The 115,153-nt window shown below is 43.5% G+C and overlaps 5 protein-coding genes and 1 non-coding gene across 10 annotated transcripts in view; 2 read left to right on the top strand and 4 right to left on the bottom strand.

The window, feature by feature from the left end:
• Positions 1 to 3,404: 3,404 nt before the first annotated feature.
• On the bottom strand, positions 3,405 to 8,977 carry AMIGO1 (adhesion molecule with Ig like domain 1). Of its 2 annotated transcripts, none has more exons than XM_003267903.3 (2): positions 8,646 to 8,977; positions 3,405 to 8,225 (listed from the first exon to the last, which is right to left on the bottom strand). In XM_003267903.3, exon 2 carries the CDS (start codon positions 8,136 to 8,138, stop codon positions 6,657 to 6,659), a length of 1,482 nt encoding a protein of 493 aa, XP_003267951.1. In that variant the 5' UTR covers positions 8,139 to 8,225; positions 8,646 to 8,977; the 3' UTR covers positions 3,405 to 6,656. The 2 variants fall into 2 exon arrangements, with proteins under 2 accessions (XP_003267951.1, XP_030680757.1); XM_030824897.1 differs by having other exon boundaries at positions 3,405 to 8,203; positions 8,646 to 8,959.
• Positions 8,978 to 38,598: 29,621 nt separating this feature from the next.
• Positions 38,599 to 45,987, top strand: GPR61 (G protein-coupled receptor 61). 3 transcript variants are annotated; one of them, XR_004032702.1, is made up of 4 exons: positions 38,599 to 38,680; positions 41,151 to 43,370; positions 44,042 to 44,120; positions 44,236 to 45,987. XR_004032702.1 is itself a non-coding variant. In XM_030824895.1 (2 exons), the coding sequence occupies exon 2, from the start codon at positions 41,753 to 41,755 to the stop codon at positions 43,106 to 43,108; it is 1,356 nt and encodes a 451-aa protein (XP_030680755.1). In that variant the 5' UTR covers positions 38,599 to 38,680; positions 41,151 to 41,752; the 3' UTR covers positions 43,109 to 45,987. The 3 variants fall into 3 exon arrangements, 1 of the variants encoding a protein (XP_030680755.1); XR_004032701.1 differs by having other exon boundaries at positions 44,042 to 45,987; XM_030824895.1 differs by having other exon boundaries at positions 41,151 to 45,987.
• A 658-nt stretch (positions 45,988 to 46,645) lies between these two features.
• On the top strand, positions 46,646 to 101,010 carry GNAI3 (G protein subunit alpha i3). Its single transcript, XM_003267905.3, has 9 exons — positions 46,646 to 47,567; positions 79,007 to 79,049; positions 79,166 to 79,307; positions 84,458 to 84,615; positions 87,702 to 87,830; positions 91,486 to 91,615; positions 91,999 to 92,152; positions 99,538 to 99,750; positions 99,841 to 101,010. Exons 1-8 carry the CDS (start codon positions 47,450 to 47,452, stop codon positions 99,726 to 99,728), a joined length of 1,065 nt encoding a protein of 354 aa, XP_003267953.1. The 5' UTR covers positions 46,646 to 47,449; the 3' UTR covers positions 99,729 to 99,750; positions 99,841 to 101,010.
• On the bottom strand, positions 92,915 to 93,353 carry LOC100584500 (ribosomal biogenesis factor). The gene has a single exon (XM_030824896.1). It carries the CDS (start codon positions 93,284 to 93,286, stop codon positions 92,984 to 92,986), a length of 303 nt encoding a protein of 100 aa, XP_030680756.1. The 5' UTR covers positions 93,287 to 93,353; the 3' UTR covers positions 92,915 to 92,983.
• On the bottom strand, positions 99,029 to 99,135 carry LOC115837701. The gene has a single exon (XR_004032761.1). It is a non-coding gene; the product is annotated as a U6 spliceosomal RNA (small nuclear RNA).
• A 9,733-nt stretch (positions 101,011 to 110,743) lies between the features above and the next one.
• GNAT2 (G protein subunit alpha transducin 2) overlaps positions 110,744 to 115,153 on the bottom strand; it is a 9,540-nt gene continuing 5,130 nt past the window's right edge. Inside the window, exons 5-8 of one of the 2 annotated variants that reach the window (XM_003267912.4) lie at positions 113,695 to 113,823; positions 113,357 to 113,486; positions 111,422 to 111,575; positions 110,744 to 111,021 (exon numbers count right to left, since the gene is read on the bottom strand). In XM_003267912.4, coding sequence (XP_003267960.1) covers positions 110,831 to 111,021; positions 111,422 to 111,575; positions 113,357 to 113,486; positions 113,695 to 113,823 — 604 coding nt within the window. In that variant the 3' untranslated portion in view covers positions 110,744 to 110,830. The remainder of the gene's footprint in view (positions 111,022 to 111,421; positions 111,576 to 113,356; positions 113,487 to 113,694; positions 113,824 to 115,153) is intronic. The other variant, XM_030824892.1, reaches the window with a different exon arrangement.

The raw sequence follows: 115,153 nt of genomic DNA, 5'->3' as shown, positions 1-115,153 counted from the left end.
AAATCACAGGGCAGACTGCAGATCTCGGAGTCAGTACAATTGCTCCCTAGGTCCAGCCTGAAGTTCCTGGAGCTGGTCTTCGTTGGGAGCTGCAGGTCACAAGTCTATCTAAATCTCTCCTGATTCTGCCCTTCTGAGGGAAAAGTGGGGCAGACAAGCTAGGAAGGGAGGCGCAACTGGAGCAAACAGCATCGCCACAGACCCTCTGTTTCCTGAAGCCACAGAATGAGCAACACCTGCCTCAGGCATTAGAGATGCAGAGCAGGGACCTCTGGCTTCCCAGGGTCCACAGCCTGGTTTTCCTTTCCCCATTTCAGGCTCTTGGAGTAGGATCAGTCCCCTCCTCCTCCAAGTGCTTTATTGGCATTCACACACACACACACACACACACACACACACCACACACACACGACACACACACACACACACACTGAAAGCAGTTCTGTTTAAATGTTAAATTGGGGAAGGATACTTTCCATTCCATTTGTCTGAGAGCAGCAGCAGTCTGCCTGGAGTGGATACAAAGAAGCAAGAACAGCAAAACAGCAGTGCAGAGGCTTGAATACTCGTTTTTTATCTTAATTGTTTTTTCTGTTCTGGGATCCAGGAATGAAACACTAGTCAGGCATTGTGTGCAGAGCCGTAGCAGTTCTCACCAGCACTGCACAGAGAAGACAAGCTGAAAGGCAGAACTGCCCTGGAGGTGGTTTGAAGTAGCCCGTCTCCAGCATGGTACTGGGCTTAACCCCTTCATGTAGGCAGAAATTACCTCCAGTGAGGGGACCTTCCCCCTACCCACCCACTCAGGAGACTTGGCTAGTCACCAGATGCATCACAGAATAACAATCTCAGTTTATAATCCACCTGCTATTGCTAGGATTTCCCAGATGAGTTTTTAACCTTTGTTGGAAGCAGATTAAGGAACGACATCAGGCTATTCAGTGGTATCTGAGGAGCCAACTCTTTCTCACTGAGTATACATGAGTGGCCCCCTAGCACCCCTATCTTTAAAGCAGATACCCAGTTATCTCATGGTGCTTTCTAAGGATGCTCAGTTCCACTCAGGCCCCCCAAAAGCAAACTATGACCAAGTGAGGGAGCAGTGGGAGGTGAGGGAAACGCAGCACAAAGTACAATCCAACTCCAGTAATTGCCAACCTGTATGTGTGCACACATGCACGCACACACCAGGCTTGGAGGCAATGACTCCTGCCTAATGTATGCCAGTCTCACCTAATGTGTGCCAGTGCCAAAGGGCATCCAGAAGTCCCACTGCTGGGCTCCACGTCCTGGCTCACTGCAGGTTGGTTCTCTCAGGCCATTGTTCCAACCAGGGAGAGTAAACAAACTGACTAGATTGGAGGCCTCAGGGCAGGTCTAAGTGTCTTCACCATTTTGCATTTTCCACCTGAGAGTGTAGAAGCCTGATGAAGGGGCTTGACTGGCAGCTGCTTTAGCCTTCCTCTCTCAAGCCCCAGGAGAGGAAGCATCCAGCACAGGCTTACTGTGGCTAGACCAGAAAAGCCAACCGTCCCACTGCAGGGGTCTGAGCCTTTTCTGCTATGTGGGTGGGGAAAGTGAAGCTCCCCCACTGGTTTCCTGGGAGATACAAGATAAGTGGTGCAAGAAGTGCAAATGCAGAAAGGGAAGGAGTTGAGAGACTGGGGGGAAGAGAGGCCAGGTTAACCAGTCTTATCTATTATCAAAGAAAACTGTCATATTAGCCTCCTCCCTCCCTGCAAGTGCTACCTAAGAGGAGCCAGGGTAAGCGCTGCAAGGCATGGCAGACAAAATTGCACATCTTGGCCAGAATCTAAGGAACTTCTTGTAGTTGGGGGAGGTGGTGGGGAGGTGGTGAGGATGTGGGTGGTGGGTGGTGGGTGGGTGGGGGGTGTTGCAGAGATGCAGCCATGGACTTCCTTGGGCTTGGCACAGGCCAAAACAGAAGAGAGAACTCCAAGTAGTCCTCATCAGGCTTGCTCTCCTTATCAGCTTCATCCTGTCGGCCAAACTGTCAGCCATAGAAAAACTGCTTTGCAGATGAAAAACTATATAAATGCAGAGTATGGGAGTGCTCTGACATCAACAGCTGTCATTTCACTGACTGCCAAGGTTGACTTGTCTGATGTGGCTGGTTGTGCAGTAGCTCCACCCCTCATCACCTTGGTTGTTCCTCCTGAAGTGAAAAACAACTTTCCAAATAGAGGAGGGCTGCCCTTCGGTCAAGACTTTAGGTAAGTATTCAAATTCGCATTCTTTTAATTTTTTTCCTTGTATCATTTCCTCTCCCTCTTTGGGATCTGCCACGACAACCCCCTTCTAGAATCACCAAGAGAGTAGCCAAAGAATCAGCATGGTTAGAGTTTAGAATCCAGTACAATTTCTGGTAGGCTGAATCTGTACCAAAACGTAGGGACTGCATTTTTCCGCTCCATGCAATGCCTAGGACACACTAAACTGTCAAGGAAGATTAACCTGCCCATTAGGTGAATATACTTTTAGCCTAAGATGGCTACCATTTACAACATGAAAATACTGATAATAAAAAAATTCTGTGAAAGTGAGCTGCTGCCCACCATTTTTTAAAACCCAATCCAAGCATTTGTTCCCTGGTATGGTCAGCAGGCTTGATCCAGACTTTTAAGAGAACTCGGCAGGGAGGCAACCCTCTGCCCTAGGGATCCAGGAAGACTTCATTATCTACAAGCCTCAGCGAGCACCAGGTCATGGAATTTCTAAACTCTAAAGCTTCAGTGACATTTGAGAATCTTAGGGGTCAGCAAACTATGGTCTGTTGGTCAAACCAGCCCATTGCCTGGTTTTATGTGGCCTGTGAGCTAATAATAGTTTATATATATATATATATATTTTTTTTTTTTTGAGATGGAGTCTTGCTCTGTTGCCCAGGCTGAAGTGCAGTGGCACTATCTTGGCTCACTGCAAGCTCCACCTCCCGGGTTCACCCCATTCTCCTGCTTCAGCCTCCCAAAGTGCTGGGATTACAGGCGTGAGCCACCGCGCCTGGCCTAGTTTATATATTTTTTAATGGTTGGAAAAACTCAAAAGGCATGTTAAAATATGAAATTCAAATTTCAATGTCCATAAGTCAAATCTTTTTTGGACCACAGCCACAGTCATTCATTTTTGTCCTGTCTGTGGCTACACTCAAGCTATAGCAGCACAGCTGAGTTGTAACAGAGACTGTGTGGTCTGCACAGCCTAAAATATTTACCATCTGGCTCGTTGGGGAAAATGTTTGCTGACCCCGGTCCATCTTAATGCCTAGATGTCTATTTCACCCATGTCCGTACAACAGCACTTAAAGATTTTCTTCCTAGATAGGCCACATCGTTCTGAGGTAGTGAACCCCACCCACAGGCTGAAAAAATAAACCAGTCAGATTGTGCCAGAACAGAGACTCAAGCCAGGTTTAATGATCATTGTCTAGTTTTCAGAGCCCAGAGGCTCCAAGATTTGCCAGCCTAGGTGTACACAAGTGGGAGGAATGGGGTCTTGGACATGGGAGGCCTGCTTGCTTTGTCAGCAGAGCTACAAGGAAGTACAGAGGTAAGAACACACAGAAAACTGGATCCATCTGCTTTGCTCTCCCCAGCTGGGGTGTACCCTCTCCTGGCCCCTTCCTTGGGCCCCATAAATACAAAAAAAAAAAACAAAAATAATTACACAGACAGATTGTAGAGCCCTGTCATACTCTGTCTCCAGGGACACCTGCTTCCTGGGAGACATGTCTGGTTTATGGGTGTGGGGTAGGGTAAGAGGAGGTGGTGATCTCTCGGCCTTTTCTTATACCCACACCTGGCAGTTTTCAACACAGGGTTCTAGTGTGCTTACATATGCTGATTACTCAATTCTCCAGTTAAAAAGCTACCTTTGGGTTCTATCACCTGAAACCACGGGAAGAAGCGATTCAAATCTCTTGGTAGGGCAGCCAGGCACATCTACCAGGTGTCTCAAACTCAAGGCCAAACTAGTGGATATAGTCAGGAGACTTAAGAGCCACAGGGCCTTTCTTATTCCCTAAACTGGGTAGGAATTATGAAGAAAACGGCCCTCCCAGTCCTCAGGAGCTCCATCACGATGCCCCAGAAGGCCTGCTTCATTTAACGCTCACTTTAAAGATCTTCAGAGCCCTAGATGGTGCCGAGTGGGGAGACTGCAGCATGGAGATGAGATTTTCCCAGATTTCCTGATGAGTCTGAGGAGGGAGTCCTGGTTCTTATAGCTCCAGTAACAAAATTCTCAGGAGTCTCTGGAATAAATCAAGACAACTTTTCTCTCCTGAGGACAGTTAACAGGAAGAGCAGCTCACAGCTGCTTAGCCCCTTGCCAGTTTCCTTCTGAGTCCTTCAATGACCTAGTTCTATCTTAATTGCTCACATATTGCTCATATATATAGTCTTCATGGGAGGTTTCTGAGGAGTCTGAAGAACCAGGTAGCTCCTTGCCACCCCTTCTCCCAAGGTCTTCAACCCATGGTTCTTCTAACTCCAGCCTGGGCAGAAAAGTGATTCAATGCCATGGAGATGTGGGTGAAGCTTCAGGGAGTTGAGAAATTAAAATACAGGAGTGTGTATTTGAAGAGCCTGGCATGGTCACTGTCTCTCCTAAAGGGGAATACAATTGTGTGCATGAAGTTGTGCACATTGGTGGAGACCATTCTGAGAGTGTCATTAATGGGGACTACAGATTCACTGTCCTCGTGGAAGTCAAGGTGCTGGTGTGCATGCATACCTATAAGCATGCATACCTATGAGCATGCAGGTACTTGAGGGAAATGCTGCACCTCTCTCTCAACAAAACTAGGTTACTAATAAAGGATGGACAGCAGTCTTGAGTTCCCAGGACCAGACAAGGGGAAGATATTGACTCCCCTTCCCCAATCTTAATAGGAAGCTTAATAGTCAGGCCCTCCAAGCCCCTCACCCACAGGTAAATGACACCTCTTAGAATGTAAAAAGAGGTCAGAAATCTTAGAGGATCTGGAGAACTTCCAATGGACCAGAAACGTGGGAGAGAAGAGACACTAAGAAAAACCAACATTGGAGAACATTTTCACCTTCACCCTGCTCATCCCCCGCCAAAGCTCAGAGCAGCCACTCACAGGGCATGCAGTATAGTCAAAGGGAAAGGTTAAAGGGATCAGTCATCTCCATACTCAAAGTATTCTGCAACCTTGGATGGAATGGAATGTTGAGCGCATTCTTCTTAAGTTCCTCTAGCCTCACAACCACAACTGCAAAGACCTCTCGATGGAGGAATGGGGTGGCAGAATTCCCTTTCTGAAAGTTTAGTACTACTGATTATTTCTGCTTCAGGATTGCCTGGAATCTGTGGAGAGGGCAGAACTCGAAGCTGCACTCCAAATTGCCATTCTGGGGTAGAGACCACCCAATTCCAACCCTTCTGATGTCAAAACCCCATGCTTTGACTTTGCAGCAGAGGTGATGCCTCTGAGAGGAGCAAGGCAACCTTGTCCACACAGAGGAGATACATACTGGATTTTCGCTATCGCCAAGCCTACTCTAAGCCAGCTGGGGCCAGGCTTTCTTGGACTCCTCCCTTTACAGAGCAGCATATTAGGGAAAATTCAGAATCCCACCTGAGCTTGATAAGGAGACTGGATGAAGAGATGGCATACATTGAGAATCAGGTAGGTCCAGCTGGATGCTACATAATAGAGGCTGATTTACCTTCATCCTTCTAGCGTGAAGTGGGCCCATGTACCACGTCTGTGGCAGGCATCCATAAAAGCTCTGCCTTCAGCAGCCCCTACTCTGGCCTGACACACAGATGCTGGGAATCAAATACTAACCAAAGGTTTCACCAACCAGGGAATTAGCCTATCTGGAGTTCACCCCCCATCTGCAGGTTTCGTGCTGGCACCTATGCTGTGACATGGACCCTTCAGTTCATGCTATACCCCTCTGTGCCATTGGTCCCAGGACAAGGCACGGATACCACATCCCACATTGCTGTCGTAACTAACAGGCAGCAGGCCAGGCTCCTGCAAAGATCCATCCACCCAGGGCACATCAGGAAAAAGGCTTTAATGCAAAGTCTTACAACAGCTTTGGGGAATTGTTACTGATTGAGGTCTCAGCCATTTCCTGACTCATTTTCCAAAGGTTTTCAACTTCCCCAGCTGTGAAGTTTGACTTCCTAAACAAAGAAGATACTACAGCTTTTCCCCAGTGTGGCTCCTGTGGAAGCTCCCCCAACACACACAACATCACAGGTGTGGGTGGGCAGAGATAGAAAAAAATTTTTTTTCTAAGTGTTTTTCTCTTAAGGAGCTAGGGATGACCTCATGAAAGTTTAGGGAATCTGTTCTTCCCCTCACTCCTTCCTCATTCCCATCCAACTCAGACATGCTTCTCTTCCTCTACCACACTGAGAATTGGCAGGGCTTTGGGTACGGGTGTAGCATTTGCCCGAGGATTAATATACCCCCATTTGAAAATCGTGGCAGCCACACCCTGTTTGGGGTCTTGCTCTCTGTTGTACCTGGGACCAATTCCCTTGAGGTCAGGAGGAATCCATTCCCTTGGGCAGCCAGCCCTCTCTTCCATCCCCTCATATCCTTCAGGGGTGCATTACCTCTCCTGGGGCAGAATCTCCCCACCAACCCATCCTGCTCACACCACAATGGGCGTATCAGAGAAGACCGAGCTGACTGATTCTGGATCCGACATCCTCCGTTGGCCCTTGCCTGTGGCCTCAGGCACTGGCAGGGTGTTGCCTGGCTTGAGCTTGCCGTTTTGACCCTGCCCAGGTCCAGCAGGTTCCAGGAAAGCCACCCGCCGGTCAAAACCATCATCTTTGTCCCCACCAGCCATAGGATCATGGTTGGGTGTGGTACTAAGCATGGAAGAGCTGAGGCTGTCTCCTTGATGGCTGGAAGGCTTCTCTACACCCCGGCACCAGCAGCGGCAAGGGGTAAGGTATAGGTATATGAGGACCAGGACCACACTAAGGATACAGCCCACTAGGGTGGTATAGGCTGTGTTGAGGGTGTCATGGTGTCCGTGCAAGGTGAAATTGTGCACTTTCAATTCCACAGACAGTGTCTCATTGAAAGTCTCTCCCATGGCATAGCAGGTATACACACCACCATCCTCAACCTGCACCTGCTGGAAAAGAAGACTGCCATCCTTAGACACACTCACTGTGCCATTGGTCACCTCATCTAGCACCCGTTCATTACTTGGTGTCACCCACACCTTGGTCATCCCTTGCTGCTTGGTGTCACACTTGATGATCAAGGTGTCACCCAGGTGGGCCTCCCAGGCACGCTCCTTGTACTCGCCACAGTTGAGGAAACTCAGGTTGAAGACATTGTGCAGCTTCTTGGAGTTCATGCAATACAGATCCTCTTGAAAGTCCATCACGGAGCTCAGCTGCCGATACTGCCAGTGTGAAAAAAGCTGGTAGAGCTCACAGTCGCAGTTCAGGGGGTTATTATGTAGGTACAGCCCATTCTTGATCCAGGCCGGCAGCTTCTGCAGGTCAGGCAGTGGCAAGTTCTTCAGCTTGTTAGAAGAGAGATCCAGGAGCGTTAGTTTGGGTAGCTTGGCTCCTTCCTTGACCAGTTCCAGAGGGAAGCGAGAGATCTGGTTCTGGCTCAAGTAGAGTTTCTGCAGCTGGGCCATGTCGTCGAAGGCGCACCGGTCCACCGCCATGATGTGGTTATTGTAGAGCAGCAGCACCTCCAGTACTTGCAGGTCACTGAACAGGAACTCATCCAGTGTACGCAGCTGGTTGGAGGAGAGGTCCAGGTAGCGCAGGTTGGGTACCGGGGAAAAGGCCTCAGAGGAGATGAAGTTCAGGTGGTTGTGGCTCAGCAGCAGAGAGTGCAGTTGGGTCAGGCGCGTGGGGGTCCACTCGGCCCGCAGGCGGCTCAGGTTGTTGTGGCTGAGGTCCAGTAGTGCTGTGTAACTGGGCAAGGAATGGGGCACATTGGGCAGCTGCTGCTTGGAGCAGCTGAGGATGTTGCTGGCGCACAAGCAGGCGGCAGGACAGCTAACCACGGCTCGGCCAGCTCTGGCCACCTCAAAAAGCAGCAGGGACAAGGACGGCAGCAGGAGCCAGAGGCCTCTCGGGTCACGGTGGGGGTGCATAGTGTCACTGGAGTGGGCGAGGAAGGCCACAAGGAAGATCTGGGTGGAGGTCACCCGGGCATGTTCTGGTGGGGTAAGGAAGGGTCACTTGAGAGAAAGAGGATGGGTTTGTGGTCACCAAGGACTCCAGAGGGAAGGACACCCTCTCCCACTTCCCCTCCCACCCTTACTTCCACCCCCTTTGGGCTAGGAGAGAGAGATGCTGGGTAGTTTCCAGGCACTGTGCAGGCCGTGGGCTGTAAATATCGGCCGAAGAGGAGGTGGCCCGAAGGCCTACTGGGCTGGGGTCACAGGGGTGCAGGCTGCAGGTATGCACAGGATGGCAGGGACTGCTGGGAGTCACAGGGATGGCACGGGCAGGGTTTGGAGGTGGGGTCGGTGTGCCTTTTGGAAGGAGCTGAGGGAAGGTCAACAGGGCACCGGGCTGGGTAGGACGCGTCCGGTCGGGGTTGAGGGTCCCCGGGGCCTGTGGGGGCGGGCTCCCCCCGGGACCTCCGGTCACTGCACCTGCTCGGCGAGGACGTGTCTCAGCCCATGGCCGGTCTGGGAGCTCCGTCGCGGCCTCCCCTGGCGGCGCCTCACCGGCCGGCCTGTCACTGCTCCCGCCTTACGTAGGGGCCCGCGCCCGGCACCGTCGCCTCCCGGGGACTTGCGGGGCCCCCCTCCGCTCACCCTGCCACCGCCTCGACCGCTGAGCCCGCCGGAGCCCACCGACCGCGGCCGCTGCCTCCAGGTCCGCAGGCCTGGCGCGGATCGGTGCGGGGAGCCGGAGGCGCAGCGATCCGAGCGGAGGGAGCGGCGTGGGGGCAGCGAGCACCGCGCGCGCGCCCGTCGCCGCCGCCGGAGCCTCGGGGCGCGTGCGCGCGGCGGGGGCGGGGCGCACGTGCGTGTGTTTGTGTCGGAGCCGGCAGGGCGGACGCGCGCAGGGTCGTTCCCTCAACCAGCGAGCTCCGGACGCTGAGCTAAAGACGAAAATTGGCAGGAAGGGCAGCACTGGCCCCTTAGGCTCCGCTATAACTTCCTCCATCCCCCCATTCCCCCATCTCCCAGCACCCTTCTCGCCACACAGACCGGCTCTCAGGAAAAGTCTAACTAAAGTGAATTCGCTGCACCTACTCGGGCAAGAGGCGTCACATGTCTTTTAATTTAGCAAATTAAAGAAATCTGGCTCAGCTCCCGCCTGCCAATGTTGGCGGGAAATTCATTAGTCACATTCTGAGGTTCCCCCTCCCTTCTCTTTGTGGCTGTGGGGTCTTAAAAATTGGGGGAAGGGTTCCCCCCACCCCACCCCCTTCTTGGTGCTGCTAGTTCATGACCCTTGAGGTACCACTGAAGGGCATAGCTCCTTAGCTTGCAAGCCAGCTGCGCAGGAGTGGGGGGAAAGGGGGTGTTTGGTGAGCCCAGGCCCCAGAAAACCCCTTTACAGACACCTCATGCACCTCTCCCCACTCCACCTGCTACATACACACACACACACACACACACACACACACACACACGGACTGCATACAAGCCAGGGACAATTTCCATTCCTGGAAACTCCGAAACCCTTCCCAGCCAGGAGGAAGTCATTCAGCCCTTAGGTCTGGCCACTTGCCTTCTTCCTAAACCAGTGCCAGCTCCCCACTCCCCTTATGGAGCAATTCCAACATAGTTTCTCTGTTACCTAATCCTCAAGATGAAGGCCAGTGGTGGAGGTGGAGGGGTTTCTTCTTTAGGGTGGCCCCTGAAACAACAAGAAGCTGTTACTTGTGTATGTTGTTTGGGTTTGGGGGTGAGGAAAGAGAGATGCAGGAAGAAGAGCCTAGACCTTATCATTCAAGATGTTAGCTGTTCTTGAGATGGTGGACCATAAGCGAGAAATTACCTTTTTATTCTTTCCAGTCTCTTACAACAGCAAGATCAAGACTGAAATTAATGTCTCAGTAGATGAGCTTGCTAAGAGTTTTAAAAGGAAAGAATTTATGTCTGTCACATGTTTTACCATGAATTTTAGTGAATATATTATCTCTTCAAGGAGTATTAGCATGTTAATCTTATGCATAGTGTGAAAAGATCTTTCTGTAAGGTGCAGTGGCTCACACCTGTAATCCCAGCACTTTGGGAGGCTGAGGCAGGAGGATTGCTTGAGGCCAGGAGTTTGAGAGCAGCCTGGGCAACATGGTGAGACTCTGTCTCTTAAAAAAAAAGGCATGGTGGCACGCACCTGTGGTGCCCACTACTTGAGAGGCTGAGGTTGGAGGATCACTTGAGCCCTGGAGGTCAAGGCTGCAGTGAGCCATGTTTGTGTCACTGCATTCCAGCCTGGGTGACAGAGCAAGATCCTGTCCTAAAAAAAAAAAAAAGAAAAGTAAAAAAGAAAGAAAGAAAAAAGAGAAAGATGTTCTGTTCTGTTCATTTCAGGCATCATTGAAAAGATGAGGAGGGTAATCTTTTTGGAGGACAAGGTGTGAAGAATCTTGAAATCACATTGCATCAGTTATCTATTGCTACATAATCACATTACCCCAAAACTTGGTGACTTCCTACAACAATATACATTTATTGCCTTTCACAGTGTCTGTTGGCCAGATTCAAGAGCAGTTTGGTGGACAGTTCTGGCTTGGCAGTTTCTCATGCAGTTGTACGTTAGATGGAGCTACAGTCATTAGAAGGCTTCACTGGGGCCATAGAGGCTCACTTAAATTCATGTGGCTGGCTGTTGGCAGGAAACCTCTATTCTTATCCATAAAGGTCTCTCCACAAGACAGCTTGAGTATCCTCACAACACGGTAGCTGACTTCCCTCACAGCAAGAGATGCAAGAAACAGCAAGACAGAAGTCACAGTGATCTGGCTCTTTGAAGTGGTAGATATCACCTCCACTTTGGTCACATATGCAATTCCTGATTCAATATGGAAGAACTACACGAGGGCACAAATACTAGGAAGAGAGGATCATTGGGACCATCTTGGAGGCTGGCTATCACACACATCATCTCTGAAGTTACATTTTTAAATTTTGAAAATTTTCAAACATACACAAAAGTAAATAGTACAATGAACTCCCATATACCCATCACCCATTTCAATAATTATTAAAGAAATGTCATCATTTTATTTTGTACAAATATTCCTGAGAAATGTATGCTCCTCTCACCCCACCCCTCATCTCCACATTGCATGCTTTCTTTTCACCCCAGTGTTGTTCCAGGCTCTTTCCTCTCCCTTTCCTCTTTATTTTTATTTTATTTTAGACAGAGTTTCGCTGTTGTCACCCAGGCTGCAGTGTTGTGGCGCGATCTTGGCTCACTGCAACCTCCGCCTCCTGGGTTCAAGTGATTCTCCTGCCTCAGCCTCCCAAGTAGCTGGGATTACGGACGCCTGCTACCATGCCCAGCTAATTTTTATATTTTTAGTAATGACAGAGTTTCACCATGTTGGCCAGGCTGGGCTCGAACTCCTGACCTCGGGTAATCTGCCCGCCTCGGCCTCCCAAAGTGCTGGAATTACAGGTGTAAGCCACCATGCCCGGCCTCCCTTTCCTCTTTCTGCTATGTCCAAGGCGTGGGAGAGAGACAGAAAGAAAAAGGCCCCTTATGATGGATACCAGTTTCCAGAGTGGGTGTCTACAATTTGGAAGGGTCACCACAAGATATGTTCCTCAATCAGTCTCTTTTTTCAGCTAATCCATATCCTTTTAAAAGTAATCATTTTGGGCCGGGCGCGATGGCTCACTCCTGTAATCCCAGCACTTTGGGAGGCCGAGGCGGGCGGATCACAAGGTCAGGAGATCGAGACCATCCTCGCTAACGCGGTGAAACCCCGTCTCTACTAAAAATACAAAAAATTAGCCGGGCATAGTGGCGGGCGCCTGTAGTCCCAGCTACTCGGGAGGCTGAGGCAGGAGAATGGCGTGAACCCAGGAGGCGGAGCTTGCAGTGAGCAGATATCGCGCCACTGCACTCCAGCCTGGGCGACAGAGCAAGACTCTGTCTCAAAAAAAAAAAAAAAAAAAAAAGTAATCATTTTGGCTGGGTGCGGTGGCTCACCCCTGTAATTCCAGCACTTTGGGAGGCTGAGGCAGGCAGATCACATGAAGCAGGAGTTCGAAACCAGCCTGGCCAACATGACGAAACCCCGTCTCTACTAAAAATACAAAAATTAGCCCGGCGTGATGACACACCTATAATCCCAGCTACTCAGGAGGCTGAGGCACGAGAATTGCTTGAACCTGGGAGGCAGAGGTTTCAGTGAGCCGAAATCATGTCACTGCACTCCAGCCTGGGCAACAGAGCAAGACTTGTCTCCAAAAAAAATTTAAAAATTTAAATATTTTAAGTATTCTTATATTTTGTGGAGATCCCAATAGTATTACTCATATCAGCAACTTCGTATTTTTTGGATGTCTCCAAAGTGGGGGGCCTCTAAAAATTAGGCTATTTTGGGGGTGGGTAGCAATAAAGATGAGTCTTTTGTTATGAATTGCTTAAATGGTTAACATTTTAGCCCTCACCACTAGGTTGAGCCCCCCCCCCCGTTTTTTTTTTTGAGACAAAGTCTTGCTCTATCTCCAGGCTGGAGTGCAGTGGTGCGATCTTGGCTCACTGCAACCTCTGCCTCCTGGGTTCAAGTGATTCCCCTGGCTCAGCCTCCTGAGTAGCTGGGACTATAAGCACAGGCCACCATGCCCAGATAATTTTTTGTATTTTTAGTACAGACGGGGTTTCACCATGTTGACCAGTGTTGTCTTGATCTCCTGACCTCCTGGACCTCCCAAAGTGCTGGGATTACAGGCGTGAGCCACCACGCCTGGCCGGATTGAGCCCTTTCTATATCTAGCAGTTCACTCACAGTTCCATGTTTGGTTTGTTCCTGAAAGTGCTCACTCTTGAGAATTCCTTTTGCCATCCTTCTGCCCCCACCTCCATAAACCATCAATCATTTCACTGACCTTTTAACCTTTTAAAATGCTCACACATTGATTTACTCAATGTCCAGGAGGCAAACACTCCCTCTGTTTAGACAACCGGCATCGGAGTCCCTTTTTCCAGTCTTTTCTCTTTCCACCTCAACTGCACACTTCCTGGAAGCTCCACTTGATCTGCAGAAACCACAAGAATGTACATAACCAACTAGGGGCAGCTGAGGGCTCACTGATGTAGGTGAAGCATGCCATAGGCACCTATCCATGTCCCGGGCTCTTCAGGTTTGTCAAACAAATCTGAAGGCATCTGCTTAATCTATAGCTCATGCACTACAGTCAGGACTATCCTGCCACCAAAGTGGTGATCATTCTAGATGGCTAAGTCATGAACATTCTCTTGACTTTTAACACTTACATATGGACATCTCAAAATAACTCTGCACTGGGTCATCATCAGATAGATGTGTCTTTGAAGTATGGCTGAACAATAAATTCATGGTTCAAAATGTTATTTTAGCCCTTAGGGATGGAGTTCACCACCATAGTCCACCTACAGCTGACCCAATATCCCAAAGATGGAAGACTATAGTTCCAAGGCCTTGTTACAAGTAAGACTACCTTGGAGCTCCTGCCATGGGGGCCTGGATAACCAGGAAGTCCTCCAAAAGGAATCTTTTATTTTTTTCATTAAGAAGTTTTGTCATAAGTGTGAAAATATTTTCTTTTCCTGTACATGCAACCCTCTCTTTTGATTTCTAAAGGCTTTATATCTAAAATTAAATCCTAGCTAATGTTGAGACTTCTAAGCTAATTTTCATATATGATTTTTTTTTTTTTTGAGACAAAGTCTCACTCTGTCACCCAGGTTGGAGTGCAGTGTTGTGATCACAGCTCACTGCAGCCTTGACCTCCTGGGCTCAGGTGATCTTCCCACCCCCATCTCCCAAAGAATTGGGACTACAGCATGTGTCACCATGCCCAGCTAATTTTTAAATTTTTTTGTAGAGACGAGGTTTTGCCATGTTGGCCAGGCTGGTCTCAAACTCCTGGGCTCAAGTGATCTGTCCGCCTCAGCCTCCCAAAGTGCTGGAATTACAGGCGTAAGCCACTGCGCCAGGCCCATATATAAATTGTTGACTAGTTTGTCTTATATTTGGAAAGTTAATATTCTAGTTTAGGAAGTCAGCACTTTTATGATTTGGGGAAGGATTATAGTTAGATTCAATGTTTAGCTTATAGTTAAAAGTTTCTTTCCGTGATCTGCAGCCATTTGATTACTATTTGAGTTTACAGATCTGTCTCCTGTAATCATGCTTTCTGAGCCCATAGCTACTCATTTGTCTTTGAAGTTTCTACTCTTCAACCACTTACAGTATTCTTAGCAAATTCTCAGAGTAATCACAGTACTAGCTCATCTGGCCCTTACCTATAACGAGAGAACTTTAGACTACCCGCCTGTGCTGGAAGAGGCCATAGCAGTCAAGTTCACAAGCTGGTTCATGGCAGAACTGAGTTAGAAGCCTAGAGAAAGAGTGTAGCTTTGTGGTTAAGGGAGTAGGCTCTGGAGCTGGGCTCCTTGGGATCCTATCCTGGCTCACTGTGTGACTTGAGCTAGTTACTTAACCTATAAAATGGGGATAATAAGAATACTTGCCTAATGGGGTTGTTGTGAGGATTTACTGAGTTCAGGCATCTAGGAGATACTCGAACACCAAGTAGGCTCTCTATAAATGTGAAGAGGTAGGAGTGGGCTGTCTCCTGCTTCCTTGGTCAAGGTTCTTTTCAATGCGTCATAACGTTTTCAGGGATAGTTCAAGGCAGATAGAACAGAGGAAAAGTTCTATCTGTAGTCTGTGCTCTCCAGAGCCTGCCTTCTAGGGCTCCAGGCCAAGGTTACAGGCAGAGCTAAGTACTAAGTGTGGATGAATGGGAATCTAGGATTAGGGAGTCATTAGGAAGCCACAGTAGGGGCTGAAGGAGTGAAGGGGACCCAGGATCAGTAATGGAGCAGTCAGTTCCTGTGAGGTTACATGCCAGACCAGCAGGAAGGGCAAGGTCTGACTCCCCAGAGCAGGCAGCAGTTCCTTAAAAATCACAGGCAGGCCGGGCGCGGTGGCTCACGCTTGTAATCCCAGCACTTTGGGAGGCCGAGGCGGGTGGATCACGAGGTCAGGAGATCGAGACCACGGTGAAACCCCGTCTCTACTAAAAATACAGAAAAAAATTAGCCGGGCGTGGTGGCGGGCGCCTGTAGTCCCAGCTACTCGGAGAGGCTGAGGCAGGAGAATGGCGTGAACCCGGGAGGCGGAGCTTGCAGTGAGCCGAGATTGCGCCACTGCACTCCAGCCTGGGCGACAGAGCAAGACTCCGTCTCAAAAAAAAAAAAAAAAAAAAAAAAAAAATCACAGGCAAAGGTGCTCCGGCTGTACTTAGTTTGAGTCAGACCATAGCTGGAGTCTGAAGTTCAGCTCTGGGCAGCTCATTTACAGTCTGGAGCACAGCCAGAGGTAGTTGATGGAGTGGTACACAGTCTAGTAATCATTCATTTGCATTCACTCACACACATCTGTTGAGCCCCTAGGTCAGAGCACTGTGTTACATGCCTGTGGTGAGGCTGGGTGAAGCAGGATGCAAATATGCTTTAGAAATAGTTTCTTCTCTCTAGGACTTAGAAAGTAAGATATGTGGATTCTACACAATTTAGCAACTATCTGTCAATTGCTCATTACGTTAAGGACTTTATGTAGGGTATGTACTTTGTGGCCAATAGAAAGAATTGGACTGAGTGCCAAGAAAGCTGGATTCCACTCTCACCCCTTGTATTAGGTCATTCTTCTCTTGCTATAAAGAAATATCGGAGACTGGATAATTTGTAAAGAAAATGTTCCATTGGCTCACCGTTCTGCAGGCTGTACAGGGAGCACAGCAGCATCTGCTTCCGGGGAGGCCTCAGGGAGCGTTTACTCATGGAACAGGCACTTCCCATGGTGAAAGCAGGGGCAAGGGGCTGCGGGAGGTGCCACACACTTTTAAATGACCAGATCTCGTGAGAAGTCATTATCACAAAGATAGCACCAAGCCATGCAGGATCTGCCCCATTGATCCAACCTCTAGTATTGAGGATTACAATTCAACATGAGATTTGGGTGGGGACAAATATCCAAACTATATGACCCCTGTCATCATCTGGCTGTGTAACTGTGGACAAGTTACAGTGGGGCTCAGTTTTCTCACATATAAAATGGAACTTATAATACCTGCACTGCTAAAAGTACAAATTCTAGAGCTCCTGACCAACTGAATCGGAATCTTCATGGGAGGAGCCTGGGAAGCGTTTTGAGCATCAGGACACTTGGGAAACACCACCCCTCAGGGCCGTGTTCTCCATGTTTAGGCCTCAAACTGTGTACATCCGAATCTCCAAGGAACTTAAAAAGAGGATTTCAAGGCCCACCCCAGACTTTCCTAGAACTCTGGAGATGGTGCCTGAGAATCTGTATTTAAGGTGATTCTTTTTTTTTTTTTGAGACGGAGTCTTGCTCTGTCGCCCAGGCTGGAGTGCAGTGGCATGGCGGGATCTCGGCTCACTGCAAGCTCCGCCTCCCGGGTTCACGCCATTCTCCTGCCTCAGCCTCCCGAGTAGCTGGGACTGCAGGTGCCCGCCACCACGCCCGGCTAATTTTTTGTATTTTTAGTAGAGACGAGGTTTCACCATGTTAGCCAGGATAGTCTCGATCTCCTGACCTCGTGATCCGCCCGCCTCGGCCTCCCAAAGTGCTGAGATTACAGGCATGAGCCACCGTGCCCAGCCTAAGGTGATTCTTTATACCTCCAACTTTAAGCACCACTATTATAGAATTTTGGTGAGGATTAAATGAGAACAGATGTGAACACTTTGATAGCTCATATATGAGAGATGACCAAGCAATGAGAGATTTTTACTTTGGGAGGAATTTATCGTAACCATTTCTGAAAGTTGAAGTATTGTGCATTAATCAGAATCTTTGGAACTGCAAAGAAGAATGATACCTAACAGGCTTTAGGAAGAAAGGTTTACTGCAGGACCCCACAGGGTAGCTGGTGAGTTGCCTTATTAGCTGTAGTCACTGTGGTCCCAGTGCTTCCAAGACTTGGGGAACTGAACTCGTATTTTGAAATGGCAGAAAGAGGCCCATAACCAAAAGTCATCCACCTTCTTTCATTTCCATCAGGGTGTTTACTTCCTCAAAAAAGAGGCTTTGGGCCGGGCGCGGTGGCTCACGCTTGTAATCCCAGCACTTTGGGAGGGCGAGGCGGGTGGATCACGAGGTCAAGAGATCGAGACCACGGTGAAACCCCATCTCTACTAAAAATACAAAAAATTAGCCGGATGTGGTGGCGGGCGCCTGTAGTCCCAGCTACTCGGAGAGGCTGAGGCAGGAGAATGGCGTGACTCCGGGAGGCAGAGCTTACAGTGAGCCGAGATCGCGCCACTGCACTCCAGCCTGGGTGCCTGGGTGACACAGCAAGACTCCGTCTCAAAAAAAAAAAAAAAAAAAAAGAGGCTTTGAATGAGTCAAATTACCACCATTTAATATTGAGCACTCTTTTGGGGGCAGAATTCTTATCAAGGCCTTTCCTTTGGCCTCCTGTGTCCCCCACCCATACAAGGTTAATTTCAGTATGTGGACTAATCCCCATTCCATCATCTGTGGTAAGGGTAGCAGTTAGTTTTGCTCAAGATACATAACACCTTGGGGATCTGCTTTCTTCAGAAAAGTAAGCAGGAAATATATTAAAAAGAAAGCATTTTGAGGCCTGTTTATCTAGTATAGATTTTCATGAAAAGAGGGAATAAACAAACTATGATTCTGAAATTTGGTAATACATGTCTCTTTGTGAAACCCATGGATTCCCTCCCCGAAGCACATGGGCAAGGCACACACAATTTTATGCACATTTCTTGGGGGCATGGACTTTATAAAGCCTATCCATGGACACCTAGGTTGAGAATCTGTGCTCTTCTGGGCCTTTAAAGGGCAGAACTATACTACTGGGTGGAAGTGTCAGAGACACAGATTTACTTTGCATGTACAGAAACATCTTCTGACATTTCAATTGTCCAGTAATGAATCTTTTCCATCTTGAGGTAGTGAACTCCCATCACAGGAAGCACTCAAGTAGGAGCTGGATGATGACTTTGCACAGATGTCCATTCATTTATTTATTATTACTATTGTTATTTTTGAGACAGAGTCTCACTTTATCACCCAGTCTGGAGTGCAGTTTCCTATGTGTCTGTCTTTGGGGTTTTGTTTGTTTGTTTGAGACAGTCTCACCCTGTTGCCGAGGCTGGAGTGTAGTGGCGCAATCTCAGCTCACTGCAACCTCCACCTCCTGGGTTCAGGCGATTCTCATGCCTCAGCCTCCTGAGTGGCTGGGATTACAGGCACGTGCCACCATGCCCAGCTAATTTTTGTATTTTTAGTAGAGACAGGGTTTCCCCATGTTGGCCAGGCTGGTCTGGACCTTCTGACCTCAGGTAATCCACCTGCCTCAGCTTCCTAAAGTGCTGGGATTACAGGCGTGAGCCACTGCACCCAGCCTATGTGTTTATCTTTATATTCCACTTTTCTACTATACACTCATAGGAGTTATTGCTATATGAGAATGGGGGTGTGTGATAGAATGAATGAACAAAAAGGCCGGGTGTGGTGGCTCACGCCTGTAATCCCACCACTTTGGGAGGCCAAGGCAGGCGGATCACTTGAGTCCAGGAGTTGGAGACCAGCCTGGCCAACATGGCAAAACCCTGTCTCTACTAAAAAAAAAAAAAAAAAAAAAAAAAATAGCTGGGCATGGTGGCCCACACCTGTAGTACCAGCTACCCAGGAGACTGAGGTACAAGAATCGCTTGAACCCAGGAGGTGAAGGTTGCAGTGAGCTGAGATTGCGCCATTGCACTCCAGCCTGGGCCTGGGCAACAAAGCAAGATTCTGTTTCAAACAAACAAAACCCCCAAAGATGGACACATAGGAAACTATTTCTGTCCTCAAGTGCCGTGGTGTAGTGAAGGAAACCAAGACACAGATGGCCACAATGCATGGTGACAGGTAATATGACAGCCCATGTGTAAAGAGCTTAGGAAGACAGAGAAGGGAGCAAGTTTGTGGAGGAGTCCTGCATAGGGCCAGAGGTTGACCGGATGACCGCTTCCAACTCTAGTACCCCATGAAAGCAGTGGGGCCAAGGTAGCTGGGGGCACGAGGTGGGCTTTAGCCTGCCACTCCAAACAGATGCATGATCTATGTTTTTAAAAAAATGTACTTGATACACAAATACAGCTTCAGGAGGAGTCTTCCAGCTCCCCCCACCTCCTCCTGCCTTCTGCCTTTCAACCACATGGCAGCTTCTTAGACTGTTCTATATGGGCATTCTAGAACTGCTACTGATCTAACTTTTTGTTTTGTTTGGTTTTTAGATACAGGGTCTCACTATGTTGCCCAGACCAGACTCGAACTCCTAGGCTCAATTGATCCTCCCGCTTCAATCTCCTGAGTCTGGGACTATATAGGCATGCTCTACTACGCCAGGTCTATATTTCACCAAGTTATCAAATAATTGGCCTGAGGCCTTCCTAGACATTGTTATTTGAATGGAGCACCAACAGTCTACTGTTTGGGCTGGAAAACCAGGGACTGCTGGTGAGAATGTGCTGGTGAAGATTAGGAAGGGGGCAGGCGGGAGTGCAGTTGCGCATGGAGTGGCTGTCGCAAACCTGGAGTCATCTCCCCATGATTGTTCTAACAACTTTGAGGGTTGAAAGCATTTCCTTCCCTGAAGGTTTTCCTCATTTTCTTTGCCTGCTTCCACAGACAGCACACCCGCCCTTTCTCCCTCCCACCAAGGTCACCACTCAGCAGGCTTTGATAAATGTCATCTTTTTTTGAAAGTCGCCTTGGAAAAAGGCAATTTGACTGCAGTGAGGCAGAACAGGGAGCTGAACGCCAGCCGCCCTTTATTGACCACAGCCCAACCCCGAGAACAAAATGAAGAGGAGTGCAGTGCTGCCCTGGGCCCCTGGTGATCCCAGGACTGCCTCTCCCAAGGGCTCTGTGCACGGTAGAGGAGCCTACAGCACTGGGTCTTGGGGTCTAGGTCTCCTCCTCCCTTTCTGTCCCTCTTCCCAGCCCTTTGTCTTCTGCTACTTGTTTCCTGGCGGGTAACTAAAGGTCCCTGAGAACCCCCATGGCTCTGGGGACAGGAGCCCTCTCCACTGTGCAAGCAGTGGGCTGCTGATTAGCGCAGGGAATAAATAACAGCAAGCTAATTATCTCCCTGATTGCGGCTTGCCTCGCTAACACGGCTGGGCTGGAGTGGTGATGCGGCAGTTGAAACTATTCCAAGCATGCTTCTGGGTTCAGGGAAATTTCCATGCGTTTCCTGCCTGGAGACACTTTCCCTTCCCAGATGCTCTGGAGTTCTAAGTGGAGATGTTCCCACTCCTGCTTCACTTTGGAATTGAGAGACTCACCCCAGACAGACTGTTTGTGTCTGTCCCTAGTGGGTGATGGGAGCTGGCTTCTCAGAGAAGCAGGAGAAGGCTTTCAGGGAGGACAGGCGTTGGCCAAGGGCGTGGAGAGATGAATCCTCAGGGACCACATACTCCAGCACTTAGCTTCCTAATTACATCTGCTACTCCAACTCCTTGAACTGAGTGCTTCCTATCAGGCCTGCAAGCAAGAGTAGAAAATACAAAGAGCACTGGAGAGCACTGGTCTGGGACTTCAGTCCTACCGTGACCGCCTCTGTGACGTTGGACACAGTCCTTAATCACTCAGGCCCTTCATTCCCTCTTTCATTATGAAACGAGACAGTTAGGCATCATGACCTTGGAGCTTTGCCCAGCTCTAGAAAGAGCTCTAGAGTCAGCTTTGTGACTCTAGCTCTGAAACTGGACTGTGGTGTTCTCTTGGAGTCCCAGGATTGGAAAGCGCCCGACACCTCTTGTGGCCACATCTTCAGGTTTTCCTTTCCCCCATATTATTGCATTGTTTCCCATCTTCCCTCGCACTTTACCTGACTTCTCTACTCTCTTGGTCTTGAAAACTTGTCTTGCCTGGAGGGAGAAGGGTGAAGGACATCCTCTTCAGGAAGATGTTAGTTTCCAGCAGCCTGGGACGTGCTAAGTTGCTGAACAAGTAGTTATTAGCCTGTGAAAAGACAAGATGTGGGGGTGTCTTTTCCCGGGTGTGGTAACTGTTGCTGGTCTACTGATTATAGAGGAAGAATCTACTTGCCTCCTAGGCATTTTGGCCCATCCCGAGACTATGGGCCCTGCCACCACCTGCACGTCAATTGCAGAGTCCACTTGTAGGAAATTGAAGGGCTGTCTTCGTTTGCTGGTGAGACTCATTTCTACAGGCTGGGTAAGCCGTCTTCTGCTGGAGGTCAGATGTTAGACAAATCAGATATTTTCATCTGATAAAGATAAATCCATGAAAAAGCAAACCTAGGTCACAGTTCCCTTAGGAAAGGGAAAGGGAGAAAAGATAGGGCTAATGTTATACTTGGGCTAAAGAGGAAAATATTGCTTGTGGAAAGATAGGGTAACAGCCTCCCAAAGTACTAAGTTCATGCTACCTGGTCTGATTTGATGGGAAGAGATCTCATGTAAGAATCCGAAGGTCACATTCAACATTATGCTTTATAACTTCTAAAGGGTTAACTTGGACAATTCATTGACTTTTTGCATTGGTTAGGGTGAGCTGACTCATGTGATTAATAACCCCCAAGTCTCTGACTTACCTCAATGGAAGTTAACGTCTCCCTCGCATAACAGTTTAATGCAGGTGTTCACTTGATGGCCTCCCACCAGATGATTCAGAGACCCAGAATGATCCACCTTGTGGCTCTGGTTACTGTTACAGGTTTTGGAATCCTCTGTTGGAGGATTCTGTATTCCCTGTTTCCAGTCAGCAGATGGAGTAGAGACAGGAAGTATGCAGGATTGTGTGGAAGGTTTTATGGACCAGCTCTGGAAGTGGCATTAATTATTTCTGCCATATTCCACTGGCCAGAACTCTGTCATATGACCACACCTGACTACAAGGGAGGCTAGGAAATGTAGTCAGGCTATGCACCCAGGAGGTAAAAGGAAATGGTTTCATAAAAAACCAATCAATCAGTCTGTGACACATATTATTTGAAGTTTCTGTTCCTAAACTTATCCATTGGGCAAAGGGCCTGTACTTCATCATCTAAATTAGCATGAATATAAGTTAGGAAAACAGATTTTGAGACAGCTTAAAAAATTTATAATGTATATATATATATATATATACACACACATACACATACACATAATGTGTTTCTCGGATTAATCTAGAATTAACTTCATAAATACTGGCTCTCTTATTCTATTAGAAACACTAAATGCTCTATTATTGAAACAAACATATTTGGGTTATAAGACAAGTGTCTCTAAATAACAATTGGAGTTCAATTCATTGTGTGAATAAATACTCTGCAATAAATTAAATCCTTAAAAAATTATATAATGTGTCCTTTCTCTCCCCTTCCCTTTGATCTGGATTAAGGATTCAGCTAGCACAGATGGTGTGGTCAGTGTGGCTGGGGCCAGGATTTGGCTGGTTCAACCAGCATGTGTGGTGAGTTTGAGGCAGAGAGGGTGGCCTGTGTGGTTAGGAGATTGATTACAGAAGAACTGAGCACACACATAGTAGGTTAAGGATGATGGGAGCTGTATTTCTCATGGTTAGTGACAGGAGTTATGTATGTGGAAAGAGAATAAACTCCGTGGTATTCAATCAGAATTGGGGTAATTAATTTGAACTCATGATTTTAATATATGTAAATGTGTGTGTGTGCATATCGAATCTAGTCCCATGTATACAAATGAGGGAACTCATTTATGTGCCCTCTCTGAATGATACTGGAAGCAATGATGCCCCAACGGCAGCGAGCACACCAAGCACCCAGATTTTGGCTTCTAAATGCTATTTTCTACTTAAAAACAACAGCAACAACAACAAACAAAAAAACTCCACCAGGACTGATCAGCCTACAAATTACTAGATGAGCCAGGAATATCTTGTGCTGGAAAGTAGGGAAGTGCTCAGATAATGACAGAAACACATGAAAAGGATAGGGAATCCAACTTGAAGGGGCATGCACAGGCCAAATCTGGGACAATTTAGGCATCAAAATAAATAATTTTGGTATCAGGTTACAACTAAAATACAGTAAAATAGGAATGAATGGATGAATAAATAAATAAATAAATGAGGAGAGAGAACAGGCTTTACCTTATGTTAGAATGTCGATTGATGTATATAGAAAAAAAAAACTGCATTTAGAAAATTGCCATCTGGTAACCATCACAGTAATAAACAATGTAGGGGAGGCCAGGCGTGGTGGCTCATGCCTGTAATCCCAGCACTTTGGGAGGCTGGTGTGGGTGGATCTCGAGGTCAGGAGTTTGAGACCAGCCTGGCCAACATGGTGAAACTCTGTCTCTACTAAAAATACAAAAATTAGCTGGGTGTTGTGGCGGGCGCCTGTAATCCCAGCTACTCGGGAGGCTGAGGCAGGAGAATCATTTGAACCTGGGAGGCGGAGTCTGCAGTGAGCTGAGATTGTGCCATTGCACTCCAGCCTGGGCAACAAGAGCGAAACTCCACCTAAAAAAAAAATAAAAAATAAAAAAAAATAATAAATGATGTAGGCAAGAGTCATCAGTGGATGTTGTAACTAGTGGGTGAAAATCTGATGAGGAACATGATTTTTCACAATCTTAGTGTCTCCCCACAAATACTTGATTGATGAGTACACAATACTATTAGTTGACTTCACAGTGCAAAAACTTAGCTGACATTATCTTAGCCAAGTGACAAAAGTTAACATCTCCAGGCCAGGCGCAGTGGCTCATGTCTGTAATCCCAGCACTTTGGGAGGCTGAGGCGGGCAGATCACCTGAGGTCAGGAGTTCAAGACTAGCCTGGCCAACATAGCGAAACCCTGTCTCTACTAAAAATGCAAAAAGTAGCCGGGTGTGGTGGTATGTGCCTGTAGTCCTAGCTACTTGGGAGGCTGAGGCAGGAGAATTGCTTGAACCTGGGAGGTGGAGGTTGCAGTGAGCCAAGATCATGCCACTGCACTCCAGTCTGAGCAACAGAGTGAAACCCCATCCCCCCCAAAAAAAACAAATAATAAAGTTAACATCCCCAGTAACAGGATAGGACAACTCAACATTGTGTAACTCTTGTTGAGATGAACTGAGAACATGGCCTCACTTCTGCAGTATTCCTGACAAAATGCATAACCAGAAACTACTCATAAGGAAACATCAGCCCAACCCCAACTGAGGGACATTCTACAAAGTTTCCAGGCTGGATTCTTCAAAAATATTAAGTTCAAGACAAGGAAAGATAGGAAATGTTCCAGACTGAAGAAGACTAAAAAGACATGACAACTAAATAGAACACATGATCCTGGATTAATGCCCAGACCTATAAGCAATGTTACTAGAATAATCGGTGAGGCCAGCACAGTGGCCCACACCTGTAATCTCAGTACTTCGGGGGGCCGAGGTGAGTGGATCACTTGAGGCCGGGAGTTTGAGACTAGCCTGGGTAACAGCGAGACTTCATCTCTACAAAAAATACGAAAAAACTAGCCAGGTATGGTGGTGTGCACCTGAAGTGACAGCTACTCAGGAGGTTGAGGTGGGAGGATCGTTTGAGCCTGGGAGGTCAAGGCTGTAGTGAGCCATGATCATGTCACTGCATTTCAGCATGGGCAACAGAGTAAGACCCTGTCTCCAAAAGAAAAAAAAAGGATTAGTGAAATTTGAATGGGGTCTCTGGATTAGCCAGCAGTTCTGTGTCAGTGTTACTTTACTGATTGTGATGTTGTACTTTGGTTATGTAGGAGAATGTCCTTGTTTTTGGTAAATACACACTGAAGTGTTAAGGGGTAATAGGGCATCAAGTCTGTAGTGTACTCTCCAATGGATCAGAAATTATGTATATGTGATGTATATACATGAGAGAAAGAGAGAGAGAACACATATAAAACAAATTGAGAGCCGGGCACTGTGGCTCATGCCTGTAATCTCAGCACTTTGAGAGGCTGAGGCAGGTGGATCACTTGAGTCCAGGAGTTTGAGGCCAGGCTGGGCAACATGGCGAAAACCCACCTCTACAAGAAAAATACAAAAATTAGCTGGGTGTGGTGGTGCATGTCTGTAGTCCCAGCTACTTGGGAGGCTGAGGTGGGAGGATGGCTTGATTCTGGGAGGTGGAGGTTGTAGTGAGCCCAGATTGCACCACTGCACTCCAGCCTGGGTGACAGAGTGAGACCCCATCTCAAAAAACAAAAACAAAATAAATAAAAAAAAAACAAGTTAAGGAACTGAGTGGAAGGGATGCAGGAACAGGGGTTCTTTGTACCTTTCTTGCAACTTTTCTGTCGATTTGAAATAATTTCAAAATAACAAATGAAAGAAACATCCACAGCATACAGAACACCTGTGCCTTTGGACTCCTGCAGGAGAGACACTTGATAAGAGTTGGAAGTTAACAAGAGGTCAGAAGCAGCAAAGCATCATAGAAGGTGAACAGGATTTGGGATAAATGACATGGATTCAGTCCTAATTTTGTTACCTATTAGCTGGATGATCTGAAGAAGGCATCTCACCTTTCTGAGCCTGATGATAGTAATAATCTCACAAGAGTGCCATGTGGCTTAGATTATTAAATAATGAATGTGATGGTGCTTATTAAAAACACTATTGCAAATATAAATCACTAGTAGTATCTTCCTTCTCCCAGAAAACTACAACTAATGAATATAGAACTGCCCTTTCAGTCCCCACATCTCTTTCAGTTCTTCATTCAGCTGCCATTTCAGAGAGATGTAGGAACTTGCTTACAGACTGAGAATGGAAGAGGCCCACACCTAGGAAGAGGCACAGTTGACGGCGAAGCCACCAGGGATGGCCACAGTGCGTGCATCTGTGTCCATGTGTGCTCATGTGTGTGCGCACACACATCCTGGAAGCCTTGGTTTCAGGCGCCTTCTCTGTGAGCAGAGACCCTGTGGGGATGGATGCATGCTATTATAGATGCATAAACATCTGCTCGTGTGGCCTGGGTAGTCCCTTCTAGAAGGAAAGCCCCTTTGCTTCTGTCACTCCTGACAAAAATACTTGTGTACACAGCATTATGATACATACCATTCTCTAGCAACTTCGGAATCAGGGTCCTAATGCCACACACTGCAGATGAGCTGATAGACAGAAGTGTGGGATGATGACAATCAGACCTGCTTGTGCACTTTCCGAAGACTTTCATCCACATTCCCTCACACGAGCCTTAGAGTGACAGCAGCCTGTGAGGCAAACATTCTCTCTGCATTGCTCACGGATCAGGACTTGCCCATCCTCAGAGCTAACAAGTGGCACCCACGGGACATAAAGTCAGGACTTTCACGATGCCCGTCCATCCCGTGGACATTTTGACACAGGATATTGTTTGTCACGGCACCTCCCTCATCTCCCTTTCCAGGGCCCTTTTCCTCTGTCTCTGGGTTGTTTCCTGTGTCCTTGGCTCCTCAGGGCTCTCCTCTCCTATGTCAGCCACACTGATCTCCACTCCCAGATTTCTGGCGCGTGAAGCACCCTATGCTAGGGTTGCCTCTCCAGACTGTCCAACAACTCCTTCCCCCCTGCCCCCACATTCTAGCTGGAGCCATAGGGGTTTGGCATCTTAGCCCCTGTCCTGGAGCCAAGAGAGAAGAAAACAAGGAAGAGGCTACCCAGCCCATGGCCTCGGGAAGCTGGCCCTGGGAACACACTTGAGTGCCATCTCTATTCCCAGTCCGGTTGCCATGTCATCTTCTAGCCCAGGCACACATTCCCTTTCCTCACAATGCCAGCAGCAAGAGCAGTACTTCCAACTCACTCTACTCCTGTGAATCAGGCCTGAGGAAGTTCCAGCAATGCCAAGTTACCATTAGGCTCCTTCCGCTCTAAGCACCTCTTGGAACCAGACAGACAGATGGATCAACATCAGGCACAGCAGAGCCCAGGGGTCTCTGCTCCATGCTTCGGGCAGCAGCTGCTCCTAAACTGACAGGCTCACCCGAGAGGAGCCTACTTCTGGTGGCAGTGGTGTGACCAATGTGCATTCTGATGGCCCCAGCTGCCTTCACTGTTCCGAGAGTTCTGAGGAAGAGAGCGCACCCCGGGCTTGTGAGGAGTGTTTGCTGGGTTTGCTGAGCATGTTAAATGGGTCAGGGGTGATCCACTAGGCCTTAATCAGTGGCTTTCGGAACTTGGAGCCGAAGCCCTGTGGTGGAATGGAACCAACGCTGACTATCTGGGATTTGGGAAACCTCATCTGAAACCTGCCTCTAACCAGCTGGATGTCCCTGAGCAAATCCTTCTATTCCCTAGGACACAGCTTCCTCATCTGTAACATGAGGAATATGCTGTGCTGCTGTAAGGGCCCTTCTGCCCTTTGTATACCTCTGGTTGTATGAGCCTACTAGCTCTTCAGGGCTGGGGCTGGACCTGGGCCTGGGCCTAGAAAGAGCTCACATCTGGAATTCAGGCCTTCTGACCTCTGTGTTCTATTCACCACTGATTCTGGGAATGGAGGCCATGGTGGGAAGTCTGGGGAGTGGCAGGTGCTATGCATAGCCTGGGCTCTGTCCAGTGGGTAGGAAACTGCCCAGGAACCCAGCAGCTGGACCCAATAGGACTTCCAGTGATTGGTGCTGTTCCCATGGTGGTGTTGGAGGGTGGGGGTGCAGGGCTGGAGAGTGGACGTAGGATGGAAGGGAGCCTGGCAGTCCCCACACCTCTCCTGGAGAGTGAAGCCTCCACCAGTGGCCTGAGGATGTGTGCCCAGGACACCTTGGAGCTACATTAGAACTCAATGTGGGGCTGGGAGTGGTGACTCACACCTGTAATCCCAGCACTTTGGGAGGCCAAGGCAGGCGGATCGCTTGAGGTCAGGAGTTCGAGACCAGCTTGGCCAACATGGCAAAACCCTATCTCTACTAAAAATATAAAAATTAGCCAGGTGTGGTACCAGCTACTTGGGAGGCTGAGGCATGAGAATCGCTTAAATCTGGGAGGTGGAGTTTGCAGTAAGCCATGATTGTGCCACTGCACTCCAGCCTGGGCAACAGAATGAGACCCTGTCTCAAAACACACACACACACACACACACACACACACACACACACACACACACACAAAAACAAGCCCCCCCCAAAAAAAAACCCTCAATGTGGAATAAATGGGAGAAACACAGAGATAACTAAAATGAAACTCTCGATAGCAGAATCAGCCAGGCATAGCAGAGCTTAAGGCTTATTAGAGCTTGCTTTCTCCTTCTGTAAAATGAGGAGTGAGGCTCCAGATATTTTGGAGGTCTTTTCTAGCCTTCACACTTTATAATCCTGTAAGAATCCAGCACATTAGGTACTACTGAACTCCCCTCTGACAGCAGGCCTCTCCGCTGTCCTCCTCCCTCCACACCGCAGGTCAGGCCGTGTGGAGAGCCTTGCCCCTGCTCGGGTGCTAACCAGCTAAGCTTCTGCTTGCCAGGGCCCAGGACAGGGAGCGAGAGAAAGAGAGAACTATTGTCTCTTCCCTCCCTCCTTCCAGTATCCCACACTCCCCAAGGGCCAGAGGATCCCCTGCCATCTCTCCACCCCACAGGAAACCAAACCCGGCAGAGCCCAGGGGCACAGAGGGGTGGGCCCAGGGCCAACAGAAACAGCTGCCTTAGGTGTCATCTTGCCATGGGGGTGGAGAGGAGCTGCACTTTTGAGGTCCCCTCTGAGACCAGCTAGGTAATTTGAGCCTCTTTCTTGCCCTTCTTAATTCTCTGAGAGAAGGCTCCAAGGGTCCCTTCCAGCCAGGTCAGGGCCAGCCCAGAAGCCATGAGTCCATCTCTCTGGGCTGCAGGATTTAAGGAGTGGAGCTTTTGTGTGTGAACTCCAAAGAGCTCAGCTAGTGTAGCAGCGCTGGAGAGAAGCACAGCCAGAGTGCCAGAGAAGGCAGCCACTGGGCTGCTTTCCCCCAGACAGACGGGGTATTGATCCTGCTCGCACGCCACCCCCCTCTCCCCAACACTCTCCACTTCATGGCGCAGCTAATGGCCTGGAAAAAACTGGCCAGCTGTTCCCCAGCTGTGACATAATGAGCTCAGGGACGATCAATGCCGTTCCGGTCTCTAATTAGGCCAGGGAGCTGGCTGGAGCGAGAGTGCGGCCTGTTTCTTGAGGGCACCACTTCTACTCCAGTCCCCAGCTGCTGTCTGTTGGCAGCCACCTGGGCCCATGCATCTACTCCCCAGAGGAGCAGACAGGGCCCTCCAGCGGCCCTTGGGAGGGTCTTTTGACTCAGAGCTCCTTTTCCAGCAGCAGAAGTAGCGACTTCATAACCACATTAGGTGGGGAGCCTGGCCTGCACGTGAAACTCAGGACTCCCTCCAGCTGCGGTAGCACCCCTCTCTCTGCCTGGGTCTGTCACTCATCCAGTGGCCTTCAACTGCAACCCTCCAACTCCCTACCCCTGAAGCCCTGCCCAGGACCCTTCCCACTACTGGTCCTGAATGCTAAGCCCAGGACTGCAAGGAAGAGGCTGGTAGCAAAATTGGCTTCTAGCCCAGCCTCCCTCTGCTATTTATACCCTCAGTCCAGGGAGAGATGGATCCGATATTCAGTGTATGCACTGCAGAGGAGGAAGTGAAGATGGAGAGAGAGATGGAAAGGGAAGGGGGAAAGGTGTACATTGAGGCAAAGAAACAGAGAGGTCAAGGAGCAGAGGCCCATGGCCAAGAGGCTCCAGGACTTGGAGAGTTCTGAGAACAGGATGCAGAGAGCAGACGACAGATCAAAGAAAAGAAACCAAATAAGGGAGACAGGAAAAGTGAGAAAATGGGGCCATCAAGGAAGAAAGGAGATGAGATAGAAGAACCAGGACGCACCCTGTGCTTGTGGGGGTCAGGCCTCAGGTGCTGGATCAGATGTCTGATCAGGGAAGCGGAGGTGCTGGACACACACTGTCCAGGGGCCTGGTGTGAAATTACAGGAGTCGGGAGAGAGTGTCTCAGAGGCACAAGAGCAGGGCTATGTGGCTGTGAGCAGAGGCTGGTCTGGAGGGACAGGGCTGGGCAGGACAGGCTAGGGATAGGAAGGCCAGGCAGGGATCCCCTCCTAGAACTGTGGCTGTAGGCTCCGCTCTCTGTGGGTGGAGGTTCAGGTTCAGGCAGGGAGCTAGGAGCAGGTGTCAGCAATATGGGGAGGAGAGAAGGGGACTGTTGTGGGGATTTGGGAGTAAGGAGGGCCGGGAGGGAGGGACGTCTAGGTTTTCTGCAGCCTCTACTTCAAGGAAGCTCAACATAGCTCCACGGCCTGGGACAGGGTATTCTTCAGCCAGCTTCCAGCCATCCTGCCATTCACACAGTCACACAAATCGATCAGATGGAGCCCCTGAGAGGGGTCTTCCTGAGATCCAGCTGACCCTGGTCATTCCTTTCTCAGAATTTTCCCAGTCCTAGGACTGCACCTTTTCATGACTGTGGTTTGCAGAAGAATGGCCTGGTTTGTAGAGGTCAGAAATGCCCACTGCTGTTTCCTGCATCCCTCCACCCACCCAGGCTGAGCCTCTGAAGCTGTCAGGGCCCTGGAGAGAGAAGCCACTCAAGGACAGCAGCTGCTGACTCAGACGCTCAAATTCTAGGGCGGAAAAGGACCTTAGAGAACGCCTAAAATCGTGGCCCAATCCCTCATTGGAAGCTGGGGCTCCGAAAAGCTGGGAGAGCAGCCCAAAGCGTACTGCCCACTTAATGTGGATGCACGCTGGACCGCTGCTTCAGGCCTCCTACTGGGACACCAGTCGGCCCATCTCTTCCTCACAAGCTCTTAGGAGTAGGAGGGATTTTATTTAAAGAGCCAGGGCCCTCTCGCCTGGCCCTCCCAGCCGACTGCGGTGGTGTAAAAAGGTCAGGGTCCACAGGACCACCATAGGACCACCGTCCCCAGGAGGGAGAAGGCAGGTGGCGGTTGAGCAGGGAGAAGCCTGTCACCGGGGACTGCAGTCAACTCTTTGCAGCTCTGTGGCCAACACTGCCCCCTTGTGGCTGTCAAGGCAGTCTGGGGGCCGGAAATGGAGCGGCTTGGGTCCTCTTTCCCACCCAGGACCTCACCCTCTAGGAACCCCTGCCTAGTGCGATGCTGATTTAGATCCTCCAGGGATATCCCTCCAGGGGAGGCCATCCAAGAGACTGAGCTTCCACTTGCCATTCTGCATTAGGGTCCCCAGGCATGTAGGTGAGGGCTGACCGCCTCCCGGGCCCCCAGAAACCCCAGGGGCCACTCACAAGCTATCTCTGGATCCCCAAGGAGTCCCTGAGAGTTCTAGGTCTGGCAGTCTGGCCCTCCCTTCAACCAATGGGCATAAGAGTCGAAGGAGGCGGGAGTGCTATTTTTAGGTGGGGCAGGAACGCAGGGAGAGGACTTTGGAAAGAAGGACATGTCTGGGAAAGAGGTCACAGGACGAGTATCATTGTGCTCAGTGGTGTCCAGCCTGGACAGGGAAGAGTCAGGTTCCCCTGGGCTCAGCAGGGGTTGGCTTGGCTGAGAATGAGATGGTTAGGGGCGACTGCCCCAGAGACATAGAGCAGGGGTGCCCCCCAGAGTCAGACACCAGGCACTGCTGGGAGTGCTCTGTGGAGCTCTCAGTTGGGAAACCCAGCCCAGTTCTTTGTTTTCAGGCCAGGGCCAAAGAAGTAGGCCTTGAACTGGGCGTTCCAGGGTGGAAGGACCAGCCGATAGTCCAGATGCCATGTCTTCTCAGGACAGGCTGGACAGCTTCTTATAATATCATTACTCTATAGGGAGATTTTCCCGGCACTCAAATTACCACTCCACCCTTTCCCCTCCTCTCCAAAGAATGGACATGGTCACTCATGAGTACCTGGGCCAAAGATCCTCAGAGCCCCACCTAAGAAACATGAGAGTCATTTGATCCTGTATCACTTCATCCGTGACCTCCCCTTTCTCCTGAGTGCACTCTGTCACACATTTACATGCACTATCTCCTTGATGACCTATATCGATTTTTATTTCTCCCTCTGGGCCTGAATGACAAGGAAAATCCCTCATCTCTGATTCAGCCCCTTGCTCTGGAACTTGTGGGTTCAGTAAATACTTATCAAAGGACCCACCAAAAGACAGGAGGCTGGGCCTGGAATCCCAGCATTTTGGGAGGCCAAGGTGGGAGGATTGCTTGAGCCCAGGAGTTCGAGACCAGCCTAGGCAACATGGCAAGACTCCCATTGCTATAGGCGGGCAGATCACGAGGTCAGGAGATCGAGACCGTCCTGGCTAACATGGTGAAACCCTGTCTCTACTAAAAATACAAAAAAAAAAAAAAAAAAAATTAGCCGGGTGTGGTGGTGGGCGCCTGTAGTCCCAGCTACTTGGGAGGCTGAGGCCGGAGAATGGTGTGAATCCAGGAGGCGGGGCTTGCAGTGAGCCAAGATCGCACCAGTGCACTCCAGCCTGGGCGGCAAAGCGAGACTCCATCTCAAAAATAAAATAAAATAAAATAAAATAAAAATAAAAAATTAGCTGGGTGTGGTGGCATACCTGTGGTCCCAGCTACTCGGGAGGCTGAGGCAGGAGGATCACTTGAGCCTGGGAGGTCGAGACTGTAGTGAGCCATGTCTGCGCCACTGCACACTCCAGCCTGGGTTCCAGAAAGAGACTCTATCTTTAAAAAAAAAAAAAAAAAAGGAGATGGGCACATCTGTGGCCTTATGTTTCCCTGCTCAAAACATTTCGCTATGTTGACTTCTCAGTCTGGCTTCTCAGCCTGGCTTGCAGGGGGCACAGTCCCATGAATCTACCTTTCTATTCTCACTTCTTCCCTACATCCAGATTATTTTTCAGTCAAATTGGAGAACTCACAGTGCCCTAATATTTCCTAAACTTGCTATTTCCATATTTTTGGTAGGCCTTCTTTTTCCATCTAGACTACTGTCCTCAGCCTCTTTCAATTACTCACAGTTAAAATTCTACTCCTCCTTTAAGACCCATGCCACTTCCTTCATGAAGTCTTCCTAGATTTCATGAGGAAGTAAGTTCACTTTTTCCTTTGAATCTCCCCAGCAATTTCACCATCCCTTGACACTTACAGCCTGCATTGTCCCCATCCTACACATAAGTACCAAGAGGGCAAGTCTGTATTTGTTTAACCTTTGTATCCCTCTTCCTCACTTCTTATACAGAGCTTTGCATATAGTAGTTTCTCAATAAACACGTCTTGAATGGAGTGACATAGAGCCCGCAGTTTGGGCTGCTAGGAGCTGAAGGAGGTGGGAATAGGGTGCTCCCAGGCTTCAGGAGACTATAGGAATGTACTCAAAATGGGGAGACAAGGACAGTACAGAGGTAAGTGGGGTGTCTGGGCCTTCTGAGAACCTTGCTGGGGAGGAGGAGCTGAAGAAAACAGACAGCTGGGAGGTCCTGGGGATATAGTAGGTTGAAGAAGGGCCCGAGGAACCCAACCGTGCACCATTAATGAAAGGCTGAAAAAAGGAGCAGGACTCCGGAGGCTTGGGTTCTGGTTGTACCTCCTTCACCCTCTGGCTGTGTAGCCTAGCTCTGGGCAAGTTATCTTTCCACTCTAGGCCTGTTCATCTGTAAAATCAGGAGTTAGACACCTGACCTCCTGTGATCCTTTCAGCTCTGCTACTCTGGCCCTATGTCAAGCTTCTGAAGCAGGGCTGTGCTGAGCAGTGGGGATTTGTGTCTGCCTCCCCAGGCTTCAGCACCAGGGATGGCCCCACCCAGGTCCTGGACAGTATTTCCCAGAGAAGGGGACAGAGCTCAAAGCCATGGGGAAGGAGGTACGTGGCCTGGGTAAGCTGTGTCCTGGCGTGGAGGATGTGAAAGAAGTTCCAGGGGGAGATAACACCCCTCCAATTCAGAGCAATTAAAGTGCCAAGTTTTCAGGCCCCAGGAAAGGGTTTTGGGGAACTCCCCTTTCCTTAACTGTGCTTCCCTGTCTTCTTCCTTGCCTCATCCCCATAGTATAGATCTGGGGTTTGAACCCCAGTTGCTCAACTGTGTGGCCCTGCAAAAGTCACTTAACCTCTCTAAGTCCCAGTGTCCATATCTATAAATGGAATCATTGAGACTAACAGAAAAGATTGTGTAAGACTACTCACACGAATACGCCTAGTGCTGTGCCTACTGCCAGAGCTCCCTTCCTGAGTCTGGAAAAGGACTGTTAGGAGAGAAGGCCCCCAGACCACAGGGCAAATGACTAATTTTGCTTTGCCCATGCACTGGGTGTGGGGCAGGGCCTGTGGAGGGACAGGCTGATGATGGGAAGCTTGGATGGGAAGAACATGCAGAGGAAATTACCCTGATTGCTAGTGAGGAAGGGCCACTCAGCCTGTAGACCTATTTATTGTGTTATTAATAAATAGGAGACCCAGGAGCTCTCTGGGACTTTTCTGTGGGGTTCCAGCATTGAGCCCCTGCTGATGGACAGGAGGTGGGCAGCAGAAGGGCCCTGGTCCATAGCAGGCCTGGCCTAAACATGCACTGTGGGTGTTCCTGCCACTCTTTTGAGCCTGGTTCATCCGAGGCCCCCAGTTTCTAATCTGGTTGGGAAGGATTTATTTTTGGGTCCCTGTAACCTAGCAATGGGCTCACATGACCAGTGGCAGCTGCAGGCTGAATATACCGTTGGATCTCAGCTCCTGGCAGGGGGTGTAGGCCAGACAGTGGGGGAATAAAGAGAATGGAAGGGCTCTCACCTCTGCTTTCCTCTGCCTCCCTCCTCGGCCCCTCGGCCTGGCTCCCAGATGGTGGGCAGGGTGAGGTGGGCGCCTGGAAAGCAGGCATGGCTGGTGCTGGTACAGGGGGGCTCCAGGAAGCCAGGAACTGAGCTGTGGTGGGGAGGTCCCAGCTGTAAGCCTGCTGTCTGGGTGGCAGGGGCGGGGGGGCTGGGTGCCCATGCGGATGGAGGTGGATGCCAAGAGGACACCATGCCAGCAGCTTGGCGGGGGAGGCCTGGCTAGGGAGCAGGCAGCTGACAGGCAGTCTATGTTGTGGGATCTCAGGGACATCCCTGGTCGATGCCGGAATCCCAACATTCTGCTTCTTCTCTTTGTTCCCTGTTAAATTGTTAATATTCCTGGGAGAGAGAACACATTAAGCTGCTATCAGTGCAAATGGGTTTTTCAACCTCTTTCCTGAGAGCAGATTCTGAAACAAGGCAGAGAAGGCAGAGAAGGAGGGTAATGGGTGCCGCTGAGCAAGTGAGGGGCTCTAGGGAGGGGGCAGTGGCAACATAAGAAGCCTTCAATGTTTATTGAAGAAGTGGATGGATGAATGAAAGATGAACTTGATTGGCTTCCAGGTCTCATCCTGGGGCAGAAAAGGGTGGATGCGCAGACATGACCCTGTCACGAGGTGCTGGTGCACAAGGGTTGGGTAAGACTGTACCAGGGAGCAAGTCTAGGATGCAAAGATCAGTCCTCAGCACCAAGGGCCCTGCCACGATACCAAGGGGAGGGGTGCCACTGACTGGAACAGGGCTTGGTCCCCGTCCTGTAACAGGATTCCCTTCCTGGGTGTGTGCACAGCATAGTGAGCCATGGATCTCTTATGTGGTTTGGGGGATCACACCCATTTTCTCTATCTTGGTCTTCTTGCCCCCTCCATTGTGCTAAGCTTTACTAAAAGGAGGGACTGGCAGGTGGGGTTGGGGGTGTGCTGTCAGTAGCTACTCCACACCCTGACTGAGATCATTTAATGAGATACAGCATAAGAAGTGCCTCCCAGAGTGGGCCTTCGAGAACTAGTAGCATTATTATTATTATTATTATTATTTTTTTTTTTTTTTTTGAGACAGAGTCTCACTCTTGTTGCCCAGGCTGGAGTGCAATGGTATGATCTCAGCTCACTGCAACTTCTGCCTCCTGGGTTCAAGCGATTCTCCTGCCTCGGCCTCCTGAGTAGCTGGGATTACAGGCATGTGCCACTACACCTAGCTAATTTTTGTATTTTTAGTAGAGACGGGGTTTCACCATGTTGGCCAGGCTGGTCTCGAACTCCTGACCTCAAATGATCTACCCGCCTCAGCCTCCCAAAGTGCTGGAATTACAGGCGTGAGCCACCGTGCCCAGCCAGCATTATTATTATTATTATTTGTTATTTGCCCACAGGCTAGGATAAGCAGTTCCCCCGCTGACCTCCTGAGCCAAGACGGTTCCAAAAGCTGGAACATGCTGCCTCTTTGGTACTGCCTTTCCCAATAGCTCTCTGGGAGGGGCTTCAGGACATGGACGCCTTGCCTGCTGGCCACCACACGAGCTGTGATTACCTGTACTAGCTCCCTGAAGCCGGAGAGGCAGGCTATGTTTGTTTTGCAGGCTCCCTACCACTACTAAATAAGCTTGGAAGTGAAGAATTTTGCCCATTTTCACAGACAGCCAACTCACAGGCCAAGGTCTTACCACCAACCAGTAGAATGGCACCAAACTGGAACCAAGGTTTTCTGACTCCAGTCTAGCACTCTTTCTAAAATCCTGTTCCAGTGGGCCCAGGTCTGCTCCGGTTCTTATTGAATCCCTTGGAAGGGGCCATGCCAGTCTGGGCTGGGGCCCTGCAGGAAGAATGTGGGTGCTGAGCAGGGACAGGCTTTACCTAATCCCAGACAATCTGCTTGATGCCAAATTAATCTTGCCAACACAACAGCATAGGGCTTCCTAAAAATCACTTTGCTGTCTACAGGTTTTCAATTTGGTATTTCCATTTGAATTCCTTGTACTCAGGTATGCCTAGTTTTGAGGCCTGTTTTAGGCTTTCTGGAAGGCAGTGACTACTTCTATGAAGATAGCTTTTAGGGCTGTAGTCCACAGTCTTGTGTCAGGCCACTGGAGAGGCCACGGAACAAAGGGAGAAGGAGGAGGAAATACTTGGACTTCAAACAGATCTGGGTTCAAATATCAGCTCTGGCACTTATTAGCTGCGTGATTTGGGGAAAGTCACTTCTCCTCCGGCACCCGGTTCCTCACTTATAAAATAGGGCAAGTCATGGCTGCCTCATAGATTGGTGTGGGCATCGAAGAAACTGTATGTAAAGGGCCTGGCACTCGTAACAGCTCAAAAAGTGGTGGCTGGTGACAGCGGCACTTGCTGCATCGGCTCTTGGTTGGTCAGTGGCCTCTTTGTTGTTGACCTGGGGCTTGGGGCAGCCAACTTGTCCCAGTGAGGTCCTTGGGTAACTCATTGTTCTTATGGCTCTTTGGGTTGGGTCTGGTAAACAATTCCAGAATTCCCTTTTTCCTTCTTAGAGGCAGAAGGCGTCCCTAGATAGGCAAGTCTCAGAGAAGAAGGCTCTGAAGTAGGGGATCATGCCTGAATTCCCTGTTTAGGCTCATGGCTCTGCCATGTGGAGCTATGTGGCTTTGAGCAATCTCTTTATCTCTCTGGGTCTCAGAAACATGGATACCTTGGCCTGTAGGACGTCCTACAGCTTTGCAGTGTTAGGATTCTATCCTTGGGTATCAGTCATGTACCCGGGTAAATGATCATTTTCTTCATAGCTAGAGGGAGGCCGTGCCCCTTCATTGCGTCTCTGAAGGCCCATCATGCCACAGATGGGCGATGCTCAGTGGCTGATGCTCCCTAGCTCTATCCAGTCCTACAAATCCAGATCAGTGTGAGCATTCCTGAGTCCCTGGCTCCCACTCTGTCTCCTTCAGGAAGCAGTGTTGTGGTGGTTCCGATGGTGGCTCGGGGGGACGTTAGATCCTCCCGCCCCCTCCCTGCCAATCTCCATCAGCCCTCACAGCCCCAGTTCCAATAAACATACAATCTAAGCAAATAATAATAATGTGCTTTTGGGGGGCAAGGGCAGGGTTAAGACAAAGCCTTCAGCTGCCCTTCAAACCTGAGTGCTGCTCCTAAACCTGTCCCCCATATGCATTAGGCAGCTTCCAAAGGGGCCAAACCTTGGACCATCCCCTGGAGCCTCAGCCCTCTCCCTGGCCTAAGCCTTGGGGCCCTGGGTCTGCGCTGACCTGCCTGCATCAGCACCTTGGTTCTGATGTCACACAGAACCATGCATCTCTCCTATCTTCTCTTTGAACTGCTAAGAAATCAAGGCCAAAATGCAACTTGCCCAAGGTCACACGGCTAGTAAGTGCCATAGCCAGGCCTTAAACCTGGATTTTCTGACTCCATGTACTTTTTTTTTTTACTTCATCAGGCTGGTCAGGAGGGTGTCCCCTACCTATCATTACCTGGCCCCATGAAATTTTTGAGAAGCAATCCAGCAGCCTGAGAGAAGTGAGAGGAGTTGAGCTCACTGCCAGGCACTTTGCCTGGGGCATTGGTGCCCATCTTTTTGCTCCAGAAGTGACTCTGAGGGGCTGGGTGGGAAGCAGGAGGCCATTAGGACCCAGAGGCTCTCGGAGCACTCTGCTTTGCCGGCTGCCTCTCACCGTTCACTGCAGTGCTTTAGGCTTCAGCAGCCTTGGAGAAGCATCAGCTGAGAGGAGCTATCACATGGGAGCCTGGACTGCTCAGCAAAGGTAGGAGTTGCCGACTAGGCCAGGAATGGGGGCCAGACCCAGGGCCTGGTGGTGAGTGCCAAGGTATCCCTACAGAAGGGTGGCTTTCCAAGGACCAGCCCTGCCTACCTTCTGGTGAGCAGTTTGATCAGGAGATGGGCTCTCAGGTATCCCAAAGGCGGTATTGGGGTGTGGGCATCTCTGAAGCCCAGAGCTGGGGGGTTGATCATCTCCTGCCGGCAGGAGTACCCACATCCTGCAGACAAACAGCATTCTCCATCTGTCTTGCTCCATGTCATGGAGATGGGTCTCCCACATTCTAGGAATGGGCCCTTCAGCATACAGGCTGATAGGCAACTGTGTCCTGGGCGTGGGCAACTCTGCTGAGGAGAGGTGTTGTAGCTCCCTGGAAATCTTCCCTAGCTTAGGAGGGGCATGCTCTTGTCTGAAGGAAGGCCAGGCTCAGGTCTTTGGGATGGAAGCTCTGGATCTGGAAAACAGGTGCATGTGAATCCCAATACCTCTGTGGCCTTGGGCTGGGCACTTATGCACATCTTGCATCCTGTAACTTGACCATGCCCCTGCTAGAGGCCCAGACCTCAGGCCCTAGTGGCAAAGCCTTCTAGGTACTGAAGGTCCTGGAGGTAAGAGGGGTGCTGTTGGAAGTAAGTAGTGGGGGAAGGAAAGCATCTGTTGGGGTAGTAGGCATAATGATATGACCTGGGAGAGGAGTGAGTCTCCCTGGGTTTCACCTATGAAACTGTTACACCACAGCCCTCCCCTCCATAACCCCAGTCCATTAGTGAGGGAGTGCCAATTAGCCAGATGCACTGATCTGTCTGTTAAGAGGTAAATTGGAATCCTGGCATTTAGGAGTCATTGTGGAGACACTGGCAAGCTTGAGGGAGCTATGAAAAAGAGCAATGTCCAATGCCTTCTTGCTCAGGGCTCCATCATGGCTTCATGGCATCCCTCCAGCTCCACGTGGAAACCACATCTGCTTCCCTCTGTCTGGGACTCTTGATGTCCAACCAGACATGGTGGGCCTCTCCTCCTTCAGCCACAAGGGCGGGACTCTGAACCACATCATCTGGGCCTCACTCCTAGGCAGAAGGGATAGGTAAATCACAGCATGGAGAGTAAGGAGGAAGGATGCTTCACCTAGCATTTCTTTCAGGCATTTTTCCTGGTAGACTCTAATGAGAAGCTGCTGTCTCACTTTTGTGCCCGCTCTTCAACTTCTCTGCAGACCATAAGTCTCTGTGGGCATCTTAACTGTGAAATGAGTTTTCTGTATCCCTAGAGAGCGGCACGTCTCTAGGCAGTTGCCCAAAGTTAGGGCTTCCTCAAGTCCGGGAACCCTGGCTACCCTTTCCACAAGAGAGTCCCTTGGCTGGCACACAGCTGCCTGACTGAGTGTTCTTGGAGTTTTTCCTAGGGGGCAGGGATTCAACTACCAATTTGAGTTTGATTCACTTCACAAAATTGTATCCAGCACCTATTGCATGCATAGCATGTTAGAAGTTGGATTGGTGTAAGGTTTGTGGAAACACCAAAAACCAAAGGTGACTGTAAGGCTATAACTGTGGAGGAGAGTGGGGCCCATCTTGCCATGTGGTCCTTTTTATTGCAGCCATAGAAATGATGGGTTTTTAAACGGAGCAACCTCAGTGTCTCCTCCCTACTTCTTGCTCTGTGACTGTAGTAACAGCCTAGAACCAAGGCAGCTCTTAGTCAGGGATCCTCCAAGGGTCAACTCCAGAGATCAGAGATTTGGGGATCTGGGGAGCAGGAGGTTGGCAGCAGCTCCTTTCCCACAAGGGGGCACAGTGGCCTTGAAGAGTTCATGAGTGGGTGGGGGAGGGCATCTTGAAAGCAACTTCTGGCTTTGGGAGCAGTGGAGGCTGGGTGAGCTGGCCTCCCAGTTTCCTTCCAGACGGGACATTTTGTTTTCAGTGCTCCTACTCAACATTCCCAAAGTGGCAGCTCTTTGTGCTGGGAGTAGTGATGTCAAAAGAGCCTAAAGCACAGCTCCCCTTTTCAGGTGATAACCCTAGGGCAGCAAGAGACATTTTTAGAGACAGCTGAAATTCAACAACTATTTACTGGGTGCCTATTATAGTCCAGCCGGCACAGAGGGCACCTTCACATATGGCATGGCACAGTAGGCAAGAGTACTGGACCTGAGGCCAGACTGTCCAGGTAGGTGCCCAGCCCTTGCCACTTACTAGCTGTGTGACCTTGGGTAAGTTACTTAACCTCTCTAGACCTCAGTTTCATCTCTTGCAAAATGGAGATAAAAATATTATCTACTTCATAGGGTTGTGTGAGGAATAAAATGAGTTAATATAGGTAAAGTGCTGAGAACAGGGCCTGGCATGTGGAAAACGCCATATCAATGCTACTGCTTGTCATTAGTATTATTATTAACAAATCATGCAGGATCCAGAAACACAGTTGTGAAGCAAGTGCTCTTCCTTTCATTTTACAGATGGATTTATGAGGAAACTGAAATTCAGAAGATTCACAGAGTTAGTAATGCCCAGAACTGGGACTAGAAACTAAATTTTGTGCTCCTTCTACTCCCCAGCAGCTCTTCCCATTCTGAGGAGACAAGAAATCAGGAAATTTACATAAGGAACCCTAAAACTGAGGCACTATCCCAGAGATCAGCAAGACCCTGGGAAGAGAAACAGAGGATTTAGAATCCCCGGCTAACAGTTCTGGAAAGGGTAGAAGGGTACGGAGAACAAGAATGGCAGAAAGGAGATGGAAAAGGAAGAGGTGAAGGCCATTCCAAAGGCGGAGTGTTGAGTGGGTCAGGCTCCTGCACCTCTCCTGTCTCCTGCTTCTTAGCAGTCACCAAGGCGGACCCTGGGGCTACCTCCGGCCAGAAAGGGGATGAGCTTCTGATCCTTCAGCTGCCTGGCCGGGCGCTCTGTACGCAGACAAACCTGCCCAAGAGGCTCCAGTGGGAGGTGCCCCCTACGAAACCGGGAAGCCTGGGCCTGGGCTCGCCATCCCAGGGTCGCTGGACTAGGATGGGGGATGGGCCTGTGACAGGAGGTACCCTGGGTGCCCTCTTTCGGCCCCATGGAGTCCTCACCCATCCCCCAGTCATCAGGGAACTCTTCCACTTTGGGGAGGGTCCCTCAAACCCCAGGTCCCTCTACTGCCAGTGGGGTACCAGAGGTGGGGCTACGGGATGTTGCCTCGGAATCTGTGGCCCTCTTCTTCATGCTCCTGCTGGACTTGACTGCTGTGGCTGGCAATGCCGCTGTGATGGCCGTGATCGCCAAGACGCCTGCCCTCCGAAAATTTGTCTTCGTCTTCCACCTCTGCCTGGTGGACCTGCTGGCTGCCCTGACCCTCATGCCCCTGGCCATGCTCTCCAGCTCTGCCCTCTTTGACCACGCCCTCTTTGGGGAGGTGGCCTGCCGCCTCTACTTGTTCCTGAGCGTGTGCTTTGTCAGCCTGGCCATCCTCTCGGTGTCAGCCATCAATGTGGAGCGCTACTATTACGTGGTCCACCCTATGCGCTATGAGGTGCGCATGACGCTGGGGCTGGTGGCCTCTGTGCTGGTGGGTGTGTGGGTGAAGGCCTTGGCCATGGCTTCTGTGCCAGTGTTGGGAAGGGTCTCCTGGGAGGAAGGAGCTCCCAGTGTCCCCCCAGGCTGTTCACTCCAGTGGAGCCACAGTGCCTACTGCCAGCTTTTTGTGGTGGTCTTTGCTGTCCTTTACTTTCTGTTGCCCCTGCTCCTCATCCTTGTGGTCTACTGCAGCATGTTCCGAGTGGCCCGCGTGGCTGCCATGCAGCACGGGCCACTGCCCACGTGGATGGAGACACCCCGGCAACGCTCCGAATCTCTCAGCAGCCGCTCCACGATGGTCACCAGCTCGGGGCCCCCCCAGACCACCCCACACCGGACGTTTGGGGGAGGGAAAGCAGCAGTGGTTCTCCTGGCTGTGGGGGGACAGTTCCTGCTCTGTTGGTTGCCCTACTTCTCTTTCCACCTCTATGTTGCCCTGAGTGCTCAGCCCATTTCAACTGGGCAGGTGGAGAGTGTGGTCACCTGGATTGGCTACTTTTGCTTCACTTCCAACCCTTTCTTCTATGGATGTCTCAACCGGCAGATCCGGGGGGAGCTCAGCAAGCAGTTTGTCTGCTTCTTCAAGTCAGCTCCAGAGGAGGAGCTGAGGCTGCCTAGCCGGGAGGGCTCCATTGAGGAGAACTTCCTGCAGTTCCTTCAGGGGACTGGCTGTCCTTCTGAGTCCTGGGTTTCCCGACCCCTACCCAGCCCCAAGCAGGAGCCACCTGCTGTTGACTTTCGAATCCCAGGCCAGATAGCTGAGGAGACCTCTGAGTTCCTGGAGCAGCAACTCACCAGCGACATCATCATGTCAGACAGCTACCTCCGTCCTGCCGCCTCACCCCGGCTGGAGTCGTGACAGGCCACTGGACACTCGGAGGGATATGGGGCTGGGGGCCAGTTATGATCGCAAGGACCACCTTGTGGGATCACCTTTTCCCAGCTGGCTAGGGCTGAGGCTGGGGTCTCTGCATACAGCTTTTGCTTAGTGTTTCCTGGGTCAGGAACAGAGCCAACAGGATGAACGTGTGCAAAAGCCTTGGACTTGGCTGTGATCTTTGACTGCTGCGGGAGGGAACCTGGGTATGGTGAGACGGTGACGAGAGAAAAGGGTCACAAAGGTGAGGTGAAGCCTCTCAACTGGTGAAATTTCCATGCTTCCAGAAGCAGGGAATTCTCTAAGGGTAGGAGTTGGAGGACACAGGGCAGCAGGCCAGGTTTTGAGTTATTCTAGGGGCCATTTAGGATATTTTATTTTTCAGTGTAATTGTCCAGGGCAGTAATTGCACCCAAGCAAGGTAAGAAAATGACCCGTGTTTTCTCATTTCCTTGCTAGGTTTTAAAAGAACTAAATTATAGCCAAGTGTTTCCACTTAAGTTAATAGATCATTTTTCTGGTTTTATACCTGAGATTTCCTTAAAATGAGAGGACCAGTAGGGTGTATTCCTTTACTGAGTTTGGCCAGAAACAAGGCAAAATAGAAATTAGGGTACATGGAGTAGAAGATAAGAAAGCTGACTGCAGCTCTCTCTCTCCCACACTTCAGGAAATGCCCTTCTGTTCTATTTTTCTGTCTCTCTCCTGCACACAGGAGATCAAGGGTAGAGCCTGATCTTAGCAGAGACAAGAATAAGGCAGGATGGCTTTCTTCTCTTTTAGGAGGAAGAATTAGAATGACTGGGGGTCACATGGGCGAGGGTGGAGGTTAGCATTTGAATTGGTAAGGTAGCTGGAAACAGAGAGGCCAGGTAATCAGCCTGATCAATAATACTGCGAATCTTTTCTTTCCAGGACTGGCCTCCCTGATCTCTCTCCTCATGGCAGCGACCCACCTCCAGTCCCCTGGACAATCGGGTACAAGAGACTTAAGGTTGGGCATGGGAAGGGTGGGGTTTCCATGATCCATTAAATGCCTTCCTACTCCCATTCATCGCTCTCAAAATTAGCTTCAGTGACAAAGACTTAAATCTCTCTCCTATCTGCAGCACTGGGTTGGAGAGAGGGCACAGGAGTTGGTCTTGACTGTTCATTGATTGAGACTGTAGGAACTGTGTTGGTCGGTATTGGTGGTGGTATTTTCAACAATGAGGGAATAATTGCAAACTGGACAGGACACCCATCTGGGACCACCTGTCCATCCTACTTCCCTGAATTGAATCAGGTAACACTAACGGGTCAAGGCAGGGCCAGAGGGTGGTGTGGTCTGTATTTGAACAAATTCCTGGCTCACTGAGTATCAAAGGGGGAAATGGGCTGGTGGGAGTGGGATAGTCTCCCCTTTAAACAGCTAATAAATAATTTTTATGATAAAAGGTTATACTGATATCAACATTGACTCCTTTAGTTCAATTCAGTGCATAATAGTTGAACACCCACTAGTCCCTGGGACCCACACAGGGTGTGTGGTCATTGCTTTTAAGGAGTTCATCGTCTAATTTGATGAGATACCTTATATTTTCACAAAGCACTTTGATCTGATAAAGCACTACAGAATGTGCTTGAGAAATATATTGGAGAATATGTCCATGGCTCTAACTTCTGAGAGTTCAGCCCATGGCAGCAAGATGCATAATGGAAGCTTCCTGCAGATTGTGGAAAGCACAGGGGTTGTAAATGAAACTAATGAAGAAAAAAAATTAAATGAAACTGGGCAAACAGCTTTCCCCCTTTGTTCTAGGAAAATTTCTAGGTTTGTCTTCCTACCACTAGATTATTATTCCAGTCTAGTGTCTATTACATTGAGGAAGTCCCCTAAAAACATAGTATATATAGGGAGGAGAGTCCTTTGTGATTGAAAAACATGTTCACCTCTCCTCCCTATTAAAATAAATGCATATAGAGGAATCAATCATTCCTAGACAGGGAAAAAACTCTTCTTTCAAACACCACTGATCAGCTATCAGATCCAAAGCATTGCCAGCAGGTGGCAGTGTGAGTCCAATGGAAGGAGGAAAGGCGAGTGTATGTGGTGGGAGGAGGAAGGGGAGGGCATTAAACATTGCCTGGCAGCCATTTTGTTAATTTATTTTGCCTTTTCCTTTGACTTTGCCCTCCAGCCCTTCCTTCACGTACATCAAAGAAGAAAGTTTTAAGAGCAAGGGTATCTTTAATTCAGGCTGAAATTTCCTGACACTGGGATCTCACTGGTGTTTATTACAGAGTTTGACATACATGGGTTCATTTGCCATTTATTTTTCCCTGTAGGAGTGGATCATGAAGGAAATAAAAATTTCTCTTTTATTATGCTGAGAACTTTCCCAACAATTTCTGCTATGACCACCTTCCAGGAGTTTTCTAGTCACCAGATGCCTTGGTAAAGTTCAATACGTAATCTTTGGCTCTGAAAGCTGTTCCTGGACAAAATCTGAGCTAACTCACTGAAGAATCAACAGATTGAGGCAACCATCCGGTCAGTTACTTTTTCCTGCATCCTGCTGGTGTTGGGGTAACTCCCAATCCTAGATGAAAACTTTAGACTTTCTGTTGTCAGGTGTCCCCAGGCAATATCCTACAGGGGCATGATAGAAAAGGGTAACTCTGGGGTCAGACAGATCTACTTACTCACTGTGTGAAGTTGGGAAAGCTGCTTAATTTCTCTGAGCCTACTTCCTCACCTGTAAAAATGGGGATCATTATTACCTACCTCACAGGGTTGTTGTGAGGATTAAGAGATGGGATGTGGAAGCACCTAGCCGTATCTGGCAAATAGGTACTCAATAAATACTGGTTTTACTTCCCTTTCCTCTTGCCCTTTTTCCCCAAAAGTATTGATAATGGAAAAGCAGTCCCTTTCATTCTAACAGTCATTTGGGAATGACTGGGGGACTTTTCAAACCTAGAAGAATTGGCATTGCCAAGAGTTACGGTGGACGAGGCTTTTTAAGGTGGCTCTAATCCCCTAATTAAATCCTTCTAATTAATGAATCATCACTACATAAACGTCTCTGTTGGGACCTTACATTCTCAAGTTCAGATTCTATTAGAGAAAGAAAGTAATTTACAATCACAGGGAAAGGTTTTAGGGACTGAGTTCCCTTCGCTAGAATGTATAGTAATTGTGGGCTTATTTGCCTGAAAAGTTCATTTAGGACTACCTTCACGCAGTATCCAGGGTTATTAGTGAAAGGTGCTATCTGCCTGGGGCTTTCACAGTGGACTTAAGTTTCAGGTGATACTAGGGCTGAGAGGCAAATTTTACTATAACTTCTCCTTTTGCATGTTATCGCAACAGGAAATTTTAGTAGGAGATTCACAGGATGCACTGGTTTGTTTCGGGGTGCAGAACTGAAGTTGACTTATCTTGGTTTTAGTTCTAAGACCCTAAGGTAGGAAGATCTGAATTATACTGGAGAGAAGGGCAGCACGGAAATTTTATGGAGGAACTACAGGCTTACCTTTCAGGTTATCGAGTATCTGCTAGCGATTTCAAGTGGCCTTTTGCCAACATAGGAGTTAAGCAAATCTCAAGCCCACAGAAATACGTGAATAGCAAAAGGACCAGGGGACATTTTCAGAGGAGTCAGTGGGCCAGAGAGGGCAAAAGGTATTGCTGAGGTCCTAAGCACAGTGGGTGTTACGATCTCAGATGTGAGACGTGAACGGCGCCCAGGCCGGATAGCTTGTTCCCATTCCATTGATCTGAGATAACCCCAACGGAGGCAGTGTCCCACACTTGGGTAGGGGCCCCGAGTCTCCACAGCTAGAGATCAAAGGGGTTTTCTGGCAGGCGAGAAATTACCAGCAGAAATTCCCGCGCGGGATGTAGGCTTTAATTTAGAAATCTCCGCCCCAAAACTGGCATCTTGAACGCGGGAGGGCATTTTGAGTTGGAGGCCCCGGTTTTTCTCCGTTTATCCAAATCAGGTAGCCGAAAGGTAAATGAGGCTTCAAGTTGGGCGGCGGGCAGCGAACTTGACAGAACCTCGAAACTCTGCAGATCCGCCGCCCAACCCAGCCGCCAGGTCCCCGCGACTTCCGCTTTCGGTCTCAACTCCTCTCCCTGAGGAGAGTGGTTTAAACGGTGAAGGCTGCGGGGCGTCGCCGGAAGTGTCGTAAACGTCGGATATCCGGTTCTTCTGGGCGCTAAGGGAGCTGACGGAGAGGGCCACCGCCCAGCAATAGACGGTGCCTCAGCCTGCCGAGCCGCAGCTCCCGTGGTGTGAGTGAGTCTGGGCCCGTGTCCTCTCTCCCGCCGCCGCCATGGGCTGCACGTTGAGCGCCGAAGACAAGGCGGCAGTGGAGCGAAGCAAGATGATCGACCGCAACTTACGGGAGGACGGGGAAAAAGCGGCCAAAGAAGTGAAGCTGTTGCTACTCGGTGAGGGGCTGGTGGCGGGGACTGAGTAGTGGTCGGGAGAGCCTAGGCGCTTGGAAGGCCTGAACCGGGTCTGGTCGGGCCGACGGAAAGGACCCTAAAGGGATCTGGAGGGCGTGCCGGGCGTGGGGCGGGGTGTTGGGGTTCCTAGCTGAGGCCCCAGAGGGCGTGATAAGGGGGGTGGGGTTTTGGGGTTGCGGGAATTAGGGGCTGTAGAGGGTGTGACTCCGGGCTGGAATTGCGTTTAGCAGAGAGACTTGGGAGTATGGGCTGGTAGGATGTTGAGGGAGTAGGAATATGGGAAAAGCTCATAAAGGAAGAGTTGATACTTGGAAGGTTTTACATTGAGTTGGAGCGTGTTGGTAACGAGGACGGCATAGAGTATATGTTGGGCTTGTATAATGGTTTGTGAGTTTGGAGCGTCGTGGTTCTTTGGCAGGATAAAGCTAGCAGGCTTGAATGGATGGTATAGAGACTGGAACAGAATGGTCACATAAGGACGTTGACATTTGTTAGTGAGAGAGCCATTTGAACTGTTGGAAGAACCCTGGATTATCCAGGAACATGAAGGTAGGTAGGTGAGATAAATGACAAGTTATCAGGTATAAAGGAAAAGAGCTTGGGTGCAGAGACCATCTCTACTTTTCCACCGTTTTCTATTATTTTTATTTTCCAAGTTTTATAACGTCTTTTTCTGTTTTTATAAAAGGATGGGAAATGGTGTGAGCTGAAGAAATTTAAAGAATGATTTCTTTGAGGTTTGTAGCAGAAGATCTAGTAAACAAGAGATTACACATTGGAGGGTGCTGAACAGTTGCTATAGATGATGTGTAGTTGGAATAGTTATCTTAGGATAAGTTACAGAGTTGGACATATTTACTGTAAAGACTATGGTAGACTTCTGGTGGCTGTTTTATCCTTTTTTGGCCTCTTCAAAGCAAAACCATTGGCTTCAGGAATTACTGTTTATGTTATCTGACAGTCGTTTTAATTGGCTTTTTTTTTTTGTACAGTCGGATGTGTTTTACTCAACATGAGTTTCAAAATTTTTGAGAGGCTCAGTAAATCATACAAAGAATCCTGGCATTAGCTTACTAATAAATCAAGCCGCATTTCTTCATTATTAGTGAAGATTTTCTAGGGTAGTATTTCCATTATTTTCCAATATTTTCTAGGGTAGTATTTCCATTAGAGAAGAATAAGTAGGAGTAGGGGTTTCTGTAAGTAATAGACATTTATTTTTTAAAACAATTGATTTTTGAGGAAAAGGAGTCACTTTAGGGGAAATGCTAAATTTTCGTGGTATACAGCTCCAGAGGACAGAATGTACCACTGTAACCCAAGACTTATTTTGTACGTTCTAAGTGCCCCATTAGTCGCTTCATGTGAACGTATTTGGTTGGTTGTAGATTGCAGAAGTTCTGGTAATAGCTTTTTTGGATATACTATAAAGGGAAAGTTATGTATTGGAGCTTAAGGTTCCAGTTTGTATACTTGAACTTTCAGAAGATGCAAGTTCAAATTGTATTTCTAGACTGCCACTGTCTATAACAGGTGGATATGCATGGTCCCTGGTACCTAGTAGGTTCTCCTTAAATATTTACTGTTAACCAGCCTGAGCCAGCAAATGTTGAACACTGGTCCTTGGGGCCTTTGAGAAATTTGATGTAAACTATAACATTCAGGGCGTTAACTTTTTTTTTTTTTTTTTTTTGAGACGGAGTCTCCCTCTATTGCCCAGGCTGGAGTGCGGTGGTGCGATCTCGTCTCACTGCAACCTCCACCTCTCGGGTTCACGCCGTTCTCCTGCCTCAGCCTCCCAAGTAGCTGGGACTACAGGCGCCCGCCACCACGCCTGGCTAATTTTTTGTATTTTTAGTAGAGGCGGGGTTTCACCGTGTTAGCCAGGATGGTCTCGATCTCCTGACCTTGTGATCCACCCGCCTTGGCCTCCCAAAGTGCTGGGATTATAGGCGTGAGCCACCATGCCCGGCCAACATATTCTTTATTGATCGATTGGTTATGAAATTAAAGATGTATTCTCATCTTCTGTGAGTGATTTGACTTACAGTGACCAACAGAGATACCCTCAGGACATGAGCTTATTGTAAGGTAGTTGGAAACTTCGAGACTTTCTTCCAAAATGCAGGATTAGGCAGGCAGAATTTGAATAGGTGGAACTTGTCCAGATGTCTAGAAGAATTTTTGTTCAGGATTTTACCAGTAGTGCATTTAATTAAAAACAAAATTAGACACTTGACTTAGGGAACTTGAAAAGCAGTAAGTAAAAGTCAAAGTACTAAACATATTTGCTTTTAATTTTTACCAACTTCATTCTTTTTTAAGTAAGATTTTTAAAATATTCTTGAGCAAGTTAAATCCACAAATTCAAATAGGTCGCAAAAACATGTTCTTGCTTGAGCCATATCGTAACACACATAGGAAATTAAAATTATCTTCTATGCTATTTCTATAAGCAAAATGTACCCAAAACAGTATACAATTTTCTTTTTCCTGGATAATATCTCCTTTGCTGTAGATGCAAGTCATTTTTACTTTATCACTATGGAACTTAGTTTAAGTTGAGATCTATCTACTTACCCTTGTGTCTCCTGACACATGATACATTTTCTTTCTTATGGGGATGTAGTTTAACATGGTGATTAATAGCATGGGTCCTGAAGTCAGACTGCTTCAAATCCTAATTCCCATTTACTAGTTATAGCCTTGGGAAAGTTAATTTCTCTTGGCCTCAGTTTTCCTATCTTTAAAATGGAGAAAATAGAGCTACTTCTAGGATTGCTGTGAGGATTAAATATGGTAATAATGTAAAGCAGAACAGAGCTTGGCACATAGTACTAGCTCCATGAAGATTAGCTATTCTTATTAAGTCAAAATGAATGTTACAGATTATAGGTATTATGGAAATTATACCAAATTAAGCAGCTAGTGTGGGCCAGATTATTTACAGACACTTCAGTATTGTAATTCTTCCTTTGATAACCTTTGGTTTGAATTTCATTTAGATGTTCTTGGAAAGGGCTGGGCGTGGTGGCTCTTGCCTATAATCCCGTCACTTCGGGAGGCCGAGGCTGGTGGATCACCTGAGGTCAGGAGTTCGAGACCAGCCTGGCCAACATGGCAAAACCCCATCTCTACTAAAAGTACAAAAATTAGCCGGGCGTGGTGGTGTGCACCTGTAGTCCCAGCTACTTAGGAGGCTGAGGCAGGAGAATCGCTTGAACCCGTGAGGTGGAGGTTGCAGTGAGCAGAGATGGCGCCACTGAACTCTAGCCTGGGCGACAAAAGTGAGACTCATTGTCCCAAAAAAAAAGGTGTTCTTGGAAAGATCTTGGTATATCAAATTAGTGTTTAATTATGACATTCTATTGAAAAAATACTATGCAAAGCTTCCCAACCAATGTTCCAGTGCTTAGGATGGCATATAGGTGTGCTGTTTACAAACTTTTTATAGCATTGAAATTTTAAATCATTTTTATAAGTTCAAACTTTTACAACAGTTGAAATTACATTTGAACATCTTTGGTATGATTTCCTCTTGTATAATTCATGAATTTGGTAATTTGGTTATTTACTATTTAAAAAAGTAGAGATGGGGATCTCATTATGTTGCCCAGGCTGGTCTCAAATGCTTGGCCTCATGTGATTCTCCCATCTCAGCCTCCCAGAGTGCTGGGATTACCAGTGTGAGCCACTGTGCCTACCCTACCATGAATTTGGTAATTTGAAAAAATTTTATTTGGTATAAATACTAAATTTATACCAATTTAATATTAAATATTTGTAATACTTTGTATTTTTTTCATGCCATAATTTCATAATAAAAAGAAATTTTGTGTGTGCGGGTTTTGTTTTTGTTTTTTTTTGACCCCAGGGCAGGCAAGAAAATTTTTTTTCACCAGGCTCTTTCAGCTCACCCCAATGAGCCTTACAAATATTTTTAATGTGTGCCATCATGTGACAAAGGTTGGGAAGCATTGGTATAATGGATAAGAGCACTGCTTTTGGATTCACACAAAACTGAATTTCAGTTCTACCTCCATTTATTAGCTCTGAGACCCAGAGCAAGTAACTTAACCATAAGAATCATAATTTTTACATATGTAAAGCAGAGAGGATGTTTCATAATATGAAATGAGATAATACATGTAAAATGCTTCACATTAGTGCCTAGCAAATAAAAAATAGTAAGTGGTCACTTCTATTGATGATGATGATTGTTGTGAGAATTACCATTTTAGCTACTTTTTTCAGAGGTTTTTCAGACAGCTATTTTATTATTTTTCATATTAATATACTATTTTCAAAGATCTTCAAAGAATTTTAATATCCTTTTGTGGTGAAAGGAATTAAATGTTAGTCCATTTTTTTTTTACCCTTCACTATACTAATGAAGATACTTAGTTTTGTAAGTTATTGAATGATCTGCTCTCTGAATTTCCGTTTCTTGATAGTTTCCTTTAGCAGGTTCTGAGAAAACATAAAAAAAAACTTTGTTCTTTGGGATTTGCTGGTGGTAGTATGGCAAAAAGCCAATTGCATGCAGAGAACTGGAATCATCTAATTTACTTAAACTCTGTATTATACAGTTAATTATATTTAAATTGCTGCATATTATTGGCTGAATATGCTTATTATTGAGAATAAGACTGCCCTTTGGTAAACATGCCATTACATTATATCCTCCTATGGGATTATACCCTTTATTATGTTTGCCATTTACTTGGGATAAGGTTCATAGCCAGTTACATTTCATGTGAGGATGCATCTTGTGTCTCGGGGAAAAAAAGCTTTGTGTTTTATAAGCATGTATCATTCTTTGTGCCTTTTATTTAAATGCATTAGTCCCTTTTTTTCCCTTTTTTAACATTTCAATAGGTTTTTGGGGAACAGGTTATGTTTGGTTACGTGAATAGGTTTAGCGGCGATTTCTGATATTTTGGTGCACACATCACCTGAGCAGTCTACACTGTACTCAATGTATAGTCCTTTATCCCTCACCCCCTTCCCACCCTTTCCCCCCAGTCCCCAAAGTCCGTTGTATCATTCTTATGCCTTTGCATCCTCATAGCTTAGCGCCCACTTATGAGTGAGAATGTACGATGTTTGGTTTTCCATTCCTGAGTTACTTCACTTAGAGTAGTGGTCTCCAATTCCATCCAGGTTGCTGCAGATGCCATTATTTCATTTCTTTTTATGGCTGAGTAGTGTTCCATGAGTGTAGAGGGGTGTGTGTGTGTGTGTATATCACATTTTCTTTATCCACTCGTTGATTGATGGGCATTTGGGCTGGTTCCATATTTTTGCCATTGTGAATTGTGCTGCTATAAACATGCGTATGCAAGTATCTTTTTTGTATAATGGCTTCTTTCCTCAGGGTAGATATCCAGGAGTGAGATTGGTGCATCAAATGGTAGATATACTTTTAGTTCTTTAAGGAACCTACACAGTGTTTTCCGTAGTGGTTGTACTAGTTTACATTCCCACCAACAGTGTGAAAGTGTTCCCTTTTCATCACATCCATGCCAACATCTATTATTTTATTTATTTTTTATTATGGCCATTATTGCAGGAGTAAGGTGGTATCACATTGTGGTTTTGATTTGTATTTCCCTGATAATTAGTGATGTTGAGCATGTTTTCGTAAGTTTGCTGGCCATTTGTATATCTTCTTGTGAGAATTGTCTATTCATGTCCTTAGCCCACTTTTTGATGGGATTGTTTTTTTCGTGCTGATTTGAGTTCCTTGTAGATTCTGGATATTAGTCCTTTGTCAGATGTATAGATTGTGAAGATTTTCTCCCACTCTGGATTGTCTGTACTATGCTGATTTCTTTTGTTGCTCAGAAGCTTTTTAGTTTAGTTGAGTCCCATTTATTTATTTTTATTTTTGTCTTTGCATTTGCTTTTGGGTTCCTGGTTGTGAAGTCGTTGCCTAAGCCAATGGCTAGAAGGGTTTTTCCAATGTTATCTTCTAGAATTTTTATGGTTTTGGGTCTTAGATTTAAGTCAGTAGCCCTATACGCCAACAGCAACCAAGCTGAGAATCAAATCAAGAACTCAACCCCTTTTACAATAGCTGCAAACAAAAACCAAACAAACAAACAATACTTAGGAATATACTTGACCGGCTGTGCGCAGTGGCTCACACCTGTAATCCCACTACTTTGGGAGACCGAGGCGGGTGGATCACTAGGTCAGGAGATCGAGACCATCCTGGCTAACAAGGTGAAACCCCGTCTCTACTAAAAGTACAAAAAATTAGCCAGGCATGGTGGCGGGTGCCTGTCATCCCAGCCACTCGGGAGGCTGAGGCAGGAGAATGGCGTGAACCCGGGAGGCAGAGCTTGCAGTGAGCCGAGATCACGCCACTGCACTCCAGCCTGGGCAACAGAGCGAGACTCTGTCTCAAAAACAAACAAACAAAAAAAGGAATATACTTGACTAAGAAGGTGAAACACCTCTACAAGGAAAACTACGAAACACGGCTGAAAGAAATCATAGATGATACAAACAAATGGAAACATGTCTCATGCTCATGGATGGGTAGAATCAATATTGTGAAAATGACCATACTGCCAAAAGCAAATCTACAAATTCAATGCAATTCCCATTAAAGTACCACCATCATTCTTCACAAAACTAGAAAAAACAATCCTAAAATTCATGTGGAACCAAAAAAGAGCCCACATAGCCAAAGCAAGACTAAGCAAAAAGAACAAACCTAGAGGCATTAGATTACCTGACTTCAAACTATACTGTAAGGCCATAATCACCAAAACAGCATGGTACTGGTGTAAAAACAGGCATATAGACTAATGGAACAGAATAGAGAGCCCAGAAATAAAGCCAAATAATTTCCAGTCAACTGATTTTCGAAAAAGAAACAAAAATGTGAAGTGGCGAAAGGACACCCTATTCCATAAATGATGCTGGGATAATTGACAAGCCACATGTAGAAGCATTAATCACTTTTGCAGTCTGAAAATACGACCCTTTTCAGGAATTAAAATAATGTAATCTTCCCTGACTATGCTATTCCTTTAGTACACTGATGGCCATAGAGCAGGGTGCTTAATACTAGATTTGACAGGGCATGTAGGGTTCTAATAAGCGCTGCTACTACGTTTCTTTAAAAAATAATTTTTACAATATTAAACTTATATGCACTATTACAAAAAAGTCTTTTAGTTTTTAGGCAGTTGTCTCTGATAAAAGTGATTCCTAGTCTAGAGATCTTTTAGAGATGGTTAGTAAAACCTGAAGCACTATGCTGTTCCTCCTCCGTGGTGCTGAGCTTCTTCATCCTCTCTAGCTTCTTGGGAAGGAAAAGGGAGTTGTTAGGCCTCTGCAGATACTTCCTTTTTTCCTATCCTGTCTCTCTTCCTTCCCTGGTTTCTCTACAGCATACTTTCTCCTGGGGAAAGGAGTGCATGTGTGCGTGCGTGTGTGCGTGCGTGTGTGCGTGCATGCGTGCGTGTGTTTCATCAGGTCCTTCCACTAACTTCCATTCTTTTTTTTTTTTTGAGACAGAGTCTTGCTCTGTCGCCCAGGCTGGAGTGCAGTGGTGCAACCTCAATGCAACCTCCACAATGTCACTGCAATCTCTGCCTCCCAGGCTGAAACAATCCTCCCATCTCGGCCTCTTGAGTAGCTTGGACTACAGGCTAATGCCACCACCCCTGGCTAATTTTTTGTAGAGATGGGGTTTTGCCATGTTGCCCAGGCTGGCCTTGAACTTCTGGGTTCAAGTGATTCACCCACCTAAGCCTCCCAAAGTGTTGAGATTATAGGCTGAGCCACTGTGCTCAGCCTCTAACTTCCGTTCTTAAAAGTCCCTCATCTGTAACCAGGAAAAAACAATATAGAGAGACAGATGGCAGGAAAATCAGTAGCTGTGCAAAAATGGAATGTTCAAAACGTGGAAGAAAAAACTGAGACATTGTGAAGAGTCTTTTGGTTCCTTTTTTAGAGGACAATTTTTTACTTGGAATTTTTGAAAAATCTGTTTTCTCTACTTGAGATGGCTTCTCTTTCTGCTCTTCCCCCAGTGTATTAATGAACTATGTCCTGCTACTTACCTCAAGTCAGTTTATCCAGTACAGAACTTGCCTTCACTCTTCACCCCCAAATCCACCTGTTGGGAACTTTTCTGTTTCAGTCCAGCATTCTCAACATCATCTAGGCTGAAAACTGTACTTGTTTTAACTCCTCTGTTACTCTCATCTCTTAGAACCAGTCAGTTGTGAAGTCCTATGACTCAGTCATTACTAGATTCCAGATTTTTGGACTTCAAGGACCAGACAAATTTTTAAAAACTTGTTTTTGGTAGACTGACCTAGGATTTTAATATTTTATTTTTCTTAGTAAATACATTAAAAAAATCTCAGACTACTGTCTATTATGATTACTATTTAGTTCTCTTTCCTCCCGAGACAGTCTCACTCTGTTGCCCAGACTGGAATGTAGTGGCATGATCTTGGAGCACTGCAACCTCTGCCTCCCAGGTTCGAGCAATGCTCATGCCTCAGCCTTTTGAGTAGCTGAGAGTACAGGTGTGCACCACTGTGCCCAGCTATTTTTTGTATTTTTAGTAGAGATGGGGTTTCACCATGTTGGCCAGGCTGGTCTCAAACTTCTGGCCTAAAGTGATCTACCCGCTTCGACCTCCCAAAGGCTGGGATTACAGGTGTGAGTCACCATGCCTCGCCATTGGTGAAACTGTTTTGACGTTCTGAATTGGATATGATATTACCCTCTCTTTTGGAAACCTCATAGTACTTTTTATGCCACTTATAGTCTGCCTTATATATGGTTATTTATATACTTACCTGGTCCTAACCATATGGTCTTTTAGGGCAGGAGGACTAAGTATTTCTCATCTTTGTATCTGCTGCAGGACCTAATATAATGCTAAAGTGTTTTTGCCCATAAGGAATAGGAACACCACTCATACAAGTCACAAGTAAAAGAGAGGTATATTGAAAGGACACAGTAGGCAACTTCACAGGTGTTAGACATTCAAGAATAGGTAAGAAATGAAATATAGGTAGGTCGTATGTACATGGACTGTGATACCCAACCCCACCCTCTCCCCTATTTCTCCCAGAGCAGAATGGCCTCCCCTGAGTCTTCAACTTTTGTTTACTCTGACATCTTCTGTGGCCCACGCACTGCCTGACCCGGTAGTTCAATGCTTCATGTTATCTGATGCAGGCTTCCAGGATCCCATTCCCGGTTCCTGGTAAAGAGTATCAGATTGGCCCAGCCTTGTCATGTGCCAACCACAGTCCATCATGTATGGTTGGGGTATAGCAGAGTTGATGGGGTATCATGAGTTTTATAAGGTGACCCTTTCAAGGGCTGGAGTAGGTCAAATTCTCTATTAAAGGCATGGCCAGAGAGTTAATGTTTAATAAAGAGATGACAGTGCCTGACACCTAGTAGGCACTCACTAAATATAAGTTGAACATAATGGAATGACATGGGAATATTGAGGAACTAAACATATCACTGCTTTACTTTCTCGTTAGTTCCTGAGAATGTGCCTGCTCATTCTCAGTATTACCATCTTGTATAGTTGGGAGAGAGAACTTAAATTCAGATTTAAAATTAGGCCAGGCACGGTGGCTCACGCTTGTAATCCCAGCACTTTGGGAGGCTGAGGCGGGCAGATCACCTGAGGTCAGGAGTTCCAGACCAGCCTGGCCAACATGGTGAAGCCCCGTCTCTACTGAAAATACAAAAATTACAGGTGTGGCGCACACCTGTAATCCCAGCTACTTGGGAGGCTGAGGCATGAGAATTGCTTGAACCTGGGAGGCGGATGTTGCAGTCAGCCGAGGTGGCATGACTGCACTCTAGCCTGGGCGATAGAGTGACACTGTCTCAAAAAACAAAAACAAAATTTAAAATTAAATTGAAGTAGGGTACAGGATTTTAAAGTCCCATTATCAACTCATTCAACTCAGAATAGTTAATGTAACCTGAATTTAATTCTTTGATTTTAATTTAGGAATTAATTTTTTAAAATGCATATAACCAGCTCAGGGTCTGTGCTTCATCATCACCCTGGCTTTTTTTTGGTACTAATTTTTCCTCTTACTACTTTTATGAGTACCAGAAAATTGTCCAAAGCTAAGGGAAGAAATAAAACACTATTTTTGCTCCTTATTAATAATTTTGCTTCTAAGTTTTCGTTAGAGAGTAGGTAAAAATGTTTGGCAAAGTAGATTGCTCATAGAGTTGAGCTATCCATGCTTTGTTTGTACCTTTATAGTTTACCTTTGTTTTTACCTTTAGTTTAGTTTTATGGCAGGGGAATAGGACTTGTTGAAGGGAGTGGGAAAGAAGGGATGCAGGTCTTCATAATAAGAAATGTCGGCCAGGCGCAGTATCTCACACCTGTAATCCCAGCACTTTGGGAGGCCAAGGCAGGCAGATCACTAGGTCAGGAGTTCAAGACCAGCCTGGCTAGCATGGTGAAACTCCATCTCTACTAAAAATACAAAAAATTAGCTGGGCATGGTGGTGCGTGCCTGTAATCCCAGCTACTTAGGAGGCTGAGGCAGGAGAATTGCTTGAACCCGGGAGGCAGAGGTTGCAGTGAGCTGAGATGGTGGCACTGCACTCCATCCAGCCTGGATGACAGAGCCAGACTCTGTCTCAAAAAAAAAAAAAAAAAAAGGAAAAAGAGAAAATGTCTAGAGCAGTGTGCACTAAATTTGTTCACATTACTGAAGTTCATTTTTAAAATTTGTTTTCTAGCCAATAACATATAGTAGACTAGCAATAATAAAACACATCTCTTTGAACTGGTAACTCACATCAGAAATAGGAGATACCATGCAATTAATATAGGGCAAAGAGAATGAAAACTGAGAGATTAGTCCTTATCACTGAGCTTCATTTTCCTTTCTTTTTACCACTGAGGGATTTAAATTGAACCTCAGGGGTCCTTTGTCTGTGAACTTAATATTATTAGCCAGATGGAATATTTTAGCAAGTTATAAAGATAACTGTTTTTGTGTTACGTCTCTTATTCTTGAGTTTGATTGAAGTTAGTTTAACATCATAAAGCTGGTTAGAAAGATAGTTAAAAACTGCAGTTAAAAACCTGAAAAACATAAATTCATGAAGTACCCCTAATGTAAATGTTCAAAAGAAAATACAAAGAAATCACTCTAGTATTTGACTTCCCCTCCAATTTTAATTGTCTTTTGGTATAATTCTTTTTCGGTGTTTAGCAAGTCATAAGTTATCTTTAAGCCTTTATCTTGTCCAGGTGATCCTGTTACCGGCTTAGTAATCAGCTGTATCATTTCTGTAATTCAAGCCGTTTGAACTGAATAACATTGTGTTAAGATCACTGTTTAATTGTTCTAGTTTTGATACAGTGCTTTATGTAAGTGAAATACCCTATTTTTCATGACTTTCTGTTAAGTTGTAACAGAAATTCATATATCTGATGTGAACTAAGCAAAGAAGAAAGATACCTAGAAGACTAAATTTGTTTGACTTATATCTGAATAACGGTCTACTAGTGATGTTAGAAACAAGTTTCAGGAAGAGCTAGTCTTCAGATCTAACTTCCTTTGATTTCCAAGTTAGACTTAGACACCTAAAAGTTTAAGAAAGATTGTTAAGGATTAGCTGAGATGTTACTGTGTTTGTTGATCCATTACTAATTGCTGTTAGGGCTTCTTTTTGTTGCCAAGTCGTGTTTTCAGATGGATAAATGTTTTTAATATTAATACAAAACATCTGTTTCTTGAATAATGTTAGTATTTTACATCTCAAAGAATTCTTATTGCTTACCTTGGAAGTAGATAGTATTCTAAGTCATAATAATAATTATTATTATTTTGCTGCTCAGTATAATAATCTAAATTTTTTCTAGCTGTAGCAGCTGTTGAGTCAGGCTTGCCTTGCTGTGATCAAAATATGCACTCTGTTTGTATATTTAAATTGTACTGGCTGGGCAAAGTCCTGTAATCCCAGGACTTTGGGAAGCTGAGGCCAGAGGACTAGCCTGGGCAAGATGGCAAGACCTTATCTCTACAAAAAATTTGACAGAGTGAGACCCTGTCTCTTAAAAAAAAATCATTTCAGAAACAGCAAAAGTCCTCTCTATTCAGTGCTCTTGTGATCCTCCTGCGTCAGCCTCCTGAGTAGCTGGGACTACAGGCATGCACCACTATGCTAGGCTAATTTAAATTTTTGGTAGACATGAGGTCTCTCTACAGTGCCCAGGGTAGTCTTTAACTCCTGGGCTCAAGTGATCCTCTCAACTCAGCCTCCCAAAGTGGTGGGATTACAGGTGTGAGCCACTGCATCTGACCTGATTCACTGCTCTTAAAGAGCTGATGTGAAAGTGAGTTTTGCCCAGGATCTTACAAGTTATTGAAGGGTTGTTTTAAAGTGACATATCTTTAACAGAACATTTTCCCCTGTATTTCTTGAAGTTAGAACTTGGGAATCATTAACTTCAAAACAGGGCTTTGTTTGATATGATGATAAAACTACGACCATGACTTATGTAGGTAATGTAGTCCTGAGGTCTGTGTTAGGATAGTGCAGTCTTAATTTTGGTTCATTCCAGGGTATTGAAAATAATTTGTTTCTTTTCTCCTTCTGCTTCTAAGAAGAAAAGTATATTTCTTACTCTATTTTTGTTATTATGTTTGTAATTAAAATCCACATTCATGTCTCCAGCAAAAGTTGAAGTAGTTCTTTCAACTTTTTCTAGACTACTCAATTTTTAAAACTAAACTTTTAATTTTGGGAAAATTTTAGATTTACAGAAAAGTTGCAGATAGTGCAGAGTCCCTATATACTTTACACCTGTTTTTCCTTAATGTTGATACCTTACATAGCTATGGTACATTTGTAAACACTCAGAGATTAATATTGGTGCCTTAATGTTAACTAAACTTCACATTTTATTTAGATTTCAGCAGTTTTCCCACTAATTTTCTGCTCCAGGATCCAATCCAGGATACACCATTGCATTTAGTCAAGGCTACTTTTTATTGAGCTTTTTGGTTTTCATTGTTGGACTGTTCAGTGGGAGGCTCATTTATTAACTTATTTTCTAGCCTGGACTTATAAATGAGAAATATACAGAATTCTTAAGCAGTTCAAGTAGGGAAGATATGCAAGTAAACTATGATAATAAAATGTGATTACAGAAGGAATAGCCAATTTTGTGAGGAGGAGGAGGAGGAAGAGAGGGAGACATTTACGTCAGGGAAGCCCTCCCAGAGGAGGTGACATTTGAAATGGGCTTTGAAAATTAAATAGCAGCTTTTTTTTTTTTTAAAGTTTCTTCCTTTTAGAATATTTTACCAAGCAAGAAGCTGGGATGAAAGTTAAATAGGAACTCTTAAGGCAGAGGCTGGAGAGAAGCATATCCAGACAAAGGGAATAGTAAGCACAAAGACTAAGAACATGAGTGAGCAAATAGATTTGATTGAAATGAAGGGTTGGTATAGGAAGAGTGTAGAAGGTGAGCCTGAAAAGGTATGCAGAGGATTTGGAGAGTGTTTATGTGAATTTTTTTGGTAGCCGTATTTTAAGCTGTACTATGTATGTATTTGTATACATACACAAAATATATATGTATGCACACATATAGAGTAGGTTCTGCATCTGGATTTAACCAATGGCAGATCAAAAATATTGGGAAAAATAAAATAATATGACAAAAATAATACAAAAAAGTATAACAACTATTTACATAGCATTTACATTTTATTAGGTATTATAAGTAATCTAGAGAGGATTTAAACTGTACAGCAGAATGTGTGTAGGTTATATGAAAATACTACACCATTTTATGTAAGGGACTCGAGCACTGGTGGATTTTGGTATCCTAGGGGGGGTCCTGGAACCAATCCTCTGTGGATACCAAGGTATGTGTGTGTGTGTATAAAATTTAGGAGAACTCATCCAGAGACTACATTGTTCTCCTTCTTATTACCTGCCTTTTTTTTTTTTTTTTTTTTTTTTTTTTTTTTGCCATTCCACCACTAATTCATGCCGTAACAAAAGGTTAAGTAGAAGTAAATACATATGTGAAATCCAGACTGTTTTGGGTTTTGGCTTAACAGCTTTGGTGAGCATTTATTATAGTAAAGGAAATTGAAATTGTAGGCATCCTTATCTGGCAACTCAGTGTGTAGTGTTTGCTGTTGGTGAATTTTAAAAGTGTAGTTTGATTTACATTTGATTAAATACACCTGTAGAAACGTGCTCTATGCTGCTATCGATGTTAGAGGGCCCTAGGTAGGGAGGAATATGATTTCAACATTTTAAATCCCAAAATTGTAAAATTTGGGGATAAGGTGTTTTGATAAATGATTTAGCATTGCAGTTAATTTTGGAGGACATCTGCAGTGTAATGAATAATTATTTGTATGGGTTAAAATGAAATATTTGGATTATTTGTGGATTACAGTTGCATGTGTCAGTTCTGTTCCCTTTTACTCTAAATAAATACAGTTTTCAGTCATGTCATATATAAATACTATGTAATTTAATGTTAGCGTCAAAATGGCTTTTTGCTGCCCTGCTTTCAAATAAGTAGAGGGAAACTTACCAAAGGCCAAAATTAGAACACTGAGACTGGGCACAGTGGCTCACGCCTGTAATCTCAGCACCTTGGGATCACTTGAGCTCAGGAGTTCGAGACTAGCCTGGACAACGTGGTGAAACTCTGTCTCTACTAAAAATACAAAAATTAGCCGGTGTGGTGATGTGCGCCTGTGGTCCCAGTTACTCCAGAGGCTGAGGGGGAAGGATCGCTTGAGCCCTGGGGCGGGGCAGAGGTTGCAGTGAGCTGAGATCATGCCACTGCACTCTAGCCTGGGTGACAGAGCAAGACACTGTCTCAGAAGACAAACAAACAAACAAAAACCATTAAGGCAGCCAGAGGATGATCCCTGTCCTTGCTCACAAATTTCTGCTCCTTAAGCAATCAAAGGCAAGGAAGGAACTCTACATACTTCTCCCCCTTTAAGTGATAACATTTTGAGGAGAGCTGCTTAGCTGAGTGAGCTGCGTTTTTTTTTTTAAAAAACTCAAACCAACCCTTCCTTAGATGATTTATGAACGTAAAATGCTTATTAACTTTCTGCTTTATGGTTTATGATGCTTGTAAAATGATAGGATTATTGTCCATGTATGTAATTGGTGAAGGATGTGAAACTCAGAACAAACCATATAGTGCCATGTAAATTATGGACATATTTTGGTTGTTAGGGCTTTTAAAAAACATCTCCCCCTCTGTCATTACATATTTTATCCTCTGGAAATATTTAATGAAACAGTAACTGATATTGGGAGGGACACATAGGTTGCTTCAAAGATAAATGGTAATGTTTAATTTTTTATGCTGGACAATAGGTACACAGATGTTTTTGTTACACATATGCTATAAGTATTCCCTTGTATGTATCCAGTATTTATTTAATAAAAAACAACCTGAAGTTTTAAAGGCAAAAAAGGTAATTCTCATGTCCTTAAAGCCTATTCCATTTAGTTTTTTTGTGTTTTTTTTTGGTGGCAAGGAAAATAAAACTCATTGAAACTAGGACCAAAAGTTGGTGGGTTGATAGGTTATTGTTAGAATATAGAAGGTGTTTGTGGGAATACAGGAAGAGCTGGAGAATCAGGCTGCAGGAACTGATGCAGCTCTGAGACTGGCCAGACTGTTGTCTCTTTTTTGTCTGTTTCTGCCTCTTGCTGGCTTCACTATTTCTGCCTTTATTTTATTTATTTTATTTTTTTGCTTTCTTACCTTTGCTTGTTCCCCTATCTCTTTCTCTGTTTCCTTGTTCCCATCCATTTGGTTTTTTTTGTTTTTTAAACTGGGGCAACAACCTTTGTTGTCAAACAAAGGTGCCCTTCCCCCATTCATTCTCTGTTTCCTCACTTACTTGATGTCTCTTTTTTTGTGAGCTCTCTCCTTTAAGTCTCACTGCACATTTGTCTATTCTCTTCTCTCTAGACCAACCTTCCTCTGAATCTTTTCCTTTGTGACCTTGTTGTGCATGAAGCTCTATAATGGTAGCCTAGGTTTTTTTCACATGTATCTCCTAGTGGAGATTCTCAGATAATCCAGTTGGTCCTGCTTATCTTTTAGAGCTAGGTCACATAGGCCCCCAACAGCCTGTGACTAGGTGACTCCTGTGTTAGGTATTTACCCTCGATTCAGTCACAGGAAAGGATGTGGCCTAGATCGTATGGGCCATTCCCCACTGAGGTAGCGAAGTAGGGATTTTTATAGAAGAGATTATGGGCAGGCAGATGTTCTGAAATTCTAATATGTCAATTAAGTTTTATCAAAATTTTCTCATGCACCCTTTAAGGCTTTTTGGTAATTAATTGGTATGTGATTGCTTTCTAGAAGAATCTTTTTCAAAGAAAAACCATTAGCTCTCTTCCAGTTACAACTCACTGCCTTCTTTTATCCTTAAGATATTCATTCATAGCCAGGCACGGTGGCTCACGCTTGTAATCCTAGCACTTTGGGAGGCCGAGGCTGTTGGATCATGAGGTCAAGAGTTCAAGACCAGCCTGGCCAAGATGGTGAAACCCCGTCTCTACTAAAACTACAAAAAAAATCGACCTGGCATGGTGGCAGGCGCCTGTAATCCCAGCTACTTGGGAGGCTGAGACAGGAGAATCACTTGAACCCAGGCAGCAGAAGTTGCAGTGAGCTGAGATTGTGCCACTGGGCGACAGAGTGAGACTCCATCTCAAAAAAAAAAAAAAAAAAGATATTCATTTATAATCTCACTGAACAAATAATAAATGAGTGCTCACTATGTTTTATATACTCTTTTAGGTGTTAGGGATAGAATGAGATGATGAGTGCAAGGGAGCTAGGACAAGGGTTTGAGAGTAAGGTTAGAAGGGAGTGAGGCTAGTGAGTGAGTCCAAATTTATTGTCAGTATAGTCATGGGATGAGAGTTGAAGGGCCAAGAGTGGGTGTGAGGCTGAATAAAGATAGCATAGGAATGGAAATCTTCTGTTTCTGTTAACTACCTACATTGAAGATTCCATCCATTGCATCTGGCATTGTAATTAATGTGATTAAGCAACCACTGAATATTATAGAAACTCAAGCCATTCATTTTACAGATAGTCATTAAGTGCCTACTCTGTCCTAGATTTTGCTCTAGATTGGCGGGGGGTGCACAAAAAGAAATCACAATTTTGTGCTTTCAAGGATCGTGCTTTGAGCTTAGGGCCTAGTGGGGTCCTAAACAGGCACAACCCGAATAATTACAATAATTTGACCAAGTACTAATGTAACAGTGTATGACATTACCCTGTAAAGCCAGGTTGAGCCTGGTCAGGGTGCCCTTGAGGGAGAATTACAGAGATATGGAAGGGTTTTCAGGTTGTGGCAGAAAGGGTTTCATTACTATTTTAATCAAAATCAAGAAAACCAATTAGCAGCTTATGAGAAGCAAGGAGATTAGGAGCTAGGAATATAGTCAAATAATTTTTTTACAGTAGCCAGAGCTGGCTAGAGATAAAATGAAGTGAGGTGGCTGGGAAGGACAGTTTGGGGGCTAGTTTTGGAAATTAACCTCTTGAACTGATGGTCAAAGGGAATAATCTATGCCAGCCACCAGGGTGGAACTGATAACTGTTTAGAATGAATGAGGAGGGCTTCAGCAAGGAGTTGAAGTCTGAGTTGAATAGGGGTTTCACGGATGCTTATAGCATGTATAGAGGCTTGTCATGTTTGGAGGGATAGTGGGCTGGCTGAAAAACTATTTTGAGATTGTAGGCTAAGGAAACTTAGTAATTTCACAAGAAAAATAGATCTGTAACTTCTCCCACCAGACCGTAAAGTCCATAAACTTACTTGTATTTGAAGTCACAATTTTCAGCATTTTCAGGCATGTGGGAGACACGTTTGTTGAAAAAAAATTTTTTTATTTGCTCAGTGATGTTTTTCCTATCTGTTATTCTTCTAGCCTTTTCTTTTATTGAACTAAGAAGCAACTGGTTTTTTAATTAAGTATAGTATCTTGAAAAGCCGTTTGAATGAAATGTCATTCTTTTTTGTTTGTTTGAGATGGAGTTTGCTCTTGTTGCCCAGGCCGGAGTGCAATGGCACGGTCTTGGCTCACTGCAACCTCCACTTCTTGGATTCAAGCGATTCTCCTGCCTCAGCCTCCTGAATAGCTGGGATTACAGGTGCCCGCCACTATACCTGGCTAATTTTTTGTATTTTTAGTAGAGACGAGGTTTCACTATGTTGTCCAGGCTGGTCTCGAACTCCTGACCTCAGGTGATCCACCCGCCTCGGCCTCCCAAGGTGCTGGGATTACAGGCATGAGCCACCACACCCGGCCCGAAATGTCATTTTTAGCCTTATTTTGAATTTTTAGAGTTACATACTTAAACCTGTCACTAAAAGGAATCAACCGGGAGCAGTAGGTACTCCTATTGGAAATAGTATGGACTTGTTCCTATGATCTTTAGTTGTAGATACTCACAATTCTTTTTTCTTTCCTTTGTAAATGAAAGGTGAGAATAAGTTAGCAAAAAAATCAGTTTTATTTGCTGATCAAGCTTTCAGCCTGCCATGAGGGAGGGGCTGTCTGTGCCTATTCTGGTCATATGTTCCTATATGTCTGATAATGGGGGCCCGTAGAAGAGAGAGTCTTGGTCTAGCACTGACTAGAAGGTTATCTAAAAATAGTGCCATACTGGGACTTGGCTGTCCAGACCTCTGGAAGAGGGACTATACTCTAATTATAATCCTGTTATTAAAAATTTTAAGATTTCTCTATAGAAACCAGTATTTAAAAGGAAGAGGAGATGTTTCAGGTACCCGTGGAATAACTGCTATCTCAGGTGGTAGTGGTGCAGAGAGACCTGTGAGGAAGCTTCAAGGAAAAGCTATAGAGGTATAAATGGATGAAAAGGAGAGGCGATAGTAGACAGGAATATCTGGGGCTGAAAATACATTTAAGGAAGATAGTATTTTTGTTCTTCAGGATAGGGTGAAGAAAACGACTAATGCTCTGATATATTATAGTTTGCCGTAACTTTTAGGTTATAAGTTGCAGTTTAAGTGTGTGAATCCAGATTCTATCTAGGATTTTATTATTATGAAACCACTGCTAAATAGTTACACCATTTTTACTGGAATTTTGAACCAACATCAGTATCCAGGTTGTTACTACTAAATGAAACTTTGCGAGGCCTTAACATTACTTAGTGATATTCTCGACATTGGAAACGGCATTCATAAATAATAGCCAGCTAACATTTATGGAACATTTACTAGGTGCCAGGCACTGTTTTAAGCATTTTCTATTGACCCCCATTCAGGTGAGGAAATTCATTGTGCTCGAAGGCACAGAAATAGAAATTCACATGGTATACTCATGTACCTTCTTTGGACTGACTTTAGTCAAATGAAAGAGAAAAAAGAGAAGGACTCAGGGGGTAGTGTTTTTTTTTTTTTTTTTTGAGAATTAGCCATCTGTCAGGGTTAATTTTTAAAATCAGTCTGTATGTGAGCTGAATGAGTTTGCTCATATATGATAATGGTTTATTTGTTTTAGCAGTTCCAAATTCCAATCACTTTGGGCCTTGTTTAAAAATTATCTTGCAAAGAAATTATCACCATCTCTCACTTTGCATACCCATAATGTAATATATGTTATTGAGGGGTGGGGAGCATATGCTCTGGTACCTGCTCAGAGAGCTTTTTAAAAATACAGTTAAGAACATGTGGCTGGGTGCAGTGCTCGCCCCTGTAATCCCAGCACTTTGGGAGGTGAGGAGGGAGGATTGCTTGATCTCAGGAGTTTGAGCCCAGCCTGGGCAACATAGTGAGACTTCATCTCTACTAAAAATAAAAAAAAAATTACCCAGTCATGGTGGTGTGCACCTGTAGTCCCAGTTACTCCCAGCTACTCAGGAGGCTGAGGGAGGAGGATTGCTTGAGCCTAGGAAATTGAGACTGCAGTGAGCTGTGATTGCGCCACTATGCTCCAGCCTGGTGACAGAGCAAGACTGTCTCAAAACAAAAAACAAACAAAAAAACCCCCATGTTTAGGTAAATACAGTGATTCTACATTAGAGTACATATTGGTGAATTTTTTTTTTTGGTCTAACAGTGTTGATGATTATGTATCCAAACTGTAGAGAAACACAGGTGATTTTCTTTTTCTTTTTGCCAGGACAAGGTCTTGCTCTGTGCCCAGGTTTGAGTGCAGTAGCACAGTGGTAACTCACTGCAATCTTGAACTCCTGGGCTCAAGAGATTTTCCTAAGTAGCTGGGATTACAGGTGTGTGCTACCAGGCCCAGCTAATTTTTTGTGTTATTTCTTGTTGTTTGTTTGTTTTTTTTTTGGTAGAGATGAAGTTTGCCTATGTTGCCTAGGCTGGTCTTGAACTCATGGCCTCAAGTGATCCTCCTGCCTTGGCCTCCCAGAATGATGGGATTATAGGTGTGAACCAACCATGCCCTGTCCCCAGATAGTTTTTTTTTTTTTTTTTTTTTTTTTTTTTTTTTTTTTTTTACAATTTGCATTTCATAATGTGTTTTCTTTTTTTTTTTTTTTTTTTTTTTTTTTTTTTTTTTTTTTTTATTATACTTTAGGGTTTTAGGGTACATGTGCACAATGTGCAGGTTTGTTACATATGTATCCATGTGCCATGTTGATTTCCTGCACCCATTAACTCGTCATTTAGCATTAGGTGTATCTCCTAATGCTGTCCCTCCCCCCTCCCCCACCCCACAACAGTCCCCGGAGTGTGATGTTCACCTTCCTGTGTCCATGAGTTCTCATTGTTCAATTCCCACCTATGAGTGAGAACATGCGGTGTTTGGTTTTTTGTCCTTGCGATAGTTTACTGAGAATGATGTTTTCCAGTTTCATCCATGTCCCTACAAAGGACACGAACTCATCATTTTTTATGGCTGCATAGTATTCCATGGTGTATATGTGCCACATTTTCTTAATCCAGTCTATCGTTGTTGGACATTTGGGTTGGTTCCAACTCTTTGCTATTGTGAATAGTGCCGCAATAAACATACGTGTGCATGTGTCTTTATAGCAGCATGATTTATAGTCCTTTGGGTATATACCCAGTAATGGGATGGCTGGGTCAAATGGTATTTCTAGTTCGAGATCCCTGAGGAATCGCCACACTGACTTCCACAATGGTTGAACTAGTTTACAGTCCCACCAACAGTGTAAAAGTGTTCCTATTTCTCCACATCCTCTCCAGCACCTGTTGTTTCCTGATTTTTTAATGATGGCCATTCTAACTGGTGTGAGATGGTATCTCACTGTGGTTTTGATTTGCATTTCTCTGATGGCCAGTGATGATGAGCATTTCTTCATGTGTTTTCTGGCTGCATAAATGTCTTCTTTTGAGAAGTGTCTGTTCATGTCCTCTGCCCACTTTTTGATGGGGTTGTTTGTTTTTTTCTTGTAAATTTGTTTGAGTTCATTATAGATTCTGGATATTAGCCCTTTGTCAGATGAGTAGGTTGCAAAAATTTTCTCCCATTCTGTAGGTTGCCTGTTAATTCTGATGATAGTTTCTTTTGCTGTGCAGAAGCTCTTTAGTTTAATGAGATCCCATTTGTCGATTTTGGCTTTTGTTGCCATTGCTTTTGGTGTTTTAGACATGAAGTCCTTGCCCACGCCTATGTCCTGAATGGTATTGCCTAGGTTTTCTTGTAGGATTTTAATGGTTTTAGGTCTAACATATAAGTCTTTAATCCATCTTGAATTAATTTTTGTATAAGGTGTAAGGAAGGGATCCAGTTGCAGCTTTCTACATATGGCTAGCCAGTTTTCCCAGCACCATTTATTAAATAGGGAATCCTTTCCCCATTTCTTGTTTTTGTCAGGTTTGTCAAAGATCAGATAGTTGTAGCTATGCGGCATCATTTCTGAGGGCTCTGTTCTGTTCCATTGATCTATGTCTCTGTTGTGGTACCAGTACCATGCTGTTTTGGTTACTGTAGCCTTGTAGTATAGTTTAAAGTCAGGTAGCGTGATGCCTCCAGCTTTGTTCTTTTGGCTTAGGATTGACTTGGCGATGCGGGCTCTTTTTTGGTTCCATATGAACTTTAAAGTAGTTTTTTCCAATTCTGTGAAGAAAGTCATTGGTAGCTTGATGGGGATGGCATTGAATCTATAAATTACCTTGGGCAGTATGGCCATTTTCACGATATTGATTCTTCCAACCCATGAGCATGGAATGTTCTTCCATTTGTTTGTATCCTCTTTTATTTCATTGAGCAGTGGTTTGTAGTTCTCCTTGAAGAGGTCCTTCACATCCCTTGTAAGTTGGATTCCTAGGTATTTTATTCTCTTTGAAGCAATTGTGAATGGGAGTTCACTCATGATTTGGCTCTCTGTTTGTCTGTTATTGGTGTACAAGAATGCTTGTGATTTTTGTACATTAATTTTGTATCCTGAGACTTCGCTGAAGTTGCTAATCAGCTTAAGGAGATTTTGGGCTGAGACAGTGGGGTTTTCTAGATATACAATCATATCATCTGCAAACAGGGACAATTTGACTTCCTCTTTTCCTAATTGAATACCTTTTATTTCCTTCTCCTGCCTGATTGCTCTGGCCAGAACTTCCAGCACTATGTTGAACAGGAGCGGCGAGAGAGGGCATCCCTGTCTTGTGCCAGTTTTCAGAGGGAATGCTTCCAGTTTTTGCCCATTCAGTATGATATTGGCTGTGGGTTTGTCGTAGATAGCTCTTATTATTTTGAGATACGTCCCATCAATACCTAATTTATTGAGAGTTTTTAGCATGAAGGGTTGTTGAATTTTGTCAAAGGCCTTTTCTGCATCTATTGAGATAATCATGTGGTTTTTGTCTTTGGTTCTGTTTATATGTTGGATTACATTTATTGATTTGCGTATGTTGAACCAGCCTTGCATCCCAGGGATGAAGCCCACTTGATCATGGTGGATAAGCTTTTTGATGTGCTGCTGGATTCGGTTTGCCAGTATTTTATTGAGGATTTTTGCATCAATGTTCATCAAGGATATTGGTCTGAAATTCTCTTTTTTGGTTATGTCTCTGCCAGGTTTTGGTATCAGGACGATGCTGGCTTCATAAAATGTGTTAGGGAGGATTCCCTCTTTTTCTATCGATTGGAATAGTTTCAGAAGGAATGGTACCAGTTCCTCCTTGTACCTCTGGTAGAATTCGGCTGTGAATCCATCAGGTCCTGGACTCTTTTTGGTTGGTAAGCTATTGATTATTGCCACAATTTCAGAACCTGTTATTGGTCTATTCAGAGATTCAATTTCTTCCTGGTTAAGTCTTGGGAGGGTGTATTTGTCGAGGAATTTATCCATTTCTTCTAGATTTTCTAGTTTATTTGCATAGAGGTGTTTGTGTATTCTCTGATGGTTGATTGTATTTCTGTGGGATCAGTGGTGATATCCCCTTTTTCGTTTTTTATTGCATCTATTTGATTCTTCTCTCTTTTCTTCTTTATTAGTCTTGCTAGCGGTCCATCAATTTTGTTGATCTTTTCAAAAAACCAGCTCCTGGATTCATTAATTTTTTGAAGGGTTTTTTGTGTCTCTATTTCCTTCAGTTCTGCTCTGATTTTAGTTATTTCTAGCCTTCTGCTAGCTTTTGAATGTGTTTGCTCTTGCTTTTCTAGTTCTTTTAATTGTGATGTTAGGGAGTCAATTTTGGATCTTTCCTGCTTTCTCTTGTGGGCATTTAGTGCTATAAATTTCCCTCTACACACTGCTTTGAATGTGTCCCAGAGATTCTGGTATGTTGTGTCTTTGTTCTCGTTGGTTTCAAAAAACATCTTTATTTCTGCCTTCATTTCATTATGTACCCAGTAGTCATTCAGGAGCAGGTTGTTCAGTTTCCATGTAGTAGAGCGGTTTTGAGTGAGTTTCTTAATCCTGAGTTCTAGTTTGATTGCACTGTGGTCTGAGAGACAGTTTGTTATAATTTCTGTTCTTTTACATTTGCTGAGGAGAGCTTTACTTCCAACTATGTGGTCAATTTTGGAATAGGTGTGGTGTGGTGCTGAAAAAAATGTATATTCTGTTGACTTGGGGTGGAGAGTTCTGTAGATGTCTATTAGGTCCACTTTATGTAGAGCTGAGTTCAATTCCTGGATATCCTTGTTAACTTTCTGTCTCGTTGATCTGTCTAATGCTGACAGTGGGGTGTTAAAATCTCCCATTATTATTGTGTGGGAGTTTAAGTCCCTTAGCAGGTCACTCAGGACTTGCTTTATGAATCTGGGTGCTCCTGTGTTGGGTGCATATATATTTAGGATAGTTAGCTCTTCTTGATGAATTGATCCCTTTACCATTATGTAATGGCCTTCTTTGTCTCTTTTGATCTTTGTTGGTTTAAAGTCTATTTTATCAGAGACTAGGATTGCAACCCCTGCCTTTTTTTGTTTTCCAGTTGCTTGATAGATCTTCCTCCATCCCTTTATTTTGAGTCTATGTGTGTCTCTGCATGTGAGATGGGTTTCCTGAATACAGCACACTGATGGGTCTTGACTCCTTATCCAGTTTGCCAGTCTGTGTCTTTTGAATGGAGCATTTAGCCCATTTACATTTAACGTTAATATTGTTATGTGTGAATCTGATCCTGTCATTATGATGTTAGTTGGTTATTTTGCTCGTTAGTTGCTATAGTTTCTTCCTAGTCTCGATGGTCTTTACAATTTGGCATGTTTTTGCAGTGGCTGGTACCGGTTGTTCCTTTCCATGTTTAGTGCTTCCTTCAGGAGCTCTTTTAGGGCAGGCCTGGTGGTGACAAAATCACTCAGCGTTTGCTTGTCTGTAAAGTGTTTTATTTCTCCTTCACTTATGAAGCTTAGTTTGGCGGGATAGGAGATTCTGGGTTGAAAATTCTTTTCTTTAAGAATGTTGAATATCGGTCCCCACTCTCTTCTGGCTTGTAGAGTTTCTGCTGAGAGATCAGCTGTTAGTCTGATGGGCTTCCCTTTGTGGGTAACCCGACCTTTCTCTCTGGCTGCCCTTAACATTTTTTCTTTCATTTCAACTTTGGTGAATCTGACAATAATGTGTCTTGGAGTTGCCCTTCTCGAGGAGTATCTTTGTGGCGTTCTCTGTATTTCCTGAATCTGAATGCTGGCCTGCCTTGCTAGATTGGGGAAGTTCTCCTGGATAATATCTTGCAGAGTGTTTTCCAACTTGGTTCCATTCTCCCCATCATTTTCAGGTACACCAATCAGACGTAGGTTTGGTCTTTTCACATAGTCCCAAATTTCTTGGAGGCTTTGTTCATTTCTTTTTATCCTTTTTTCTCTAAACTTCCCTTCTCTTTTCATTTCATTCATTTCATCTTCCATCAGCGATACCCTTTCTTCCAGTTGATCGCATCTGCTACTGAGGCTTCTGCAATCTTCGCGTAGTTCTCGAAGCTTGGCTTTCAGCTCCATCGGCTCCTTGAAGCCCTTCTCTCCTTGGTTATTCTAGTTATCCATTCTTCTAATTTTTTTTCAAAGTTTTTAACTTCTTTGCTGTTGTTTTGAATTTCCTCTCGTAGCTCAGAGTAGTTTGATCGTCTGAAGCCTTCTTCTCTCAACTCATCAAAGTCATCCTCCATCCAGCTTTGTTCCGTTGCTGGTGAGGAACTGCGTTCCTTTGGAGGAGGAGAGGTGCTCTGTTTTTTAGAGTTTCCAGTTTTTTTGGTCTGTTTTTTCCCCATCTTTGTGGTTTTATCTACTTTTTGTCTTTGATGATGGTGATGTACAGATGGGTTTTTGGTGTGGATGTCCTTTCTGTTTGTTAGTTTTCCTTCTACCAGACAGGACCCTCAGCTGCAGGTCTGTTGGAGTTTACTAGAGGTGCACTCCAGACCCTGTTTGGCTGGGTGTCAGCAGCGGTGGCTGCAGAACAGCAGATTTTCGTGAGACCACAAATTCAGCTGTCTGATAGTTCCTCTGAAAGTTTTGTCTCAGAGAAGTACCGGGTTGAATGAGGTGTCAGTCTGTCCCTACTGGGGGGGTGCCTCCCAGTTAGGCTGCTCAGGGGTGAGGGACCCACTTTAGGAGGCAGTCTGTCTGTTCTCAGATCTCCAGCTGCGTGCTGGGAGAACCACTACTCTCTTCAAAGCTGTCAGTCAGACAGGGACATTTAAGTCTGTGGAAGTTCTTGCAGAGTTTTTGTTTGTCTGTGCCCTGCCCCCAGAGGTGGAGCCTACAGAGGCAGGGAGGCCTCCTTGAGCTGTGGTGGGCTCCACCCAGTTCGAGCTTCCTGGCTGCTTTGTTTACCTAAGCAAGCCTGGGCAATGGCGGGCGCCCCTCCCCCAGCCTCGCTGCCGCCTCGCAGCTTGATCTCAGACTGCTGTGCTAGCAATTAGCGAGACTCCGTGGGCATAGGACCCTCCGAGCCAGGTGCGGGACACAATCTCCTAGTGTGCCGTTTTCCAGGCCCGTTGGAAAAGCGCAGTTAGGGTGGGACTGACCCGATATTCCAGGTGCCGTCTGCTTCCCCTTTCTTTGACTAGGAAAGGGAACTCCCTGACCCCTTGCGCTTCCCGAGTGAGTCAATGCCTCGCCCTGCTTCGGCTCCCGCACAGTGCGCTTCACCGACTGTCCTGCACCCACTGTTAGGCACTCCCTAGTGAGATGAAACCAGTACCTCAAGCAGAAATGCAGAAATCACCCGTCTTCTGTGTCGCTGGAGCTGGGAGCTGGAGACCGGAGCTGTTCCTATTCGGCCATCTTGGCTCCCTCCTCCCCAGATAGTTTTCTAAGTTAATCCTCTCCCTTTATTCTCTGCAGATTGCCTTGCCTCTTTTATTGAGAATGAGACTAACATGGTTTCCTTCCTCCTTTTATTCCTAAAAATCTCCGTGACTTCGCCTCTCATCCTTTTCTTCTACTTATATAGGATATCCTTTTATGTTGAACGGATCCTATTCCATCCTGTTTCTGGGACCTTTCCAACTTTTTCTCCCCTCTGTATCCTAACCCCCTGCGCAGTTCCATCGCTTCTGCATACAGAGTCCTCTTCAGTTCCTCCCTTTCCAAGCCATAGATGCTGTCTTTGCAGTATCCTTTGCATCTTCCCATTCTTTGTATTTCAACTATGACTTCCCTGGTGTATTGAAGATGGGCAACTGAATCTCTCCTTAAACTTGTGATAAATTTTTGAAAAAAGATAGATAAAAGGTGCAGATAAAATTAGGAAGTTCCAAACACCACATGTGTTGTGGGGTAGGGAGATGGAACATAGGAAGCAGCTTGGGGAAAACGCAACAATGAGATGTTATGAAAAGGGAGCTTACTGCTAGAACAGTGGAGCACAGAGAGTTGAGATAAAAGTGAAGAGCCCAGACCTAATAAGAAAGGGTTATAGAAAGTGTTTCAATAATTTGGAGAATTATTAGATAAACTGATGGTTTTAAAAATAGTGCCCCTGAGATGGAACTGGAAGCTCGGGAGAAGATATTAGTGTGATAATAAAGGGAAAGGCAAACTGACATTTTCTCAGGGAGCCTTGGAAAAATGTGAGAGAGGTAGGGCAACAGAGGGTTTTTTTTTTTTTAATCAGCACATCCATAGGGTAGGATTAATGAGATAGGTAGAAATTGATTCTGAAATTAATAGATTTATTATTTCATTCAAGATAATCTCACATGAATGATGGAAATGTGGTTTTCAATATATAAAAGAATGGTACACATTAATTCATTAATCTCAACTTTTCTTAATTTAGTAGCTCTTGTTACTATGGATAATCTGGGAATTCTGTCTTTTAAACAATTTAAAATATAACTGGTATGCATTTGTATTTTCTTCCCAGAGTAGAATCATTGGATTTTTTAGATATGAATGAGAGGATTCACCTTTTTATAACAGCATCCTAAGAAAGTCACTATGTGCTACTTGAATATTAACTATTTAGTACTACCCCTGATTATCGATTATGTAATAAGACAAGGTCATATATAAATGTACCTTTTGATTCTGTAAGAATGTAGTTGTCTAGAATTTTTATATTTGGATTTTAATTAACTTTTGGTTAGTAAAGTTGAGAAATATTTAGTAAAGAATCATGGTTACTAAATATTATTCATTGTTTAGTAATATTTATTTGAGTAGATAATTTATGTCATGACCAGTTTAAGGCCCTGGGAATGCAGGGATGAATAAGCCTTCATGGAGCTTATATTTTAGTGGGGAAGATAAGAAATGAGCTAATCTGTCATGTGAAGAAGTGGTAAGTGCTATGAAAAAACATAACACAGAATAAGGGGAGAGACTGTGACGGGGTGGGAGCTATTTAGATAGATTAGTCAGAAAAGGCTGTTCCTGTGAGGAAGAAAATCTTGCAAAACTTATTTCAGGTAACAGTAAACGCAAAGACAGGAAAGACAGAGTCAGGACCTAACGCAGTAAGAACCGGTTTGGTATGTTGGAGGAAAAGCAAGAATGCTGGTCTGACAAGAGCTGTGAGGACAAAGTGGAGAGTAACAAGAGATGAGGGTGAAGAGGTAGGCAGGGGCCAGAGTATATTGCACCATAATGCCCATGGATTTTGAGTATAATTGAAGATCGTGTGACAAGATCTAACTTACGTTTTACAAAGTTTATTCCACCTACTGACTGGCAAACTGGTTTTAGAAAAGGCAAGGTCTGAAGCACTGAACTATTTAGGAAGCTTTTGCAGTGATCTAGGCCTATGGTTTCCAATGTGCAGGAACAAACTGTTAAAACTATTATATTAACTATTTATATTGCTTTATTTAAAAAAATTAAGCTTTACTAATATTTAATATACAGATTGGCACTGGCGTCCTTGTCTTATTTGCATGTTAGTCACATGTCACTTAACATTTTTGGCTTGAGCAACTGGTGAATGTTGGTGCCATTTACTGGAATGAGAAGACTGAGGGAGGAGCAGGGTTTGTTTTGAGGTGAGAGTGAGTTGGGGAATCAGTATCTCAGTTTTGAGCATTTTAGGTTTGTGAAATCTAAATACCTACTAGAAATCTAATAGCAGGTAGATGGTTTAGATATATGAATCTGGAGCCAAGGTTAGAAGCCAAGATTAGAGATCTAAATTTGGAAATCATTAGTATAGAGGCAGTATACACCAGCTTTGGAGCCAAACTATGAATGCAAATTTCGGTTCTGCCACTTACTAACTGTGTAATTATAGGCAAGTTACTTGACATCTGTCTGCATCATTTATCTCATCTGTAAAATGGGGGTAATAATGTCTACCTCATAGGGTTATTGTGAGGATTAAATTAGTTACTACAAACAAAGTGGTTAGAACAGCGTGGCCAAGGGCATTCACTAGATGTTAACTGTTAGGATCAGTTTTTGAATAGTATTTAAGCCATGAGATTAGGGCCGGGTGCGATTGCTCACTTCTGTAATCCCAGCACTTTGGGAGGCCGAGGCAGGTGGATTGCTTGAGCCCAGGAGTTCGAGAGCAGCCTGGTGAACATGGTGAAACCCCGTCTCTACTAAAAATACAAAAATTAGCCGGGTGTAGTGGTGCGTGCCTGTAGTCCCAGCTACTCAGGAGGCTGAGGCAGGAGAATCACTTGAACCTGGGAGGCAGATGTTGCAGTGAGCCAAGATTGCGCCACTGCACTCCAGCCTGGGTGACAGAGCAAGAGTCTGTCTCCAAAAAATAAAGACCGTGAGATTAGATAACTTAGAGAATGAGTTTAGATAGGGAAAAGGGCCAGGGAGGGAGCCCTGAAGCAATACAACCTTTAGAATTCAGAAACTGGGCTGGGTGCGGTGGCTCACGCCTGTAATACTAGCACTTTGGGAGGCCGAGGCAGGCGGATCACCTGAGGTCAGGAGTTTGTGACCAGCCTGGCTAATATGGCAAAAAACCCTGTCTCTACTAAAAATACAAAAATTAGCCGGGTGTTGTGGTGGGTGCCTGTAATCTCAGCTACTCAGGAGGCTGAGGCAGAAGAATTGCTTGAACCTGGGAGGCGGAGGTTGTGGTGAGCCGAGGTTGTACTGTTGCACTCCAGCCTGGGCTACAGAGCAGGACTCCATGTCAAAAATAATAATAATAATAATAATTCAGAAACCGGAGAGAGGAGATTGAGGAGTGAGGTAGGAATCAAACCTGAAGGGTGTGTTGGCTAGAAGCCTGCCTAATGTGTCAAGATGGAAGTTTTTGGAGACCTTGAGAAGTAGTTTCAGTAGAGTGGTGGGGATGAAAGCCTGATTAGCATAGCTGAAGGACAGAATTGGATGTACGAAATTGGAGACACTGAGTATAGATGGCACATTAGAGGAGTTTTGCTGCAAAGAGGGATAGAGAAAATGGTGTGGTAGCTAGAAGAAAATGTGTGGGGTCAAGGAAAGTTAGGGGTGTGTATGTGTGTTGATTTAAAGATGGAAAATAGTATAGTTTGTATGCTGATGAGAATGACCCAGTGGAAAGAAAAAAATTGATCATATTTGAGATATGGGAAATATCATGGGAAATTGCAGCAGCCATGACCTTGAGTAGGTAAAATGAAGGTGCATAAGGGGAGAAGTTGATTTTAAAACATTGGCAGAGACTTTTCATCCATTGATGACGGTAGAGAATATTAATGGAGGTACAGAGAGACTGGTAGATGTCGTTGTGGGAAAATGAGGTAGTTTTTTCTGATTGTTTTAATTTTTATGGAAAAGGGCAGGATCATCAGTTGAGAGTCAGAAGTGGGAAGGGGTTTATAAAATTTGAGAGAGAGGAGGTGGTGTGATATAGGCATCTTGGAAGATAGGAAAATAAGTTGACTAGTGAAGATCTAGCAGGTGGATTTGTCAAGGAGGTCGGAAGGCCAGCTTGACATTTGTGGTCATTTGTTTAAAGTGATCCAGCTGGCTAAGGAGGGCAGGGTGGTCTTGAGATGGCATATGGTGAGAAATTGATAGGAACAATGCCTTCTCTGCTTCTGTTTGAGACATCTTTAGTCCTGTGACTGATAGTATTGCTCTCAGAACATTTCTCTGGTATAGGGAGGCAGCAACAGAGGAATTAATAAAAATGAATAGACCAAAAAATAATCATTTCATTTTTGCCCACATTCAGTGTTTATATCATGTTTTATGTAGCGAATGAATTCCTCCAAAAGTTTATGTTGCCGTCTGTCCTTGGATATGCCTATTTTACACAAATGATACCAAGCAAGCCCTAGGACACTTTCAATAAATTATACTTGGTTGCTGAGTTATGTAAAGAAAGCAAAATGCTGTAGTGGAGAAGCTCCATACATTTTCTTGATAGACATGAAAGCCTCACCAAAATTTTCCCTAGGACCCGTGGTTTTCATCAATCTAGAGTTATCATTCATGTTGATATTATACTTTAATGTTGATTACCGAGAAATTCAAAGTCTGGTTTTCTTTTCTTACAGGTGCTGGAGAATCTGGTAAAAGCACCATTGTGAAACAAATGAAGTAAGTTGGAATGTGGCGTTTTGTTAGACTAGGATTTCTCCTAATGCATAAAAAGTCCATAGTATCTTTTCATTTTAGGTCCGTGGTGTTGACTTGTGGTTTTCTTTGTTTTAAAGAATCATACATGAAGATGGCTATTCAGAGGATGAATGTAAACAATATAAAGTAGTTGTCTACAGCAATACTATACAGTCCATCATTGCAATCATAAGAGCCATGGGACGGCTAAAGATTGACTTTGGGGAAGCTGCCAGGGCAGTAAGTGTTTCTCATTTCCTCTTCACTTGCTCTTATTCAGCAGATACAGTTAAGTTAAGCAAAATTTTTGCTTCATGTTTTAGGGAAATGAATTTAAGCAACAAGATAAAATGTAGCAAAGTACTTTGTGCTCACTTGAGAAGTGTTAGCAATCTACTTCAGCAGGTGTTAGATAAAACCACCCCAAGAGGAGCCTAGGAAATGGGATTCTGTGGGTGCACGGTAGGTTTCTGGGATAACTGTTCTATTCAATTGCTTTTTTCTTTTTTTAACAGCACTGTTGACTTTTATAGTAGTTGATAATAGTATATTAAAATAATCTAAGAGAAAGGTTGCCATGATATGTAGCTCTGCTCTCTGAGGTGTACAGATTAAAGGCCAAAATCAGCCTCCCAGAATAAATTCTGTAAGGACATGAGCACTAAGTCCAAATTCTTGAATATCTAAGTCAGATATTCAAGAATACTGTATACTACATGGAACCTTAGGCTACAGAATTGGAGTATAACATGCCCTAGTATAATTCTTTAATGCCTTGCACATGTCAGCTATTTAAAAAGTTGTATTATTATAATAATACTTAGTGGACCCTGAAGATCTAGTTTATAAAATTAGAGCATATGTAATTAGGATGTTTTATGCCATTGGGGAGGGCACCGAAATGAAGGCAGGAGATCTTTGATATTATTAGCAGCTAAGATCCAGAGAAGGCTGGGAAATTATAGAATTATTTCCTACATCTAAGGGACTCACTGGCTGTATTCAGAGTGTCATACTTACGTGCCATGGCAAAATAAAAGGAAATGATTTGGGAAGTCTCCCTGGAAAGGCAAAACCTATATGTCTACGAAGTTGCTTAGGAACTCTTATAAGCCACTCCCAACTAATCAAATGCGAATTTATATTTGATAAAAACATAGGAAATTGTTGAGGGGAAATACTGAAAGGGTAGTCACAGTTGGATAGTGTTAGACTAGAAAGTGTCTTAGAAATGGCATAAAGGAAGAGGAGCTAGATTAGGGATTGTGAAATGAGAGACTTGTTATCAAAAAATAAGAAAATATGTGAATGTGACTTTTATATTTTTGTGAAATATATCACATAGAGACTATTTTTCTATGCATCTGAGCAGGGAAGTTTGGCAGTCAAGCAAAAATAAAGCCTTTATCCTTGTCTTACCCTTTTCTATTCCTTCCCTCACCCCCTGCTTTTCTTTCCTTCTTTTCCTCTTTTTCTTCTTTATACCAGCTCTATCTGTGGTCTTATTTTTTCTTCCTCTGTTTTCTCATTTCTCCCTGTCACCTAACTCTACTTCTCTGTTGTATTTGTTGTATCTGGTAACTGGTCAGTAGCACTGTATTTATTCTCTTCCCTGTCTCTTGGTTTTTTCTCTATCTCAGTTATTTATTCTTTTAGTTTGTCCCTTTTCTCTTTCCCTCTTTAATTTTATTCCCCGCCGTCTGTCTTCCTTTATTTATCTCCCTACCCTTTCATTTCTTTTTTTCTTTTTTTTCTTTTTTTTGGAGACGGACTCTTGCCCTGTCGCCCAGGCTGGAATGCAATGGCTTGCTGCAACCTCTGCCTCCCAGGTTCAAGCAATTCTCCTGCCTCAGCCTCCTGAGTATCTGAGATTACAGGCGCGCACCTCCACGCCCAGCTAATTTTTGTAGTTTTAGTAGAGATGGAGTTTCACCATGTTGGCCAGGCTGGTCTCGAACTCCTGACCTTGTGATCCGCCTGCCTCGGCCTCCCAAAGTGCCGGGATTACAGGCGTGAGCCACCACGCCCGGCCCCATTTCTTTCCGTTATCAAATCAATTGTCATTAATCTTTGGGTCCTAACACTCCTGTGTCACCAGATGCAGTTGACATCATTAATCCCTCTCAGGCCTCCTAAATCATCCAGCTTTCTGGTGTCCACACAACCTAATCTGTAATCCTATATTATAATTTTTAAACATTCCTTTTTTTTTTTTTCCTTCTGTGTGTAAGGTTTTATGTTTATAGCTCCTCTCTTATTGTCCTCTAGTGTTTTTGTTTGTTTGTTTTTTTTTTTGAGGCGGAGTTTTGTTCTTGTCACCCAGGCTGGAGTGTAACGGTACGATCTCGGCTCACTGCAACCTCTGCCTCCTGGGTTCAAGTGATTCTCCTACCTCAGCCTCCCGAGTAGCTGGGATTACAGGCGCCCGCCACCATGTCTGACTAATTTTTGTATTTTTAGTAGAGATAGGGTTTCATCATGTTGGCCAGGCTGGTCTTGAATTCCTGACCTCAGGTGATCCACTTGCCTCGGCCTTCCCAAGTGCTGGGATTATAGGTGTGAGCCACTGTGCCCGGCCTCTACTCTAGTTTTTTATAGTTGGTTAGAGAGTGTGAATGGAAAATAGAGCTGGGTGTGGAATAGGTTCCTTTTTCACATCTGCTTAAATGTGGAGGTGTGAAGTTTATTGTAAAGAGGGGCCTCCTCTTTTTTTTTTTTTTTGTTTTTTTGTTTTTTTGTTTTGAGACAGAGTTTCACTCTTATTGCCCAGGCTGGAGTGCAATGGTGTGACCTTGGCTCACCGCAACCTCTGCCTCCTGGGTTCAAGCGATTCTCCTGCCTCAGCCTCCCGAGTAGCTGGGATTATAGGCATGCACCACCATGCCCGCCTAGTTTTTTTCTATTTTTAGTAGAGACGGGGGTTTCTCCATGTTCATCAGGCTGGTCTGGGACTCCTGACTTCAGGTGATCCATCTGCCTTCGCCGCCCAAAGTATTGGGATTACAGGCGTGAGCCACCATTCCCGGCCAAGAGGGACCTCTTTATAGACCTTTAGAGAGGGTTTATTGTGGGGAAGCAAGAGCAGGTCAGTGGAAGAAATTAAGTGGTAAGAAAAAAGTGTTTCCTCCTAAAAGAATATTTATAGAGTCAGGACAGCAAAAAAAGTAGTAATAATTCCCTCTCTTTTGAAGTTTCTAAAATTAGTCATGGTTTTTTTTTGTTTTTTTTTTTTAAGTAGTGCTTAATAAGGTTATTTGAATACGTGCATCGGTATAGGTCAAAGTTCAGAACCAGGGGATTATAAAGACTTCAAATGTTAGATAAAGCACCATACCTTGCATATGTAGAAGGACATGCTCACTGCTGAGTATGTTTGCCAATTTGTCTAATATTTCAACTTTTCTCATTCGTTTGTTTAAAATTTTATCTTTGAAAAGAAAGGGAGGGGCATGTAGATCTTAGCTAAGGTTTTTTTTTTTTTTTGAGATGGAGTTTTGCTCTGTCGCCCAGGCTGCAGTGCAATGGCACCATCTCAGCTTACTGCAACCTGCGCCTCCTGGGTTCAAGCAATTCTCCTGCCTTAACCTCCCGAGTAGCTGGGACTACAGGCACACGCCACCACGCCCAGCTAATTTTTGTATTTTTAGTAGAGACGGGGTTTCACCATGTTGGCCAGGATGGTCTCAATCTCTTGACCTTGTGATCCACCCGCCTCAGCCTCCCAAAGTGCTGGGATTACAGGCGTGAGACACCGTGCTTGACCAGCTAAGGTTTCTTAGAGTTGAGCCTAGTCTACCGCCATGCCACCTTGAATGCGCCTGATCTCAGAAGCTAAATGAGAGTGGATTGAGCCTAAGTATTACTAGAAAGAATACAGGAAAGGATCACAAAGGAGGAAGTATTACTAGGTAAAAGCAATTAGAGCTGGAGACCCAGAGTTTGGCAAAAATAATTTGAGTGCACCATGGATGGTTTTGTTTTGCTAAGGTGGATGCACAAGTTCTGGTAATTCACAAGTCTTTGGAGTTTTTGGTTATGAGTTCACCTGTGGTCTGAAATGACTTTCGTTTGTTAGTTTATTTGTCCTGATGACTACTTAAGATACAAATGATTGCTTCCCTTTCTCCTTTACTTTTTCATTACATGTTATATACTTTTTAAATTTTTTATTTTTATAGTTATTTGGAATCTCTCAAGGTAGATAAATATTAGATGTGGATGGGAAAATCATCCCGTGAGACCTGTGTTTATTTTTAAACCAACAAGTAGGGATGGATAGAATAAAGCAAAACAATAAAAATCTCATAATCCATTTCTGTCCTCTCCCTGACATATTTTATGTTTAAAAACTATAACCACCTAGAAAACTATGGCTGTGTCTGGGCCCGGTGGCTCACACCTGTAATCCCAGCACTTTGGGAGGCCGAGGCGAGTGGATCACCTGAGGTCAGGTGTTCGAGACCAGCCTAGCCAACATGGCGAAACCCCTCTCTACTAAAAATAGAAAAATTAGCCAGGCGTGGTGGCAGATGCCTGTAATCTCAGCTACTTGGGAGGCTGAGGCAGGAGAATTGCTAGAAGTCAGGAGGCGGAGGTTACAATGAGCCGAGATCACACCATTGCACTCCAGCCTGAGTGACAAGAGCAAAACTCTGTCTCAAAAAAGAAAGAAAGAAAGAAAGAAAACTATGGCTGTGACTCATAAAGTTATGGTTACTTTCTTTTCCTCCTGCTCCCTTCCTTTCGCTCTCTCAGAACATTATTATTATTCCTTATTCCTTTAGGGAAATCTAGGGACTGTTTGAATCTTTTCCTGAGGGATTTATTTCCCCCATTAGGCTTCTAGACTCCTTAAGTGCCTCCATCTCCTCTTCTTGTTCTACTGTCTGGGCTGAAGGCAAAGAAGAGAATACTTTTTTCTTAAACTTGATTAATGTTTTACTCCCTTTGAGGTGTTTAGACTTTACCTCTTATGTGCTAGTCTTTTTATTTCTATTTTTATTGTAGGCTTCCTTTAATAGAATGGGAATGTTTTACATAAGCCTGTCCCATAAACCAGTTTTTTTCTCTCAAAAATTATTAGCAGTCTGGATGGAGATTTGTGGGCTGGCCAGAAATGATCTTTTCTGGGGATGGTGGTGTGTGGAGGAGTGGTGGGGAAGTAAAATCATTCCTCAGCTCAGTTCTGGACTTAGAACTGTAGTGAAATGAGAATAAGAATAATTTATAATAATTTATAATTAATTCTGTCATGCTGGCCTGTCAGAAAAGGTCTGTGTAACAACACCTCTTTTAACATAACATGTAATATGTGTATATTTTAAAGAGACTGTCATCAAGTCTTAAAGAAATGGAGAGTCATCTATCTCTTTCTTAACTGCTTTCTTCAGGATGATGCCCGGCAATTATTTGTTTTAGCTGGCAGTGCTGAAGAAGGAGTCATGACTCCAGAACTAGCAGGAGTGATTAAACGGTTATGGCGAGATGGTGGGGTACAAGCTTGCTTCAGCAGATCCAGGGAATATCAGCTCAATGATTCTGCTTCATAGTAAGTAATTTTTCTCTGTGAAACTATAACAGAGAATAACTTGGTGACACTACAGAAAGTTTAGTACCCATCCTTAAGGAAGTGTTTAAGTAATAGACACTCTTAGAAGCTTATAGGATACTTTATAAAAATTGTCTAAGTTTAGGATTATAGAGCCCTTGGTCATTTGTATGATTTGGAGAAAAAAGTTCCCTCTTGGAATGTAAATGGGAGACGTGGCACCACAAAATTAGTTCCATGGCATTTTATTATAAGCAAGTGAAGGAGGAGAGACATCTGTTGTGGCTGGGTTCTGAATCTGTTCCAACTCATAAGTTCCCTCTATGTAAGGGCTTGGCACTGATAGCCAGCTAGAGAGGGAAATTAGAATTGTGGTATTCCTTTTTATGCAGCCAGCTCTCTGTGTCTGGGCCACACTGGATTTCACTAGTAAATCTTTTGCCAGATCACAATAGTAGACTTCGTATAGAAAGAGAAGGTTGAGTCATGGAATGAAGAAGTATCTTTCTGTCAAGGATATTATCTTGAGGGTTAACATAGTTTTAGAGAATTTGTAATGAATACTTATATTAAGCTATTACATGTTATCCTGTTTTACCTCTTTTACATATACTTATTTATGAAGCCTAGATTCAGAATGTATTTTTTTTTTTTTTGAGACGGAGTCTTGCTCTGTCGCCCAGGCTGGAGTGCAGTGGCACGATCTCTGCTCACTGCAAGCTCCACCTCCCAGGTTCACACCATTCTCCTGCCTCAGCCTCCTGAGTAACTGGGACTACAGGCGCCCGCCACCATGCCTGGCTAATTTTTTGTATTTTTAGTAGAGACGGGGTTTCAACGTGTTAACCAGGATGGTCTCGATCTCCTGACCTCGTGATCCACCCACCTCTGCCTCCCAAAGTGCTGGGATATTACAGGCATGAGCCACCGTGCCTGGCCCAGAATGTATTTTTTTTTAATGTACTTTTGCGGGGCCTGGTGAGCACTTGTTATCTGTATTTCTTTCTGTACTAGATGAGGGCACTTTTAAGCATTAAGGTTTTTTCTCCAATATTACTGTTTTCCTACTTTTCACATCATCATTCTAGCTTAAATTGTTACAAGAAGAAATTAAATGATATAGTCAGGCTGTGCATAAGGACAGGGATACATTCTGAAAAATGCATCATTAGGTGATTTGTCATTGTGTGACATCGTAGAGTATGCGTACACAGAATTAGATAGTATAGCCTACTACACACCTAAGCTATATGGTATAGCCTGTTGCTCCTAGGCTATGAACCTGTACAGCATGTTATTGTACTAAATACTGTAGGCAATTGTAACATAATGGTAGGTTTTGTATATCTCAACATCTCTAAACATATAAAAGGGTAATGCAACGGCTATGATGTCACTAGGGGCTAGGAGTGTTTCAGCTCCATTATAATCTTACAGGATCAGTAGCATACATTTATGCAGTCTGTTGTTGACCAAAACATTGTTATGCAGCACATGACTGTATTTGAAAACTTGTTTATTCTTTCAGTGAGAACTTGGCTTTAGAAACATTTCAGGTTCTTGCCTACCTTTTAATAACATATTTTAGTTGCAGGTATTGATAGCTTGAATAATTCTACCAGTGGTCATCAAAGGTAGATTATAATTGCTTTTTTTCATCATTCATTCAGAAAGCTCTGAATCTTCTAACTACATGTGCTTATATTATAGAGATTTTCATAACTGTTGATCTAAGCTTGCCTCTTTACATTAGTGATAGTATTTGGTTTTATAAGATCTTTAATGATTCACTTATATTGGTGCCATCTGCTCATCAGTTTTCTAGCCTGGAATCAGCAAAGAATACAGTTTTGAAGCAGTCTTTTAATTATTTCCCTGAACAAATTAATTTTTTTGGAGGTATTTACAATTTGTTTTTCGTTTAGATTAAAAAAACACGCAAACCTCCCCAACTCTTCTGTTTACTGAAAGAAAACAGAAAATATTCTTAATCACTATAGTTCTCTTAATTTTAGTTAATCAAACACCATTCTCTAATGTCCTGTCAAATGGTTAAACACACATGACCTATTAAGTTTAATTGTCTGAGGACTTTTGGTATAGTTTGGTTTTGGTATTATACAGTACACAGTTGATTTAGTATTACATTTCAGGAATTTTTCTTTAATAAGAAAATTTCCTGTTCCTATTGTTTTAATTTTTTAAATTGGCCTTCACAATTTAATTCTGTAGAATTAAACCTACTTTTGTGTCCAGGTGCGGTGGCTCACGCCTGTAATCCCAGCACTTTGGGAGGCCGAGACAGATGAATCACCTGAGGTCAGGAGTTTGAGACCAGCCTGGCCAACATGGTGAAACCCCATCTCTACTAAAAATACAAAAAATTAGCTGGGCGTAGTGGCGGGCACCTGTAATCCCAGCTGTTCAGGAGGCTGAGGCAGGAGAATCACTTGAACCTGGAAGGCAGAAGTTGCAGTGAGCCGAGATCGCACCACTGCACTGCAGCCCAGGTGACAGAGCGAGACTCTGTCTCAAAAAAACAAAACAAGACAAAATAAAACAAAAAAACCTACTTTTGTTAATGTATATAGACTCTATACTTTAATTGTCCTGTGTTGGATTCATATTTTTTCTTATTATTTATTTATTTTTTTAAGAGACGGGGGTCTCACTCTGTCACTCAGACTGGTGTACGGTGGCACTCTGCAGCCTTGACCTCTTGGGTTCAAATGATCCTCCTGTTTCGCTCAAGGGTAGGAGGATTAGCTAGGACTACAGGCATGCACCACCATGGTTAGCTAATTTTTAAAATATTTTGTAAAGACAGGGGTCTCTTTATGTTGCCCAGGCTGATCTTGAACTCCTGGCCTCAAGCGATCTTCCTGCCTTGGCCTCCCAGAGTGTTGGGATTACAGGTGTGAGCCACCATGCCTGGCTTCTTATCATTTCTATGATACTGAAGATCTGGTTCTGTTTTGCCACTTAGTAACTAGTAACAGGTTTAGAATAGGAACTAATTTAGTCTGTTCATTTGCTATGCACATGGTTGGCTTCACCAAGTAAAAGTAAATGTGTCTTTTATTTAGTTATCTAAATGATCTGGATAGAATATCCCAGTCTAACTACATTCCAACTCAGCAAGATGTTCTTCGGACGAGAGTGAAGACCACAGGCATTGTAGAAACGCATTTCACCTTCAAAGACCTATACTTCAAGTAAGTCATTAGGCTTTTTGCTAGGTGTGCCAAATACAAGTATCTTTCGTTTTAGTTTACCATCTCTTAATCAGGGTAAAATTTCTCTGGGCAGTATTCCTTGGTTTAAACTTAACATATTTATCAGCATTGTTTGAATATTTTAACTGAATAGAGGCCCCAAACATCTCTTGTTTCTCCAGATAGCATCAAATGTTTGTGTCCATTTAGAGGAATTTAAATTCATAAATAAATTTAACTTGCCTCCCAGTAAAATTTTTCCTGTGATAACTGGTTTGTTTTAATTTTATTCTTTTCAGCTGCTTTTTTGTTAGACTCACCAAAACAGATATTGAATGTTTAATAGGATAACAATATTAAACTTATGAAAACCAGTTTTTTTTGGTTAGTTACATGGTTTTGTTTTGCCATTTTGATTTAAAATAGAAATGCTTTTCTCACCAGTGTCACTTCTTATTGGTTTGAATTTCCCTTCAAGTTGAATGGGATGGAGCAAGTATTGTCATGGCTCTTGAAGTAATTTGTGCATAGTATCATGTACAATTAACTTCTTTATACAGTGCAGAATGGAAAATAGACTTGGGGATAGAGGTATTTTGGGTTGGAAGATGACATATAAACAGTGATTTTTTTGGTTTGTTTTTAAAATTTTATTTTTTTAGAGACAGGATCTTACTCTGTCATCCAAGCTAGAGTGGAGTGGTGTGATCACGGCTCACTGCAGCCTTGACCTCCTGGGCTCAAGTGATCCTTCTGCCTCAGCCTTCCAAGTAGCTGGGACTATAGGCTCATGCCACTGTGCCTGGCTAATGTTTTAAAAAAATTCTATGTAGAGACAGGATCTCTCTTTGTTGCCCAGGCTGGTCTCAAATTCCTGGGCTCAGGCGATTCTCCCGCCTCAGCCTCTCAAAGTGTTGGGATTGCAGGTGTGAGCCACCGTGCCCAGCCCAACTGTGATTGTTTTAGAGAGAGAAAATTCTAGTATTCTAATACAAATAACTTTCTCATTAGCATTAGTAATTCTTTTTTTTTGAGACGGAGTCTTGCTCTGTCGCTAGGCTGGAGTGCAGTGGTGCGATCTCGGCTCATTGCAATCTCTGCCTCCTGGGTTCAAGTGCTTCTCCTGCCTCAGCCTCCCGAGTAGCTGGGAGTACAGGCGCATGCCACCACGCCTGGCTAATTTTTTTTTTTTTTTTGTACTTTTAGTAGAGATGGGCTTTTACCGTGTTAGCCAGGATGGTCTCTATCTCCTGACCTGGTGATCCGCCCACCTTGGCCTCCCAAAGTGCTGGGATTACAGATGTGAGCCACCACACCCAGCAGCATTAGTAATTCTAAAACTAGCCTCAGCTTGTCTCTGTGTTAATGGTCTTTTATAAATATTAGAAATGTTTTTTGGTTCCCATTTTCTTCTTTTGTGACCTTTGAGATTAGGAGTAAACTTTTCCCCTTCAATATACCATGTGTTCTTTAGTTATGTCATTATGCGTATATGTAGAATGTGGTGTTTGGTATTATTGCATACAGATGTAACTGCTACCTCAAATCCTCTCAGTTTTTTCTCTGAAAACAACTCTTCCACAGGATTTGTGAAATCCACATAGGGTTTACATATTACTAGATACCAGTCGGGGTCTTGAAATCCTAATACACCAAACTAGATTTTTTCCTGGTGCAGGAAAATAGCAGTTCAGCTATGAATGCTTTTAGAATAGACTTGCTGCTTATCTTTAGTACTGATGAATTTATTTAGCAAGAGCAGCAAAGACCACATGGATTATCACTCGTGAGACCATAAGAATGAGATTTCTTTGTATAAGGTTTGTAATCTACTTATAATTAAAAGTTGTGATCATTATTTAGTGTTGGAAACTTTCTTATGGGTGGTGTTATATAGATCAGTCTTTAGTTAGGCAAATCCTAACTGTCCTGTCTTTTTATGCCATGATCAATAGCCAGATCTAATTAAGGTGCCACACCTACTTGATTGTTGGCATGTAGATATCTTGTTATGAAGTACTATCATTTCTTCCTTTTCCTCTTCTCTCTAGGCAAAACTACTATCCATTTATTCAAACATTTATTGAGCATCTACCATATGCAAGGCATTGTGTAATTGCTTACTTGCCTCTCAGTTAATGAGGTAATGTTTATAAAATGTTGATCTCTTAGTGAATGATATTGTAAATGTTAATATGTGCTAAAAGCCCACCTTGGAACTTCACAGTGTTATACAGACTTTGTAGAAGAAAATGGGGGAGTAAATTGAAGTTACTGGTGTGTCTCCCCTTGAGACTTCCATGGTGAAATATATGATGTTAGCCTTCCTAAAACCTGTATTATGACCCTATATTAAAGCCAACTTGTGATTACATCATTTCAGGTGTCATGACCAAAGGTCAAAAAGAATTGTGCAAGATCAACCCAAAGGAAGAGTTGGGTCATAAAGAGATAATTCCTTTCAAGTATACATTGAGAAATCACCAACTGTGCCTTATTTCTTTGAACTTCTGGGGGAAAACATCTCTGGAAATGTAGGCCTCTAGTCACTATAGATCTTATACATTAAACCAGTTTGGCAGAGTTTAGCCTTTAAAAATTTTATCATTTTCTTCAAACACAGATCACAAGTAACAATTTGCATGCATACGTCATCAGACCTAAGTATCAGCTAAAACACAAAGCAGTGCAGATCTTTTTACTATAGGAAGGTAGTTGAGGATGCTGTTGATAGAAGTTCAGCAGTTGACTCAGAATACCAAGTAAGTCATCCAGAAGACAGTATTGGACTAAAACTAATCTGGAGTGTAACATAAAGTTTGTGAACAGTTGAGACTTTGTTTTTATTAATTAGGTTTAAGTAAGACTCGGAGTTTGGAAATACTGGTCAAGGCTGTTTTTTAGTTATTGGGTTCATAGAGTCCTACCATAAAAATATAATTTATTTGTTTTTACAATTAATCTCCAATTTTTTTTTAAGGTAAGGAAAACAAACTTAATAGGGAGAAGTTATGGAAGCAGAGTGCAAATAGGGCATTTAGAGGCAAACCATTTTGAGAGTCAGAACATGGGTGCTGGAGTTAAGAGTGCCTAGGTTCAGATCCCCAGTCCCTGTTTGTTAGTAGTGTACCTTTGAGCAAATCATTTAACATTGAATGTGCCTCAATTTCTTTATCTGTATAATTGGGATAATAATAATAGTACTTCTAGGAGTGTTACAAGGGCAAAATGAGTTAAGATGTTTAGTAGTAGTGTCTGGCACCATGGTAAGCACTCAATAAATATGCCATTATTATTATTATTATCTCAAACTGTATTATTTAGCTCTTTGCTTTTCCTTCTTTTCCCCTCCTTCCTTTAATCCATTTCAGTGCTTATTCTGCTGACTTTTCACACATCTGGTACAAGCTTTGATAGAGAGGAGGCTCAACTATCTAAAATGAGAATCTAGATTATTCACAAATTTTATTTTCTTATGTTGTTGTCTTGTACTTTTAGCCAGGATAATTATTTTGACTGCATTTAATCTATTCTTTGTCTTCTATTATAAATGAAGTTTTGAATATGTAATAGTGGGAAGTTTCCTAATCATTTCAGTTTAGGGAAAGGTGTATGTGTGACCTTGCTGAATTTGCTTTCTTTCCCCCTTGCGCAGGATGTTTGATGTAGGTGGCCAAAGATCAGAACGAAAAAAGTGGATTCATTGTTTTGAGGGAGTGACAGCAATTATCTTCTGTGTGGCCCTCAGTGATTATGACCTTGTTCTGGCTGAGGACGAGGAGATGGTATGTTGGAGCTTCTGGTAAAAAGCCTGTCTAATGTAGCCAGGAAATGGAAAATAACTTATTAGGAAGATTGTCTGCATCCATTTCCTCATTCAACCAAAACTTAGTATCTTTAAGTTTTTTGATCTGTGCCCTATTACTCTAAAAAAGATGTTATAGCCTCATTGAGTATGTGGAAAGGATGTTAGCCAGCCCTTCCTCCTACCTCCTCTCCCCCAAAAATTACAAAAATGAGGACCAACACTCAACTCTATCTTATTGGTGTTTGACTTATTTCCATGAATGCCATTTAGTGCTGCAAAACCTGTTGGTTTGTCTTTTTCATTAAGTTAATCCACTTTTACTCTTTGCTACTGACCTATCATCCTTTATTTCTTTTTCAGAACCGAATGCATGAAAGCATGAAACTGTTTGACAGCATTTGTAATAACAAATGGTTTACAGAAACTTCAATCATTCTCTTCCTTAACAAGAAAGACCTTTTTGAGGAAAAAATAAAGAGGAGTCCGTTAACTATCTGTTATCCAGAATACACAGGTAAGGGGTTATGAAAGATTTTATTGGAGGTACACATCTTACTTAGATCAACACTTTGGTGACATTCATAAAACTGCCTTTTTTTTTTAATGATGGGGAGAGTATTCAATGGTAGTGGCATTGGCATTAAGCCTGTGATTAAAACCCTCTGAGTCAAGAGTGCCATATCGGGCCGGGCGCGGTGGCTCACGCTTGTAATCCCAGCACTTTGGGAGGCCGAGGCGGGCAGATCATGAGGTCAGGAGATCGAGACCACGGTGAAACCCCGTCTCTACTAAAAAATACAAAAAAAATTAGCCGGGCGTGGTGGCGGGCTCCTGTAGTCCCAGCTACTCGGAGAGGCTGAGGCAGGAGAATGGTGTGAACCTGGGAGGCGGAGCTTGCAGTGAGCCAAGATCGTGCCACTGCACTCCAGCCTGGGCGGCAGAGCGAGACTCCGTCTCAAAAAAAAAAAAAAAAAAAAGTGCCATATCAGACACAGTTGAGTTTTCTGTGTTTATTTTAAATTTCTATCTTCATTTTTTGAGGAAAATAAAAAAGGAGAAAAAGTAAATTTGGGAGCTGGGCATGGTGGCTATAATTCTAACTACTTGGAAGGTTGAGGCAGGAGGATCATTTGAGCCCAAGAGTTTGAGATCAGTCTAGGTAACATAGTGACACCCTGTCTCATAAAGTAAAATTTGGTATATGTTAATAGAGAATAATACTTTTTTTTTTTAAATTGTACGTTAAGTTTTAGGGTACATGTGCACAATGTGCAGGTTTTTTTTTTTTTGTATAAAACATTTAATTTATTGGTCTTTGTGGAGAATTAGATGCATCACCACTATATTACAACAGAGCCATTAATCTTGTAGCTTCATCAACATTAACTGGTTTGCTTTCATGACGCTGCTGAGGAATCAGTTCTTTCTGTAGAGGTTCAAGTGAAGTGCTTTTTGAGAAATGTGCAAGTTCCTTTTGTACATTTACAAAAGCTTTATTTACTCTGTTAACTTTTTCCTCATTCATAATGTTTATCTTCTTAAGATTAGTGGTAACTGGTTTTGCTTTGTTTTTAGCCTTAAAGTTTTTTTGGCTGGCTATGTGAAATACATTCCTGGACTTCGGCCCTCTTAATTTGTTCTTGGCCATTGTCAGAAATTTAATACTTGCGTGCAGCTTTTTAAGCTCCAGGTGACACCATCTGGCACGTACAGCGTCTACCAATGTGCAGGTTTGTTACATATGTATCCGTGTGCCATGTTGGTGTGCTGCACCCTTTAACTTGTCATTTAGCATTAGGTGTATCTCCTAATGCTATCCCTCCCCCCTCCCCCCACCCCACAACAGTCCCTGGAGTGTGATGTTCCCCTTCCTGTGTCCATGTGTTCTCATTGTTCAATTCCCACCCATGAGTGAGAACATGCGGTGTTTGGTTTTTTGACCTTGTGATAGTTTACTGAGAATGATGATTTCCAGTTTCATCCATGTCCCTACAAAGGACATGAACTCATCATTTTTTATGGCTGCATAGTATTCCATGGTATATATGTGCCACATTTTCTTAATCCAGTCTATTGGTGTTGGACATTTGGGTTGGTTCCAAGTCTTTGCTATTGTGAATAGTGCCGCAATAAACATACGTGTGCATGTGTCTTTATAGCAGCATGATTTATAGTCCTTTGGGTATATACCCAGTAATGGGATGGCTGGGTCAAATGGTATTTCTAGTTCTAGATCCCTGAGGAATCGCCACACTGACTTCCACAATGGTTGAACTAGTTTACAGTCCCACCAACAGTGTAAAAGTGTTCCTATTTTTCCACATCCTCTCCAGCACCTGTTGTTTCCTGACTTTTTAATGATGGCCATTCCAACTGGTGTGAGATGGTATCTCATTGTGGTTTTGATTTGCATTTCTCTGATGGCCAGTGATGATGAGCATTTTTGCATGTGTTTTTTGTCTGCATAAATGTCTTCTTTTGAGAAGTGTCTGTTCCTGTCTTTCACCCACTTTTTGATGGGGTTGTTTTTTTTTTCTTGTAAATTTGTTTGAGTTCATTGTAGATTCTGGATATTAGCCCTTTGTCAGATGAATAGGTTGCGAAAATTTTCTCCCATTCTGTAGGTTGCCTGTTCACTCTGATGGTAGTTTCTTTTGCTGTGCAGAAGCTCTTTAGTTTAATTAGATCCCATTCATCAGTTTTGGCTTTTGTTGCCATTGCTTTTGGTGTTTTAGACATAAAGTCCTTGCCCATGCCTGTGTCCTGAATGGTAATGCCTAGGTTTTCTTCTAGGGTTTTTATGGTTTTAGGTCTAACATGTAAGTCTTTAATCCATCTTGAATTAATTTTTGTATAAGGTGTAAGGAAGGGATCCAGTTTCAGCTTTCTACATATGGCTAGCCAGTTTCCCAGCACCATTTATTAAATAGGGAATCCTTTCCCCATTGCTTGTTTTTGTCAGGTTTGTCAAAGATCAGATAGTTGTAGATATGTGGCATTATTTCTGAGGGCTCTGTTCTGTTCCATTGATCTATATCTCTGTTTTGATACCAGTATCATGCTGTTTTGGTTACTGTAGCCTTGTAGTATAGTTTGAAGTCAGGTAGCGTGATGCCTCCCAATATGTTGAAGAAAATACAAGGGTAAATTGTAATCATTGTGCCCAAGAAACTGACATGTAGTTGCAGAGGGACATAAATAATTTTATTATAGTGTTTAATTGCACATAAATAGTTTTATTATAGTGCAAAATGTGCATTAATAGAAGTGGAGTAGAAGTAGTTACTTCTGATGGGGTCATTGTAGTCTTTTTCTAGAGCTACTAAGAGGATGAAATAGAAATCATCAGGCAGACGGGAATAAAAGCATTTCAGAAAAGAGGAATTGCATATATGAGAATATGGAGGTAGAAAAATGTTATGACCAATTGTGGAACCCAGAAGGAATTTGGTATTACTAGAGTTTACAGTGGCAGGGAAGAAGTGGTTGGAGAGATGGTCAGAGATCAACTCATGGAGGGCCTTATATCTCATGCTGAGACAATGATGATCAGTTGAAGGTTTAATATCCTACCATGATCTGTATCATGGGGTACATGATATAGAAGAAACTGTGCTTTAGAAAGATTATGCAATAAATAATAAAGATAGATAGTAGGGGATTTGAATTAGTAAGAACTCAGGATGGAAATAAAAACTTTTGATGGGGATTAAGGGATATATCATAGAACCCAAGGGCAAGAATGGACAGGTCTTAGAATAGAATTAGAACTAGGAAATAATTGTCAGGAACCCTGGAAGCACTCTTTATCCCCATCTTTTTTCTCTCCTCTCTGTGTATCTTTTTTATTATTCTTTCCTTCCTTACCACCTTTCTCTGCTATTCAGTTTATGTGATAACAGCCTAGTCACAGTTTCTGTATCTCTGGCAAAAAGATCAGACTAGGCTGGGCGCAGTGGCTCAGGCGTGTAATCCCAGCACTTTGGGAGACTGAGGCGGGTGGATCATGAGGTTAGGAGATTGAGACCATCCTGACTAACACAGTGAAACCCCGTCTCTACTAAAAATACAAAAAAAATTAGCCGGGCTTGGTGGCGGGCGCCTGTAGTCCCAGCTACTCGGGAGGCTGAGACAGGAGAATGGCGTGAACCCAGAAGGCAGAGCTTGCAGTGAGCCGAGATCGCACCACTGCACTCCAGCCTGGGTGACTGAGCAAGACTCCGTCTCAAAAAAAAAAAAAAAAAGATCAGACTAGACTGGGATTGCTTGGCCTTGGTTTCAAATTCCAAGGAGAGAGATTCTGGCCGTGGTTAAGTCAGGCAGAAATCTGTAGGCCAGTCAGTTGAGGTCGGGCACAAATGTAACTGCCAGGGATGGATCACTATGAAACTTATAGATCAGAGTCAGGTATTTCCAGAGAAGGGGAACTCTTATTAGCGGAGACACTGTAAATGCTTTCTATAATAAAGTGAGGCCGGGTGCAGTGGCTCATGCCTGTAATCCCAGCACTTTGGGAGGCTGTGGCAGGTGGATCATGAGGTCAAGAGATTGAGACCATCCTGACCAACGTGGTGAAACCCTGTCTCTACTAAAAATAGAAAAATTAGCTGGGTGATCCCAGCTACTCGGGAGGCTGAGGCAGGAGAATCGCCTGAACCTGGGAGGTGGAGGTTGCAGTGAGCCGAGATCACACCACTGCACTCCAGCCTGGTGACAGAGTGAGACTCTGTCCGTCAATCAATCAATCAATCAATCAATAAAGTGAAGGGGTAAAGCAGGGGTAAGGAAGTGGGAAGAGTCAGAGGTGCTCCCAGGTTTCTGTCTTGGATGCTGGTGCTGTGACCTGAATTCATGTATAGGAATGTTGATTTTTAATTATTTATAGAACGTTGAAATAATATCTCATGGACAGTTATATTCGAGGTTGAGGAGAGGTAGGGGTTTGAGATCATCAGTAATGAAAACATGGAAATGGGTGAAATGACCTATGGAGATATTATTATAGAATGAGGAGAAAAAGGACCACAGATAGAATGAGAGAGATAGAGAGCAGCCTCTATTGGCAGGAGAGGAAGAAATATATCATAACCAAAAGGAGAGGTTAAAAAGTGAGTTGATTAAATATTTCAGTCAACAGTGTTATCTGCAGATAAGTAAGATACATACTGAAAAAGGGCCTTTGGAGTTAACAGTTAGGAGGTCGTTGACCTGCTGTTGAGAGCAGTGTCAGCGGAAAGTTGAGTACAGTGAGTTACAGAATGGAAAGTGAAGAAAGAAGACAAGTGTAGACTACTCTTGAGCAACGTGGGTTTAAAGGGAAAGGAGAGATTTAAGAATGTTTATAGGCTGAGGGCTAAGATCCTATAAGCAAAAGAGATATATTAAAAAACAGATGTAATTGAAGGAGCAAGATTTGCAAGCAGGTGGGAAAAAAGGAATTAAGAGTCTAGGTAGGATAAATGGATAAACAAATTGTGTTATATACATACAATGAATATTACTTACCCAAGAAAAGGAATAATAATAGATAGATGGTACAACTTGTATGAAACTCAAAACACTGTGCTAAGTAAAAGAGGCCAATACTTCTATTATATGATATATCCAAAATAGGCAAATTACTGTCCATAGAGACAGAAAGCATATTAGTGGTTATGAGAATTGAGAGAATGGGAAGAAAAGGGAATGACTACTTAATGGGAATAGGGTGTTGAAAAAGTTTTGTCGCTAGAGAGAGGTGGTGATTGCATAACATTGTGAATACACTAAGTGCCACAGAATTGTACCCTTTAAAATGGTTAAAATATCTGTTATGTTAATTTTCCTCAATAATTTTTTAAAAAGAGTATAGGTAGAGCAATTGATTTTTGAGCAAGAAGTAAGACACCTCTAAGACCAGAAGTACAAATAAGTGCAGATATGTAACATTTTGAGTGAGGTGGTAGGCCAAAACATTGAGATATAGTTTAATCCTCATGGCCTGTTTCCTCAAGAAAGTTGGAAATGTGGTTACCTGTTCAGAGTAAAGAACAGAGGGAGGTGAGAATCAGGTGAGTTTATAGAAAGCCACCAAGTTTTAGGATTGGGGGAGAGATATGTAAGACAAGTAAAAGAATTGGCATTAATGTTGAAGGCCCAGCTTAGAGTCTTCACACAAAGCAAAGACCCTTTAATATCATACCCATTTTCTTTGTTGTTGTTAACTTCCAAGCCTGTCCTCCATTGTCTTCATTCTGCGTACACATTCTTACAGTCCTTATTTGCCAGGTATTAGTATCTGTTCCTAGCAGACAAAATTCACTTTTCACTCATCTGCCTCCTTTAATTTACAGAGGTTGTTTTCCAGATTTTAAGAACCTGCTTCAAGCACCTACAAAGCTGTTTTCCTTCAGTTCTTTAAATATTTTAATTAATATTCTTTTCCTTTCCTTTTTTTTTTTTTTTTTTTGAGACAGTGTCTTGCTATGTCTCCCAGACAGAAATGCAGCGGCACGATCTCAGCTCACTGCAACCTCCGCCTCCCAGATTCAAGTGCTTCTTGTGCCTCAGCTCTACTACAGGTGCCCACCACCAGGCCTAGCTAATGATTTTTTGATTTTTAGTAGAGACGGGGTTTCACTATGTTGGCCAGGCTGGTCTTGAACTCCTGACCTCAAGCGACCCACCTGCCGCGGCCCCCCAAAGTGCAGGGATTACAGGTGTGAGCCACCACACCCAGCTCCTTTTTTCTTAAGCTCCATTTTGTTACCTGGTCTTCTTTATATCTTTGTTATTGATATTTTTGTTATGCTTAATGTTACTGAAAATAGCCTGTAGTTTATTGGAATAATGAGTTGTCTTTGTTGCGTTTCCCTGGCTTTATAGCCAGTTTCTAAGGCTACTCTAAAGGTTCCATAAGTAGACAAGATGGTGTAAAAAGCAGGTGATTTAAGGGTATTAATTACAAATATTGTTGAGACAGGCTTTACTTTTGGTTCCTGTCACCTTTCTTTTTGTAAAAAATAGGAGCTTTATTGAGATATAATTCAGAAACCCTAAAATTCATTCTTTTAAAGTGTATTGCTTTTCCTTATTTAAATTATTACCTTAAGGCTTTGAAGCTAAACCTTCTTAAAACTGTGGAATGATTTTGAAAAGAACAATTTACCTTGTTGAATTCCTTTTTTTTGTTGTTTTAATACAAACAATCCCGTAGCGTTTATTGCCATCTTGTAGTAACATAAGGGTAATCAAAACACTATGAATGAATGTTCATATTGGACAAAGGACATCTAAAAGCAAACTGTATCCTTCTCAACAATTTCTCACTTCATTGATCCTTTCTAGTTGGAGACACTTTGTAGCAGACTAATATTATCTCCTTTTAGCATGATCCGACCCCGTTGTTTTCAAAAATATGGAATGCTTCACGAATTTGCGTGTCATCCTTGCGCGGGGGACATGCTGATCTTCTCTGTATTGTTCCAATTTTGGTACATGTGGTACCGAAGCAAGCACTACCTTGTTGAATTTTTATTCCAAGATCACTCCAAGGAACACAGCCTCTCAGACCTTTTAAGCAATTGTGTTCTCTAGAAATGTACCTTCCTACTTTCCTAGTTTCCTTTTATACTTTCTAGATTTTTTTAACTGAAAAGTCTAAATGAAAGGGTAAAGAGAAACTTAACATTATGTTTTCCTCAATCTTTGTGTTTGATGATTTTATTTTTGTTACCATGAGAGTCCACACTCACGAAGAACCTAATTATAGGAACACCTAATGATTATAGAAATAGAGAATTCTATTCATATTTAACTGGGTTATGTTCCCTCTCCATAAGTAAATGGTAATGGTCTGACTTAGTTGAGTTCAGGCAGCTTTTAACAATTTGAACTGAGAGTGCTGGGTGTCCGTTTTAGGTTCCAATACATATGAAGAGGCAGCTGCCTATATTCAATGCCAGTTTGAAGATCTGAACAGAAGAAAAGATACCAAGGAGATCTATACTCACTTCACCTGTGCCACAGACACGAAGAATGTGCAGTTTGTTTTTGATGCTGTTACAGATGTCATCATTAAAAACAACTTAAAGGAATGTGGACTTTATTGAAAAGCATGGATGTTAGTGAAAGGTAAAGTTTCATACAAGGTAGTTATAGTGCTACAGTGATGTCTCTTGACTTTGTAAACTTTTTCTAATTAAGAATATTCTTCTCTTCTAGTTACTACAGTGTGGAGTGTTGAGACCAGACACCTTTTGCTGTCTCATGGGGCAGCTACAAGCATGAATGGGACCAGGGAATGGCAGCAGCATGCAGAATCTTAGCACTCTTTAGCACAATATTCTGTATTAGGGAACTTTTAATTGACATGAGATGCTAAAGTCAGACATTGGAATTGGAAGAACTGTAAAGTGTGATTCGATCATCAAGACATCACTTGGATTTCTTAATCTTAAATGCTTATGGAAGATGTGAAGTTGAGGTGCTGCATTCTAGAACTTCAATATGTAGCTTACTCTTTTTCCCCCCTTCTTAAACCACCAGTGGTTCATTTTTAAGGTTTTTTCATCAAGAAAAGAATAACTTTACTAAATTTTATTTCTTTATTTACGAAAGAATCTTTATTAAAACACAAACAATCTTAACTATGCACATGATGTGACCAGATCATCTTGAAAATATTCCTCTTTAGTAGGAACTCTTTGTTTTTAACTCTTGGTATGGTCAGAATATAATACTTCCATAATTACTTACAATTCTTGCCAGCTACTGGGGCTATAAATACAACTTTCTTTATGAAATTTATGTTATTATCCTGCTCAAAGTACCATTATGGTTTCCATATGGTAATTACATTGGAAAGTTCTGCAATAAGATTCTAGTTCTCTCTTTTCTTTAAGCTTATGGTTGAAGGTTAACCTTGTTTGTGCAGATTACCAAATTACTGCTGATGTAGTATGATAAAGTCAGCTTCTTGGATACAGACACACCCAGGGCAGCTGCCAATCAGAAATGCAAATTGCTAAATTCCAAACAGAACCAGTGTCTTTGCTGCTACATATTTACTAAATTGACCACTTTGATTCTTGCTTGTTTGTCTCAGTTATAGGGAGTTTTGTACAAGGTGCCTCTTGTTTTCCATCTTCATGGCCTTTTCTGTTGAGAAACATCTAAAGTGTATTAACAGTGCATGCTTTTACTTTGTAAATGTGGTGCCAAATCCCTGTTTGCCATCGTTTTTACTGTACCGATGTTAACTGTAGTAATCCTTAGTCAGTATGTTCTTTTGCTGCAACTGTTGCATTTTGGGACTTTTTTCCACTTTGTCATGTGAACATTTTTAATCTGTTATAGTTGGCGGCAGTATTAAAATGGTGAGTAAAGAGCCCAGGTTTGCTCCTGTTTGTAACTAGTCTTTTCTGGAAATACTGTCTTCTGTTTCCTTTTGCCTTTGCAGAATGTGCTTTAGCCTTTGTCTGAGAATGGGTTTAGGTAGAAGGGTTTCCTGAAGGTCTAGTCTTTTGGTGTAATAGTATTGTTGAACCTTAGGTTTTATGTTATATCTTCATATGAGTGATATGTGATCATGATTCATTTTGCAGATTTACATTTTGCTTGTGTGGAAAGTTATATTCACTTCAACCTACAGACCCTTTTGTATAATGTACAGCAAATGTCATTAAATATTGAATGCTCTATTGGGGGAAGACAAATGAAGAGAATGCATTTTGAGCATTTCAAATCAGTAGTTTGGGCAGTGCCTTTTGGGGTCCAATCTTTTTGGATTGGATTCTATTTCATCTTTTGATGTGACCTTTCACTAGTTTACAAAAAAAAGGTTGGTGGTCAACAAAAAAAGCAAGTCATAGCAGTTCAGTGCCTTTGTTGGTAGTTTTTAACTTTTTTTGTGATTCTTTTTGGAAAATCATAGCTTACAGATGGTATAACTGTATTATATAATGAAATTTTCTTTAGGTGTGGGAAAACTTGATCTGAAAGGAAATTATCCGCTTCAATTGGTGATTGATTCAGTGCCCACAATGTAAACAGGGTTGGTAGTTCTTACTCATTTTGAATATACCTTTTCTTTATTGTATTCTGTAATATAGGATCATCTGGAAATGAGACCTGGTGGAATATTATTTTCAACTGTAGCCTTTCTATACTGTGGACTAATGAAATGGTGTTGTTGATAATCTAAAATAACCAGTAATCCAAAAAAGTTCATTTTACTTTGAATTTGTATTTTCATTTGAATATCTATCTGATATGTTAAATTTTTAGCCCTTCTGTTAAAGAAAAATAGCAGGTCCCCATTTTTCTGCCTCTGTACCATTTACATTTGCTCTGTTTGTTAACATGAAGATCACTCTTATTTCACCATCCCAAATAACTTACCTAAATGCACATTCCTTGAGGGCACAGGGAGACAATTTAAGTCAGTAGTTTTTAATATGACTTAAGTAAAAATCACTTGGACCCATCTAAGAGATTGACTTTTGGCTGGTGGGCTGGCAATCGATAATTTTTTTTTTTTTTTTTGAGACGGAGTCTCACTCTGTTGCCCAGGCTGGAGTGCAGTGGTGCGATCTCGGCTTATTGCAAGCTCCGCCTCCCGGGCTCATGCCATTCTCCTCCTGGGACTACCAGGCGCCCGCCACCACGCCCAGCTAATTTTTTTGTATGTTTTAGTAGAGACGGGGTTTCACCGTGTTAGCCAGGATGGTCTTGATCTCCTGACCTCGTGATCCGCCTGCCTCGGCCTCCCAAAGTGCTGGGATTACAGGTGTGAGCCACCGCACCTGGCCAGCAATTTATAATTTTTAAAAGGTGATTCTGATTACCAGCCAGGCTTGCAAATCACTGGTTTGTATTGAAATAAAAGATATTTTCTTGTAGCAGGGCTAAAACGTGAGATGAAACATTAAATCTACTAGCCTGAAAAAAAAACTTCGGCATTTGTAATCAAAGAAGCTAAAAGTCGCCTTGTGTGTTTCCTCTGAAGAATGCTGGAGATTTGTGATGGGTAGTGTTTCAGAATTCAGGTGCCTATGCTTTGGACCATCTAAGAAGCCATTAGTCTGTGTAAAGAAGAAGCATTCCTAATGGACAGTCCCCCCAACCTTATAAATTCAGCTTTGCAACAGATTTCACCACCTAGCATGAAAATTCCAAAAACTTTAACAATTATGCATAAGTGGATCTTGAGATGACATTTTCATCTTGGACAGTTTGAATTCTAAATCTCTAGTTCACAGTGAATCATTTTTTAAATTTTTACTGATGGATCGTTATTTTTCACAAGGTACTACATTCTTACAATGTAAGACTAGATGGACCAAAATTAAAAAAAAAATTTCTTGCCTTGTTTTTTTAATTTTCATATATATTCTATTTGTTGTATATACACATTAGACTTTTAAAATAACAGCTGGTTTTTGTAATTCATTCATTCATCCTGTATTCTTATATTCTGGTCATTATTCTCTCATTTATAGCTGTGACATTCTTTGGACATTGCTTGCCTGGCCTGATTAGTTACTTAATATAATTTATTCATTTGCTTAGCATGTGTGACATAGTTCTGGAGTTTCCTGTTGCAGAACTCCTTGCTGTATTGCAGTCATATATAAGGTAAAGTCAGCCTCTTGTTCCTATTAAAAACCTACCATTGATTATTTTCCCTTTTTACGTGTTCAAAAAAAAAAAAAAAAACAGCAGCCCTCTACTCATTTGTATAAACCTAAAACGTCACTGTTTTCCTTGAGCCTTAGTACTTGTGGGATCTTTCCTTTTCATGTGTAGTACTGATTTTAAGAGCAATGATCTTAGTTTGCCAGTGCCGGGTAATTATTGTGTTCTACTTTAGGCTTCGTAGTGCAAATCAGGGATCTGACCTGGATCAGCCTCAGCTCTTTACATAGCTTTATGATCATCCTATTTTGTTATATTGCTCCCAACAAGCACAAGAGAAAAAGGCAGGCTTCCTAGAGACCTCAAGTTGAAAGTTGATTTTGCTGACAGCTATCAGGGAGTAAAGGAAAGGCATTTCAGGCACTGGAGAACTAACTTTAATGATGATCAAGGTCTTTATTCCTTTATATTTTAGTTTTTAAGATCCCTTCTCTTCCTCCTTTCCCCCCAGTTTTCTCAACATTTATGAGTTAGTTCTGCTGAGAACAACATACTTCAGAACATGTCAGGATAGGGCAGTTTTTTCTCGTTTTTCTTTTTTCTTTTCTTTTTTTTTTTTTTTTTTTTTTTGAGACAGTCTTGCTCTGTTGCCCAGGCTGGAGTGCAGCGGCACGATCTCTGCTTACTGCAACATTTGCCTCGTGGGTTCAAGTGATTCTTGTGCCTCAGCCTCCCAAGTAGCTGTGATTACAGGCGTGTGCCACCACACCTGGCTAACTTTTGTATTTCTGGTAGAGACAGGGTTTCACCGTGTTAGCCAGGCTGGTCTCGATCTCCTGACCTCAAATGATTTGCCTGCCTTGGCCTCCCAAAGTGCTGAGATTACAGGTGTGAACCACTCCACCCACTCAGGGCAGATTTTTTTCTGATACCGTATCAGGTCTAGGCCTGGGCTGATACAAATCTTCTCAGGAATAAGAGGTAAGAAGGAATGTTAAACAGCAGTATTTACCTGGGGTACATGGTTAATTTGATTTGGCAGATTCTTTGGCTAAACCCTAGTAAATTAAAATGTCTGAGCCAGGTCATGGGAATATACATGTTTTTAATACATTCCTCAGGTGATTTTGATGTAGCCAATCTGGGCCAACATTTGGGCACAACTGAGTAGGACCTAATACAGGTTGAGTAGCCCTTATCCAAATCTCTTGGGACCAGAAGTGTTTGAGAGTTCAGATTTTTGTGAGGTTTTGAAATATTTGCATTATATACTTATTGGTTCAGGATTCCAAATCCAAGTCTGAAATTCAAAATGCCCCAGTGCGTGCTTCCTTTGAGTGTTATGTTGTTATCCAAAAAGCTTTTGATTTTGGAGCATTTTAGATTTTGGATTTTCACATTTGAAATGCTCAATCTATATTAAAGATCAACACAGGCTGAGCACAGTGGCTCATGTCTGTAATCCCAGCACTTTGGGAGGCCGAGGTAAGCAGATCACTTGAGGTCAGGAGTTTGAGACCAGCTTGGCCAACATGGTGAAACCCCGTTTTTACTAAAAATACAAAAATTAGCCGGGCATGGTGGTGGGTGCCTGTAATCCTAGCTACTCGGGAGGCTGAGGCAGGAGAATCGCTTGAACCTGGGAGGTGGAGGTTGTAGTGAGCCGAGATCGCACCACTGAACTCCAGCCTGGGCAACAGAGTGAGACTGTTTTTTTTCTTTTTTCTTAAAGTCAACACAAACATTGAAAATAAGCAACTTCAGTGCACAAATAACCTCAAAATCACTAGTGAGTGACCTATTTTTGGTCAATAAGAAGTACCATTTGTACATGACTTAAAGTGCCTTCCACCAAGAAAATTACTGAAAACTGTTGGATCACATAACATTCCTACACTTTGGATACAGAGTATTTAGTTTTATACAAAATTAAGACAACAAGAAACCTAGGATGTCCAAACATTTATTTCATTTATTTTACTGCATTTATTTATGCAGTGAAAATTGAAAGATACACCAAATTAAAGATAAAACCCTGTGACAGATAACAGTATATATGTAATAACATGAATATTTATTTACACTTGGTAGAGAAAGCAAAGCTAGCTAGCTCTAAACTAGAATGAAAGTCGTTTTGAAATGGGTAAGGGGGTACATAAGGGGAATGATTGAGTCACATGTAAAAGCCTTTGTATGCCCAGTGCTAGTGTTTTCCTGAAATCTAGTGAGAATCACAAGGTACCAGAAATAATCAAATATTAATAAATATTAATACACTGCTGGGATAGAAGTATCTCAGTGTACCAGCATTCACTAAGCTATAAAATCTTTGATAGCAGGAATATTAAATTATGAACAACCTGGTTTATCTGTCTCCTCTTATCTCTTTTACCTCTCCCTACCCCCAAAATTCTCCTTGGGTTATCCAGACATTTTTACTAAGATGCTTATTTATATGTAAGAGAGATTTCCAGTAGACAGAACAAAACACAAGAAATTACCTGTTCTGTTTATTCTTGCTCATGTAGGATAAAGGTCCTGAGACCTCTCAGAATCTTACGAGGTTGGAGAGTTGTTTGGAATGCTGGGTTCTGGTCTTGTCTCTGCTTCCAACTAGCTATGGAATCTTGTGTATTCTTTCAGTCTTACATCACTCATCTGTTATCTAAAGATGGACTAAATTATTCCTTCCTGCTGTGATATTCTATGGTTCTCATCAAATAGAAATGACATATTTGAAAATGCTTTGTAAATGTTATGATACTCAGGATTATACTGCACAGAAAAAAAAAATCCTAAGGCAGCACCAACAAAGGTATTCAATGTAGCTGGTGGTCTTTTACAGCATTACTTTGCCCATATTCATTTTGAAGACGTGAAGTTGAACTATAAATTGCTCTAAAATTCGTGAAGCAGTGTGAAAAGTCTTTGCTTTGTTTTACATTTAAATCCAGCTGTCTATTTTCTGCTTATACTAGTGCTTTTTCATGGCAAAAAGACAGAAAAGTTCCCTTCTGCAGTCTCCAGTGTCTTCTGACCTCACAAAAATGTCTTCATGCTTTTACCTAGCAGGACCACCAGAGGCTCTGTCACACTTGCAGTCCCTGGCCCAACACCGAAATCCTGCTGGAATCTGTGCTCCAGGGGCTGTGCCGGGTAGAGAGGGCAGTGGGAGGTAAGAGCTCTTCACCCTTCACCACCTTCTCCACCCAGCATGGCCGGCACACTTTGGTCTACGGCACATCTCCAAGTATAGAGTGGGTTTTGAATGCTGTTATGTCTCACTGTGGGGATGGGAAGGAATACTCTGATTTGGACTATTTGGGGGTACATGTGAGTGGATTTTATTATCAGAGTAGGAACTGTTTCAATTAACGTGTCTTTTATGTTGCTTTTAAGACAACTTTTGTGCCACTTTTATCCATTCTTTTATCCACAGAAATACAAATTTCTAATTATAGTGTATTTTTTCTATTTTTAAAATTGTGATAAAGCATATATAACAAAATTTGCCATCTTAAGTGTACAGTTCAGTGGCATTAAGTACATTCACACTGTTGCACAGCCATCACCACCATCTATTTCTAGAACTTGTTTTCATCTTCCTGAACTGAAACTCTGTACCTGTTAAACAATAACTCCTCATGCCCCACCTTCTTTCAGCCCCTGGTAACCAGCATTTTCCTTTGTCTCTATGAATTTGACTATTTTAGATACCTGATATAAGTGGAATCATAGTATTTGTCCTTTCGTGTCAATCATATTGTATTTTTGTCTAAAAAAGGAAAACTATCAGATTTATGTGAAATGTAACGTAATTTACATTTGATTTATTGTTAGTAATGTCTCCTTAATCGTGCTATGCTAGGGAAGTACATTATGGTCTCTCCCTCTAAGAATATGAAGAGGAAATTTTACCTTCAACAAACAAGCAAACTTAGTTATATTTTGTGATTTTATGCTATTTTCATGTTCTATTTTGAGATCTATTTGTCTTAGCTTGGAGACAGTTTTGTTAAATGTCCATGATTTAGAGATGGCATAATGAAAAAATGACCAAGAATTTGGTTGGGAATGGGAGGAGCTTAGAATAACGAGAAATTGGCTTTGATTTTATAGTGTATGGTGGCCTGTTGGTAGCTGGACATCACCACAGACTTTGGATTGAGAAGACCTGTTTTGGAGTTCTAGTTCTGCCACTGCCTAGCACTGTGATCTTGATGAAGATACTTTTCCTTCCTGGGCTTCAGTTTTTGATCTATAAATTGCTAGTGATGGGGCTGGAATATTTTTAAGTTTGTTCTAACTTTAGCAGTCTTAAGAATTAAGGTTGCAGTGCCAGAAAATAGGGTTAAATGTTTGTTTCTGATCTGGTTACAAAAAAAAAAAACTTGATGGCTTAAAGTAAATAAAAATTCAACAGTACAGTGTAAATTTAAAATGAGGCAAAAGAAAGATAATGACAGCAGAATATATGACTTAATTTTATTTTAATCTTTCTTACAGCTGTTTTATATAAGAATTTTTCATGAATACAATCAAAATGTCCATGAGATAAAAATGAGCTAATTGTGCAGGAAAAGTACAAATGCACTTTTTCTCCAGCTCTAACATGTAAGGTTTGAGAACAGTCGTTGGGCCTGACACATTTGAGCTAGGGTAAGGGTGATGCCTTTTCTGGAAGCCTGTCAAGAGCATCGAGGTGACGTCTTCTTACTTTTAATCACGGGAGAGCCCATTCTGGACCAAGAGTTTGAGAAAATTATTTTGACTTTGTTCTAAGGTAATAGGTGAATGGGTGCTCAAGGGCCCCTGTTGCATTTCATGTAGACTTGCCAGAAGAGTTTTAGCTTGAAAACATCATAAGATGAATATAGGCAGATCCCAACCTCAGTAAAAAAACAGCTATAGAATGTTGCTCTATCCTCCAAGATGAACACTTTACATAATGTTTGTACAAGATGGCTTGTGTGAGTTTGTTTATAAACCAGTTAAAAGTTGGGATATCCCCCAGCTATCCCAAAAGAAGAGGACTAAATACAACCCTGTTTTAGTCTGCTAGAGACTTGTGTTCTGACATAAGACCTGTCCCACTGGCTCTGCTTCTGTACTAGTACTATAAGGCAGTTTCTGTGTGAACATTAATAACCAAGGATCCTGAGTTAAGACTTATAGTTTGGTCGATAACCAGTTTGTACTAAGATTGAAAGACCAAGGAAGAGTTAATAAAATAAGCAACAATCTGGTACTATTTGAGGGAAAGTAGGGCTATCCTATATGGACATGGAATAAATGGGGGGCCTGAATAGACAAGATCATAGCTGTATAGCGAGGGTTCTTAACCTGGGGCTTCAGAACTCCTCTACAGAGAGACTATTTGATACGCTAGTTTTCTTTGTATTTCTCTGAATTTAATTTTATGTGTTTAAAAATATGATGAAAAGAGGTACATGGTTTCATCAGACTGCTGGAAGGATCCATGATACAAAACAGATTCGAACTCCTGTATGTTGAGTTAAAGTGAACAGGTTAGTAATGGTTGAAGCATGATATTCAGAGTAGTTCCTGAACATTGAATATGAGAAGTCTTTCCCAGGTTTTTTGTTTTGTTTTGTTTTTTTGAGATGGAATCTCACTCTGTCGCCCAGGCTGGAAGTGCAGTGGCATGATCTTGGCTCACTGCAACCTCTGCCTCCTGGGTTCAGGTGATTCTCCTGCCTCAGCCTCCTAAATAGCTGGGATTACAGACAGGCACCACAACGCCTGGCTAATTTTCGTATTTTTAGTAGAGACAGGGTTTTGCCCTGTTGGCCAGGCTGGTCTCAAACCCCTGACCTCAGGTGATCTATCTGTCTCGGCCTCCCAAAGTGCTAGGATTACAGGTGTGAGCCACCGTGCCCGGCCAGGTTTGTTCTTTGGCTTAAGTTTTCTCATCAGCAGTAGCCAGAGTAGTTTCTCGGATAGTTCTCCCAAGCTGCTTTCTTTTTAGGGAATCAGAAAGACTATACTAAATGAATTTAACTTTTATAGCTACAAATTTATTCTTAAGTGTATTTCAAACTCATATGGCTCTCTAGTATTAATATTGCTAGTAGCAGCCTAAGTGTGAGTGGGTGTTTCTGGCAAGGAGCAATTTCCATTTTAATTGACATTTTCTTCTATGTACTAAATCTTGGATGCCAAGAGCTTTCCTCACTGGTAGTTGTAAATGCTAAATCTGTATACTTAACTTCATCCCCTTCTGTCAAGATAAGTGCAAACTTCATTTCCCCTCAAAGGAGTTCAAAGGAAAACTTGTTGGCGTGTTTGGGGAGATGTTGTTTTCATCCACCATCACATAGACTCAACCGCAAAGATTTTCAGTGCCTAAAACAAGCTCACCTGTCTTGGTTCTTCTGAAACATGTAGCAGTTGAAAAGTTTAGAATTGTTCACTTGTTCCAAATTCTATGATAGAGAAGCGGCAGCAATACAATCATTAATACTCCAAATGAGAGTATTTGATGTCCTCTTAAGTTTATTCAGGAAGTATCTTATGTAGCTAAGAAACATTTGTAGAGATAAAGATCTATTTGATAGCCTGGGGGCAGAGGGATAATGTTTGCTTAATAAAGATGATCATTTTGGGACGTGCCTTAGAAACTAACAAACTCGCATCTCCTATCCAGTGATCCAGATCTCTGAGCTAAGGCACATAGAGGTCTGTTAGTAAAAAGGGAATGGCAGGTTTATTTAGGTTTGGTTGATACTAGTTTTTTACAGACTATAGGAAGCCTTGCTATTTTGCTTGGAATAGTTTGTTGCAATCGTTTATTCTAAAAACCAGGTGTTGAATTTAATATATGGCAGCTTTTATATAGGATTTATTTCTGTGACCCTAAGCACAAGGCAGGCTTTTTTTTTTTTTTTTTTTTTTTTTTTTTGAGACTGCTCTGTTGCCCAGGTTAGAGTGCAGTGGCGTGATCTTGGCTCACTACAACCTCTGCCTCCCGGGTTCAAGTGATTCTCTTGCCTCAGCCTCCTGAGCAGCTGGGATTACAGGCGCTGCCACCATGCCCAGCTAATTTTTGTATTTTTGGTAGAGACAGGGTTTCACTGTGTTGGCCAGGCTGGTCTCAAATTCCTGATCTCGTGATCTGCCCACCTCGGCCTCCCAAAGTGCTGGGATTACAAGCATGAGCCACTGTGCCCGGCCTGCACAAGCAGTTTTTATGTGCCTTCCCTTCAGTTATGTCCGTGCTCCTCAGAATAACCCTGTAAAGTAGGTAGGGAAGTCATCTTTGTTTTATAGTTGAAAGACTCAAGACTCAGAAATAAAGCATTCACATTTTTCTATTAAGTTGGAAAACCAGTACTGGAACCTGGGGGGTCTTCTAACTACTGGCCTGTGCTCTTTAAGCTGCAATAGCTATCCCACTTTGAAAAGAATGTATGAAACACGGTTGCAGTCATGTATACTCCATCTCCAAAGAATGGATTCATTCTTCATGTCATGGTATATTGACTATAATTTTCTGTTTTTAATTACCCAGATTCCAAACCTGTTTATAGAACTTATACCTGAGGAATGGTGAGGATTAGAAGAGGCCACAGTCCTTGAGGTTTTCTTTGATGATAATATCTGTAACTGCATCAAACACAAATTTGACATTCTGTGTATCTGTAGCACAGGTCATGTGACTGTAGATTTCTTTGACATCTTTTCGCATATTAAGGTCAAGGAACTGGCTCTTGATGTAATTCCCCGCATCATCATAGGAGTTGTTACCTGGTTTTCCAGAAAAATAGTGAAAAAGTAGAATAAATGTACCCTTGTTAGTTGCTGACTCACTTTAGGTGATTGACTTGATCCTTGAAATGTTGTTAGACAACAGCAGTTGGGGGCCTATTTTTGGAGGTTCTCTATTGCACTCCAGTGTTTCTCACTTTAGTTGAAAAGAAATTGAGGAGAGGTGTCTCTCCACCTTTGGTTTTCAGTAGTTATCATGTGAAGTCAGTGGCTCTCCTGCATCTAATGCCTGCTGTATTCCAGAATATCTGAATTTAAACCCTGTAACTGTGCCCAAGGTTCTCCCTTAAGTTCCTTTATGTCACCTTGGCCTAAAAAGGAGACAATTGCCACTCACTACTAAAAGGCATTATTATTATTTCCAGCCCCTGACACTTACCATCATACTCTGGAAAACAAATGCTGAGATGGACTTTCTTGATTTTTTCCTCAAAGAGGTCCTTCTTGTTGAGAAAGAGGACAATGGAAGTAGCCGCAAAGAACTTGTGGTTACATATGCTGTTGAACAGATGCAAAGACTCATGCATACGATTCTAGTAAGAGGAAACACCATTGGAAATATCAGATTTGGCTTACAGAATATCTACCTACTTCCTGCTCTTGTTCCCCTTGGAGAGACCAGTGCTCCAAATGTAAAAAGCAAGACAGAGAACAGCTTATCTCTCTTTAATGTACCAGAGTAAAGCCAGAGAGATGTGGGATCGTTCTAGTTCCCTATCTTTCTAATAGCTGTGTGACTTGTGGAAGATTATTGAGCTTTTACTGAGTCTGTTTTCCTGTCTTACAGGGTTATCATGAAAGCTAAATGAGATTGTATATGTATATTGTCCATGATAGTAGCTGGCATATAGGTCTATAATATGTGTTATGCAGATCTTTAGCAGCCAGGGTGCAACTGAGAACTTTACATTTTATAAGTAGTGCTGATAATGGGTTGAAACAGGCCCAAGTTAGCATGTGCCCATATGCATCTCCAGGATGATTTTGATAGGCTTCTTTCATGGGGTCCCAGATCTCAGTTTGGGCCACTTTGGTCCTGCTGCCACATGGTGAGGGTTAGAGAATTTCCCAGTGCCATACCACAGGCATTTCTGCTCTCTCATTTCCTTCTCTGATTGCTACTTAGCGAGAAGTCGTCCTACATATCTGCAGAGGCTGCCCGTTGCCCCAGCCCAGCCTGCTTTTAGGGAGCAGGTCTTTAGGGTTTTGAAGTATGCTATCAGCTGACTTGAGTTCAGTCTCCTTATCTAATAAAGCAAGAACAATCCCATTTGTGGCTTTTTCCCCACAATACTCCTGTAAAACCCTTTAAGGTCTCATAGACTTGTTTTATTAATGTCTCATAGACTTTAATAAACCTCACAGACTCATAGACTTTAGGGTTAAAGATGGAAAGTCTCATAGACTCTAATCTTTAGGGTTAAAGATGGGAAGTGAATAGGTCTGTAAGACATTTTGATTAGACGATATTCAGAGTGCTCTAATGTGAAGTTAAAACTACCAAAGGGAAGGGAAGAGAACAAGCTGTGGCAAGGGATAGGAGTATCCCTTTCATCAGCAAGCTGTGGACCTCCATTTGTAAGCAGATGCTTGGGTGAAATTAACGTTTTTCATGCCTCTAACTTTTCCCAAATTCAGAAAGCAGATGCTTGGGTGAAATTAACGTTTTTCAAACCTCTAACCTTTCCCAAATTCAGAAACTGGCTGGGCTCTAACACTTGTCCTGTAGAACTCCTGTCCTACAGAATTCTACAGGCTAAAGAGAACCACTCTTGGGTAGTCTTCCAGCTGCCAATTTAATTGGCATGAGAGAAAGCTGGTCTGCCAGTCTCTCCTTACTCCTATGGACAGTACATTTTTAGCCTTCTAAGTGGGGTTACTAGTTCAACCCTTCTATTATGTTGCAATGAAGATTCATATCGTATGTTATTTTCTCTGTTCTGTCATTTTCATCTCCTTCTTTAGGCAATTTGGGAGAGTACTAAGTGTAACTCCTTTGCTTTGCCTAGTTGATGGTCCCTTATCTCTTTGCACTCAATTCCTCTTATGAGCTTTGTGATGTCCAAGTGATACTTAGATGTCTAATTTGAGACCAAGCTCACTCTCAGTAAATTTGGAGCTCTAAAATGCTAATCTAGAACCTGCAGAAGAAGTGGTTTTTCTAGAATTATTTGCATGAGACATTGATTGGTCTGCTGGACGGCTGCTAGACTGAAATTACCTAAGTTGGGGCAGTAGAGTGACACAAGGCTTAGAGAAAGGGTCATGGGGAGAACTTGTTCTACCAAAGCTGCTTGGTGCAGAGGTCACTCACCACTTCGTCATCTTCCACCAGCACCATATCATAGGCACTGAGGGCTGCACAGAAAATGATGCAGGTGACTCCCTCGAAGCAGTGGATCCACTTCTTTCTCTCTGATCTCTGCCCTCCCACATCAAACATCCTGAGGGAAGAAGCAGCTATTTTCATAGGTATGCCCAACATACGACCTATATGCCTTTGATGGTCACCCCGTGAAGTGGGAGAGGAAAACAGGGAGAAGCAGAACAGTAATTTAGATTAGGCTTCACCAAAGGCCAAGAAGCCTGCCTGTGCCCCTTTTCAGGGTTCCACACGTGTATCCGAGATGCCTCAGGGAACCGTGCACTTACCTGAAATTCAAGTCTTTGACGGAAAACTTGGTTTCAATGATGCCCGTGGTTTTGACTCTGGATCGGAGCACATCTTGCTCACTAGGGAGGTACTCAGGGTCTGTAATTCGTTCTAATTGGTTCAGGTAGCTAGAGAAAAGTGACTAGCATCAATGACAAATTTTCCACAGACAAGGCTAAGAGACATAAAAGTTATCTTACCCAAAGTCATACAGCTAATTTGGTGATAGAAATCAGGACTAGAAGCCATATTGTTAAATTTAGGATTCTTTCCTTCAAACCTTCATATGTCATTAACTAGAGGAAATGGGGGATGGACTGAGGGACAAGCCCATTTGAGGCAGGAGTTCCAGCGCATTTAAATCAAGTTAGATAAGTGTTCCTTGGGTTTACCCTGACTGCAAGCTTTTGTAGATTTTTGAATGAGATTTAGTGGTTTCAGTGGGTGCTAAAAGTTCCATCAAGAGGCAGTAAATTGAAAGAGACTTTAAAGACATGAACCAGTGCAACACATGGACTTTGTTTATGTCCTGAATCAAACTGGGGAGGAAACATTCGAGATCACTGGGGAAATTTGAACACCGACTTGGTGATATTGGATGCTATTAAGGAATTGTTAACTATTTGGGTATGATCATATTCTTTTTATAAAAAGGGTCAATATTTTAGAGATCCATAATGACATTTTTAGGATGAAATGATACCTGGAATTTGCTTCAAAATAATCCAGTAGGGAATGGAGGTAAAAAGAAATAAGGTTGGCCATGAGTTGATTACTGTTGAAGGTAATTCATTATATTATTTCTACTTTTGTATGTTTGAAAGTTACCTTAAAAAAGAAAAAAAATTTTTTTTTTTTTTTTTTTTTTTTAAAAGGCAGCCGGGCACGGTGGCTCACGCCTGTAATCCCAGCACTTTGGGAGGCCGAGGCAGGCAGATCACAAGGTCAGGAGATCAAAACCATCCTGGCTAACATGGTGAAACCCCATCTGTACTAAAAATACAAAAAATTAGCTGGGCATGGTGGCAGGCGCCAGTAGCCCCAGCTACTGGGGAGGCTGAGGCAGGAGAATGGCGTGAACCCAGGAGGCGGAGCTGGCAGTGAGCCAAGATCGCGCCACTGCACTCTAGCCTAGGTGACAGAGTGAGACTCCGTCTCAAGAAAAAAAAAAAAAAAAAGGCAAGAGGAAGGCAGATGTGAACTGAGATGACTGAGAGGAGGAGGGAAGCACAAGTAACACAAGTGCCTATCGTATGCCAGGCATTTTAATGTTCAGATTCTCGTTTAAACTCCTGAGCCATCAAGTTTCATATCCCCATTTTACAGATGGAGAAATTCAGAAGAGTTAAATACTTGGATAGGGTCAAGAGAAATTGTGGTGTATTATGAAAAATATTCAGCTTTGTAGTCAAGCAGCCCAATGCAAAGGCAGTCTCTGCTATTTATCTACATGACCTT

The sequence above is a fragment of the Nomascus leucogenys genome, chromosome 12, assembly GCF_006542625.1.
Source record: "Nomascus leucogenys isolate Asia chromosome 12, Asia_NLE_v1, whole genome shotgun sequence".
NCBI classification, from domain to species: Eukaryota; Metazoa; Chordata; class Mammalia; order Primates; family Hylobatidae; genus Nomascus; species Nomascus leucogenys.
This window is presented reverse-complemented; position numbering and strand designations above follow the sequence as displayed.

What these genes read in the sequence shown, in the direction of transcription:
- LOC100584500 (XM_030824896.1), bottom strand. Translation starts at nt 93,286, where the DNA reads ATGGCCAAGAACAAATTAAGAGGGCCGAAGTCCAGGAATGTATTTCAC.
- AMIGO1 (XM_003267903.3), bottom strand. Translation starts at nt 8,138, where the DNA reads ATGCACCCCCACCGTGACCCGAGAGGCCTCTGGCTCCTGCTGCCGTCC.
- GPR61 (XM_030824895.1), top strand. Translation starts at nt 41,753, where the DNA reads ATGGAGTCCTCACCCATCCCCCAGTCATCAGGGAACTCTTCCACTTTG.
- GNAI3 (XM_003267905.3), top strand. Translation starts at nt 47,450, where the DNA reads ATGGGCTGCACGTTGAGCGCCGAAGACAAGGCGGCAGTGGAGCGAAGC. An exon ending in CTCAATGATTCTGCTTCATA is followed by an intron (nt 84,616 to 87,701) that starts GTAAGTAATTTT and finishes TCTTTTATTTAG; the next exon opens with TTATCTAAATGATCTGGATA. An exon ending in CTGTTATCCAGAATACACAG is followed by an intron (nt 92,153 to 99,537) that starts GTAAGGGGTTAT and finishes TGTCCGTTTTAG; the next exon opens with GTTCCAATACATATGAAGAG.